The sequence below is a fragment of the Crocuta crocuta genome, unplaced genomic scaffold, assembly GCF_008692635.1.
Source record: "Crocuta crocuta isolate KB4526 unplaced genomic scaffold, BGI_CrCroc_1.0 scaffold310, whole genome shotgun sequence".
NCBI classification, from domain to species: Eukaryota; Metazoa; Chordata; class Mammalia; order Carnivora; family Hyaenidae; genus Crocuta; species Crocuta crocuta.
The window spans coordinates 17,989-162,167 of record NW_027532609.1 but is presented as its reverse complement, the minus strand read 5'-3'; the positions used below and the strand labels follow the sequence as shown (position 1 = coordinate 162,167).

At 38.4% G+C, this 144,179-nt stretch overlaps 2 protein-coding genes and 1 pseudogene across 4 annotated transcripts; all 3 read right to left on the bottom strand.

Moving 5' to 3' along the window:
* Window positions 1-31,067: 31,067 nt before the first annotated feature.
* On the bottom strand, window positions 31,068-59,265 carry FBXO22 (F-box protein 22). Of its 2 annotated transcripts, none has more exons than XM_077780470.1 (7): window positions 58,732-59,265; window positions 56,145-56,283; window positions 50,640-50,727; window positions 49,752-49,847; window positions 43,184-43,348; window positions 35,038-35,203; window positions 31,068-32,213 (listed from the first exon to the last, which is right to left on the bottom strand). In XM_077780470.1, exons 1-7 carry the CDS (start codon window positions 58,755-58,757, stop codon window positions 31,796-31,798), a joined length of 1,098 nt encoding a protein of 365 aa, XP_077636596.1. In that variant the 5' UTR covers window positions 58,758-59,265; the 3' UTR covers window positions 31,068-31,795. The 2 variants fall into 2 exon arrangements, with proteins under 2 accessions (XP_077636596.1, XP_077636595.1); XM_077780469.1 differs by lacking the exon at window positions 58,732-59,265 and adding an exon at window positions 56,648-57,106.
* Window positions 45,522-45,687, bottom strand: LOC144245099 (U2 spliceosomal RNA; annotated as a pseudogene).
* Window positions 59,266-60,760: 1,495 nt separating the features above from the next.
* UBE2Q2 (ubiquitin conjugating enzyme E2 Q2) lies at window positions 60,761-123,439 on the bottom strand. 2 transcript variants are annotated; one of them, XM_077780471.1, is made up of 13 exons: window positions 123,029-123,439; window positions 110,811-110,912; window positions 106,305-106,409; window positions 99,133-99,189; window positions 95,472-95,612; window positions 92,518-92,602; window positions 91,684-91,744; window positions 90,585-90,675; window positions 82,263-82,321; window positions 72,448-72,496; window positions 71,780-71,875; window positions 63,084-63,150; window positions 60,761-61,207 (listed from the first exon to the last, which is right to left on the bottom strand). In XM_077780471.1, the coding sequence occupies exons 1-13, from the start codon at window positions 123,215-123,217 to the stop codon at window positions 61,176-61,178; spliced, it is 1,134 nt and encodes a 377-aa protein (XP_077636597.1). In that variant the 5' UTR covers window positions 123,218-123,439; the 3' UTR covers window positions 60,761-61,175. The 2 variants fall into 2 exon arrangements, with proteins under 2 accessions (XP_077636597.1, XP_077636598.1); XM_077780472.1 differs by lacking the exon at window positions 63,084-63,150.
* Window positions 123,440-144,179: the final 20,740 nt, after the last annotated feature.

The following is a 144,179-nucleotide window of genomic DNA, read 5'->3' as shown; positions in this document are numbered from 1 at the left end:
TAAGAAGTTTAAGTATGATTCCTCTCTCTCATTAATGAGTGTTATAGAACTAATTGTATCTTAAATAGAGCCAAAGGAGACAAAAAAAAAAAAAACTTTACAGACTTAATCTAGAAGTTTTTGTCCTTTGTAAATATGACCCAAAAAATGTGCAGAGAATCTGAATAGACATTTTTTTTTAAAGAAGACATACATATGGCTGACAGGTATGTGAAAGGTGGTCAACATCACTAATCATCAGAATCATAATGAGATATTATCTCATACCTGTTAGGGTGGCTTTAAAGATAAATGTTGGTGAGGATATGGAGAAAAGCGCACCCTTATATACTGTTAGTGGGAATGTAAATTGGCTCAGCCATTATGGAAAACATTATAGAGGTTCCTCAAAAAAATTAAAAATAAGACTGTAGGGGCACCTGGGTGGCTCAGTCAGTTGAGCATCTGACTTCAGCTCAGGTCATGATCTCGTGGTTCGTGAGTTTGAGCTCCACATCAGGCTTGCTGTTGTCAGCATAAAGCCTGCTTCAGATCCTCTGTCCCTCTCTCTCTCTGCCCCTGCCCCACCCATGCTCTCTTTCTCAAAAATAAACATTAAAAAAAATTGGAGTGTAATGTAATCAAGCAATTCTGGGTACATGCCCAAAAGGAAATGAGATCAATGCCTCAAAGGGATGGCTGTGCTCCCGTGTTTATTGCAGCCTTATTCACAATAGCTAATAAATGGGAAAAACCTAAGTTTCCATGGATAGATATCTCACAGACTAGGAGTCTAGAGTTCTCTCTTGTCCAGCAAGAGAGCAGATGCAGAATTGAATAGGAGAGAGGCTAATGTCCAGGAGGAGATAAGGGCCTTGAACAGTGGTTCTGTCTCTGTATTTATTGAGCTCACAAGATCTTACCCATGTGGAGAGTGTGAAGAAAATAATCAGACAGCAAACATTAACTTGTATGTACAAAAAGCAGAGGGTCTGGGGAGCAAGTGGAGTTTGTGATCAGAGTACAATAGTAATATTGGTGTCAGATGGAAAGTAATTTTCTGCAAATTACTCATGATCTCATTAAATAACTCACTAGCTAACTTTGGGCGTTTTCACCCTGTGATGACAGCTTTCCACCGTAAGCTTTTTTCTAACCCAATTTTGTAAGTAGAACCTATTCCCCCACAAGATAATAGATAAAGAATGGTAGTACAATGAAACATTATTCACCCTTTAAAAAGAAGTTCCTGCCATTTATGACAACTTGGATAGACTTTGAAGAACATTGTGCTAGGTAAAATAAGCCAGCCAGAAAGAAAAATAATACACGATCTTATGTATATACAAGAAGTTGCATATAACCAGAGAGTAGAAGAATGGTAGTTATCTGAGGTGAAGAGGTTGGGAGATACTGGCCAAATCATAAAAAGTTGCAGTTATGTAGGTGTAGATTTCAGGTCATCTCACCACAAAGAAATAGAATGATAAATATGTGAGATACTTATGTTAATTAGCTTGACTTTAGTAATAGTTTCCAAACATATTTATACTAAAATGTGCTGTATACTTTAAACATATTAAATTTTTATTAAAAGTAAATTTAATACAGTCAAGGATAAGTTAAAAAGAAAATTTTCAAGCTGCAAAGAAGCAGGAAATGTGTTTAAAGTAAGAAAAATTGGTAAGTTGAAACTGACCCAGAACTATTACAAATCTTAGAGTTAGCAGGCAAACATATTGATAAACTATGTTAGTGGGTTTGTAAAACTCAATATAGTTAAGATGCCAGTTCTCAAATTAATTAAAGATGCAATATTTAATCAAATCCTAGCAAGTATTTGTAGAAATTAACAGGATAATTCGAAAATTCCTATGGAAATAGAAAGGAACCAGAAGAGCAAAAGCAGTTTTAAAAAACAAAAGTGAGGATACTTCATAATGTCTGATTTCACATCTTACCACAAATCTGTAGTAATCAAGACACAGTGCTATTGGCCTCAAGATAAACAAACGGATCTAGAAATAGGCTCAGTTGATTTTCAGCAAAGGAGCCAAGGTAATTCAGAATGCAAAAGATAGTCTTTTCCAAAAATTATGCTGGGACCATTGGATAGACACATGTAAAAAGATGAATTTAGATCTTTATGATACAGAAAAATAAATCAAAATGGTTATAAATTTAAGAGCTAAAACTATGAAATTCTATTTATTTTTTTTAACGTTTCATTTATTTCTGAGAGAGAGAGTATGAACAGGGGAGGTTCAGAGAGAAAGGGAGACAAGAATCCGAAACAGGCTCCAGGGTCTGAGCTAGCTGTCAGCACAGAGCCCGACGCGGGGCTCTAACCCATGAACTGTGAGATCATGACCTGAACTGAAGTCCGGACTGAGCCACCCAGGTGCCCCTAAAACTATAAAATTCTAAAAAGAAATCTTAGAAGAAAATTCTTAGAAGAAAACATAGGAAATATTTGTGACATTGGATTAAGCTAAAATTTTTAGGTATGTATGATTTTTTTAATGAAATTGGACTTCATCATTGGACCATAAATTGGACTTCATTTAGTGCTTCAAAAGACACCATTATAGGAGTGCCTTGAGTGGCTCAGTCGGTTAAGCTTCTAACTTTGACTCAAGTCATGATCTCGTGGTTCATGGGTTTGGGCCCTGCATTGGGCTCTGTGCTAAAAGCTCAGAGCCTGGAGCCTGTTCCAGATTTTATGTCTCCCTCTCTGCCCTCCTCCACTTGCACACTCTTTCTCTCTCTCTCAAAAATAAACGAACATTAAACAAAATTTTAAGACACCATTATAGGGACGTCTGGGTGGCTCAGTAGGTTAAGCGTCCGACTTCTCTCAAGTCATAAACTCCCAGTTTGTGGGTTCGAGCCCCACATCGGGTTCTGTGTTGACAGCTCAGAGCCTGGAGCTTCTTTCGGATTCTGTGAATTCTCTCTCTGCTTCTCCGACACTTGTGCTTTGTCTCTCTCTGTCTCAAAAATAAATAAACTATTAAAAAAATTTTTTAAAGAAGACACCATTATAAATATAAAAAGACAAGCCCCTATCTTGGAGAAATATATTTGCAGATCATATATCTAATAAATGATCTGTATCCAGAGTGTTAAAAGGAATTCTTTCAACTCAATAAGAAAGGGACACCCTCATTAATATTTGGGCAAAATATGGGGCAGCTGGGTGGTTTGGTCAGCTAAGCGTCTGACTCTTGATTTCAGCTCAGATCATGATACCAGCATTGTGCAATTGAGCCCCATGTTGGGCTCCACATAGAGCATGGACCCTTCTTAAGAGTCTCTCCTCCCCCTTTGCCTCTCTCTCTCTCTCTCTCTCACTCTCTGACTCTCTCTCTCTCCCCCCTAACCACCCAAAAAAGGAAATATTTGGGCAATATATATGAATAGGCATCTTACCAAAGAAAATATACAAATATCTAATAACCACACAAAAAGATACTTGACATCATTAGTCATAAAGGAGATAGAAATTATTTTTTTATGTTTATTTTTGAGAGAGACAGACAGACAGACAGAGTGCGAGCTGGGGAGGGGCAGAGAGAGAAGGAGGCACAGAATCCAAAGCAGGATCCTGGCTCTGAGCTGTCAGCACAGAGCCCGACATGGGCTTGAACCCACAAACTGGGAGATCATGACCTGAGCTGAAGTCCAATACTTAACTGACTGAGCCACCCCAGCACCCCAGGAGATAGAAATTATTATTAACACTGCAATCATCAATGTGAACAACTAGTGGTAAGAATGTGGGAAAACTGGAATACAAAGCTGATGAGAATGAAAAATGGTATAGCCACTTTGAAAAACAGTTTGGCAGTGTTCATACATATATTTATCATATCATCCAGCAACCCCTTCCCTAGATAACTACCCAGAATAAATGAAAACATATGTCCATACAAAGAAAAGACTTGAATATGAATTTTCATAGTGGCATTTTTCATAATAACCCAAAAGTGAAAATAATCCAAATATTTATCAATCAGTTAGTAGATAAATAAGATATAGTATATCTATGATATGGAACACTGCTCAGCTATACAAAGGAACAAAATACTGATACATGCTATAGCATGGATAAATCTCCATTATACTTAGTGATACCATATGCAAAAGACCACGCATTAGTATGCTTACATTTATAGTAAAATAGATGCTACAGCATGGATAAATCTTAAATCCGTTACTATGTAAGTGGTTTCCCAGGGTTCCAGGCTAGAATAGAGAGTGACTGTAAATGGGAATGAGAGATCTTTTTAGGGTGACAGTATTATCTGCAAGTGAATTGTAGTGATGGTTGCACAATTCTAAATTATTAAAGTTTGTTGAATTGTGTACTTTAAAAAGGTCAATTCATGGGGCGCCTGGGTGGCTTAGTCGGTTAAGCGTCCGACTTTCGCTTAGGTCATGATCTCGCGGTTCGTGGGTTCGAGCCCCGCGTCGGGCTCTGTGCTGACTGCCAGCTCAGAGCCTGGAGCCTGTTTCAGTCTGTGACTCCCTCTCTCTCTGACCCTCCCCTGCTCACGCTGTGTCTCTCTCTCTCTCCTAGAAATAAATAAAACATTAAAAAAAAAAAGGTCAATTCATGAGATGTAAATTATATCTCAGTAAAATTGTTTTTTAAAAACATTCAACTTTTCAACAAATGGTGCTGGGAAAACTGGATATCCATGTGCAAAGGGATGAATGAAGTTGGACTCTTACTTGGGAAAAGATCTAAAAGCAACCTTAGAACCAGTCATAGGGAAAAGCTTCATGAAATGGATTTGGCAATGACTTCTTAGATATCACATGAAAGTCACAGACAGCAAAAGCAAAATTAGATAAACTGGGGTTTATTAACATTAATAACTTGTATGCATAAAGGACATTACCAACAAAGTAAAATTACAATCTAGAATATTGGAGAAAATGTTTGTAAATCACATATCTGATAAGGGATTAATATCCAGAACACATAAGATAGAACTCCTAAAACTTTACAAATCAACAACATAATTCAAAAATATACAAAGTGCTTGAATAGACATTTCTCCAAAGATGTACACATGGCCAAAAAGCGCATGAAAAGATGCTCAATATCATTATTCATTGGAGGGGCAGCTGGGTGGCTCAGTCAGTTAAACATCTCACTCTGGCTCAAGTCATGATCTCACAGTTTGTGAGTTAGAGCCCTGCATTGGGCTCTGTGCTGACAGCTCAGTCTGGAGCCTGTTTTGGATTCTCTGTCTCCGTGTCTCTCTCTCTTTCTGCCCCTTCCCTGCTTGTGCCCTCTCAAAAATAAATAAACAAACATTTAAAAAATATATCACTAATCATTGGGAAAATGCAAATCAAAATACCACTCCATACCCACTAGGATGGCTATTACAAAAATAAAAACAAAACCAAAACACACAAAACAAAAAACAAGTGTTAGCAAGGATGTGGAGAAACTGGAACTCTGGTGGGTTGTTGGAATGTAAAATGGTGCAGCCACACCAGAAAACAGTATTTCAGTACCTCAAAAAACTAAACATAGAATTACCTTGTGATCCACCAATTCTAAACAATTGAAAGCAAGGACTTTATGGTAAGTGATCAAAAGACCCACAGCTAATATCATCCTTGGTGGGGAAAACAGCCTTTCCCCCATAGGACAAGATAAGGATGCCCACTCTTACCACTATTATTTAATATACTACTGGAAGTCTTAGCCTCAGCAGTCAGACAACAGAAATAAAGAAAGCCATCCAAATCAGCAAGAAGTCAAATTTTACTATTTGTAGACAACATTGTCCTCTATATAGGTAGAAAACTCAAAAGACTCCACCAAAAAATTGCTAGAACTAATACATGAATTCAGCAAAGTCACAGGATATGAAATCAATGTGCAGAAATCTGTGGCATTTCTATATATCAGTAATGAAGCAGCAGAAAAAGAAAGCAAGGGAATCGATCCCAATTGCAGCTGCAACAAAAACCATGAGATACCAAGGAATAACCCTAACTAAAGAGGTAAAAGTTCTGTACTCTGAAAACTATAGAAGTATTAAATGTCTATACTACCCAAAGCAATCTACACATTTAATGCAATCCCCATCAAAAACCACCAGGATTTTTCACAGATCTAGAACAAACAATCCTAAAACTTGTAGAAGACCACAGTGACCCTAAATAGCAAAAGCAATCCTAAAAAACAAAAACACAACTGGAGGCATCATGATACCAGACTTCAAGCTATATTACAAAGCTGTAGTCATCAAGACAGTACGGTACTGACACAAAACAGACACATAGATCAATAGAACAGAATAGAAACCCCAGAAATGGGCCTAGAATTATATAGTCAACTCATCTTAAGCAAAGCAGGAAAAAATGTCCGATGGAAAGAAGACAGTCTTTCCAATAAATGGTGTTGGGAAAACTGGATGGCGACATGCAGAAGAATGAAACGACCACTTTCTTACACCATACTCAAAAATAAATTCAAAATGGAAAAAAAGACCTAAATGTGAGACAGGAAACCATCAAAATCCTAGAAGAGAACATAGGCAGCAACCTCTGTGACCTCAGCGGGAGCAGTTTCTTACTAGATATGTTCCCAGAGGCTAAGGAAACAAAAACAAAAATGAACTATTGGGACTTCCATCAAGAAAAAAATCCTGGGGCTCCTGGGTGGCTCAGTTGGTTAAGCGTTCGACTTCGGCTCAGGTCATGATCTCACTGTCATGAGTTCAAGCCCCGCATCGGACTCTGTGCTGACAGCTTCAGATTCTGTGTCTCCCTCTCTCTCTGCCCCTCCCCCACTCATTCTCTGTCTCTCAAAAAAAAACAATAAAACATCAAAAAGATTTTTTTGAAAAAAATCTGATGCACAGCAAAGGATACCACCACCAAGACTAAAAGGCAGCATACGGAATGGGAGAAAATATTGTAAGCAACATATCTGATGAAGGGTTAATATCCAAAATTTATAAAGAACTTACAAAACTCAACACCCAAAAAACATAACCCAGTTAAGAAATGGGCAGAAGACATAAATAGACACTTTTACAAAGAAGACATCCAGATGGCTAACAGACATGAAAAGATGTTCAACATCATTTATCATCATGGATATACAAATCAAAATCACTATGAGATACCACCTCATTGTCAGAATGGCTACAATTAACACAAGAAACAAAGCGTGTTGATGAGGATGTGGAGAAAGGGGAGCCCTCTTGCACTGTTGGTGGGAATGCAAACTGGTATAGCTACTCTGGGGAACAGTATGGAGGTTCCTCAAAAAGTTAAAAATAGACCTACCATATGATCTACCAATTGCACTACTAGGTATTTACCCAAAGGATACAAAAATACAGATTCAGGAGCACCTGGGTGGCTCAGTTGGCTTAGCGTCTGACTTGATTTTAGCTCAGGTCATTATCCCAGAGTCATGAGATTAAGCCTCATGGTGGGTTCCACACTGAATGTGGAGCCTGCTTAAGATTCTCTCTCCCTCTCTGCCCCTCTCCACCACTCATGCACTCTCTCTCTCTCTCTAAAATAAGAAAAAATACAGATTTGAAGAGGTACACACACCTGATGTTTGGCATTATCAACAGTAGCCAAACTTTAGAGAGAACCCAACTGATGAATGGATAAAGAAGACATGGTATATATACAATGAAATATTACTCAGCCATAAAAAATGAAATCTTGCCATTTGCAATGAGTTGGATGGAATTAGAGTGTATTATGCTAAACGAATTAAGTCAGAGAAAGGCAAATACCATACAATTAAACTCATATTTGGAATTTAAGAAACAAAACAGATGAACGTATGAGGAGAAAAAAGAGAGGGAAGCAAACCGTAAGAGACTCTTAAAGATAGAAAACAAACTGAGGGTTGATGGAGGGAACTGAGTGGGAGATGGGCTAGATGGGTGATGAGTATTAAGGAGGGCACTTGTCACTATGGGTACTAGGTATTGTATGTAAGTGTTGAATCATTGAATTCTACTCCTGAAACCAATATTGCACTATATTTTAACTAAGAAGAATTTAAATAAAAATTTGAAGAGAAAAAGACATTGTGGTAAGTGAAATAAGGCAGACAATAAGAGAATACAATAAGAGAAGTATTGTATGATTCCACTTAGATATCTAGAGTAATCTAATTTATAGAGACAATAGAATGGTAGTACCAAGGGCAAAGAATAGAATGGGAGTTACTAATTCATGAGTACAGTTTGAGTAGGGGTTGATGAAAATGTTTAGAGATAGATGGTGGTAATGGTTGCACAACAGTGTGGATGTACTAAATGCCACTGAGATCCACACTTAAAAATAATTTATGGGTGCCTGCATGGCTCAGTCAATTGAGCATTGGAATCTTGATTTTGTCACAGGTCATGATTTCACAGTTGCGAGACAGGCCTGTGTCAGGCTCTGCACTGAGTGTGGAACCTGCTTAAGATTCTCTCTCCCTATCCCTCTGCCCCTCCCCTGCTCATGCTTTTTTTCTCTCTCAAAAAATTAAGATAAAATAAATATGTTATGTATACATCACATTAAAAAAGCAGACAAAGAAATGCCATTATTAAGTGATGTTATCAGATGTTGCACTGTATTATGCTCAGAATTATCACTTTAGTTATCAAGAGATTGAGATGTATTCCTTTATTTTATAATTGAGTAAAATATGTTTTAATGGTTTTCTAAGTTTGTTTTTGTTATATTTGTAATGATAATGTCTGGAACCACATTCGTCTGTAAAGTTTCACCAAGAAACTCTCCTTGACCTTATTCAAATAGTTTATCAGCTACCCTCTGATACATTTGTTCATTAAGTAAATTCACAGCCTGAAATCCTACAATCCATTTAGATTATAACTGTGTATCCTCTCTATTGGAATAATGCTCTAGTTCTGAAAGTACAACTCTTCAAATGCAAAGAAAGCAGTGTAATGAAATAATCATGAATATCAGATGCCTATCCATGCCAGTCACTGTAGCTGATATTTCATGTTATCTCATATAAGTCTTAACTCCTGTTGTGAGGCAGGTGGTGGTATTCTCATTCATGAAAGAAAATAGGCAGTGAAGAAAGGTAAAGACACTTACATTTGTGAGACCTGAATGGGGATGCTGATGCAACCTTTCTGTGTTGTGATGAGCATTGTAGGCAGGTTGCTGGCTTATTTAGATGTTCTAGGCTAACTTACCTCAATGTTTCACATCACAAACAGAAGGGGTGGGTTTATAAATGTGAATAAAATTAGATGTATTGGTGGGTGTGCATATAAAGAAAAATTGAGATGGAGAAAACATCTTAGTTCTTATTTTCCATAGGTCTTGGAGAACACTGAAGAAATATCACACTAAACAAAATCATTCCTTGTTTGTCATAAAGGCAGAAAATGAAACACCATAAGGTAAAAGAGATCATAGGATTTAATCCTTCTTTCTTCCTTAAAAAAGACTGAAGTTGTCATACCATGAAACAGTCGTTTCTGCAAGATATGTGTGTTTCCATAACGTATTTTATTAGTTCATATGCAGCTGGTAAATTGGGAAATGATACCAGTCTTGTGTGGAAGTTGCACTAGTTCGAACACATTTAGCTAATGTGTTAAAGCAGAGACAAACTTTCTCACAACTGAAAAGATTAACTCTTAGCAATATATGAAGACTGTAAGAAGGAAGAGGTGAAAAGTCCTTAAAGTGCAAAGAATAGTGGTTTAGTGGCTTCAGAAAACACCTAATTTATCACTATGCTAAGCTGTCTGGGGGAGCTACAAGTACAGAAGACTTTACACCTGATGATAACAAAAAGAGCATTTATTAAAGAGGCTGCCTCTGGGGGTGCCTGGGTGGCTCAGTTGGTTAAGCGTCCAACTTCAGCTCAGATCATGATCTCATGGTTCGTGAGTTTGAGCCCCGTGTTGGGCTCTGTGCTGACAGCTAGCTCAGAGCCTGTAGCCTGTCTTCGGATTCTGTGTCTCCTTTTCTCTCTGATCCTCCCTGGCTCATGCTATCTCTATATCTCTCTCAAAATTAAATAAAACATTAAAAATAAAATAAAGGGCTACCTCTGGATCATATTTTTAATATTAATGAACTGGTTTCTATTAGAAGGAAATGATTTCTAGAACCTATACCTGAAAGGAAGAAACACAAGCCCACAACTTTAAGGCTACAAAAGACTGACAGCTAATTCTCAGTGTAGATAATCATAGATACTTAGGATTATTGTTTTTATTACCACTTAAGTTACAAAGTTCCAAATCTCTTCATAAGGCTTATTTTTAGGGCATGATTTTGCAGAATGTGAGGTTTTCATCTTAGTGGGGACAATATAAAGAATTCATTAAGCCAAGACAGTTCCTTCAGACAGCCTTTTCCAATTGTAAAGTTATCATGAAATAAAGAAAGTAACAGTGACTTTCAGGTATTATCCAATTAAAGAGTTGTAGAGTAGTTTGGAGCCATGGATGTCCTGAACACCAAAAATCTTGAGCTAGTAAATAGTTGAGGCAGAGGAGCAAACACTGGCCCAATGTTCCCATCTATGAACTATTTCCTCTTTAAACCAATTTCTCCACATCCTTTCCAATTATCTTTTGTTGTTGTTATTGTTGTTAATAGTTATCCTAATATGTGTGAATTGGTATCTCATGGAGTTTTTTTAATGTTCAAGTCTATTTTATTTTTCTTAAGTTTTTCTTTAAATTCTGCTTAGTTAACATACAGTGTAATATTAGTTTCAGGTGTAGAATTTAGTGATTCCTCACTTATATCCAACACTCAGTGCTCATCACAAGTACACTCCTTAGGGACACCTGGGTGGCTCAGTCAGTTAAGCATCCGACTTCAGCTCAGGACATGATCTCACGGTTCATGGGTTCGAGCCCCGCGTCGGGCTCTGTGCTGACAGCTCAGAGCCTGGAGGCTGTTTCAGATTCTGTGTCTCCCTCTCTCTCTGACCCTCCTCTGATCGTGCTGTCTCTCTCTGACTCTCAAAAATTTAAAAAACAAACAAACAATAAAACAAACAAACAAGTACACTTCTTAATGCCCATCTCATGGTTTAATTTACATTTCCATTATTGTTGAGCATCTTTTCATATGCTTATTGGCTATCCATATAGCTTCTTTGAATACCTTTTTATTCAAGTCTTTTGAACTGGGTTGTCTTGATGTTGCATTTTAGTTTTCTGTTATATTCTGTATATTAATTCCTCATCAAATAAATGATTTGCAGCTATCCTCTCCTATGGATTGCTTTTTCACTGTTAAGAGTGTCCTTTTTACATAAAAGTTTTAAATTTTGATGAAATCCAACTTGTTCATCCTATTGATAACTTTTGACATTGGTATCATATCCAAGGAATCATTGCAAATCCATTGCTTTTCCTCATTTTTCTTCTAAGAGATTTGTAGTTACAGGTCTTGCATTTAGGTCTTTGATCCATTTTTTAAATTCAAGTATAATTAACATACAGTGTTATATTAGTTTCAGGTATATAGTATAATGATTCAAAAATTCCACATATTTCTCAGTACTCATCAAGATATGTATACTCTTTATCCCCTTTATCTGTTTCACCCATTTCCTCACCCTCCTCTCTTCTGGCAACCATCAGTTAGTTCTCCATATTTAAGAGTCTTATGTTTTTTGGTCTCATTTTTTTTTAAGTTTTTAATGTTAATTTATTTTTGAGAGAGAGACAGACAGAGTGTGAGCAGGGAAAGAGCAGAAAGAGAGGGAGATACAGAATCTGAAGCAGGCTACAGGCTTTGAGCTGTCAGCACAGAGCCCGATGCGGGGCTCAAACTCACAGACTGTGAGGTCATGACCTGAGTTGAAGTCAGATGCTTAACCGATTGAGCCACCCAGGCACCCTTATTGGTCTTATTTTTTAAATCACACTCATTTAGGGGCGCCTGGGTGGCTTAGTCGGTTAAGCGTCCGACTTTCGCTTAGGTCATGATCTCGCGGTTCGTGGGTTTCAGAGTCTGTGACTCCCTCTCTCTCTGACCCTCCCCTGCTCACGCTGTCTCTCTCTCTCTTAGAAATAAATAAAACATTAAAAAAAATTTAAATCACACTCATTTAAATCATTTTAATCACACTCATTTTTTAAATCATGTGAGTGAAATCATTTGGTATTTGTCTTTCTCTGATTTATTTCATTTAGCATTATACCCTCTTGGTCCATCCATGTTGTTGCAGATGGTAAGATTCCATTTGTTTTTATAGCTAAGTAATAGTATTCCATTTTATATATACCACTTTTTTGTATTCATTCATCTATCCATGGACACTTGGGTTGCACCTCTATCTTGACTATTGTAATAATGCTGCAGTAAACATAGGGGTACATGTATCTTTTCAAATTAACATTTTTATTTCCTGGCATAAATACCTAGTAGTGGAATTACTAGGTCGCAGGGTACTTCTATTTTTAATTTTTTAAGGAATTTTTAACAGTGGCTGCACCAATTTGCATTCTCTCCAGTAGTGCCTAAGGTTTCCTTTTTCTTCACATCCTTGTCAACATTTGTTATTTCATGTGTTTTTGATTTTAGCTTTTCTGACTGGTGTGAGGTGATCTCTCCTAGTAATTTTGATTTGCATTTCCCAGATGATGAGTGCTATTCACCATATTTTCATTTGTCTTTTGGACATCAATATGTGTTCTTTGGGAAAATGTCTATTCAGTTCTTCTCCCTCTTTTTTAATCAGGTTGGTTTCTTGGTGTTGAGTTGTATAAGCTCTTTATATACTTTGGATATTAATCCCTTATGATATACATCATTTGTAAATATCATCTCCCATTCAGTAGGTTGCCTTTTCATTTTACTGATGGTTTCCTTTGCTGTGCAAAAGCTTTTTAGTTTGATATAGTCCCAGTAGTTTCCTTTCGGTTTTGTTTCCCTTGCCTGAGGATTCATATATATGTGAACGTTTCTATACCTGATGTCCAAAACATTGTTGCCTGATTTATTTTTAGGAGTTTTACAGCTTCAGGTCTTACATTTAGGTCTTCAGATCACTTTGAGTTTATTTTTATGTATGGTGTAATGAAGTGATCCAGTTTCTTTCTTTCTTTCTTTCTTTTTTTTTTTTTTTGCATGTTGCTGTCCAGTTTCCCCAGCACGATATGTTGAAGACATTATCTTTTCTCTGTCCAATATTCTTACCTCCTTTGTTGTAGATTAATTTACTTTAGTAAGTGTGGGTTTATTTCTACACTCTATTTAGTTCCATTTATCTCTGTGTTTATTTTCCACCAGTACTGTATTGTTTTGATTACTACAGCTTTGTAGTTATATCTTGAAATCTGGAATTGTGATACCTCCAGCTTTGTTCTTCTTTTTGAAGACTGCTTTGGCTATTCAGAGTCTTTTGTGGTTACATGTAAATTTTAGAATTTTCCAGTTCTGTGAAAAATACTGTTGGTATTTCAATAGGGATTGCATTAAATCTATAGACTGCTTTGGGTTGTATGGATATTTTATCAATGTTTGTTCTTCCATTCCATGTACACAGATTATCTTTCCATTTGTTTGTGTCCTCTTCAATTTGTTTCATCAGTGTTTTCTACTTTGCAAAGTATAGGTCTTTCACCATGTTGGTGAAGTTTATTCCTAGGTGTTATGATTTGTAATGCAAATATAAATGGGATTCTTTTCTTAATTTCTCTTTCTGCCACTTCATTATTAATGTATAGAAATGAAACAGATTAGTATATATTAACTTTTTCTTTTTTTCTTTAATTTTTAATTTATTTCTGAGAGAAAGAGACAGAGCACAAGCAGGAGAGGGTCAGAGAGAGAGGGAGACAGAGAATCCAAAGCAGCCTCCGGGTTCTGAGCTGGCTGTCAGCACAGTGCCCGATGTGGGGCTCGAACCCACGAACCATAAGATCATGACCTGAGCCAAAGTCAGACGCTCAACCAACTGAACCACCCAGGTGCCCCATATTAACTTTTTCTTAGTCTTTACTGAATTTATTTATCATTTCTAGTAGCTTTTTAGTGGAGCTTTAGGATTTTTCCATATAAAGGATCATGCCATCAGTAAACAGTGATAATTTTACTTCTTTTTTGCTGATTTGGATGCCTTTGATTTCTTTTTCTAGTCTGACTGCTGTGTCTAGGACATCCAGTAATATGTTGAATAAAAGTAGTGAGAATCGATGTCCTTGTATTGTTCATGATCTTAGAGATCTTAGAGAAAAAGCTCTGAGTTTTTCAGCATTGAGTATGATGTTACTTGTGTGTTTTCCATAGATGTCCTTTATTATGTTGAGGTATGGAAACCAACTTCACAATAAACTATTAAAAAAAAAAGGTACATCGTGTGACCTCAATATTTTTTAATTTTGAGACTTCTTTTGTGACCTATTATGTGGAGAATGTTCCACGTACACTGGAAGAAAATATGCCTTCTGCTGCTTTAGGATGGAATGTTCTGAATATTTCTGTTAAATCCATCTGGTCCAGTGTGTCATACAAAGCCACTGTTTCCTTACTGTTTGGCTTTTCTGGCTGATCTGTCCATTAATGTAAGTCAGGTGTTAAAGTCCTCTATTATTATTGTATTACTATTGATTAGTTCCTCTATGTTTGTGATTAGATGCTTTATGTATTTAGATACTTCCCTGTTGGGTGCATAAATATTTACAATTTTTATATCTGCTTGTTGAATTTTTCCATTTTATGATTTAAGAATGTCCTTTTTTGTCTCTTGTTACAGTTTTTTATTTAAGTCATTTGTATTTTGTATTGCTACCTCAGCTTTTTTTACACATCCATTTGCATGATAAATGCTTCTCTATACCTTCACTTTAAACCTGCAGGTGTCAGGGCACCTGGGTGGCTCAGGTCTGACTTCTGCTCAGGTCATGATCTCACAGTTTGTGGGTTTGCTGACAGCTAGCTCAGAGCCTGGAGCCTGTTTTAGATTCTGTATCTCCCTCTCTCTTTGACCCTCCCTTGCTCATGCTGTCTCTCTCTCAGAAATAAATAAAACATTAAAAAAAAATGTTTTTAAGAAAAAAAACCTGCAGGTGTCTTAGTCCAAAATGAGTCCTTTTTTTTTTTAATTTTTAACATTTATTTATCATTGACAGAGAGAGACAGAGCATGAGCACGGGAGGGGTAGAGGGAGGGGGAGACCCAGAATCTGAAGCAGGTTCCAGGCTCTGAGCTGTCAGCACAGAGCCTGACGCGGGGCTGAAACCCATGAACCCCAAGATCATGACCTGAGCCAAAGTTGGAGGCTTAACCTACTGAGCTACCCACCCGCTCCTGAAATGAGTCTTTTGTAGGCAGCATATAGATGGGTCTTGTTTTACCTATCCCATCACCCCATGTCTTTTGATTGGAGCATTTTATTCCTTTTACGTTCCATATAATTATAGATAGATATTTATTTATTGCACACTCTTCTCTCATGATTAGTTGGCTTTATTTAGTGATATACTTGAATTTCTTTCTCCTTATTTTTCACATATCTATTACTGTTTTATGATTCATGGTTACCATTAGGTTAGTACATAACATTTTCTGTATATATTCCTCTACATTAAATTTCTGGTTGCTTAGGTTTGAACCCAATCTTTAGTCCTCCCCCCTGCCCTCCATGTTTTAGGTCTATGGTATGATACTTTATATCCTTTTATTTCATGAGTTCCTTGACTGATTTTTACAGATCTACTTACTTCTACTGTTTTTGTGTTTTCTACTTGTGATACTCTTACACCTTTTTCTTTCCACTCAAGGAGTCTCCTTTAACATTTCTTTTTCTTTTTACTTTTTTAATGTTTTATTTATTTCTGAGAGAGAGAGAGAGACAGCGTGAGCAGGGCAGGGTCAGAGGGAGAGAGAGACACAGAATCTGAAACAGGCTCCAGGCTCTGAGCTGGCTGTCAGTACAAAGCCCAACGCAGGGCTCAAACCCATGAAGAACTGTGAGATCATGACCTGAGCCAAAGTCAGACGTTTAACCGACTGAGCCACCCAGGTGCCCACTCCCCCACCCCCCACCCCCGCCCTTTAACATTTCTTGTAGGGCTGGTTTAGAGTTCATGAACTCTTTTCTCTTTTGTTTGCCTGGGAAACTCTTTATCTCTCCTTTAATTCTGAATGATAGCCTTGCTGTATAGAGTATCCTTGGTTGCAGATTGTTTTCCTTTCAGCACATTGAATATGTCATGCTATACTCCCTTCTGGCCTGGAAAGTTTAAAATTAAAATTAAAATCAGCTTAATTAAAATCAGCTTAATAGCCTTATGGGTTTTCCCTTCATTTATCTGCTTTCTTTTATCTTTGCTACTTTTTTTTTCAATTTTTTTAAATGTTTTATTTATTTCTAGGAGAGAGAGAGAGACAGCGTGAGCAGGGGAGGGTCAGAGAGAGAGGGAGTCACAGACTCTGAAACAGGCTCCAGGCTCTGAGCTGGCAGTCAGCACAGAGCCGACGCGGGGCTTGAACCCATGAACCGCGAGATCATGACCTAAGCGAAAGTCGGACGCTTAACCGACTAAGCCACCCAGGCGCCCCTATCTTTGCTACTTCTAAATTTTTTCTCTATTTCATTAATTTTTTCCATTTTAATTACTTGTGACTTGGTGTGGACCTCCTTGGGTTAAAGTTGTTGAGGGGCTCTCTTGGATCTGGATTTCTGTTTCATTCTCTAGATTTGGAAGTTTTCAATTATTTCTTCAAATACATTTTCTGCCCCTTTCTCTCTTCTCCTTATGGGATCTCTATAATGCAAATGTTATTATGCTTGATGGTGTCGCTGAGTTCCCTAAGTCTGTTCTTACTCTGCATAATTATTTTCCTCTCACATGCACAGCTTGACTACTTTCCATTCCTCTCACCTCTAGGTACCTGATTTGTTCTTTTGCTTCCCATAGCCTACTATTTATTCCATCTGGTGTATTTTTAATTCATTTACTGTGTTTTTCATCTCTGATTGGTTCTTTTTTTTCAAATCTTTGTTAAGGGTCTCACTGATGTCCTCCATTCTTTTCTCAAGGCCAATACTCCTTTTGTTCTTAATTTTTTGTACCTCTCTGTGTTTCTCTGTGTTAGGAAAGTCAGCTAAAGCTCCTGATCTTTAAAGTAGTGGCCTTATGAAGAAGAGGTACTGTGGTGCCCTGTAGTGCAATATTCATTGTTCCCTAGAACCAAGCATTTCAGGGGTGTCTGCTATGTAGTTTGTGTGAACCCTAATGTTGTAGCTGAACCACATTTGCATTCAGTCAAGTCAGCTGCAGTGGCCTACTTTGACTGTTGTGGGCAGGGTTTGGTCCTTGTGCTATTAATGGGCCAGTCTGAGGCCACTGTTCCTTTGTAGTTGGGTGGTGTCCATCATGAGACCATACACCTGACCTTAGCCTGTCTGCTGGAGCTGTAGTTGCACCAAACTTTATGACTCTCTCCTTGTGCTGCCCCCTGAGAGGTTTTTGTTGGTGGGTGGGACTGGAGTTAAGACCAGATCCTGTCACCAATCTGTCTGCTGGAGCTGCAGAGCACCTGCTGTGTGTGGTTATCTTTCCTCCTCCAGGGCAGGTGTCACTATGGAGTGACACTAGTCTCTGCTGGGTCTGCTTGCTGGATTTTGCTGTGGGAGGAATGCCTGCTGAATGGGATGGGTTGTATGGGGTGGACCCACAGGAGAACATAACAGGGCATGTGTTAGTAAGGTAAGTGGACAGTGTTCTAACTGGTTCCTGCAAGTGTCCACCTATCTAGGCTGAGGTTGGTGGGGAGAGATCCTGCCTCCTAGCTCTTTTTTGCTTGTAGAAGTCTCCTGAAGTTCTGTACCCCTCCAGCATATGTTCTGAGATTAGTAAATAAATCTCTTTCATGTATACCCCAGGTTTTGCAAAGTGCTGCTTCTGTGTTGTATCTTGTGGAGGTTGGTTGCTTGCTTTGCTGTCTCTTTAAGGGCATGGACTGCTTCTATTGTTCTCAGGCTCTCTTGGAGCTAAAACTGCTAATTTTGAAAGTATAAGCCTTGCTAATTGTGAAAACATGTGATGTTAAGCCCAACTCGTTTTCAAAGACAAATATTTTGGACCCATCCTCCTAGTGCAAGTACCCTGTGCCTTGGTTGCCTTGTGTGGGGCCTGCTCCTCTGCCTTCTCCACGTTTGTCATTTCCTTTCTGTGTGTGGTCTCACTGGGAGTTTGGTTCTTGACAATATCCACTCTTTTCAATGTGACCTCCTATCTGTGATTAACTGTGAAGTCTGTTGTAGCAGTCTCTGTGCAGTTTTCCTGAGTTGAGTGTACTGGTATGGTGTGAATGGGACAAAGTGACCTTAGGATCCTCCTATTCCACCATCTTTCCATAAGTCTGTTAGATCCATTTTGAGTTAATTTTTGTATATGGTATTAGGTGTCTAACTTCATTCTTTTGTATATGGATATGCAGTTTTCCCAAAACCATTTGCTGGGGGAAAAAAACTGTCTTTTTCCCATTAAGTGGTTTTGGCACATTCTCTCAAAATCACTTAACTGTCTATGTGAGTATTTATTTCTGGATTATTTAGTGTATTCCATTGGTCTATATGTCTGTTTTTATATCATACTACACTGTTTTGATTACTCTAGTTTTGTAGTTAATTTTGAAATCAGGAAGTATAAACCTTCCAACTTAGATCTTTTATCAAGTGTTTGGCTATTTGAGTCCCTAGACATTCCATTGAATTTTAGGGTGTATTTTTTTGTTTCTTTAAAAAATATTTTTAAGATTTTGAAATGGATTACATTGAACCTGTAGATCATTTTGGGTAGTATTGACTTCTTTCCTCCAATCCATGAATGTGGGATAGCTTTCCATTTATTATTGTTACTTTCTGCAGTGTTTTGTGGTTTCTGTATCCTTAATTTTTTTTTCTCTGTATCCTTAATTAACTACCAAATATTTTATTGTTTTTAATGCTATTGTAAAGGAGATGATCTTAAATTTGATTATTCATTGTTAGTGTTTACAAAGGCAACTGACTGTGTTTTGGTTTTATATCCTTCAACTTTGATGAGTTAATTAATTCTAATAGTGTTTCCTGCATATAAGGTCACACACAAAGTTAATTTCATTCCTTTGTGAACAAAGATAATTTCATTCCTTCCCAAGTTCAATGTCTTTAGTTGCTCTGCCTTAAAATTCCAACAGCACATTGAACAGAAGTAGCAAAAGCTGACATACTTGTCTTGTTTCTGATCTTAGAGGAAAAGCTTTCTTTCAGTCTTTGTACATTGAATATGTTATCTGTGAGATCTTCATATGTGGACTTTATTATGTTGAAGTAGTTTTTCTTCTATTCCCAGGGTGTTGAGTGTTTTCACCAAAAAAAAAACTGTTGAGGATTGCCTGGATTGTTCAGTTAAGCATCCAACTCTTGATTTTGACTCAGGTTATGATCCCAGTTTGTGAGATCAAGCTCCACATCAGGCTCTGTATGCAGAGCCTGCTTGGGATTCTCTCTCACCCTCTCTCTACCCTTCCCCTTGTACACGCTGTCCCTCCCTCTCTCTTTCTCAAAATATTTTTTAAAAACCTTTAAAAACATTAAAAATCCTGTCAAATTTTGTCAGATGCTTTTTCTGTATGAGTTGATGTCATTATATGGGTTTTTCCCTCTTCATTCTTTCAATATAGTATATTAATTCATTTTCACATGTTGAACTATCCTTGAATTGCAGGAATAAATCCACTTGTTCAAAGTATAGAGAACTTCTAATGTGATGTTTTGTTTAGGATTTTTGCATTAATGTTCATCAGGGATATTAACCTATAGCTTTTCTCCCCCCTTCTTTTGTAGTTTGGCTTTAGTGCCAAGGTAATACTGGCCTTATAGAATGAGTTAAAGTTTCTCTTGACTTTTTTGGAAAAGTTTGAGGACTGGTATTATTTCTTGTTTAAATGATTGGTAGAATTCTTCAGTGAAGCCATTAGTTGCAGAGCTTTTCTTTGTTGGGAGGTTTTTGAATACTGATTCACTGTCCCAGTTATAGGTCCATGCAGATTTTATTTGTTCATGATTAATTCCTTGTGTTTTTAGGGATATATTCATTTCATCTGGACTATCCAATTTATAAGTGGTATAGCTGCTCATAGTAGTACTCTGATCATTCTTTTTTTCCTGTAGAATAATTACTAATACTCCTACTTTTATATATGCTTTTAGCAGTTGAAACCTTTTTATCATGCTCTAGTTAAGGTTTTTCCACTCAAAGTCTTTTTGAAAAACTATTTTGCTTATTACAGCTTTAATCTTCCACTGGTTTTACGTTCATTTTTTCTAATTCCTCTTAAAATGTATATTTCATATATATTTACATATTCAAGGTAAGCATTTACAGTTATGGATTTCTTTAGCTTTGCTTTTGTTGCATCACATACATTTTTTTATATCGTGTTTCGATTTTGAGAGTTTGTTCTTAGATGCATAAATGTTTATAACTGTTTAATTTTGATGTATTTTAAACCTTTTATCAGTAGATAATGTCCTTCATTGTCTCTTGTAAGCTTTTTGGATTTAAGGTCTTTTTTGTCTGATAATAATATGTCTAACACTACTCCCTTTGGTGACTATTTGCATGGATTATCTTCATCCATTCTTTTATTTTTACCCCATTTGTGTTTTAAATCTGAAGTCAGTCTCTTGTAGACAGCATATAATTAGATCATGTTTTTAAATCCATTTCACTAATCTCTGTTTTTTTATGGAATTTAATCCATTTACATTTAAAGTAATTATTGAGAGACTAATGTCATGCTATTTGTTTATATGCCTTATAGCTTTTTGCTCATTTTCGATGTCTCTTTTGTGTTTAGTTGAATTTTTTTGTAGTAAAACATTTTCTCATTTCCTTGTGTATAATTGTATAGCTACTTCTTTGTGGTTACCTTAGGGATTCCTTTAATATCCTAAATTAATAACACTCTAATTTAAGTTTACAGCAGCTTAAGTGTATAAAAACTCTGTTCCTATCTATAACCCTGTCGTCACCTCCTTTCAGTTATTAATGTCATAAAATTACATCTGTAAGTATTGTGCATCTGAAAACATAAACCAGGAACTATTTTAAGTCTCTAAAATGTAGAGCTATAAATCATAATTATAATACTAGCTTTTATACTTGCCCATGTATACTTTAATTAGAAATCTTATTTCTTCATATGGCTTTGAGTTCCTGTCCACTGTCCCTTCTCATTCAACCTGAAGTTTAGCACTTCTTTCAGGGCAGGTGTTGTTGAATCTGTCTCCTTTTGTTTTTGTTTGGTAACATTTTAGTTTCTTCTTCATTTCTGAAGGAGACTTGTCAGATTGTTTCGGTGGACAGTTTTTTTTTTTTCTTTTAGCAATTTGTATATATCAAACTCCACTACCTTTTGGTCTCCAATGTTTCTGATGAGAACTCTGATAACTTTATTGAGGATCACTTTTCTTTCCTGTTTTCAATATTCTGTCTTTTGCTTTGGATAGGCCAATTCTAATGTGTCTTGGTGGGCCTCTCTATTGGAGTTCAGTGAGCTTTGCCTGTTCAAATCTGTTACTGAAATTCACCCTCCAGTAAAAATTTTTATTGTAACTTTTGCTCCAGAATTTCTTTGATACTCTTTTAATTTCTTTGTTTGTGTTCTCATTTTATCCATTTTCCTAATTTCCAGTATTTCTTTGAGTATATTTAAGTCTGTCTAGTAAGTTCAAAGTGTGTGCTTCCTCAGAGCCAGTTTCTGTTCCTCTAACTAGACCTATTTTCTCTTTTTCTTTGTATGACTTGTTATTTTCTGTTTTTGAAAATTGGGCATTTCACTATTATGGTAATTTTAGATATAGGATTTTCCTGTCACCAAGGCTAACCAGGTTCTTCTTTTCTTTTTTCTTTTCTTTTCTTTTTTCTTTTCTTTTCTTTTCTTTCTTTCTTTCTTTTTTCTTTCTTTCTTTCTTTTCTTTCTTTCTTTCTTTCTTTCTTTCTTTCTTTCTTTCTTTCTTTCTTTCTTTCTTCTTTCTTTCTTTCTTCCTTTCTTTCTTTTATTGCTGCAAGCTGTTGTCTGTTTGAGAATTTTCCAAAGTATTTTTATAAAGACCTTGTCCTGTGTGATCACACCTCTGTTCTGTTTATTTCACGTTCACCTGTTTTGATAGATTTCCTTGAATGCCAGCTCTCTGTCTTTGCAGATTAGCTGGATGCTAGAGCATTCCTGCAGTACTTAGCTAGGCTTGCTCTGAGCCTAGGGATCTGACTGAGGTGAAAACTTAAGGTCTTAGATCTTTTCTGAGCATGTGTTTTGCCTGGGCATACATATGGTATTTTAAAACCCACCTCACCCTCATAGAGCTACTTCTGAATGTGTAGTTTTCAAAAACGCTCATCCTACCTTCTTCTCTAGGCCTTATATGACCTATTTTGTCTCCACGAATAATTGCTCACCCCACGTGTCTGAGTCTGTAGCCACTTTGTGGCTTTTTAATGCCTGGCACTCTTCCTGCCTGATTTCCAAGTTAATGGCAAAATAAAGGTGAGCACTTAAGACATACACAATAATTTGCAAATAAAATCTACTCTACCTCTTCTGGTTTGAGGGTAGGAAATGGAAACCAGGCCTCTGCCACTTTGTAATAACACTGCCACTGCACTGGGACAAAGGCGAGTAAAACATCTCAAAATTTTCCTATCATTTTGAAGATGATTTTTCTTCACTGGGCAGTCTTGGTTGCTGTAATCTTTTATTGTTTTCCAGAGTTCTGAATGTGTTGGTTCATATAATTGCTGCTTTTTTGGTTTTGTTGGGGAACAAGAATCTAGATTGTCCTAGTCCACTATTTTACTGGTGTCACTCAGGTCGCTATTTTTCACTCCTGTCTGTAATTCTAATATCATGACAAGGCCTTCAACAGAGTATGTTTTTTTTGACCCGTCTATGGTGAATTTTTGTTAGACTTGAAACTACTGTGTAAATGTTAAGAAAATTATCCTCACTGTAATCATTGTGCTTATCTTTTATTATTAAAATTTTTAAATGTTTGTTTATTTTTGAGAGAGAGAGACAGAGCATGAGTGGGAGAAGGACAGAAAGAATGGGAAACACAGAATCCAAAGCAGGCTTCAGGCATTGAGTTGACCGCACAGAACCCAATGTGGGGCTCACACCAATGACCCATGAGATCATGACCTGAGCCAAAGCCTGGTGCTTAACTGACTGAGCCACCCAGGCACTCCTGATCATTATGTTTAAAATTAAAGTTAAGGAATTTATCAGTCTTGACTTTTTTGCTTGAGGACAGTTTATATAAACTTTTAATGAGATGAAAATGCTCCATACCCTCTTATTAATACCAAACATTAAATGAAGTTTATTGGATTCTGCTAATATTTTCCACCTTACAGTAGCTTATATTCTTGTAACCTCTTTTGCTGTGTAGGGTAAAATATATAAAACAAAAATAACATGTTTTGCAAATATTTCATTATTCTTTATATAAGGCCAATATTAAAATAATTTTCTGTTAATACACTCTTCATGTATGTATATATTTTGTTCACTTAACAAGGATGTTATTACTAATGCTTACTATGTTTTATTTTACGATTTTCATTAAGCAAACTCATACTCCTACAAATGAAAGTCCAGTTAGTCATCTAAAAATCTCAATTTCCAATCAAGAGGATTTAGTCATCTGTTTCCATTAAAACTGAATTTATGGTGGAGCTAATCTGGTTAAATTGTGTGGGCACAAAATGCCAAAAGTAGTTTTACATTTTTTGCAAAAATTTCTGTAGAACGTATAGAAAATTCTCAGATTTGTAAAAGTTTTACATTCTTTGTAAGTTCAATGTGTCAAATCTGCAACATATTTCTGTGGTATTGGTTGTGATCTCTCCTCCTTTATTTGTGGTATCATCAGTTTGGTTCCTTTCCCTTTGCTTTTTTTGTTTGTTTGTTTGTTTTTGTTTTTTTTGTTTTGTTTTTTTCTTTTCTTTTTTTTCTTCACCTTTTTTATTTATTTATTTATTTTTTACAAATAGTTTATTGTCAAATTAGTTTCCACATAACACTCAGTGCTCATCCCCACAAGTGCCCTCCTCCATGCCCATCCCTCCTCCCCCCCCACATCCATCAGTCCTCAGTTTTTGTCAGCATTCAAGAGTCTCTCATGGTTTGCCTCTCTCCCTTTCCCCCACCATTTCCCCCCTTCTTCTCCCCCTTGTTCCTCCGTCAAGTTCCTCCTAATCCTCCTATACGTGCAAACATATGATATTTGTCCTTCTCTGCCTGACTTATTTCACTCAGCATAACACCCTCAAGGTCCATCCATGTTGCTACACATGGCCAGATTTCATTGTTTCTCATTGCCATGTAGTATTCCATGGTATAGATAAACCACATCTTCTTGATCCATTCATCTGTTGATGGACACTTAGGCTCTTTCCATGTTTTAGCTATTGTGGAGAGTGCTGCTATGAACATTGGGGTACATGTGCTCCTATGCATCAGCATTTCTGTATCCCTTGGGTAAATTCCTAGCAGTGCTATTGCTGGGTCATAGGGGAGTTCTATTGTTAGTTTCCTGAGGAACCTCCACACTGTTTTCCAGAGGGGCTGTACCAGTTTACATTCCCACCAACAGTGTAGGAGGGTGCCCATTTCTCCACATCCTCGCCAGCATTCCCTTTGTTTTTTGATAAGTGGCTAGGGAGCTATCAATTTAGTTGAATCTTTCAAAGAACCAGCTCAGGGGCACCTGGGTGGCTCAGTCGGTTAAGCGTCTGGCTTTGGCTCAAGTCATGGGCCCATAGTTTGTGGGTTCGAGCCCCGCATCGGGCTTTGTGCTGACAGCTCAGAGCCTGGAACCTGTTTTGGATTCTGTGTTTCCCTCTCTCTCTGCCCCTCCCCTGCTCATGCTCTCTCTCTCTCTCTCTCTCTCTCTCTCAGGAATAAATAAAACATTAAAAACAATTAAAAACAAAACAAAGAACCAGCTCAGTTTTGTTCATCTCTTCTACTGGCTTTTTGCTGTTGGTGGTTTCTATATCATTTATTTTTGCACTAGTCTTTATTATTTTCCTGCTTCTGCTGGCTTTAGGCTTTATTTGTTGTTCCTTTTCTAGCTCCTTTAGGCATAAGGTTAGGTTGTGTATTGGGAACCTTTCTTGCTTTTTGAGATAGACCTGAATTGCAATGTACTTTCCCCTTAGGACTGCCTTTGCTGCATCCAGCGTTTGGACAGACTGTTGTATTTCATTTTCATTTGCTTCCATGTATTTTATTTCTTCTTTAATTTCCTGGTTAACCCATTCATTCTATAGTAGGATATTCTTTAACTTCCATGTATTTGTGGTCTTTCCACATTCTTTCTTATGGTTGATTTCAAGTTTCATAGTGTTGTGATCTAAAAATATGCATGGTATGATCTAGATCATTTGGTACCTATTTTAGAGCTGATTTGTGACCAGTATGTGATCTGTTCTTGAGAATGTTCCATGTGCCCTTAAGAAGAATATGTGTTCTGAATATATGTTAAGTCCATCTGGTGCAGTGTGTCATTCAAAGCCATTGTTTCCTTATTGATATTCTGCTTAGATGGTCCATCCATTGCTGTAAGTGAGGTGTTAAAGTCCTCTACTATTATTGTATCATTAGCAATGTTTCTTTATGTTTGTGATTAATTAATTTATATATTTGGGTATTTCCCAGTTGGAGGCATAAGTATTTACAATTGATCTTGATGGATAGACCCCTTAATTATCATATAATGCCCTTCTTCATCTCTTGTTATAGTCTTTGGTTTAAAATCTAGTTGGTCTGATACAAGTATGGCTCCTCTGGCTTTCTTTTGACTTCAACTAGCATGATAGATGGTGCTCCATCCCCTTTTTTTTTTTTTTCATCCCTTTTCAATCCAGAGGTGACTTTGGGTCTAAAATGAGTCTCTTAGAGGCAGCATATAGATGGATCTTGTTTGTTGTTGTTGTTGTTTTTGTGCTTTCCAATACCCTATGTCTTTTGATTGGAGCATTTAGTCCATTTACATTCAGAGTGATTATTCAGACATGAATTTAGTGTCATTGTGTTACCTGTAGAGTTGGTGTTTCTGGTGATGTGCTCTGGTTCTTTCTAGTGTTCATTGCGTTGGCCTTTTTTTCTCCCCTCCAATTAAGTCCCCTTAAAATTTCTAGTAGGGCTTGGTTAATGGTCATAAAGTCCTTTAGTTTTGTGTCTGGGAAACTCTTTCTCTCCCCTTCTATTCTTGCTGGATAAAGAATTCTTGGCTGCACTTTTTTCCCATTCAGCACATTGAATATTTCCTGCCACTCCATTCTGGCCTGCCATGTTTCAGTGGACTTGTCTGCTGTTAACCTTTTGTGTCTATCCCTGTAGGTTAAGGACCTTTTGTCCTTAGCTGCTTTCAGAACTCTCTTTGTATTTTTTTTTTTTGCAAGTTTCACTGTGATACGTTGTTTTGACATGTTTTTGTTGATTTTGAAGAGAGTTTTCTGTGCCTCTTGTACTTAAATGCCTGTTTCATTTCCCAGATTAGAGAAGTTTTTGGCTATCATGGTTTGAATAAACCTTCTGCCCCTTTCTGCTGCTCTTTTTCTGGGACTCCTTTGATACCAATATAATTTCGCTTTATGGAATCCTTGAGTTCCCTAGGTCTTCTATATCACCTATTCTCTCATCTGCTTCTTAAGTCCATGTTGTGACTATATCTAGTCAGTTTTTTTGTTGTTTTTTTTTTGTTTGTTTTTTTACAAATAGTTTATTGTCAAATTAGTTTCCTATATCCAGTCAGTTTTGCATCTCAGTTATAGCATTTTCTATTTCGTCCTGACTAGTTTTTAGGTCTTTGATCTCTGTAGCAAGGATTTCTCTGGTGTCCTCTATGCTTTTTTTCAAGCCTACCTAGTAATCTTTTGAGCAAGTTCCTGGCTGTGACTTCTTCTTGACCTTTCTTTTGGGGAGACTTCCTCCATCTTGTCACTTGGGGTATGTTTCTAAATTTTGTATGTTTTGGAAGCTTGTTATGCTTTCTGCACCTGAGAGTAAGGCTATATTAAAAAGGGATCATACACAGTCCAGGGCCTGGTGCTTCAGGACAGTTTGTGGTGTATGCTGTGTGCACTCTGCTGCTGTGTTTTGGCTGCTCTTTCCCACTTGTCAGTCATCTGCAGAGCTCTTCTTTGCCTGCAGTGGGGAGTGTATGGACCTTTAACTAGGTGTGCTTTGATTTGTTAAAATAAGCCTGGAAAAAAAGAAAGAAAGAAAAAAGCTTCATCCCAAAAAAAGGAGAAAATGAAAGGGAATAAAAAAGCCAAACAAAGGATTATAAATAAACCTGATCCCAAAGAAAGGGGGGGGGGAGTTAAAATGAAAGGAAAAAAAGAAGTCTGATCCAAAAAGAGAGAAAGGAAATGAAAAAACAAACAAACCACCTGTAAGTCTGATTCCAAAAGGAAAAAAGAAGTAAAGAAACAAAACAGTAAGCCTGGCCCTATTTCCACCAGAACAGCAGGTGATGCTTTGAAGCACTCTATTTTCATACTTGGTACATGCAGGGGACTGCCTGTGTTGGTCTTCTGGAGGAGAGGCCTGTTGTGCTGAGTCCATCCTTCCCTAGGAGTATGCAGTTGCCATGCACAAGGCAACGGGGTTTGGTGTAAGTGATTTCTGCCTCCACTGGGGGCCACTGTGTTGCTCTCTGATATCCCACCCTGTTGGCGTTGAGGGCGAAAATGGCGCCACCACATTCTCTGGTCCTAAACCCTCACAGAATAGTGAGGGCAGTCGGGGCATCCTGCACTACAGATCTCCTGTATTTTTTTCTTTGGCTTGCACCTGGGATTCAAACTCAAAATCTTACAGGACCTGGCTCCATGCAGACCCGCCCCTCTCCCCCCAAAGTAGAACCTCCTTATGCTGTAGACACAGTGTTGTCCTTTGTCCTAGAAAAAGTCCCACATCTGTGCAATGCATGCAATCTGTGGTATAGCACCGCAAAAAGCTGCAACCAGGTTTACTGCCTTCAGCCCACACCTCTGTCCCCGTCTATGAAAGGCCTTTTGCTGGTGCCTACAGGGTCTTTTATGCAAGGAGATCCTTTTACCACGCTATGCATCCACCAGTCTCTCTGCTTCCTCAGAAGCACGCACACAGCTCCGCTCCAGACAAAGTTGCCTACTTCCCAAACCAGAGTTTGAGCTCCACACAGTTTGCAAAAAACCTGTGACACTCAATACCTCTTGCTTCCCCGCTCCCCACCCCCGCATCGTCAGAGGTTCTCCTCTTATGCAAACCGGATGCTGCACTGTCATCTCTCTCCCTTTTGTCTCTCCCTCCCCTCTGTGGCACCGCCATTTTTCTCTCCAATTCACTTCCATGCATATGCCACAGTCTCTCTCCAACTGTGGAAATCCTTCTGCTAGCCCTCAGATCAATTTCCTGGGTGTTGCAAGTGATCTGATCTCAACACAGCTATATTTGAGGGACAAGGAAAGCCTAGGGTCCACCAGCTTCTCCACCATCTTAACTCCGTCCCAAGAATACCCGAATTTGCAGTATAGATCAATAGCAAAGCTTTTGCTATCTGGCCTCTTTTACAAGTTTGAAAAGTTGCTGTGTTTGCTAATAACCCAGTTTTAGGCTAAGTTGAGAGAACTAGAAGCAGTGAAGTGGCCCACCGAATGCCCTTCATTAGTATAGTTCATGGTAGATTATGTCATCATGCAGCATGTCTGTTTCTAGATCTTAATCCCAAGGTATACCACCGTCCCTCCTTTTCCTTAGATCACTATGCTTCCTTAGATGGCTTATAAGTTTTACTTGTACAAAAAATAATTGAAATCTATTCCTTGAAGGCGCTCTTTACAGAGCAAAATGTGGCAAGACTGTTTTGAAAGCATAAAAAGGAAGTATTTTAAATGTCTTGATTAAATCATCCTATCAGTCTGCTCATCATTTGAGAGAAAGCAGTTCTGTGTATGAAGACACTAAGAGTATATAACTGTACTTCTCTTGTGTGCATGTGTCTTTTCAAGTGTGATCTTTCTTTCCAGTTTCAGAAATGACTATCACAGTTGCCATTCCTAGGAATTTAGTATGTTTTTAGCTGAAAAAATAACAACTCTTTAGTGCTTGCTTTTAACACCTGTCTTTCAAAACTGTAATTAATTACTTCTTTTTAACTTTGCTTAAATTCCTCTTCCCTTCCATGGAACATCAAGGCCACCAAGGCAGTGTATATGGCTTTTATTTTCATCAGAACTACCTTTGTTTCTACTGGGTCTTCTCCCCTTTCTGTTCTGCACCAAGATTACAAACGTGTAGTCAAAAGAATTTACCATTCATAACTAGCTCCGAAAGCTCAGCTATACAAAGGAACCCTAATAATCTCACATACTGTACTGAAATGATCCTGCAGCAGAATCTCCTTTGGAAAGTAACAAACCATTCTGTAGGAGTATTAATTTGAAAAAATAATCCATTTACTCATCATGCTCATTTTGTTCATATTTTTAAGTTTTCAAATCCTTTTTCCTCTATTAGTCAACCAACTCTTGTTGAAATCAAGGAGAAAGAAAATTTACAAAGCATTTTCTGTATGGGCTTTTAGGCACATCCAAAGATGTGCATTTTGAATACTGTCTATTTGATAATGGATAACCAATGTCAAATAATAGGAAAGTTTAATAACCAAATAAAAACTAAATGTTAATATTCACAGATAAAAAGTTTGAAAATTGTTCTTTGGACTTTCTTCAGGAACTAAGATTTAGGATAACCATAAAATGAACACTTAAGTATTGTTATCATATATATAAACAGCAAGAGAAAAACCTTTTAACATAAAGACTGTTAGGAAAGGGACCAAAAGGGGCGCCTGGGTGGCTTAGTCGGGTAAGCGTCCGACTTTCGCTTTGGTCATGATCTCGCGGTTCGTGGGTTCGGGCCCCGCGTCGGGCTATGTGCTGACTGCCAGCTCAGAGCCTGGAGCCTGTTTCAGTCTGTGATTCCCTCTCTCTCTGACCCTCCCCTGCTCATGCTGTCTCTCTCTCTCCTAGAAATAAATAAAACATTAAAAAAAAAAAAAAGGAAAGGGACCAAAAATAGAAAAGCAGGAAAGTTAATACATTTGATTTCACTTACCTTGCAAGTTTTTTTTTTTTTTTAACATTTTTTAATGTTTATTTTTGAGAGAGAGAGAGAGCACAAGCAGGGGAGGAGCACAGAGAGGGAGACACACAGAATCGAAATGGGCTCAGGCTCTGAGCTGTCAACACAGAGCCCAACATAGGGCTCGAACCCATGTACTGTGAAATCATGACCTGCGCCAAAGTCAGACGCTCAACCGACTGAGCCACCCAGGTGTCCCCCTTGCAATTTTCTACTCTTCTGTCAGAATCAATAATGAATACAAAAGTGCCATACATTAGTTACACTGTATTAGGGAGAATATGCTAATATAAACATCTGTTGTAATGAAGCCCTGGGGAAAAAAACACTGGCTGAGGCAGGATTTATGTTCATTTCAATCTTATAAGACAGTCTGGAGATGGGCAACCCAGGCCACTTATGGTAGCACTTCAACAAAACTGTATAGCACCCCCAGGATCCTTCGTGTGGTTCTCTTCCCAAGTAGTGTTGTCTCTTCTGGAGAATCCAGGATGGCACACTATCAGAACACTTCCAAGCAACAAGCTTGAGAAAGGGCAAAAAACTGTCATACCATTTTGAATGACCCCTGTCACTTCTCACATTTCATTGGCCACAACAGTCAATGGCAAGAGAGAATGGGAAATGTCTCTGTTATGGCAGGCACGTGCATAGGTGAAATCTACGGTTCCATCACTATATGAAGAAAGGTCACTGGGGAAAATCTGTGTTCTCAGAACATATTTCATTAGATATTAGCATAATTAGAAATATAAACTTAAAAAAGCCATTCTGGGAATACAGCAGGATTTACTAGCTGACTATCATTCTGGGCTTTCTTTTCTGAAGTATTAGTTTACTTCCATCATTCACTAACCAAAAGCAATGATGTACAAAACAATGAATGAGTTTCCAAGGTATGTTTTATTGGTTAAAACCAAAATAAGGTAATGCAATTGTCTGGTCTGCCAGTTCTATTATAGAATTAGGTGAAAAGGATTTTTCATTTACAATTCCTTCATTGAGGGAAAAGGAAATTTTTTTTCCTCATAAAGTAATAAAATATTGGTTAGTCTTGCCAATTTATTTGACTAAGCAACTTCGGGGTACTAGAACAAAAATAGTTCTTTAATTTTTATCAAATAAGTAAAAAGTAATAATTTTGTTACAGCTTCTAAAAAAATCGGTAAAACTGTAAAGCAGAGAAGGATTTCCCAAGCTATCCATGTATGTTTCTCCTTCATTAAGAGAGAAAAAAATGTCTTCGTGATTTTGCTAAAAGATCTAACAGTTCAGAGGTAGTCATGGAATGTCTTAAAGCTCCATCCTACTGATGAATCCTCTTTGTATCTTCCTATGCAGAAGACTATTTAAGTCACATTACATAGTAGTTACATAATCCAGTACAATATAGCCGTAATCAGTTTGGCACAAAAGCTCTCAATTCTGTTTGCATTATGTTAGGTACGAAGTTGTCCATCAAATTTATTAAAAACTACCCCTGATGTAGTCTTTAGAGTCAAAGTTACAAAACTGATACATATAAAGTGAAATACACATATCCCAATTTCCATTTTCTAGGAAAGGCAGAGCCCGAAAGTTTTATATTGTGAAAGCCACTTTACAGGTGGCTTCATTTAGATGACCCAAGATGAATCAGTGCCATTATTGTTGTATAGCTGTGAAACAGATCATCATCCTTCATCTCATTACATTTCTTCAATATGAAGTTCCCAGTGACTATGCGATCACATCCAATTTCTCCATTTCCAAAGAAGCCAAATAAAGGAACACTGGGAAAATACTTTCTGAATGCATCAGCCTCAACATTCCCCTTGGCTCTGTAATACTGAAAACCCCTGCCAACACATGCAAACATGAAGCCAATGGTATTCTGTTCCGGGATGCTGGCAGCTTTGAGGCGCTGCATCGCAGCCTCAGCAGTCTTCTCGTCATTGACCTCCTCATTGAGAAGCACGGTGGCACTCTGGATTCGGTGTCCACTAAATGACAGTCCAACCACACCAGTGGCATCAATATCCAGAGGGTTTCTGGAAATTCAATTAGAAAAGTGTGGTGATACACCATGAAACATATAATGAGAATATAAATTTTAAAGTGTAAAGAAAACTCCTGATCCACTAATTAGGAGTTACTGCCTTTAAAAGCCTACGTTAGTCTGAGGCTCACCTTCCCAGACAGGAGGAGTGTAACAGGGGTTAACAATTAAACTATTAATACATTTAAAAGAATGCAGGGAAGCAGATCTGTGAAGAAGTAAGCAACTACTTTTTTAGTTACAAATTCAAGGGGCAAATGCATGTCCACATAGATTTCTGAAACCCATCCTGGGTTTTTATTTATTTTATTTTATTTTTATTATTATTANTCACTATTATTATTTTTTAATGTTTATTTCTGAGAGAGAGAGAGACAGCGTGAGCAGGGGAGGGTCAGAGAGAGTGGGAGACACAGAATCTGAAGCAGGCTCCAGGCTCTGAGCTAGCTGTCAGCACAGAGCCTGATGCAGGGCTCAAACCCACGAACCGTGAGATCATGGCCTGAGCCGAAGTCGGACGCTTAACCGACTGAGCCACCCAGGCGCCCCATCCTGGGTTTTTAGAAAGAGTATCCTTAACATTTCTTACTTTCTTAAAAGGAATCTTAAAATGTTATTCATATACACAATGATATCTATTAAATAAAGCTTTCTGGTATTATTTACATTTTTGGAATCTTTTCCCCCTTACCTTAGTGTCACATTCTAAAAACGATAGATAGTAGTTCAGTCATGGATGGTAATTTTATTAAGAGCCTGTAACTCCACAAGTTTTAGCTTTAAGTTGTTTGGTCCATAAAGAAACATGATTAAATTGCTATGTCCTATTTATTACTTTCAGCCTACAATTCAGCTTAATCTAATGGTAAAAACATGTTTTTGTTTATATTTGCCTTTTTATGTAATATTTTATCCTTACTAAACCAAATATAAAGTGTCAAAGTTATAAAGCATAATATAGTGGACACCTACACTTACAGGGGAAACACAAGTACCTTATATTCTATCACGTTTACCAACATGTGAGTTGATGAAATGGGCAAAATTCACTGAGTTAACAAGAAACTTAACTGAAAAAGCTTAAGGGGACTAAGATAATAAGATTAGCCAGTAGCAAAACCAGGTATACTGAGGGACAGAATCCACCTTCTGAAGTCCTCCACTGCTCCTTTAACTTTATTTCATTTCCTCTTTGGCTTACAATCGCTATGTGTGTTGTCAATATCTTGCCTGAAAGAATTATTTACCAAGCTTTTTTTAGTGAATGGTGTATCTGGAGACTATTAAAATAGAGTCTTGATTTATTGAATGGCTTCTCTTACCCACGGACATGTATCCACAGTATGAAGATCACATTAAAATTAATGTGTCATGTAAAGGGTAATGATTCTTGAGGACTATTTACCACAACAGGTATAAAAAGAAGATGATATACAGACAACCAACCATGCTAAGAGAGTCACATCTCAGATGCTAAATCTCTGGTCTGAGTGAGATTGGCATTTTAAAGGTAAAGGTATTAAATCATCACTGCCCTACTGTATACAATTTAAAGGTAAAGGCAAAGACTCAGAAAATCAGGCAAGAGGAGAAAAAAATCCACAATTACTGAGAATTAGGTGTATTTATGCATGAAATCCAATGTTTGATATCCTGCTTAGAATTCAGTGCCTCAACTTAGCTATAGTTGACCTGTGAACAACACACATTCTCTAATATGTAGATTTTTCTTGATAAGTACAGGACTGCAAATGTTTTTCCTTATGACTTTCTTAACATTTAACATTTTTTCTCTAGGTTTCCATATGGTAAGAATACATATAAGTTAACCAACTGTTCATGTTATCAGTAAGACTTCCAGTCAACAGTAGGCTAAATTTTGGGGGAGTCACAATATTATACATTAACCCCTGCATTGCTTAAGGGTCAACTATATTTGCTCTTCCTGACTCATCTGAGGAGCCTTAAAGAAGGGAGATTATAACTGGGATTATTTATACTGCTTGCTTTTAAAGATACTGATCTCTAACAGTCTGTTGCCACATCACCACTCTAGTATCCAAATACTAAACACAAATATAGTGAGAAATGAATACTAGTGTTTGCAGGAAGCATCTGGGGATAACAGGTTCTCATTTTCCTGCTTTTGGAAACTGATGATATTCATGTTCACTTACTCATGTTCAAACTTAGAAACTACTACATACTCTCATTCAAAATGCAAAGGGAGTAATGGCACCCAAAATAACTAAGCAAATATTTCATCTTCAAAAGCAAAAGCCTTAGTAACAATATCACAGATAACACAAATTTGACACCTTTTGAAAAGGGCTTTCAAAAAAATCTAGTATAGCATTTCCCAAAATATGTGCCCATTCCAATAAGCATCCAAGATGCTCCACAGAATGGATTTGAGAACTGTCACAGGTAATATTCCCTCTCTAAAAGATTTCCATGGCACTGAGTAGGTCTACCATAAAGATTCACTGTTTAACTATGCATTTCCTTCAGAGGAGAAAACAGAACTACAGAGGAAGTGATCACTGCGGTTTTATGGAGTATAGAGCTGCCGGGGGAGATACTAGTAGACAGTGCTGAAAATTAATTTTGAGGAGAGTGTGAATCCATTTAATAAGTTATTAAAAGACAACATATAAATTTAATTCTTCAGTTGTCAGAAGAATTATGTCGAGTACTACATAATGGAATGAACTGTTAGCAATTCTGTAAACATGTGTTTTAAAAACATGAGGTAAGAAAAACCTGAGAAAATTTCTGGGCATACATGGGAGGAATCAGAAGCACATGAGACATACTTGTCAGAGGTCAGAGATGCCAGGTTGTCTACCTGGCCTCCAGCCAAGATGACATTCATATCACTGAAAGTGCTGACTACTCGCTGCAGATAATTACTGGCTCCCACCTTACAGCAATTATAGCCAAATACCAGGACCACACGAAGCTCAGGGTTATCTAAAAGACCTGCAGAGAAAGGAAGAGCAACAATTAAAGACAGCCTTCAAACTGGAATTTTAAACTTTATCACAATCTTATTTTCTTTATTTTTGCAAAACAAAATGTTTCTGCTAATGACCTGCACTTACAGTTTCCTTTTTTTTTTTTTTACAAACTTTAACACTTCAAAATCTTTGCTGTAATTTTCCCCATTAAAAAAATGAAATGGCTATTTGAAAATAATACAATCCATACTCAACACAAAGAACCAGCTATGTAACTAAGCAGCATCCATGGTAGACCTTAGTGTAAGCCATCTTCACACAGGCCACCCCCTGGAATGAAAGGATGTGAGTGTACCCAGAGTTAGCAGTAGTAATAATTTAAAGATCCAGAGAAAATGGAGAGAAAAGGCACCAAACACCTGTCATGTATTTAATGGTGGTGTCCCCCAAAATGTATCCCCATCAAATCTCTGGAACTGATGAATGTAAACCCATTTGGGAAAAGGGTCTTTGCAGATGTAATTAAGGATACAGCAATGACAGCATCTGTTATTATAGGCTCTATATACTACAGTAAGTGTCCTTAAAAGACCTATATAAGAGACACAGACATAAGAAGAAGCACTGTGACCACAGAAGCAGAAACTGGAGTGATGCAACCATGAGGAATACCAGTGGCTACCAGAAGGTGGAAGGGTCAATGAAGAGATTCACCCCTGTAGCCTTAGAGGGAGTGCAGCCCTTTAGACACCTTGACTTCAGATTTTTAGCCTCTTGGACTGTGACAGAAAAATTTCTGTTGCTTTAAGCCACTAAGTTTGTGGTAACTTATTACAGCAGCCTCAGGAAACCAATACACCATGAAAATACATATAGGCCCTATCCACTTTTTACAGGAAAGGGGGGTGGGAGGGAAGATGCTTTGAATATTGGAAACTCTTTCCAAAGCAAGAAAATGTTCCATTCTATAGTGTTAAAACAAAAAGGAGCTTTCATTAGGGGGTAGTATAGCCCAAAGGGTGATAGGCTGTACTCCAGCACTCCCCAACAAACTCCCTGGCTTTCACCTGAGCCTCTGGGCACTTTAAGACTATCAATTTGAAAATTTCTGGCATTATCAAACAGGTAATAGGACAGGAAAAAAAAAATCTATACCTAACCCACATTCTCATCCCTGTTTCCACTGACCCAGCCACGTGACTTCCATCTTGACAGACCTAAGGTGAAGATTATCAGAAATAAGACTCACTTAAGGAAACAGATGTGGGGGGAATGATTATTTACTAACACCAAACACTGACTTATCCAGGGAAATTTCCTCCAGTCCACTTCTATTTTTTAAAAATGTTTTTCTTTATTTTTGAGACAGAGAGAAAGCATGAGCTGGGAAGGAGGAGAGTAAATGGGAACTGAAGCGGGCTTCTGTGCTGACAGCAGAGATGGTATGAATCTTGTATATTACCCTCAGCCTGGGTTTCACTGTGTACTTCCTACACATGTCCCTCAATTCAGAACTCCTCTGCTGATACTGTATGTGTCTTTGTAAGCTGCCTTAAATTCATTTCAAATAAGGCAAAATATAAATTTATTACAACTAAGACCAACTAGAAGGCTAAAAGGAAATTTAAAAAATAAGATAAAATCTAGACACCAAGACCTATGTCAGATTCAGGAACATCAAAACAGGAAGAACTATTCCAAAGTTAGGCCAGGACTCCTTGGAAATACTCTAGGTCTGCATGTTTAGATTTCTATTCTTTCTAGAGAAGCCACTCTCAAGACAACTATTATATGATTTGTTTGAAAGTGATGGAATCTGAATGCTTGTAGAAAACCTACTTCAAAGGAAAAGTCTACTTATTATTCAGGTGCCCACCACAGGCTCAATAGAGCATAGCTAACAAAACACAATCTGGCTAATTTAGTGAGGGCTCTGACCATAAGTTAGATCTGTTTAGCTAAATATTGAAATGATGAAGCTAAGGCAATGTTTCCCCTTGAATTAAATGCATCTAAAGTAAACATCAAATTTATAGGCAGGGGAAAAGAAGCCTTGCATCCTTATCCTCAAAACTGACTGGGGGTCACCTGTGTTGCTCTGGCTTTTGTGTAGTCATGCCTTTGAGATGTACCTTATCTACAAATATCTCTGGTGTTATACAGTAAGAAGCTGTTCCTGTCCATGGACATGGAGCCTGTGGCACACGGGTTCGGGGTGGGAGGCACGGTAGGCTGGGGGCTGTATTATGCACCACTGTGAACTGAGAGTCAGCCCCCACTGGCCTCTTACAGTTTGTGTTTTCTAGCCCTTCTTGCTCCCAGAGCTGAATGACATCTACCGCAAGGGCAGGAAACCCTAACAGAACATGGGCACCACCTTCCTGTCAATTAGACTTTCTCAAGGGCTGTGCAACTTCTAAATCAGAGCAAATTCCATCACATAGGTTTTAGCTTTACCATCTTTCTCTGCTTTGCACCTGATCACTGTTGGCGGACTCCTCAAGATTCTCTGAAATCTCTAGATAATTTAAAAACTTTGTCCCTCAATTTTTTCTTGGCAATCTGACTTAACAAATAATGTTCACTCCCACTCAGTTGCTGGCAGAGTTCAAGAGTAGTCATCAATGGACCAAAAGCGGTAAGCAGAAAGGACCTGAACAACCCACAAAGTAGATCATAACATCATCAATGTAATAGGAAACACAGAACTTCTGCAAGGCACTTTTTTTTTATGTTTTTATTTTATTTTGAGAGACAGAGGCAGAGAGAGAGCAGGGGAGGGGCAGAGAGAGAGAAGACACAGAATCTGAAGCAGGATCCAGGCTCTGAGCTGTCAGCACAGAGCCCAATGTGGGGCTCGAAACCACAGACTGTGAGATCATGACCTGAGCCGAAGTCGGACGCTTAACCAACTGAGCCACCTAGGTGCCTCTGCCAGGCACTGTTCTAAGCGCTTCAACAGAAATTCACTTATTTAAATGCCCACCAGAACCTATTATGTACTGTTTAGTTCCTAGAAACTCTATGAGGATTCAACATCTTCCAAATTCACATGAAAACATGCAAATTGTATCCACTATTATAGGACGTGACTCAGGGTAGACATAATAATAAATACACACTCCCAGAGTGGCTGCCCAGAAGGAACTGGTGCTATGGGGTTACAGAACTGACACTTCCACTCCTCTCCTTCCAAGAACAAATGCAGGAGGACCTTTCAGGACTTCTTGTGACCTCAAATGGAAAAACTAGTGGAAAATCTTTTCTAATGTCACTGTCTACAAATAAAACTGTAGCCCAGAAAATCCTGGGCCCCAGGGGAATGTCAGAATGATGGGTTTGTAAAAGAGAAAGAGAATCACAGGTGTGAGACAAGTCTAGCTACCCACCTCAAGCGTTCTCCAAGGAGGAAAAAGCCCTGGCTCTTAAGCTCAAACTCATCTAAGAGCAACTGGCAGTCCTGAGGCTGCCTTCTCCAGCTCTATCTGTAGAAGGGCAGGGGTCACAGGCTGCCAGGTACTGCTTTCATGCTAGAGCCACTTTACTGAACAACTTGAAGCCTACAGGGAAGAAACACAGACCATCTTAAAGTGGGATGCTCCTCCCTCCATTACAATATGCTCCTCTGGGCAACTGGTTCAGAGGTGCCCAGAGGGAGACAGGGGAGAAGTGAAGAAGCCTCAGTTCTACACCTTCCAATACTCCCTTCAACCCAAACTGCTCTGCTCTCTCTGCTTTATTTTTATGTTGGTACCCCACCCCAGGTAAGATTTTACTTAGCAAGGAACTCTTTCAAAGAAAAGTTAGGAAATTGCTAAAGAACCTCCTCATTGAGGAGTCTCAATAAAGTCTTCAACATAAGCACAAGGGGGGAGTCATGGTATTGCTAGCTAGGCTTCAACAGGGAGTTACTTAGAGAGCGGAGAGCTATCAGCAGGAGTAAAGAGGAGAAAGGACAAAAGCAAGGAAGGAATGTGTCTGTTCAACAGAACAAGCAGTTCCCACCAAGGAGACACCACCAGGTGTTCACCTTATGTGAGCCAGTTCGAGCCAGATCAGAGCTGACTTCTTGCACAAAAGTCACTGAGCTGTCCTGAAGTTAGCTTTAGCTCTTTATAACACTAAGATCTCCTCCCATGGGCAGAGTTTTCTGCTTTTTGAACATAAGATATACGCACTGCATGTTGACACACTAGGCATGTGCAATTGAACCAAACGCCTAAAAGTAACAGAGTATGTGTAAGCTCCTCAATATGTATGTGCAAGCTCCCTGTCCCTGCCCACNGCGAGATCATGACCCAAGCGAAAGTCGGACGCTTAACCGACTAAGCCACCCAGGCGCCCCACCACTAATTCTGAATAAAAGCTTCCTGTACTAACTCCTTGGGGAGCCAGAGCTTTGAGAGCTACTTGTAACAAGTAATAAAAAGTTCCTTGTTTTCAACACTTTTTTGGCTTGTGTTCAGTTTAGTGCACCCCAACCAGTGAACTTCCCGAGTTTGGTTATGGTATTCCAACAGTCTCAATCAACCCTGGACAAGCAGTATAAACTGCTGAGCTTCCTTCCTCTCTCCTCTTCCTCCTCTCATTACTGAGCTGGTTTCTATCTGGTTTAATTCCCATTAATTACCCAGTGATTCCCAAATTTCTATCTTTAGTCCTGACCATTCTCCTGAGTCCAGAACTATACATTCAACTGTCTAATCAGTGACCCCAACTCAGATTCAACATGTTCAATCCAAAACTGCTAATCTGATTCCTCCAACTTGTGCCCCTGGTCTATTCCTTCCCTCAGGAGACGGTAATGTGCAGCAGTGCTGGCCAAAAACCTGGGTGACATCACAGCCACCTCCCTCATTCACAATACCCAACATTTTAATCAGTCACTACATCCTGTTGATTCCACCTCAAAACTTTGTCTTGATCCAGCCATCTCTTCAGCTCCACTTTCCATCCTCTCCTGCCTTAATCACCACAACAACCTCCTGTTTGTCCTGCACCTGCTCTCATATTCCTCCAAACTGATCACCACACACCACAGCTAGAGGGTTATTTTCAAAAGACTTCTCTGATTATGTCACTCTTTTGTTTAAAATCCTGGCTTCCCACTGCCATTAAATATGTAAAATCCTTACTATGTTTTATGGGCACGATGTGGCCTCCACTTGCCTCTATGGCTTCGCCTCACATCACACACCCCTTGTTGCTGTCACCACTCTTCCAGACACACTAGAATTTTTTATATTTCACAAATGAGCATGGGAATCCACAACATTTCCATCCTGAAGGTGTATGATCAGGCCCCTTCCATTTCTTGTCCTTGACTGCGGGCTACCTTGCTCTATTTGTCGGTAACCTAGAAAGAAGGTAAAGACCACCTAAGATACTCCTCCCTACTCCACATGTGAGGGACCCATTCCCACTCTAGTCCACTTTTTAGGGCTCCATACAAACATCACTTTCCCAACACCCCTCATTAGATTAAGTCTCGTGGTTATATGTTTTCTAGCACCTCTGCTTCTACTGGGTAACACGTTTCACATCTTTGGTAGGCCATCATCTTGTCAGCATCAAGCTATACCTTTTTCCTTCCTTCTTTGTGCTAAATTTGTTGCTGAATCTTTTCTAAAACCTGTCCTGGACATTCTTGCAGAAAGCCTGTCACACTACGTGCAAATGGCTCTCAAACCAATTATCTCTGACCTCAACTCCTTCTTGAGCTTCAGACCCACGAGCTAACCACCAGTCTAAGAGAAATCGGGTTTGCTGAGCACTGTTAACTCCTGCCAACCTTCCAACAAACTTCCTCATTATACCATGAGAAAGTTTCTAGCTTAGCTACACAATCACATTTGCTCCTAAAATTCTTTCTCCCTTTGTACTTAACATTAGGTCAGTTTAAAAGGCACAGTCTGGGGCGCCTGGGTGGCTCAGTCAGTTGAGCGTCCGACTTCGGCTCAGGTCATGATCTCATGGTTCGTGGGTTTGAGCCCCGCATTGGGCTCTGTGCTGACAGGTAGCTTAGAACCTGTAGTCTGTTTCAGATTCTGTATCTCCCTCTCTCTCTGACTCTCCCCTGCTCACACTGTCTCTATCTCTCTCAGAAATAAATAAAACATTAAAAAAATTTTTTTTAACAAAATAAAATAAAATAAAATAAAAGGCACAATGTGGAGTTTTCCTTAGAGAATGTTTGGAATCCTTGATTTTGGGTAGCTTTAACAATACAGAGGACTCTGGTCTTCTGTTTATGTACTATGTAGTGTGAGAGCTTTTGCTCTCTACTATTGCAAGTTTAGTTTCCTCACCAACAACATACTGTGACAAATTCTACCCGGTAAAGCCGTTGTGAGAATTAGAAACAGCATGTAGCACAGTACCTGGCTTATAATGCCTCAGTATTAGTTATCATTAATTGTCACCATCAGCCAAGCCATGGGCATGTTCCTCTGGCATAACGCTTCTGAATGGGATGATATGAATACCTAAGACCTTCACTGTCCTTTTCCTGAACATCCCTCCTCCTAGTCAATTCCTCCACATAACACAAACCACACTGCAGATGGATCACTGTGACCCACTGCAAAGCCTGCCTAAGGTACAGGGGCCAACGTTAACCCACCATCTACAGAGCAAGGTATTTGGCTAAGTGCTTTATAGAAGTCATTTTATCTAATGCTTATACTTCTGTAAGTCAGCTATCTCCACTTTACAGATAGGAAACAGAGGCTTATAAAAAGTGAAGAAACTTGTCCTAAATTAGGAAAGCTGGAATGTAACAGAACTAGGGCAGTTATAAGCCTGCATTCTCACTAGCTATAGTTTCCTGCCTTACCCTGCAGGCTGGCTGTTGAAACTTCCCATGCATTACCTGTATCTGACAACTCTTCCACATTATCAAGAGGCCTGCTATTGCTGGCTGCTGGTGTCTGCAGTCAAAACCTCCTCCTTCTGTGCTTCTCATCCCATCCCCACCAACCACTCTGAGTCTTTCTTTGCACTGTAAAGGACAGTTGCCCAAGCCAGTCTCAATGTGTAGACTCCTTTTTTTCTCATTAGTAAACCAATCACAAGTGTCCCCTTTGTTGTTACATATTTTTTTATTCCCACTGGATTCAGTGCCATTTCAAATAATGGAGGCTTGTCTCTATAGGGTGGCTGACTGATGCACAAACAGGTAATTTTTCATGCCAACAGAGATTTTTAAAAATAAGTTAATGTCAATCAGTTCACCTGTAGATGCAGACAAAAAGCCTTAACACTGCTCTGCTTGAGTAACTACTCTGCTGCTTATTATATTAAGCTTTCTCATCAGATCCTGGAAATTAAGCCAACCCTTTAGCTCTTCAAAATCACCTCTCACGACCTTGCCTACTCCAGCCAAACTTCCTCTAGTCTTACGTGTCCTAGGAAATCCTTGTTTGACAGACTCTGCCTTAACTTAACAGCTTTTCTAAAACTTATCAAGTTCACTACACTTATTCCCATCTTTCTAATTAGTTGACATAGAACCTATATTTTATTAAAAAAATTTTGGGGCGCCTGGGTGGCTCAGTCAGTTAAGCGTCTGACTTCGGCTCAGGTCATGATCTCATAGTTTGTGGGTTCGAGCCCCACGTCGGACTCTGTGCTGACAGCTAGCTCAGAGCGAGCCTGCTTCAGATTCTGTATCTCCTTTTCTCTCTGACCCTCCACTGCTCACGCTGTCTCGCTGTCTCTCTCTCTTTCTCTCTCTCTCAGGAATAAAGCATTTAACAAAAAAATTTTTCTTCATAATAAATGCCTTTTATTAGTGTAAAACAATGCTTTAAAAAGGTTTTCAGAAAACTAAAATAGCAAAATGATAAAGTACTCCAAAGAGAAAGAAGTGCTTCAAAATTCAGAATTAAATACAAATATATTTATTAGTAACATGTATACTTAATTCAGACTCTCTCAAAGGAACAAACACAATCAATCAATTGGGCAATTGGACAATTAATGGTAAAGAACAGTGACTTACCTACTTCAGTGAGTCGATGTCTTTCTAGGGTTAAATTCTTTGGGTCCTTAGTAAAATGAAAGGGTTGTATTTTTATTCCTTCAATTTGAGGGAATAACAGAGCAAAACCAGACTCTCCAATTTCTATTTCCTGAGGTCGATTATTACCTGATCCCATCGGAGTCACTAGGAAAAAAAAAGTTTCATGAATAGCTTTTTTTTTTTTTTTAAATGTTTGTTTTTTATTTTGGAGAGACAGAGAGATAGCATGAGCCAGGGAAGGACAGGAAGAGAGGGGGACAGAGGATCCAAAGCAAGCTCTGTCCTGACAGCAGAGTCTGATGTGGGGCTTGAACCCAGGAACTGTGAGATCATGACCTGAGCCAAAGTCAGATGCCTAACCAACTGAACCACCCAGACACCCCTCATGAACAGATTTAATAAAAACTGAAGTTTCACTTGGTATGTATCTTCACTTGGTATGTACACTTCATTTGGTATGTATCTAGCGCCACCTAGATAACTATAGTTTGGGTCACTAAGGTAATCAACCAGTTAATAAGCCACTATCTGAGTAAATATTTCTCAGCTTTGAAATTTTTAGGGGTGGTGTCATGAAAATTTCATGATGTCTGCAATCTACTTTCCAATGGTTTAGAAAGAAATGTTTTTTTATAAACCAAGAAAAAAAACTGCTACCAAACTTATTAATTTTTTAAAGTTTATTTATTTTGAAGAGAGAGAGAAGTCAAGCATACACAGGGGAGAGGCAGAAAGAGAGAATCTCAAGCAGGCTCTATAACTGTCAGCTTAGAGCCCGACGTGGGACTTGATCTCACGAACCATGAGATAATGACCTGAGCTGAAATCAAGTGTCAGATGCTTAACTGACTGATCTACCCAGGTGCCTTGCAAAAATTTTTAAATTAGTGAATCTAGACAAAAGGAATATGAATGTTTACTATTCTATCATTCTACAACTTTGAAGATTTGATGTTTTTCTAAGTAAGAAGTTGGAGGGTAGTAAATAATCTTTGCAGCAATTCCACTTTTACAAAATTTTCCTAAAGATATTTGACAATTATATAAAATATGTATATAATGTATATATACTTATACATACACATACACCAATATATATGCACACACACAAAAAATACTTTTATCACAGAATTTTTAACAGAATGTAAAAGGAAAAATCTAAATGCCCTACACTGGTATTTATATTAAAAGTTATACTTAAACAATCAACCACAGCCATTAAGACTGACAGACATATTCACTAACATGGAAATATGTAATATGCTGTGAATTTTTTTTTTTTTAATAGTTTATTGTCAAATTAGTTTCCACATAACACTCAGTGCTCATCCCCACAAGTGTCCTCCTCCATGCCCATCCCCCCCTCCCCCCACATCCATCAGTCCTCAGTTTTTGTCAGCATTCAAGAGTCTCTCATGGTTTGCTTCTCTCCCTTTCCCCCACCATTTCTGCCCTTCTTCTCCCCCTTGTTCCTCCGTCAAGTTCCTCCTAATCCTCCTATACGTGCAAACATATGATATTTGTCCTTCTCTGCCTGACTTATTTCGCTCTATGCTGTGAATTTTAAACGTAGGTGTTATGGACAGAATTGTGTCCCCCTTAAAATTTGTATGTTGAAGCCCTAACTACCACTACGAATATATTTGGAGATAAGGCCTTTAAAGAGGTAATTAAGGTTAAATGAGGTCATCAGAGTTGGACCCTAATCCAGTAAGTCTGGCATCCTTGTAAGAAGAGAAAAAGACATTAGGGATGCATGCATAAAGAGAAATGGCCATGTGAGGACTTAGCAAGGAGGCAAGGCAATGGTCTGAAAACTAGGGAGAAGCCTCCGGAGAAAGGAAACCTGCCAACACTTTAATTTTGGATTTCCAGCCTCCAACACTGTGAGAACATACATACATTTCTGTTGTTTAAGCCACCAGTGTGTTATTTGGTTATGGCAGCCACAGGAGACTAAAACAAGTACAGTAGGTTACAAGTCTATAGAAAATTATATTCTTGATATATGTACATACACATGTATTTATTTCTACATATGATGCTATTTTTTGAACATCCAAAAGGTTATGCATCATAACATTAATACAGTAGTTAACTTAAAGTTGCTTGATTTTTTTGCTCATCTTTATCTTCTATTTTTCTTTAACAATAAATGTTACCAATATAAAGAATAAAACTTTAAAAAAAATTTTTATTTAAAGAGAGAGACTATGTGAGTGGGGGAGGGGTAGAGAGATGGGGGGAAAAGAGAGAGAGAGAGAGAGAGAGAGAGAGAATCCCAAGCAGGCTCCACACTCAGTGCAGAGCCAGACGCAGGGCTTGAACTCCTAAAACCATGAAATCATAACCTGAGTTGAATTCAAAAGTTGGACGCTTAACCAACTGAGCCACTCACGTGCCACTAGAGTAAAACTCTTTTTAAGAAGTGTTAAGCTTTTTCGATACTACACTTGATCTTAGCCAAAAGGCCGAGAAGTGATATTAAGCTTTTTAGAAATCAAAGCTATAGCAAAATGAAAAAATATCCAAAGATAAAATTTCAGAATCCTAACAAACCCCACACAATACAATCTCTACCCCCCACAATATATTCTTAATTAAAAACAAAAATTTTAGGTCATAAGGACCCTTTCTTCCACAAAAATAGATCAAAACAAAAGCAATCTTTAATTAATTAATTAATTTTTTAATGTTTATTTATTTCTGAGAGAGAGAGAGACAGTGTGAGCAGGGGAGGGTCGGAGATACAGAATCTGAAGGAGGCTCCAGGTTCTGAGCTAGCCTTCAGCAAACAGCCCGACACAGGGCTCGAACTCACGAACCATGTGATCATGACCTGAGCCAAAGTTGGACACTTAACCGACTGAACCACCCAGGCGCCCCAAAACAAAAGCAGTTTTTAAAAGTGCGATCTCAAGACAATATAAACTAAATCTCAATATGCTTTTAATTGAATAAGACAGGTTGATTCTAAAAATATGTAGATATGCAAAAGACCTAAAGAGCCAAAACAGTTTTTAAAAAGAACATCAAAACCTATAGTAATATGGCAATGGCTTAAGGATAGACAAATATATCAATGAAGCAGAATTAAATACAGAAATAGATCCACAAACATGCAGTCAATTATTTTTAACAAAGGTGCCAAGGCAATTAGAGGAAAGAAAAATCTTCAACAAAGGGTGATGAAATAGTTGGATAAACATATGAAAAAAAATTAACCTTGAATCCCTAACTCACACCATACATTTAAGAGCTAAACCATACAGCTTATAGAAAAAAACATAGAGAATATTTTTGTGACTTTGAGATAGGCAAAGACTTCCTGGAAAGGACATAAATATTTACAACACCTATACCTAATTAAGGTCTTGTATTAGAATATATAAACAACTTCAAGTCAAAAATAAAAACAATCCAATAAAAAAATTAGTAAAAGACTTGGATACATCACAAAAACTGGTATACAAATAGACAATAAACAGAAGAGATGCTCAACATAATTAAAATCATTGGAGTAATTCAAATTAGAACTAGCATAGGATCCACTATGATGGCTAAAATGAAAGACTCATTTGAAGACACTAAGTATTAGTGAGGATATGTAGCAATGAGCATCTAACATCCTCATTCACTGCTGGTGAGTATAAATGGAACAAGTCTTGAAAATAGTTTGGCAGTTTCTTGTTGAGTTAAACATACACCAACTCCAAGACCCAGCAATTCCACATCTTGGTAATTGCCCAAGAAGAATAACAAGACTTACACAAAAATGTTCACAACAGCCTCATTCACAATAGTCAGGAATGTGAAACAATCCAAATCTCCATTAAAAAGAGAATGGAAAAATAGTCTATTTATATAACAGAATACTACTAACAATTTTTAAATGAACACTAATACGCACAGTAACTTAAGTTAATCTCAAAAATATTATGGTGTTAAAAATGTTTATGCTGAGTGAAAAAACCAAGACATAAGAAGGGTATATACCATATAGTTCCATTTATATAACACTTCCCCCTCCCCCCTATTTATATAACACTTAACAACAGGCAATCTAATTTATGGTCACAGAAATAAGAACCAAGGTTTCCTTTGCAGGCAGAGATGGACAGGAAAAGGGCATGACAGATGTTCCTGAGGTAACAGAAATATATTCTATATCTTGACTGGCGTATAGGTTACACAAGGGTATACATTAGTCAAAACTCATTAATTTAGTACACTTAAGATTGTGTAGGGAATGTAAGTGAAGTTTACCTTAAAAGAAAGAAAATGACAATCTCTCAAACTTGAAATTTTTCTTTTTATTATTTTTTAATGTTTTATTTATTTCTGAGAAAAAAAGACAGCATGAGCAGGGGAGGCTCAGAGAGAGAAGGAGACACAGAATCCGAAACAGGCTCCAGGCTCTGAGCTAGCTGTCAGCACAGAGCCCGACGCAGGGCTCGAACTCACAAACCTGATCATGACCTGAGCTGAAGTCGGACACTTAACCAACTGAGCCGCCCAGGTACCCCTCAAACTTGAAATTTTTCTAACCTAAGAAGGAAGATGGGCTAGGAGTCAATGACTGCTTTAGAAATAATCACTAAACTCTGGCCTAAGAAAAAGGAATCCAACCGTCTTGGCGTTAGTTTTGTCGGAACATGCATGGAACTGGCTCAAAGAAAGCATCTAACTGCAGGGGTACCAAAAACACAAAGTGTGTCCATGCAAACACAAGACAGAATTGGAATGGCATCTAATCTTGACATCAAGATCATAAGGGAACTTGGGGAAACAAATCAGCAAAGTTAAAACTCCTTCAGAACAGGGCAAGCAGGGGTACCTGGGTGGTTCAGTCGGTTAAGCATCTGACTTCGGCTCAGATCATGATCTCAGTTTGTAAGTTTGAGCCCCACGTCTGGCTCTGTGCTGACAGGGCTGAGCCTCTCTCTCTCCCTCTCTCTGCCCCTCCCCTGCATGGGGTTGCTCTCTCTCTCTCAAAATAAATAAATAAATATATATATTTTTAAAAAGGCAGAAAGGAAGGCTTAAGGTAGACTTCCCACTGTCATAATGGGGTCCCCTCAACAAGTCCACACTCCCTCTCCTGCCTCCACCCCCTAGCCAAAATTTTAAAAAGCAGAAATGTGACTGTACTTTGAAAAAACCACAGTAGATGAGGTGGGGAGGCATAAGAAAATGACAAAGCTACCATTCTATATAAGCATTTGTTAATAACTAGCAATGGTAAACCTAGACCATTTTAGGAAAATTCAAAAGTTAAAAGAAAACCATGGTTACTGCTATCATTTTTAATCCAATGAAGAACAAAATGCATGGTGACAGGCAGAAATAATAGTATAGGTGTGAGGAGCCAATAACGGTAGAGATGAAATAGCCTCTATCAACCGTGTATTTATCCTTATTCATTTGTACACACTTGAAATCCTTTGTACTTCACTGTGCTAAGATCAAAAGTCTCTCAGTGAAAATTAAATATGCCAATTATGGAGTAATACTGAGTGGAACAAAGAAAATAGTAATAGTTAACATTTACTCATTGATTCCTGCACATCTCTATTCTGATTACTTTTCAAGTTAACTCATTTAATCCTCAACCCTCCAAAGAACTATTATCAATCATCCCCATTTCATATATGGGGAAACTGAAGCCCTGTAAGGTTAAGCAATTTACCCAAAGTCATACAGAGCGGTACAGCCAGGATTCCAATCCAGGTACCTGAACCACTGCACCATGACTGCCTCAACAGAATGTCTCTCCCCCATGAGCTAAAGAAAAGAATCAAGGGGCACCTGGGTGACTCAGTTGGTTAAGCACACAACTCTCAATTTCAGCTCAGGTCATGATCTCATGGTCTGTGAGACAAACTTGCACTGGGCTCCACAATGAGTACGGAGCTTGCTTAAGATACTCTGTCTCTCTCTCTCTCTCTCTTTCTGTGTGTGTGTGTGTGTGTGTGTGTGTGTGTCTGCCTCTGCCTCTCTCCCTTTGCATGTGCTCTCTCTCACAAAAAAAAAAAAATTTTTTTTTAAAAGAATCAAGAATAGTAAATAACAAACAGCAAAAATTCACCAGCAGCAAATGTGAAAAAGGGTATAATTTAATGTTCAAACAGTGGTATCTAAGTAGAGAAACAGAAGCTTTCTAGCAAGGTCTACTATAGCTCCTAATCACAGCCCTAACTTACCCATGCCTACCAGAAACAATCCTGGTTAAACTGACAAGAGCATTTAATGCTTTCTGATTTGGAGAGAGGAAGTATGTGAGCTCTTTCCTCTTATGAAAGACTCCTGGAAAGATATGCATCACATCTGGTTTTTATAGACAGCCCTGAGACCAGGAATACTAACCACAGTAATCTAAAGAACATTAATGGAAGTTAAATATACCATGGCAAATATGACTAACTTTACGGCATTTTTGGATGGCCCAAAATATAAATGTGGTTTTAGGCTACAAAGAATTCAACAATTTACAGGACCCCCACATTAATGCAAAACAAGAAATCATCAAAATGGTATTTTCTCTCACCTACAATTCCTGGGGTCACAATCCCAAGGACTTGGCATTGTTTTGGGAATAGCTTCTCAAGGGCAAATGCTGCTTCCATAGTAGTTCTTTTCCTTGCTATAATAATACAGTAGTGAAATTATTACATCATTTTAGGTCAAATATGATGGTGTGGGGGGAAAAAAGCAAACAATGAATAAAGTTTAAATCACTTATACCAGAATGCTTTATAAAGAAGTCTAAAAACTTTGATGAAAACATTTTCCCATTTGCGCCCTGCTCTATGTGTTAAATTCTAAATCTGACTTTTAACATCACCAATTTGCCTTTCTTGTTTTGCTCATATACTGGTTTTTCCCCAATGATGTTAAATTTAGCAGCAGCAGCTAAATTTTAACTTGTTGTTGTACCTCTCTGTTTAGCCGATATTAGAGCATGACTGTTTCACTGCATACACAGTCACCTGGATTCAAATTAGACAGTGATAACCCAGGTCTAGCTCTGAGCCTCAGCGTGCCCAGCCTGGGAAACGTAGTCTACTTCTGCTCTTATTGAGTGAAGAAGCATGCATGGTATCTATAGATAACCTTGGTCTCCCTGAATGGGTCCCCATCACACAATATAAGGCTTCAATTGCCAAAGATAAACATCCTGTTTTAATAATAGAACGTGCCTGGATGGCTAAAGTATTTCAAAATGAGAAAAACATCTTTCTAAAGAATTTGTTTTAGTTTAGAATTTCTGCAAGGTTCAGAAATCAGCCTTTGAAGCAAAAATGGCCTCTCAAGTTTCAAAGACAATATATTCATGAAGGCCCAGAGCCTCAGTAACTCTCAAGACTAGGACAATATTTAACTCTTGAGGTACAAAAGGAAACAAAAAACTCAAACCTCTTCTTTTGATATTTACCTCTCTTGTGGCCACGACACTCTTCCAGACTAATGAAAGTTTCTGAATCAGCCATGTAAAGAACGGTCTGTGGTAAGATGTGAACATTCTGGTAAGAAAAAACAAAAATGGAACTGAATGACACAAATCTAGAACTGCTCTCGTGGTCCCTTAAAGTTTTGCCCTGGTCCAAACTGCCATGAACATACTCTCCCTTCGGGTCAATGTCTCACCTGAGTCCAACCACAGCCCATTCATTTTTTATTTCTGCTCCTTCTTTTTCAGCTCATTCATTTGAGCATCTCTTATTTTAAGTCAACCTCATTCAGCCTGACTCAAAATGTTCATTTTCATAATTCAAATACTTTTTGTTAATTTTTTATTTTAGAGAGAGAGAGAGAGAGTGGGTGAGAAAGGCAGAGGGAATGAGAGAGAGAATCCCAAGTGGGCTCAACGCTCAGCCTGGAGCATGCCATAGGCCTAGATCCCACAACTCTGGGATCATGACCTGAGCCAGAATCAAAAGTTGGATGCCCAACTGACTAAGCCACCCAGGCATCCCCATAATTTAAAATTTTACTTCATTTTATTTATTTAAAAAAATTTTAACATTTTATTTATTTCTGAGAGAGAGAGAGCGTGAGCAGGGGAGGGTCAGAGAGAGAGGGAGTACAGAATCTGAAGCAGGCTCCAGGCTCTGAGCTAGTTGTCAGCACAGAGCCCAATGCGGGGCCCGAACCCACAAGCCGTGAGATCATGACCAAGGCCAAATTCGGATGCTTAACCGACTGAGCCACCTAGGTGCCCCCTTAAAATTTTAAATAAAAACATTAAATGCCAGCAAAAGGTGCCACTTGCTTTGTCTGAATAGGCACCCCAGTAACAGAAACATCTGAGCAACAAGGGAAAGTATACAAACTGTATTTCTTCTCTTTTCACTGCCTACCAAATGCAAGTATCCCAGGTCTTCATTTCCACCTTACCAACTAGTTCGCCGAAGGGAAACTTTTGCTTACTATAATCCAGACTACATACACTGCTGTGCACATTCTCCTGCAGCTCTCTTCAATTCCCACTTGATTTAGGACTATGTCCCCCTAGAGACCACTTAAAGTGCCACCTCCCCTACAATACCTTTTCTTAGACTCCTTCAGTACCCTGGACCTCATATGTGACATACTTTATATCCCAGTCATTCTTACTTGTGCCTTATCTCCACTTATGAGCTAGGCTTATTCAGAATCCTGTTTTCCACTAAATCTCACATTACGGCCAAGTAGCAAAGTGGCTGAATCAAACAAAAGGATGAACATACTTTTTTCCCTAAGCTGGTTATTTTCAAATATTTTTACTATCAGAATGGAATGAAGTACTTAACATATAGATAGCAACCCTCAATAATGTTGATTAAATAATAAAAAAATGTTAATCCATTGTAATTTGGGTGAATGTTAAGATGTTTCAGAGTAGATTCCATATAGACAAAAGGTAACTGAGACAGAATGATGGCCCTGTGGTGGCCCCAGGGCTGATAAGACCTAAGAGTATAGTTCTCTTGGTCCACACAGCATTTTCTAAGAACGTAATTTGGTTACCAACATTGAAAATTACACAAAATATTTACATAAAATGTGGATTTCCAGATTCTTTTGAAAAACTAGACAACACTTAGACTGCATTCTTCTTGTCTAGGGCTAAACCCAGGCAAGCACCTCCTGGTTTGCCATGGCCTTATTGCTCCCTCTGCTGTCACAGTAAACCAACTTAGTCACCTGCCTAACTTTGGGGTCATTTGAGTTTGTGATATCTAGTATAGGAAGTAAGGAGATTAGAAGTCTGGTCCTGAGTTTTCAGGATTCTCTCAGTCCTGGGATCCAATGAAAAGCAATTGCTGAATCTTCCTTTCTAATTCTCACTAGAAGCAGTGACAAGGACAGTCCTCAACATGAAAAGTTCTCAAAGCACAATGTGAGACAACTGCAACCTCACTCCTTTATACAAAGAAGTTCCAAATAGAAAGATATGTTATAAACCTTTTTGTAGACTTAAAAATATTTCTGATAAAAAAGTTAAAACTTACTTTATGGCTATAAAAGTGTCATGTTCACTGGGTAATCTAGTGGCAAACACAAAGAAAACAGCATGATTTGGACAAGGTTTCCATGTTTTAGTTTAACCGCAGTAGCGATTACTACAATAAATAAACATCTGTAAGGGCATTAATACATGGATTTTTAAAATGCCATTGATAATAGAAAATAATAATTTCATTCATTGAAAAATTATTATCCCTGGTACTGAAGGTAATGTGTTATATGCATTACCTTTAGATTATTTAACCCTTAGAGTAAGTCTTTAAGAGTATGAGGAAAATTTTTATTGTCTTTCCATTCTATAGAGAGAGAACCTGAAGCTCAAAGAGATTAGGTAACTTTTCCTTTTCCATTTTTTTAAATGTTTGTTTATTTATTTGTTTTTAAAATTTTAAAAATTTTTTTAAATTTATTTTTGAGACACAGAAAGACAGAGTATGAGAGGGGGAAGGGCAGAGAGACAGGGAGATACAGAATCTGAAGCAGGCTCCAGGCTCTGAGCTGTCAGCACAGAGCCTGATGCGGGACTCGAACCCACAAACGTGAGATCATGACCTGAGCCGAAGTCGGAGGCTTAACTGACTGAGCCACCCAGGTGCCCCATGTTTATTTATTTTTGATAGAGAGAACATACACAAGAGCATGGGAGGGCCAGAAAGAGAGGGAAATAGAGGATCTGAAGTGGGCTCTGCACTGACAGTAGACAACCAAGAGCCCGGTCGATGGGGTACTCGAAACCATGAACCGTGAGATCATGACCTGAACTGAAGTTGGACACTTAACCTATTGAGCCCTTCAGGTGCTCCAGATTAGATAACTTTTTCAGACTGACAGCTGGTATGTACCAAAGCTAGGTTCAGACCTAAATATGTCCAGCTACTAACAGCCATTATATTGTATAAACTTTTAAAGCTATATGAAAATAAAACCTGCTGTGGTAAAACTCTGAAGGAAAAATAATAACATTTTAAAGCATTAAAAAAAAAATTACACAGGGGCGCCTGGGTGGCTTAGTCGGTTAAGCGTCCGACTTTCGCTTAGGTCATGATCTCACGGTTCGTGGGTTCGAGCCCCGCGTCGGGCTCTGTGCTGACTGCCAGCTCAGAGCCTGGAGCCTGTTTCAGTCTGTGACTCCCTCTCTCTCTGACCCTCCCCTGCTCTCTCCCTCTCTCTCTCCTAGAAATAAATAAAAAAAAAACATTAAATAAAAAAATAAAAAAATAAAAAAAATTACACAATTCTACCCTGGCAGGAAACTTTTGCTAACATTTTGGCTTATTTCTTTTCTATTTTTCCTTTTTTGTTTTTAAATAATTCATATTACACTAAACATAATTTCATAATCTGCCTTCTTCACTTATAACATGAACTTGTCATGTTCACTAGGTACTCTTGTCATTAATGCATCTTGCAGTTCATCATTTAGTGACTATTTCTAAACATTAGATTGTTTTCAATTTCCCTTATAATAAATGATGCTGCAAAGAACATCTTTATGGAAGTCTGCCTGCATTTTGAACTTCTCCAAATGACAACTTCTAGAAATAGACCAGGCAGGGTTTGAGCCAATATGCAAAGAAGAAAGTTTCCTATAGGCCTGCCTTTGGATATTGGCCACTTTGGATCTGAGTCCGAAAGCCCAAACAGAGTAAAAAGAAAATCCACATGAGAAAAGGGGAAACAGAAGATTGGTCATTTATGGGGCATTTGTCTAATATCTAAACATATTAAGAATGATGAAAGCCAGGTTTCTCATTGGTCAAAAGGGAGGTACAAATATGACCTGAGAGAAAAGAAAACTGTAAACAATTCTGTGTTGGAATGGAATTGGATGTACTCGTGCGAACTCATGAATTTCCATATATAATGGAATGTATGTATGTAATGGAAAGATGTAATTATATACACATATATACACAAACACATATGCATATACATATATTCCTGGGCTCTCTTCCACTGGGCTCTAGAGCAGCAAACCCTTCAACAGCAATGCATCTCAACTACCATTCTCCACTAAAAGGCACCAGAACTCTTTAAAGAAATGGCTGACTCCAGGACTAAAGCAGACAAAACACAAGATGAGCTTAGAAAATGTGTCAGAAAGCAAGGAAGTACTCAAAGGTGACAGATGCATATCTAAAGATCCTGAAGCCAGATGAAGGGGTTCCTGCTAGACAAAATGGGGACAATTTGGACACCAAAATAAATTCTTTTCGAGGTTATATTCCATTGAGTAAGAGACTTAAGAGTCCATACAGATATAAATAAATGAATAAATTGAGACAGGAATACTTACATAGTTTCAAAGTATCTCCTCACAAAATACTTATTAATTACAGTGGAAAAGAGTAATTTTACAGTAGCCACATCTGGGAAACACCTCTCAAATTATCAAAGGTAATAACACCAGTAACGGAACAAAAATGGAAATCAGATGCTACCTAATAGGATGAAACTAAGAGCACAGGATCACTTCTGTGATATTCCTGCCAAAGATACATAATCTGAATCAAAGAAACATGTTCTACAAGATAAGTGGCCTGCAATTTACATACTTATCAAAGTTGTGAAAGTCAAGGAAAGCTTGAGAAACTGTTTCCACATCAGAAATTAAAGAAATGACAAAAACAGCATAAGATTCTAAACAATTATTTTGCTACGAGGAGCAATACTGGGACAACTGGCAAAATCTGAAAGAAATGTTAGGAACAGACAGTAGAAATGTATCAATAATAATTTCCAGGCTCTGATGGTTGTATAGAGGTGATGCAGAATATTCTTGTTTAGTATGTAATGCATACTAAAGTATAAAGAAGTGAAAGAATATCAGATTGACAATTTACTCTCAAACAGCTCTGTCCTACCCATAAATAAGATAACACAGCCTCACTGACACCTGTGCTCAAGAAGGCTGCCCCTCTGATTCCATAGTTCAGGTCTTTACCTCCTTAGGTACTGCTCAATTTTTGAAACGGGGACCAGAGATTACAATACAAAAGAGTAGGCAGGACCAGAGAATGAAATATTTGGGTTTAATCATTGATTCTTGGCTTTTTAATGTGACACTACTCAAAACGAGATCCAGCTGCCATCCCTGACAGTGAAAATACCTCCTTCAAAAGAAGCAGGTAAGGGGAAGATTTGGTATAGCGTTATTAGAATAGTATAAATCTGTATACACGTCCAACGTGTATACATGTACAAACGTCCAACATCTGAAAAACGTTCAAATAAATCATGGCACATCCTTACAATATAGTCATTAAAATGGGTGCTTATAAAATATTTTCATGTCACGAGAAAATATTCCCTAAATTACCAAGAACAAGGCCACGTACAAAATAAGGATTAAATAGAAAAAGATTACGTATGCAAAGACTGACCCACCAACCCTGAAACGGCCTGTGCATGACGCCCCCGTCTTACTTGCCTCAAGCTCCTCGGCTACCACGCGGACCAAGCAATGCTCCTCCAAGTGACCAGCATCCGCGGAGCCCGCGGAGATCCACGCCACACTCCGGTGCGTCCGCAACACCCGACGAACACATTCCCTCCATAAGCGGCATACGCTGGGGACGCAAATGCACAAAAGGTTGTGATAGGTCGTTCATTTCCCTTTCACAGACAACCCCAAATAGCACAGCAGGGGATTCTTGCGGGATCAAATGTCCGGGAGGGGGAGGTGTCAGGGCACAGATTCAGAGGGGGAACAGGAGGCAGAGAAAACCTTAAGGTGAACCTAGCCCTCCTGGGTAGAGTGCCCGAGACAAGGACGAGGGTACGGCGGAGGTACCTCGCGGCTGGGGGCAGCACCTGAGAGAAGGAGAAGGGAGCCGGGGCAGCCGTGGGTCCCGAAGAGGTCTGCCCACCCCGCCAGCCAGGGCAAGCCCAAGGCAAGTCCCGAAGTAAGCTTCCCGCCTCCTCTCTCCTCACCCGGCCACCCGCAGCAACGCCTTGGCGGGCAGGAAGGTGAGGACACGCTCCACCACCTCCGCTAGGTTACCCAACACAAAGGTGCTTTGTGGGTCCGCGGAGGAGCCTTGGCGATCGCCACCACCGCGGTCACTACAGCCACCCACCATCTCCATTCCTCACCAACCCGCCGAGCAAGCAAACACTAGCGCGACTAGGAAGGCACTGGTTAGGCCGGGATAGGACCTCCTAGCCAGCACGCATTGAGCAGGCGCGCGAGCGCCACTTCCGGCCGATAAGGGGAGTCGGGCTGCTGAGACCCACCCACGTGACTGAAGGCCAGCCCGCTTCCTGCTTGGATCTCGGAGGGCCCACTGGCGCAAGGAGGCAGTGAGTGGGCTTGCGTCCCATAATCCTGTGGGACCTGTGTAGGAGGCCCCCCGCAGGCAAAAATAGGCCCTCCTCTCGCTGCACTTGCAGCGCTATATTCTTTGTCGGTTATGAGATCTCCTAGGACAAAACTAGGTAATACTTGTCCCTCTTTACAGTACAAATGTCTGTTAACATGAGTCCAGTTTTTGAATGGGCAGTATCTACTTAAAAAAAAAAAATGGGTGTGTGAAGATGACTTTTTGAATAGTCAAGTGAATGTGGTTAACTCATTGTAGCCCTCACTCTCTGTATGGAAGGACATAAATAAATTGCACCTACCGCTGCTGTGAAAATTGACCAAACTGCAGTAGTTCCTCACTAATAGCATCAGATTCACCAAGAATTATTAAGTTTTGGCTCTAACAGGTTTTCCCCTGAGGTATCATTAACAGTGGTATAGTAGTTTCAAGTCTATGATATGATTCAACAATTCTATACATTACTCCATGCTGGCTGAATCCCCTTCACCTATTTCACCCATCCCCCTCAACCACCAGTTTTAGTATATTTTTTAAAGTGTTTGTTTCTGAGAGAGAGAAAGAGAAAGGGCGAGCTGGGAAGGGCAGTGAGAGAGGGAGACACAGAATCCAAAGCAGGCTGCAGGCTCTGAGCCTGTGAGGCAGAACCCAAGAACCTGATCATGACCTGAGCCGAAGTTTGAGCTTAACTGACTGAGCCACCCAAGCGCTCCTAAAAGGTTTTTAAAATTTGTTTGGCTTAAAATTACAGGAGTGGAATCATACGGTATTTGTCTATGACTTATTTCACTTAGCATTATACCCTCTACACCCATCCATGTTGTTGCAAACGGCAAGATCTCATTTTTTCTGGCTGAATACTATTGTGTTTACACACCATTTATCTACTCATCTATTGATGGACACTTGGGTTGCTTCCCTATCTTGGCTATTGTGAAGAATGCTGCAATAAATCTTTTCAAATCCGTGTTTTCAATTTCTTTGTGTAGACCCAGTAGTGGAATTATTGGATATGGTTATTGTTTTTGAGGAACCTCCATATATTTTTCCAGTGCTTGGACCAGTTTGTATTCCCACCAACAGTGCACCAGGTTTCCTTTTTCTCCACTCTCACCAACACATTCGTCATTTCTTGTGTTTTTATTTTGAGCCATTCTGTCAGAAGGTGATACTTCATTGTGGTTTTACTTTGCATTTCCCTGATGATTAATGACGCTGAGCATCTCTTCATGTGTCTGTTAGGTTTTGGCACACTCTTGGTCCTCACTCCAGGCCTACTGAATCAGACACTGGGGGTAGGGCCCAACATTCTGAGTTTAACTTTTCTGTGATGTTTTCCTGTGATTCTGATGCTAGCCTAGGTTTAGAATCACAGATAGAAGGAATGTAAGCATAGCAGACACTGCTGTATCCCTACCTAACATCCACTACTCCTGCTGCTTCCTTACTAACAAAGCCCAGATTTGATCACCAGCTCTTGAGGGTAAACTTGGTTGAACTAAACTAACGGGTCTCAAACATTTTGGCCTCAGGACTCATTCACATTATGACAACACCAAAGAGCTTGTTTATGTGGGTTATTAATATTTGCCATATTAAAAATTAAAACATCTTAATATTAATTCACATATAAATAATAAATCCATTACAGATAAAACGGAATTTTTATGAAAAAATAACTATGCCTCCCCTCACCCAGTAGTGAATAGTTGTGGCATCATGTCACATTTTGCAAACCTCTAATTTCTGCATCTAAGAAAGCTGCATCTGCTTCTGAATTCCATTTATTACAGCATCACATCATATGGCCTCTGGAAAACGCCACTGTACACTTGTGAGAAAACAGGTGAAAATGGCAAATAATGTTTTAGTGTTAGGAAATAGTTTTGACCTTAAACATTTAAAAGGAGGGATCTCCAGGATTCCCCAAATCATACACTGAGAACCGTTGGACCAAACTAATAATGATTTCATTCTTTTCATCAGCCATTAGTTTAGAGGTGGACACAGGCCCCAGTTCTAGGCAAGGAAAAGTGAAGAGCATTTCGCTTGGGGGATAGGGCTTCTAAAAAAGTAAGACCATTATCTACCTCTGGAGCGAGTAACACGGCTACAATATCCAGGTATGACGTTAAATCCAAAGATGAAACCAACATGGAAAAATCTCAAAGCAGCATAGCAGAGCCAAAATGTACCAGGCCTAGAATATTTCTATCTCTGTACTTCTTGTATGTAAGATAGCTTGATAACTGTATGTAAGGAGGCCACGAGAATACTAAAGAAGGTGCAGACTATTATAACTGGGGGAACTAGGGACAGCCATGATGAAAGCAGCACTCAGACTTAGATTGAGGAAGGAGAGTGGGAGAGGAAAAAAGTTGAGGAAAAGCTGCCATTTCTGGGTTTTCTAGCTTTCTCATGTTAAATCAACCTGTCTCTGTTCCTCTCAACCCTCTCCTCACCCCATCCCACCATACATGAATCCTAGCTTACAAACACCTGAAGCAAAGAGTATCTCTGATGAGGGAAAAGTAACAAAGTTATATTTTAAATGGTTCTTTATTCATAAACTTGATGCAAGTTTACAAAATTTACTGTACATTGCCAAATAAATCTGCAATGAAAATTAAAACCAAAAAAAAAAAAAAAAAAGCCCAAAAACAAAGCATGCCAAATGTGCGGCTGTCAATCTGCTAGCCATCAGGATATTAAAGAATTCAATAATGTATTCAAGATTTAGCCTTAGGTTTAAGGAACTTTAATGCTTTAAAGAATTCTGCCTGATCACTTATTATCTCAGCAACTGGCAATCAGATCTTTATACAAATGTAACCAAGTAAACAAGAATGCCAGAAAATCTTTCTCTACTGTCCTCTTAACCAAAATAGAAAAAGAAATTAAACACACAGAATAATGCTGAAGTGCCAAGTCTCTCTGGTGTGATTTATAAAGTTAAAAATTGAAACTCAGAGCAAATGCATAAGAAACACTTTCTAATTTTGTAATTTGTGCAGAAAAATGTGCTTCTGGATTTCATTTTAAAAGTGCTTAATAACTAGAATTTACTTTTAAATCAAACTTGGGTAGATAAAATCTATCACCAACCAAACAGGACTGATTCAGGTAAGGCAAGAAAATGGAGAATACACTGATTTAAGTCAGGTTTTATAAGACAATGAACATATGTAGAGTTCCTATCAGTTTTTCAATGTAAGAACCATCGTTATGACTATACCAAAAATTTTGCCTCCAAATTAGGTATCTTTTCGTACTTAACTGTGCAGCTTTTGCTCAAGGATTCTGTCTTTGTGCCAATCACTTTACAAGTTTATTAGTTTAAAAATGATTGCAACATCCCGTTAAAATGGAAACATAAAATAAAATGATTTAGTATTTTAAATAACTTCAAGCTCTATATTGTAGTTCTTCATAAGAAATACTGAACCAACAAGAAGCAGATTCAGCCCAGCAAGACTCTGACGCCCCAGTGGAAATTATTACTTACAAAGCCTTAATTTGCACAGCCTTGCTTTGCTTTTGCCTAAAAGTACAACTCAGTTAAGAGCGTATCTTCAGAAAACAATTCATATCTTCACCTAGCCATAAAAAAGTTTTAACAATTTAATGAGTAGGCTTCCTGTCATTATTTTGGCAATATCAAAAATTGGTTTTAACTTGAAAAAGCTACTGTGTTTTAGAAGACCTTAAATTTTCTAAACCAACATTAAACATCAATTAAACTTTTATTGGCTCTAAATGGAACAGTATATTGCAAGTCCTCATAACACGTGAGCTCAATATGGAAAGTTACCCTACAGTCGCAACTTCTGTAATCTGATACTGACTTCCTGCTTAAAAGATTTCACTTTGCAAGAAAAGGAGATCATGAGTGGCCAGTATGTGTATTTATCACGAAAAATACAGTAAAGGCCCCAGTGCTCAGTCCACAATACCTAAAATGAGCAAAATGAAAAGGCTGTAACTCATACTGGATGTCAGTTGACAGATTATCCACTAAAATATCTATTAGCTAATGTCTTCAGTACTGCTGTTATAGGGGCAACTCAAAGCTTGTGTCTGCATGTTGGAAAGATTTTCTTTAAAGCAACATTGGTCCAAACATACGACAGTCAACATATTTAGCCATCTTCCTTTGGAGGGGTGTACCAGCCTGAAACACAATGGAAAAAAAGTTAAAATACCTTATTAAATCAACTAGGAGAAATGGCAATTCATTTAAGGTTAGCTACTTTGTCTACTCATATTTTTGTTTAAACCTACTATAAAAATTAAACTTACACTTGGGTTGGTAACACAGCATTTTGTTATGTGCACAAATTTATTTCTATGAATAAACCATACTTGGGTTTTCAACATAAGATCTCTATACTAGTGGAATTTCTAGCTAAAGATGATAGTATGGAATACTAGACTACAAGCTAGATTTTATCTTCTATTTCAACCCTGTAGTAGTAAACCCCACTGAAAATAACTATTCCCTAAACAAAATGGTGGCATCTTAGAATAAGAGGAACCTGGATTGTCGTTAGTGCAATGATACCATTTCACCAGTGAGGAAGTCATTTTAGCAAGTGCAGTGACTGTGCCTAAGATGAGAGTCGGCACCAGAAACCAACCTAGAACCCATCTCCTGATTCTGAATCGACTGTTCTTTCACCAAAGCTGAGCTTATAAACACCCACACTTTCTAAAATACAGCACTTTCTATAAACACTTGTGAATGCTGATTATGTTTGCTTCAACAAAAAATAAAAGAAGAAAAAATGTGATTTTTCCTGGACTCAACAAAAATCTAAGCTTTCTACAGAAAGGCTAATGAAAATAAGTACTGTTTGGCATGAAATGGCATTGGAACAGTATGAATATACCAAGATTTGTGGAGAATCCACATGGTTATGAAGTAGTATACGAGTACCCATGGATATACTAATTTAGTGTGTTGCGAATTAATATGAAAACCCAGATTTGCCCTCAACTTTCATCATTTCCTTCTTCAAAAGCTTGAACTGTTTTAAATATTATTCTTTTATATGTAGTCACCAGAAAAGTGAAGTTTTCTTTGTGATTAAAAGCGAGCACAAAGTACAAATGTTAAGTCACAAGCTACCACATTTCTAGTAAAAAACACTTTACTGTACATACTCTCCTTAAAGAAAACTACTTCTTATTAATTTATTTACTCTGCATGAAAAAGCATCCGTTTCACTACCATGGCTATTATGAATATCTTATTATCAGCACTTAATTCAAAGTGCCATATGTATACACTATTCTTTTTTTCCTCTCAAGTTTGGCAAGACATATATGCCATTTTAGAGATGAGGAAACTAAGACTGAGAGGTAATGGGACTTGCTCAAAGAGACACAGAGTTAGAGAGTAACACAAATGGCACTTGAAAAATCGGGTCTTCTAATTCCAAATCTACTTCACTGTTAGAGACAAAGACTCAAAACATGCATTATGAATACAACTTAAAGTAGAACAATAAAGTTTATGAAAGATATTTTAAGAGTTTAAATTTACAACTCTTATACAAGTGTATTTACAGTATACAATAGTATACAACATATATACAGTATACAGTATACAACAGTATATAAGTGTATACTGAAATGAGAATGTTCCTTGAACAGATAAAGGTGTATGACTGTCAAAAAGCATTAAGAAGACATTTTAGAAACAGCTTATTCAGGATCCTGATTGCATTTACTCAGTATCAACAAGAACTCCACCTGTACAACTGCCTTTAACTCAATTCCTACCCTAATACCATACATTTCAAGTGAGAAGTGATTCATTTATTAATCTATTAAGAAATTTAGACTCTGACTTAGGTTCTCAGGTCAAGTACTTAGGATACAAAGATTTTTCAATGAAGCAGAGTGTGTGCATCCTCCAGTTAAATTTTTTCACTGGGGAAACAGTATTTTAAGAGATTACTGCAAAAACAAACAGGGTAAGTTATCAATAGTATCTTATATACAACTTCATAAATGGTAATAAATACTTATTGAATTAAACGTACCATTTTTCTCATGTATCTGTACAATGGAATTATAGGATTGTTGGGCTCTTGCTAGATTATACTGATTCTGAAAGAGAATTATACATTTTAAACAAAAACCTGAAGATGAAAATCATTACAAATAATTTATGGATGCATAGTCACTATGCTTAAAAGAACAGAGGAAACTAAATTATATTTCTGTTTCAAAAATAATTTTAACTTAATGCCCTCATTTCTCAATTTTATTATTCTCTACCACTTTAGAATAACAAAACCAAAGTTGTACTACCATAAAAATCTATTTAAACTTCACAGTTCATTTGTATAAATTCTCTTACCACTGGACAAGTATAAAGCTTTATAGTTCTAGTGCCCTTCACCACTGACGCATCAAGTTAAAGAATGCTATTCAGACATGAATAAAACTTAAAACTCTCCTCTTCATAATAAAATAAAAAACAAAAAATTATAAAATATTACCTTTAGATAAGGTTAGTAGTAAGCTTTGAGGACTATACATATAAATGACATCTTGAGTTAAAGATGTCCATAAGTGGCACCAAGCCATTACAAAAGGAGTCCTCTTTTAGGTCTCTTTTTAAGGGGCCAAATTTAGGATTAATTTTGTCTCACGGAGTGACATCATAACTACAATTAATGTCATAAGCATTCTTCATAGTGGTACATACCTATGTTAGAGAATTTAATAATAAATTCACACAGTACAAAAATTAAAAATGTATAAAACATTCTAAGTGAAAATTCTCCTTCCTACCTGTCCTCCAACCATCCAGCTCCTCCTCTCATCCATCCTCCTTTCCCTACCCAAGTTAACTACTGTTAGTTTCTTGTATCTCATTAACATTAAATAAGAAAAGTCAGGTAAAGCCTATTATTATTAGCCACCATCCCTTGCTTCTTCCCAACAAATGATAGGTAGCATCCTACAAACCCTGTTCTGCCTCTTCTCACTCAAGGAATCTTGCACCTTGTCCCAGATCACTGCACAAAAAGCTTAACCTTTCTGTTTTTTTAAACCACAAAGTATTTCATTGTATGGAGACTCAAATATTTAATTATTCCCCCCCAACTGGAGGACATTTAAGTTCTTTTCAATATTTTGTTACAATGTTACAGTGATCAACCTTGTACAAATATTTCCAAAGCACTGGTAAAAAGTCTTTGAGTGGAAATGCTGGGTCACAAGACATATATGCCTTTATAATTTTGAGGTGTTGCTAAATAGCTCTCTGCAAGACTGTGGAAATGGGCTTGCTGCTTGACACGTATGAGAATTTGTGACAGTATCATAGGTGGACGATGAACTCAGTGTAAGTGTGATTTGCATTTCTAATACTGAGCAAGGTTGAGTGTGTCTCCAATATGTTTATAAGCAATTTACTTCTATTTCTACAAATGGACTTTTTGTGTCTTTTTCTACAGTATGGCCCCTTTGAATTTCTAAGAGCTCTTTAAAAATAGTAAAAACCCTCCCATAATGCATCTGAAAAACAAACATAAAATGTGTTATTTCCAAGTTAATAAAAAGTAATATTTTTCAGTCTATATTTTCACTAAAGAACAAAAATACAAGAGAAACAGATTATATACAGCAAAATATGCATGCACAGAAACTTGCAAATGATTAAAAAGCAGTCACTTCCTAACCCTAATGCCCACCTACAAGAAGAAAAAAATAAGAACATTAGCCTTCTCAGTTGTCAATAGCATGATCTTCAAATTCTACTTTAAAGAGCAGGTTACTGCAGAGGCTTTACTGTAATGGGGAGTTAGCCCTATTTTCTAATTCACTGATTTCTGCTTATATTATTATTAACCCCTCCCTTCTGCTTTCCTTCAGTTTGTCTTTTTTTTTTTTAATGTTTATTATTTTTGAGAGAGAGAGAACACAAATGGGAAAGGAGCAGAGAGAGAGAGAGAGAGACAGAATCTGAAGCAGGCTCCAGGCTCTAAGCTGTTAGCGCAGAGCCTGATGAGGGGCTTGAACCCACAAAACTGTGAGATCATGACCTGAGCCAAAGTTGGACTCTCAACCATCAACCAAATGAGCTATCCAGATGCCCTATTTGCCTTTTTTTTTTTTTAATATATTTATTTTTGAGAGAGAGAGAGAGAGAGACTATGTGATAGAGGGGGGACCGAGAGAGAGGGAGACAGAGAATCCTGATGTGGGGCTCAAACCCATGACCTGCAAGATCATGACCTGAACCAAAATCAAGAGTCGGATGCTTAACCAACTGAACCATCCAGGTGCCCCATGATTGTCCTTTCTAACACTGACTTAGAGGCCTGATTCATTTTTATTCTTTTTTTAAAAAAATATTTTATTTTTTACTTCTGAGAGAGAGAGAGAGGGCAGTGTGAGCAGGGGAGGGCCAGAGAGAGAGGGAGACACAGAATCCGTAGCAGTCTCCAGGCTCTGAGCTGGCTGTCAGCACAGAGCCCGACGCGGGGCTCGACCCTTAGAACCATGAGATCATGACCTGACCCAAAGTCGAACACTCAACCGACTGGGCCACCCAGGCACCCCTCTTTTTTTTTTAAATGACACAAAGATTTTAGAGCAAGTATTCCCTCTGCCCTCTCGTTTAATTTCTAGGACATAGGCACTTCATTATTGTTATTCTCTAGCTGTTCTACAGTTTTCACCTCAAAGTCCCATTAAGGGCTGTTTGTGTTCATAATTCCACAAAAGGAACATTTGCTTTCTGAATTTGTTATTACAGTTTTTTAATTAGGATCAGAGAATGATATCTGTCCTTTTCCTACTTCCAAAATTAAAGTTGTCTTCATTGAAGAGGATTTGTTTCATGAATGTTCCAGAGAAGAGATAGTGAGTGAGTGAGTGAGAGAGAGAGAGAGAGAAGGAAGAGAGGACAAAGGGAGAATTTTAGTATTTTCATTACGGTTCAGTTCTAATTCTTTTTAAATTTTCACATGATTTCTTAACCATGATTTACAATTGTGTTTCATTTCCAATTTTTTATTAATCTTTTCTTGTATTCTAACCTTAACCGCATCATATTCAAATTATATGGCTTGTCTGTAAATATTCTTAATTTATGAATTTATTATTTTTCCCATATTCCATGAATGCTTGGGAAAGATTATGTAGTATCTAATTACTGGGTACAGAGTTCTATATCTGTCCATTTGACCAAACTTAATTGGTTATTCAAATCTACATTTTCACACATTTAATTTACTATAGACAAGGTACATTAAAATCTCTCATTATGATGGTGACTTGGTCAGTTTCTCCTGTATTTCACTAGTTTTTTTAAGTATAGTCAACACACAATGTTCTATTAGTTTCATTTATAAAGTTTTTATCAAGTTTTTTAATGTGTATTTTGATGCTATTTTAATACGTAAAGTAAAAAATTATTATACTTCCTGGTTAACTGAGACTTTTATCATTAAGTAGTGCTTTCTGTCCCAAAATCCTATTTTGATACAATATAGCTACATCACCTATTTTGTTGTTGTTATTACCCTTTACTGGCATATCTTTATCATCCTCTCTCTTTAAAAAAAAAAAAAAAAAAAGAGAGGGTGCCTAGGTGGCTCAGTCAATAGGGCATCCGACTTCGGCTGAGGTCATGATCTCACAGATCACAAGTTTGAGCCCTTCGTCAGGCTCTGTGCTGACAGCTCAGGGCCTGGAGCCTTCTTGGGATTCTGTGTCTCCCTATCTCTCTCTCTCTCTGCCCCTCCCCTGCTCATGCTCTGTCTCTCTCTTACTCAGAAATAAACATTAAAAAAATTAAAACAAAACTTTTCAGTCTTCTTGTATCCTTATAATTGAAACATACTTCTTAAAAACCACCAGATTTTTTTATTAATTCATCATAACTGGTAACTTTAGTCCATGTATACTTGTGACTTGCTTTACCACCTTACTTTGTGGTTGCTAGTTCTCTTGGTTTTTAACATAATTTTATTATCTCCTCCTGGGGTTCCAATAAGACATTTTAAAAATAGACCTCATTCTGATTGTCACCTCTCAACTTCTAGCACAATGTCTATCCGCATGTTCTTCTCTGTGTAACATTATTTCTTCTAATCAATTAATTCTCTTCTGATACCTAATCCACCCATTGTTTCTCATTAATTATATTTTTCATCTCTATAAATTCTGTTACACTCTTTTTTCAGATTGGTCTCATTATTCCTGATGGTTTCATTGTTTGCTCAATTTTAGGATGTTTTATTTAATTAGGTTTCACACAGAACTATTCATTTTCTCATAATTCTAATATCTAAAGTCTCTATTCTATGTCTGATAATCCCAAAACCTAAAGTCTTTGGGAATATATATCTCTTATGTATTGTTTCTGCCAATTCTCTTTATGCTGGCTTGCTTACTTATGTGCTTGGGATCTTTCACAGTGAATTCTTATTTGCTTGTTCTTACTCTTTGAGAATCTTGTAGGCTTAAATCAGAAAAGCTTTTCCTGTGAGGAGTATCTGTGCCTGCTTCTGATGAGAACTGTGAACTAACATGAGATCATCTTAGCTTCCTTGGGAGAATCTCAGGATTATGCAAAGTTCTCACACTGGGCTTGCCAACCTTGCTCATTTATAAATAAAACACTGGAATACTTAGTACGGGAAGCACCTCCCCACTCCTTGAAAGGAAACAACAAAAACCAGATGTCTCATCTGAAGATGATCACTCACCAGAGAATTCTCTAGGTAAATGATTGGAAGTCCATTAGGAATAGGGTATGATAGGTGCCTTTCCTGTAGAAATAGTTTAGGGGCTGCTCCAAGAGTTGTGTGCTCTAGGATTTCACTAATTAACTCAACTATCATGCCCTCCATATGGTGAATGAACATTTGTAAGGGCACTACCTTGCCTATCCAAACCCCGAATTATTGCTAAGTCATAACAGCAGAACTCTACAGGGCTTTCTTACCACTACAGCCTAGAGTTAATGTTATAGCCAGTATCCCATGTTAACTGATCAGAAAACCCGCCTGGCCAATATCCTTCTGCCTCATGGCTTGCTCTCAGCTCCTGCTGGCTGAGCCTAGGGGAGCAAGCTAATGGCAAGACTGTACAGAGACTCTTGCTTGCTAGAGTTGCAGATGCTCAGCTCCATCAATCTGACCCTATAACCAAATTTCATGTGTGCTGACAGGCAATTTTTAAATTTTCCAGTACTTCTGTATATCATTTTAGTAATATTTTCAAGAGATAAACTTATTCATTTATTTTGAACCAATAGCTGGTATTATCTTTAAAAATATTTAAAGTAGGGGTGCCTGGGTGGCTCAGTCAGTTAAGTGTCTGACTTTGGCTCACGTCATGATCTCGTGGTTCAGAAGTTTGCAACCTGGGTCAGGCTCTGTGCTGACAGCTCAAAGTTTGGAGCCTGATTTGGATTCTGTGTCTCCCCTCTTTCACTCATGCTCTATCTGTCAAAAATAAATAAAACATTTAGGGGCACCTGGGTGGCTCAGTTGGTTAAGCGTCTGACTTCGGCTCAGGGTCATGATCTCATGGTTCGTGGGTTCAAGGCCCATGTCAGGCTCAGAGCCTGAGCCGGTTTCAGATTCTGTGTCTCCCTCTTTCTCTGAACCTCCCCTGCTCACGCTGTCTCTCTTTCTCTCTCTCAGAAATAAAACATTTAAAAAAAAAATGACATTTAAAAGTTTAAATATTTAAAATATTTTTGAACAGTTATATGTCAAAAGAAAGAGCATAAATGATTTAAAGTCTCCCTCCCATCTTTAACTCACCCCGTCAATATTCAATATCTCCTTATCAGAAATAGTTGTTAGTACTTTGATTATCCTGTAGAATTTAAAAGCCTACAAGGTAAAACTCCTATTACATCATGTAAAGTTTCCAGTCTTTTTTTTTTTTAATGTTTTATTTATTTCTGAGAGAGAGAGAGAGAGAAAGAGAGAGACAGAGAGAGACAACGTGAGCAAGGGAGGGTCAGAGAGAGAGAGGGAGACACAGAATCCGACGCAGGTTCCCGGCTCTGAGCTAGCTGTCAGCACAGAGCCCGACATGGGGCTCGAACCCACGAACCACGAGATCACGACCTGAACTGAAGTCGGACGCTTAACCAACTGGGCCATCCAGGCACCCATAAAGTTTCCATTCTTAACCAACAGTATTAATAAGAAGGAAAACATGGAAGGGTGAGGTTTTATAACATTTCATTCAAAAAATTCACCTTCTAAGACCTGTAAATGTGCTTAGCTGCCTGACTTAGCATTATATATAAAATATATAGCTGGGTCATAGGGGAGTTCTATTGTTAGTTTCCTGAGGAACCTCCACACTGTTTTCCAGTTGGGCTGTACCAGTTTACATTCCCACCAACAGTGTAGGAGGGTGCCCGTTTCTCCACATCCTCGCCAGCATCTAGAGTTCTCTGATTTGCTCATTTTAGCCACTCTGACTGGTGTGAGGTGGTATCTCAGTGTGGTTTTGATTTGTATTTCCCTGATGAGGAGGGATGCTGAGCATCGTTTCATGTGTCACATGAATGGAACAGAATAAAAATATATATATACTTACTTGTTAAGAAAACTATATAGAATGGAAATATAAAGGTTGAAAGCAATTATATTGACACTGAGTGATTCCAAGAGAACTGTGGCACTGAACGAGCACTGATATTATAGAATTTTAAAACTACAAAAGACTTAAAATATTTTAGCTAAAGATACAGAAGCCCAGAAGAGGTAAGTTTACACAGTGAGTTATTAGTAAAATGTTTTCTTTTTTTAATGTTTTATTTATTTTTGAGAGAGAGACAGAGTATGAGTGGGAGAAGGGCAGAGAGAAACGGAGACACAGAACCTGAAGCAGGCTCCAGGCTCTGAGCTGTCAGCACAGGGCCTGATGCGGGCCTCAAACTTGTGAACTGCAAGATCATGACCTGAGCTGAAGTCAGATACTTAACTGACTGAACCACCCAGGCACCCCTAAAATGTTCTTTCAATTATGCAAAATGATCATTGTTCTAAGCCTTTTATATTTTCTTTAACATGAAAAACATGTTAATTTTTTTTTTTTTTTTAATTTCTAGGAGAGAGAGAGAGAGAGACAGCGTGAGCAGGGGAGGGTCAGAGAGAGAGGGAGTCACAGACTGAAACAGGCTCCAGGCTCTGAGCTGGCAGTCAGCAGAGCGCCCGACGCGGGGCTCGAACCCACAAACCGCAAGATCATGACCTAAGTGAAAGTCGGACGCTCAACCGACTAAGCCACCCAGGTGCCCCAAAAAAACATGCTAATTTTTAATAAAAACATGATGAAATTTAACATCAAGTTCTACATACAAATAAATGCCAGGAAGAAACTTAAAAAACCAGAAGAAGTATATCAAATGTTAATAGTATTTCTAGGTTACAAATGACTTCAGTTTTTTTGTATACTTTTTTCACATTAAAAACCATGCAGTGCACATAAATTTTGTCAACACAAAAAAATAAAATTCTAATGGCCTACTACATATTCATTCTAGGGACACATTTAATATACATATAATACCTAAGATATATACACTGTTAAGAAATGCTAGTTAGTTTGGGGCACCTGGGTGGCTCAGTTGGTTAAGTGTCCGGCTTCGGCTCAGGTCATGATCTCACAGTTCGTGGGTTCAAGCCCCGCGTCAGGCTCTGTGCTGACAGCTAGCTCAGAGCCTGAAGCCTGCTTCAGATTCTGTATCTCACCCTCTCTCTGAACGTCCCCTGCTCACGTTGTATCTCTCTCTCTCTACCTCCCTCTCTCTCTCTGAAACATTAAAAAGATTTTTTAAAAAATGCTAGTTAAATGTAGTTAAGCAGCTCACTAGTGTTCAATAATTAACTTTTAGACTTTATATAAAATGGTATTTTATTCCAGTGCAAATAGCTGTTAAAAGAACTCAAGTAAAAATGAGTTGCTGTACAGTACTATCCCAAATAGATGATTTTTCAAACAGTCTTTTCAATTTTTTGCTTCCTCTGTGAGTTAAGATTCTAGTGGACTCATGCTTTGATGTGATGTGATATGATTTATAAATACATTATTTAGATTTCATACTATTTGGATAAGCATTTAACACAAGATTCACAGGCCTTTAGGAACATCCAGATTTTTTTAAATGTTAGGTTAGGATCATTTCCATCACACAGATACTTTTGCAAAATATACTAACTTCAGAGTATTGTCCTTGGTCCATTTAACTGTTTAGAGATAACTACAATTAGACATGGAAAGATGTTTCAGATATAGTTAGTGAATAAAGAACATAACACAGTGGGTAAGAGTGGAGACTAACACCAGCCTGTCTGTTCCCAATCCTCGTTCTGCCTGTCACTTTAGACCAGTTATCTAACCTCTGTGTGCTTCAGTTTCCTCATGTACAAAATGAGAATAATAATATTAACTCTTAGGTTAGTAAAAGGAATGAAAGAGTACATACAAGTAAAAAGTTTAGATCAAAGCCTAGCATATAAATGCTCACTGGAAATTAATTATGCTAACATGATCTCAATTTTGGAAACTTCAAAGTACATATAATTTTTTAACTTACTAGTATTTACATTACCAATAATAGATTTACAATTATAGACATGTTTCTCTATAGTAAGAATAACAAAGACTAAAAGAACAAGAAGACGCCTCGTAAGGTGACAGAAAATATAGATTATAAATGATTATGTCATCATCTTAATAAAAGTACCTTATTTGCTCCAAACTGCACTCTGGCTTTGCCTTTGACTAAGGTAGCATTGATTTGCATGATGACGGATTCTATTGAGTAGGCACTGCTCCAGCCCTACAGGAAGAAGAAAACACTTCTCTAAAACATAATGGTACTCTTGATTCCCACTCGGGAAAACTTAACAAAATGGCTCAACAACAGCAAGACAATATTAAGAAGTCTGCATATAAGACAAAAAAGTAGTCAGACCATTTCTAAAATCTCATAAAACAAAAAAACTTATGTTCTAAGTATCAAATATGAGCAAATTATAGCCTTATATACACACTGCTTTTAGAATGCCTATCCTTGCATAGGTTAAACACCAAGTACAATGTCATTTTACTGGTTTGCCTTAAATAACTTTTTCGTTATTAAAAGTAGTTGCTATTGAAAACAACTTTTTTTAAGTAGATGGTATTACCTCAGAGCCGTTCCCCTCAGAATCTAATTTACATTATCAAAACACTCCACTGAGATTGAAAAATCTTAGTACCATAAGAAATTAGTTACCTGGGGGGAGGGGGGAGATGTGCATGGAGGAGGGCACTTGTTGGGATGAGCACTGGGTGTTATATGGAAACCAAGTTGGCAATAAACTCTTTGTAAAAAATTAAAAAAAAAAAAAAAAAAAAGAAATTAGTTACCTGTTTTGTGAGAAGTTCCATACATAGTGCTCCACCACCCAACACATACCTTAAAAAGAGAAAAGGATCATACTTAATCTGCTAGACCTCAGTGTTCCTTCTTAATTTTTAGTTATTTTATTTTATTCTTTTACTTTGAGAGAGAACAAGAGAGAACTAGCAGGGGAGTAGCAGAGAAAGAGGGAGACAGATAGAATCTTAAGACAGAATCCCACACTGAAACACTGTCAGTATAGAGCCTGATGTGGGGCTTGAACCCAGGAACCGTGAGATCATGACCTGAGCCAAAAAAAACAAGAGTCAGACACTTAACCAATTGAGCCACTCAGATATGCCCCTTTGTAACTCTTAAAGTTCTGCCACTAAGGAAGTATGCATACAATCAAAGGTTAGAAGATAATATGCAAAAATGAGAACAGTGGTTAGGGTTCTAGGACCTTCGTTAAAAAATTAGTTTAAAAAATTCTAATGTTATCACTTTATTACAGTCTTTTTTTTTTTGTTTTTATTTCTGAATGAGAGAGACAGCATGAGCAAGGGAGGGTCAGAGATAGAGGGAGATACAGAATCCGAAAACAGGCTCCAGGCTCTGAGGTGGCTGTCAGCACAAAGCCTGATGTGGGGCTCAAACCCATGAACCGTGAGATCATGACCTAAGCCGAAGTTGGACACTTAACCAACTGAGCCACCCAGGCGCCCCCAGTCTTTTTTTTTTTTTTAATAATGGTTCTTGGAATGCTTAAACACACTAAGGATGTTCAGAAAGTAGGAACTTACCCTAAATATTTCAGAGAATGGAAATGCTATATTCATGTGAAAACTTCTCTGCCATCATGTTAGCCAATGGCACCAACTTTCCCCTATCTATAATAATGAATACCCACATTTTATGGTTTAAATTGTTTTTATCCATTCTTTTGTGAGGATCAAATGGTTCTGACCACAGATTTCTGGGACTCCTTAATTTCTCTTGCTAATCCTGAGAACTGTTCTCTGAACCAGACAACTTCTGAGAATTTCCCAGATCTCTTTTAGGAAATCATTATTTAAGATCAAGATCTTTCTCAAACAAAATAACTTCATTTCTACTTTATTGTTATTTTAAACTTCAAGATACATGAAATATTGTGTCTAAAAATAAAACCTAGGGAATGATGATTAAAGAATGACTGATAAATCTTGAAAACGCGTAACCCAAGACCACAGGTGGGATTAGACACAAGTGAACACAGAGTCCATTACAAACTTTTTGTCCTCTGGGACTTTGCACATGTCTTTCCTTGCGTGAGATTCCTTTTGCTCCCTATTCTCCCAAATGCCATATTTTCCCCAGATAAAACTCATCAGGACCATTCTAGCCTGCAGATTTTGTATTCAGGCTAATGAAGTACATCTTTGTATTGACTTAACCAAATTATAGAAAAGTAAAGAATTGAAAGACTTCTACTATAGACCATTATAATTGTTACAGTGAAATTATTCAATAATGGAAACTATTCAATAATTCACACGTCCTGGGGCGCCTGGGTGGCTTAGTTGGTTAAGCGTCTGACTTTCGCTTAGGTCATGATCTCGCGGTTCGTGGGTTCAGGCCCCGCGTCGGGCTCTGTGCTGACTGCCAGCTCAGAGCCTGGAGCCTGTTTCAGTCTGTGACTCCCTCTCTCTCTGACCCTCCCCTGCTCACGCTGTGTGTCTCTCTCTCTCTCTCCTAGAAATAAAAAAACAAAAAAACATTAAAAAAAAAATAATAATAATTCACATGTCCTGGAGAATTTAAGCAAGTGTCTGTTAACCTGACTGCACCAGACCCTGGAAACTTCCAAAGTTTATAGGAGGAAAAGAAAAACATTTCAAAACACTAGATTTGGGTGGAGAGTCATAGGATTTTAAACTTCTTTGAATATTCTCCAATATTCCTAAAAGAAAGAAATCTATTTCCAATCATTTGACTGTCCCACTGGGCTTAAAGAGTGTCTTATGTATAGAGTGGCTTTATTTTATTTTATTTTTTAATGTTGCAGGGGAGGGTCAGAGAGAGGGAGGTACCCCTCGGTTAAGCATCCAACTCTTGATTTCAGCTCAAGTCATGATCTCATGGTTCGTGTATGATCTGACAGCATGGAGCCTGCTTGGGATTCTCGCCCCACTCCTCTGCCCCTCCTCTGCTCATGCTGTCTCTCGCTCTCAAAATAGGTAAGATAGATAGATAGATAGATAGATAGATAGATAGATAGATAGATAGATAGATAAATTTTAAAAAGAGAGAAAGACATTTCAGTAAGGATGTCGAGAAGACAGGTGAATACTGGGAGCAGAAAAGATATATAAAAATTCAAGATACAAAACCTGGGAGTCACTGACACAGGAGATATTTTGAAAGCCATAGGAGACTTTTCAGCAAATACTAGCATAATTGGACCATTAGGCAAGATTCTAGGACCCAAATCTCATACCTTATACAAAAATTAACTCAAAATGATTCATAAACTTATCTGTAAAATGTAAAACTATAAAACTCTGATAAAACACAAAACAGGAGAAAATCTTCAAGATCCAGGACAAGGCAACAGTTCTTAAAATTGATGCTAAAAGTATAATCCACAGAAGGAAAAACACATATAAATTGAAACTCATCAAAACTAAAAACTTTCTGCAAGACATAAAATCACTATAAAAAATCTGTTGCGTTTCTATATGTTAGTAATGAAATAGAAGAAAGAGAATTAAGAAAACAATCCCATTTACAGTTGCATCAAAAGGAATACCTAGGAATAAATTTAACATAGGAGGTGAAAGACCAGTACTCTAAAAACTCTAAGACACCGATGAAAGAAATAGAAGGTGACACAAATAAATGGTAAAATATACTGTGCTCATGAACTGGAAGAATACTGTTTTGGATAATATAGGCATTTAAACAATCTACAGACTCAGTGCAATCCCTATCAAAATACCAACAATGCTTTTCAGAAAACTAGAACAAAAAATCTTAAGATTTGTATGGAACCACAAAAGACTGAATAGCCAAAGCAATCTTGAGAAAACAACAAACCTGGAGGTATCACAAGTTCAGATTTCAAACTATATTACAAAGCTACAGTAATCAAAAACAGTATGGTACTGGCGTGCAAAGAGACATATATCACTGGAACAGACAGAGCCCATAAATAAACTCACATTTACATGGTCAATTAATCTAGGACAAAAAAAAGACAAAAATATACAATGGGAAAGAAAGATCTTTTCTTCAAGAGTGTTGGGAGAACTAGACAGCTACATGCAAAAGAATGAAACTGGACCATTCTTTTGCATCATACACAAAAATAAACTCAAAATGGATTAAAGACTTAATTGTAAGATCTGAAACCATAAAACTCCTACAAGAAAACATAGGCAGTAAACCCCTAGAAATCGGTCTTAGCAATATTTTTCTGGATATGTCTCTCCAGGCAAAGGAAACAAAAGCAAAAATGAACAACTGGGACTACATCAAACTAAAAAGCTTTTGCACATTAAAAGAAACCATCAATAAAACCAAACCAAAACAAAAAACAAGGCAACCTCTTCTATGGGAAAAAGCTATTCACAGATGATATATCCAATAACGGGTTAACATTCAAAATATGTAAGGAACTCCTACAACTCAACACCAGTAGAGAACCTGAGTAGACATTTTTCCAAAGAAAACCTACAGATGGCCAACCAACACATGAAAAGGGGCCCATCACTAATCATCAGGAAAATGCAAATCTAAACCAGAATGATAATACCCACCCCACTCACACCAGTTAGAATAACCAGTATCAAAAAGACAAGACACAATAAGTGCTACACAGGATGTAGAGAAAGAGAACCTTCATGCACTGTTACTGGGAATGGAAATTGGTGTAGCCACTATGGAAGATAGTATGGAATGTCCTCAAAAAAACTAAAAGGAGGGATGCCTGGGTTGTTCAGTCAATTGGGCATCCAACTTCAGCTCAGGTCATGATCTCACGGTTTGTGAGTTCGAGCCTCGTGTTGGGCTCTGTGCTGACAGTTTAGTACCTGGAGCCTCCTTCAGATCCTGTGTCTCCTCCTCTCTCTGTCCCTCCCATGTTCATGCTCTCTGTGTCTCTCAATAATAAATAAAAATGTTAAAAAAAAGGAAAAAAATACATACAATCTAGTAATTCCACTTCTAGGTATTTACCCAAAGAAAATGAAAACATTAATTTGAAAAGGTATGTTTACTGCAATATTATTTACAATAGCCAAAATATGGACACAATCCAAGTGTCTATTGATAGATGCATGGATAAAGAAGTGGTGTGTGCATGCATACACACACACACACACACACACACACACACACGGAGGAATATTACACAGCCTTAAAAAGGAATGAGATCTTGCCATTTGTGACAGCATGGATAGATCTAGGGTATAATGCTAAGTGAAATGAAAGAAGTCAGACAGAGAANGGGGTGGGGGAAGGTGAGAAAGGGGAGTGGGGAAGAATAGATAAAGAGGATTAAGAGGTACAAACTTCCAGTTATAAAATAAATCATGGCAATAAAAAGGTCAGCATATAGTTAATAATATTGTAATAAGTTTGTAAGGTGACAAATGGTAACTATACTTATCACAGTACACATTTTATAATACTTAAATTGGCAAATCAGGAGGTTGTACACCCCAAACTAATGATAATATATATCAACTATACTTCAATTTAAATAAACTAAAAACTTTTGCTCCACAAAAATTCTGTTAAGAGGATAAAATGAAGGTACATACTGAAAGAAATTGAAAACTATATATCCAACAAAGGACTACTATATGTAGTTCATATTAAAAATTTTTTCAAAATTCAACAAGTAAAAAAATATCCAATTAGAGAATTGGCAAGCAAACATGGATAGATATTTCAGGGAAGAGTATATGAAGTTGCCAAATAAGCACATGAAAGATATTCAATACTAGAAAATATGCATTAAAGAAACACAAATTTTGGGGCGCCTGGGCGGCTCAGTTGGTTAAGCGTCCGACTTCAGCTCAGGTCATGATCTCGCGGTTCGTGGGTTCGAGCCCCGCATCGGGCTCTGTGTTGACGGCTAGCTCAGAGCCTGGAGCCTGTTTCAGATTCTGTACCTCCTTCTCTCTCTAAAAACCTCCCCTGTTCATGCGGTCTCTCTCTCAGAAAAAAATAAAAAATTAAAAAAAAAAAAAAAAGATCACAAATTTTTTTAAATCTTTATTTTTGAGAGAGACAGAGAGTATGAGGAGAGAGGCAGAGAGAGGGAGACACAGAATCTGAAGCAGGCTCCAGGCTCTGAGCTGCCACCACAGAGCCCGACATGGGGCTCGAACCCACAAACCGTGAGATCATGACCTAAGCCGAAGTCGGACGTTCAACCGACTGAGCCACCCAGGCTTCCCAAGGAAACACACATTAAAACCACACTGAGGTATCACTACAAGATAGCTAAAATAAAAGCAAGCGGACACCAAATGCTGGCAAGGATGTGGAGAAACTAGATCACTCACATATTCCTGGTAAGGATATATAAAATGGTAAAGTCACTACAGTAAAGTTTGGCAATTTTTTTAAAAATTCAATATGCTGCAATAACTGTATGACCCAGCCATTCTACTCCTGGACATGTATCCCAGAGAAAGCAAAACATATTCATATAAAAACATGTACCCAAGAACTCACAGAAGCTTTATTTGCATTGGCCCAACACTAGAATCAACTTAGATATCCTTCAAGAAGTAGTTGGTTAAACAAAATGTGGTACATGTTACACCATGGAGTACTTCCTAGCAATAAAAACAAACACACCAGTCATACATGTAGCTGAACCTCCAGGGAATCAGGACAAATAAAAAAACTAATTGCTAGAAATTACAAACCCAAAATGTATGATTCCATTTATGTAACTTTGTTTTCTGAAATGACAAAATATGAAAAATGCAGGACAGATTAGTGGTTGCCAAAATTCGGAAAAGTGGGTAATAAGAGGGAGAGGGATGTGGTTTAAACAAAAAAACAAGAAAAAGGATTCTTGTGTATTTGGAACTTCAGTATCCATTTGTGGTGGATACACAAATGTACACAGGTGATCAAACTGTGTAGAACCTAATACATACATACATACACACAAATGAGTTCTAAGAAAAACGGGGGAAATCTGAGTAAGTTCCATGGATTGTATCATGGTCTTTTTGTGATATTTCCCTATAGTTTTGTGAAACATTACCCTGGCAAAGCGTACAGGAATCTTTATCATTCTTAGAGCTGCATGTGACTATACAATTATCTCATAAATTCCACCCCCCACCCCCCAAAAAAGCCACAGGAATAGAAGCAAAAGAGAAAAAACCCAGTACCAAATTCTGAAGAACTCTAACATGTAGAAGGCAGGTGAACAAGGAATTGCTAGCTAAAAAGACTGAGAGGAGGCAGTCAGAAGCCAAGAGAAAAAGGTTTTCAATGTTGCTGAGAAATCAGATAACCAAATAAGATAAAGCCTGAAAAGGGACCCCTGGATTTATCAACATGGAAGATCCTGTTGGCAACAGTAGTTTGGGAGGAATATTAAAAGCCAATGCCAGACTACAGTGTCTGAAGAGTGAGAAGGAAGTGAAGAGTGTGAGTATATACATATTGTTCTGGGAGTGTAAGTGGTACAGCCACTTTGGACAACAGTCTGGCATGTCATCAAGAAGTTTAACAGTTACTAGAGGACCTAGTAATTCTACACAGGTATGTATGAAAGAAATGAAAATATATATGCAGACATTTATGTGAATGTTCATAGCAGCGTTCTTCATGATAGTCAAGGTAGAAACAACAAATGTCTGGGGCTCCTGGGTAGTTCAGTCAGTTGAGTGCCCGACTTTTGATTATGGCTTGGTCATGGTCTCACAGTTCATGGGTTTGAACTCCACGTCGGGTTCTACACTGGTGGTGCAGGGCCTGCTTGGAATTCTCTCTTCCTCCCCCCACCCCTTTCTCTCTATCTCTGTCCTTCCCCTGCTCTTGCTCTCTCTCAAAATAAATAAACTTTAAAAAGAAAAAAAAAAGAAACAACAAATGTCCACGGATAAATAAAATGTGGAAATAGCCATATAATGGAATATTATTTCTCCGTAAAATGGAATTAACTATCAAAATACACTACAGTATAGATGAACTTTAAAAACATTTTGCTAAAGTGAAAGAAGCCAGCCACAGAAGACTGCATTCTGTATGATTCCATTTACATGAAATGTGCAAAACAGGGAAATCTTTAGAGATGGAAAGGAAATGTGTGGTTGCCAGTAGGTGGGGAGTTGGTGGGTGGGTGGGGGATAAGGAATGGTTGCTAACAGGTACAGAATTTCTTTGGGGGAATGATGAAAATGTTCTGAAATTAGAGAGTGGTAATAGTTACGCAACTTCTATGACTTTACTAAAAACCACTGAATTGTGCATTTTAAAAGGTGAGTTTCATCATACGTGAACTGTATCAGTAAAGCTGTTATTTAACAAAATGTTTGGCTATTGTAAGAAACAGAGGAATAGGGTAATAGCTAGAAGATGATGGAGGATATAAAATATATGGAACTGATCAATAATCTGATCAGACTCCTATAGTACTTCAACTTTAGCCTGATTGTGAGATTGCAAAGCTCTGCGTTTTATTAGTCTCTCACATTTTGTAGTTCTTCCCAAGTCAGCCAGTAAATCCTCTCCATCACTCAACTGTTGACTATGAAGACCAAGTCACTGTGATTTTGCTTCAAATCAGCATTCACCTTCCATTCATCTTTCCATTCCTACGGTACCATTTTATGTTGTCCTCACTTCACTCTAAGGGCCATCAGCTCTTAACTAGCCTTGCATTCTTCTAGGCTTTGGGAACACAATCTGTCTTCTTCCACTGTTCCTATATTTCTAAAACATTATCTTTCATATATTTCCCTGTTCCTGAACCAGCTACTGAGAGATAAATTCGGTATCCATGGGTAAGAGTTTCCTTACCGGGGGGGAAGAAAATGAAAACAAGCAACAAACAAAAACAAACAAAAAACCCTGTAACCACTCCATAATCCTAAATAACAACAAGTTATTTTGTCAGCACAATTTCATACAACTCTTCTGTATGAATTCTACTTATCTTGTTTTGTAGCTCAAACCTGTCTGGTATGCTATAAATATATCATGCTCTTTCTTAGATATGTGATTGTGTTTATTTTTTACCTATGTAGATAATTTTCCTTCAACCTCTACTGGTAGACCAAACTCAATATGAATATCAACTCACTCATATGTCAATGCCCACCTGAGATACCACCTACTTGACAAGTCTTCCCAGATCACTACTGTTGGAGGCAACTCCCTTTTCCTTTAACCTCAGAGAACTCAAGTCCACACTTCGCATTTGCCAATCATTGAAGTACTTTAATATTTTTAAATATTAATAATATTTATAATATCCTTTTATATTGCTTGCTTTTGTATAACGGAAAAAACATTTTACTAGATTTGTATGTATAAATAACAAGCTGACTTATTATTCATTTATTCTTTTGTATAATGGGAGAATAATATCATTATAGCAAAAAGCAATGAAGAGAAACTATAACAGATTTTTAAATAGAAAATGGTATTTTTCAACTTCATGTGTTTGCCTCCACAAGTAGGTGGTAAACTACTTAAAATCATAAATTCTTAAAACTCTTTAGGATTTCTCACAACAAACTAAAAAATCTGCTGGTCAAGGTTAGAGCAGATTTCAAAATGATCTGATAAGAATATTTTATACATTTATCCTGAATTTACAAAATTTTTTCAAATCTTTTCCTTAATCATTTATAGTCATCCATATTTCTTAATCTAAATCAAACTATTACTGTATCAACAATAGCAATGATCAGAGTAAGGACTGGATATTTTTAATTCTTATCAGCATAATTGCATTACCTCACAAGTCTGAATTAGTCAACTGAACATTTCATAATTCCCAAATTAGTATATATATTTTTAAGTTTATTTATTTATTTTGAGAAAGAGAAAGAGTATGGAAGAGAGGCAGAGAGAGAATCCCAAGTAGGCCCCACACTGTCAGTGTGGAGCCCAATGTGGAGCTCACACTCAACTGTGAGATCATGACCTGAGCTGAAGTCAAGAGTCGGACGCTTAACCGACCAAGCCACCCAGGTGCCCTCAAATTAGTATTAATTGCTCCTAACTTAACAACCTATAGAACATTTCATAACCAACCCTGGTACCACTTCTCATCTTTTCCCATCCTTTATATGACTTCTAATCACAAAAAAAAGTAATATAAGCTTCAATAAAAATGAATGACAATTATATTCTACCAAACTGAAACCACCACCTTTAGAAGGAATTAGATGGCTAGCTCCATAGGTCCATGAGATTTTCTGTGATTATTTCTGGGAATATAGGCTTGTGGGAATCATTCTCTAATCTTAACTTTCTCTAAATCCTCAATCACAATTTATATTTGAAAAACACTTGCCTTCTTATTGTGTAACTTTTGTATACAAAAAGGGAATATTAAAAACTCTTACTTATAAATAGCACATTGGTTTATAACCAATGGTTTTCAAATGATGGTTTCCAGCCTAGCAACAACAGCTTCACCTGAAACCATCTTAGAAATACAGAAATGCAAATTCTCAGCTTTTCCCCACCCCTAGACCTAGTGAATCAGAAACCTTGGAATATAGCCTAGCATTCTGGACCTCCTATCACTTAACTATCCCCTCCAAATAATTCTGATGCACACTTTCCAAAGAAAATAATTACTTAAACTTACCCTCCTGAGAGAACGGGTAACACCACTCGAACAAATGGAGGATCAAATGGAAAATTATCCTAAAAAGCAAATAATCAAGTTTAATTACTTTTAAGAAAATCCTTAATATTCTATTTATTTTGAAGATTTTTATATAAAGAATGTGTACATTTATTATCTGACGAGGGTCATAAAAGTAAAAGTAGTACCAAAAGTAAAATGAAGTAAAAACCAAAGAAAATAAAAATGAAGAGCAGGCCCAAACAGAACAGTGTTCTGGTAAAGTTATGAAAATTATGAAGGGGTTCCACTTCCAAAAGAACTATATAAAGGAACCATTCCAATAGTGATAGATTAGGTAACTTAGATCAATCCTCTAGCTGAGAACTAGAGGAGGTAGACAAAATGTAACTATTACAGAGCTAAGATCAAGAAGGGAGCCTCTGAGTGGGACCCTTCCTCCCCCTGCCTTGAGTTTTCTTTCAATTACACAAAAGGAAGATGAGAGGTCAAAAAGCTCAGCAGAACTTAAGACTCACAGGGCTAGGGATAAAAATTGGAGCTGGGGTCCAAGGAGAGGCCTGGACAAGTCCCCCACACTTTAGGTCCCAGCTGGGACCCTGAAGGACAAATGACACATTGCCCCAACTGACAAGGAATGAAGTCCAGCTTTGTGTCACCTCAATCCCTGAATAGATTCTGTGATCTTGGGTTGCTAGTGTCCAAGCCCAACAGGAGCAAATGTGAACCCTATTCGGAGAAGAATATCATTCAAGGCTTCAAATTAGCAAATTTTTCATAATAATGTTTGTCACACAAGACTTAAAAACAAACATGTCCAGAAAATGAGAAGCAAATGACACAAAACCCACAAGAGATCAAGATAATAGAATAAAAGACATAGATTTTAAAATAAACCTGTTGAATACATGCAAGGAAAGAAAACACAAGATTGAAAACCCTGACAAAGAACTAAAATTATAAAATGAACCTTACAGAAATTCTGAAACATAGAAATACAATAACTGAAATCAATAATGTAACAGATGAATTTGACCACAATAGAGACTTTAGTGAAAAAGAAATTCAGTATACAGGAAAATAGGCCAGAAAACATCCAGAATGAAGCCAAGAGAGAAAATATGTTCAAAATAACAAGACACGGGAACGTATTAAAAGGCTTATTATATATGTGGAGTCCTAGAAGGAGACAAAAGAATGGGACAGAAGCAGTTATTTGGAGAGAATGTCTGAGAATTTTCCAAAATAGATTAAACACTTCGTAAGATTGAAGCACTGCATCTATTTCAAGAAAAACAATGGAAACCCCAATGAGGGCATGGTAAATCTTTGAGTTGCTGAAAGGAATTTCCAACTGAAAAATCTATACCCAGTACAAATACTTCCAAAAATGAAATCACACTAAAGTTATTTTCCCGTTAGCAGACACAAGCTGAAGGAAATATTAAAGGATATTCTTTAGGCAGGAGAAACATGATCCTAGATGGAAATGTGGACACTGAAGACCATGAAAAGAATAAATATGCACATAGATGTAAATGAATATTGACTATATAACAATAAAGTGTAGTTTTTAGCTAAGTACAGAAAATGCATGAGTGCACATGTTTGGCAGGGAATCCATGTTCTAAGTCTTTGCATTGATAAGGAAAAAGTAAAATATAAATTAACAAACTTATATTAGACTTAGACAAAAAGATACACTGTAATTGTAAGGGAGTAAAGAAGAGTAAGGGAACACATACCCAGGAAGCTGAAAGAGAAGAGAAACTGGAGTAATTAAAAAAAAAAACTAAAAAGAATGAGAAAAAGAAACATAGAATAACAATGACAAACAGAAAGCACTTATGACACAGGAGATATGAACCCTAATAGCAGTAATAAATTATATGCAAATAGACTTAGTGCTCTAATTAAATGACAAAAATCATCAGGCTTGATAAAAATATATGAAGAGAAGATAAGAGAAAAGAAACCTCAGCTAATCCTCAGGCTACCAAGCACAATTCTTTTTTTCAAATTCTCAGTCCTGGTAACACCCTTCCAGAAGAACAAGAGCTTTCTCTCTCTCTCTTTTTTTTTTTTTTTTTACAAATAGTTTATTGTCAAATTGGGTTCCATATAACACCCAGTGCTCATCCCCACAAGTGCCCTCCTCCCTGACCATCTCCCCCTCCCCCCCCCAACTCCCATCCATTCTCAGTTTGTTCTCAGCATTCAAGTCTCTCATNTGTGGGTTGTTGCCTTTGCTGTGCAGAAGCTTTTAATCTTGATGAGGTCCCAATCGTTTATTTTTAAGAGCTTTTTCTCTTAATGAACTTATGCAACAACGGTAGCTGAAGTGGCCAAGAGCATTAGAAGTCAATCTCTGTGTGACCAGAGAGCCAAGAAGGCTGCCCCTCATTTTCCTACAGCAGTGGGGTAGGGAAAAAGCATACTGCCTCTAATAAAGATATGATGGGATGTCTAAGAGAAATTATCTCCAATTTTATGGTCAAATAAAACAACTAATTGACTCTTAAACCAATTTGAGGGTAAAGGAGCTAAACTAAACAAACATTTGTCTTGTTCAGTTATTTCCAAGGAACACAAAAATACAGTTTTACTATTAGAATAAGCAGCATAAGTCCAGTAATTTACTTTAACTCCCTACTTCCACCCATCCTCAAGTAAGTCTCTAAGGAACATTTTAACTATGAAAACTGAATACTAATTAATAGGAGAGGAAGACAAATAGCACATTTCTGGTGGCTTTCTTAGCTTTCTACTGCAAGGGAGAATCTACCCACACAAGAAACCAACCTAATGATAATTGTTATTATATTCTACTTCCAAATAAGTAGCTCACCATTTGGAGGTTCTATAAGGTTCATTTAATAGATATAATGAAAGGCATGGATGCAAAGCTTGATAAGGAACAACTTCGTTTAGATCTTTATATATGTGATCCTAAATGATAAAGGGATGCCTGGGTGGCTCAGTCAGTTAAACATCTGACTTCGGCTCAGGTCATGATCTCATGGCTTGTGGGTTCAAGCCCCGGGTAGGGCTCTGTGCTGACAGCTTGGAGCCTGGAGCCTGCTTTGGAATCTGTGTCTCCCTCTCTCTCTGCCCCTCCCCCACTTGTGCGCGGTCTCAAAAATAACTAAACATTAAAAAAACCAATAATTAAAAAAATATGTGATCCTAAATGATAAAGCTTTTTAAATTGATTGTGTGGCAGTGAGAAATACTTTCATTTTATTTATTTTTTAATGTTTATTTATTTCTGAAAGATAGACAGACAGAGCACAAGCAGGGGAGGGGAAGAGAGAGGGAGACACAGAATCCGAAGCAGGCTCCAGGCTCCGAGCTAGCTGTCAGCCCAGAGCCCCGATATGGGGCCTGAACCCACGAGTCATGATCATGACCTAAGCTGAAGTCAGACGCTTAACTGACTGAGCCACCCAGGCGCCCCGAAATACTTTAAGTAATTCTTCAGAGTAACTCCTCTGCATCAAAACCTAGGGACTATTCCATAACCTCTATACCATGGAACTCAGTAATCAATATTTTACAGAATAAGAGTTCCTTAAAGGATTATAGCAGAGAGGTTGAGGATGACATAAAAAAGAAATTTGAGTTGTTTTGGTACACTAACTCAGAAACTGAGAATCTCAAGGTTTACAAGGATCTCATGAAGTTTCCAATTCAGTATCTTGGCTTTCCAACATATTATTTTTTTATTTTTTAAGATTTATTTTTGAGAGACAGAGAGAGACAGACAGACAGAGTGCTAGTGGGGGAGGGGCATAGAGAGAGGAAGACACAGAATGTGAGGCAGGCTCCAGGCTCTGAGCTGTAAGCACAGAGCCTGATGCAGGGCCTGAACCCACAAACCATAAGATCATTATCTGAGCTAAAGCAGGATGCTTAACCAACAAAGCCACCCAGGTGCCCCCTTCCAACATATTCTTAATGAGAAGGAACATCCTATACTTTTTATTTATTTATTTATTTATTTATTTATTTAGAGAGTGCAAGTAGGGGGTAGGGATGGGACAGGAGGGGCAGGGCGGGCAGAGAGAAAGAGAGAGAATCCCAAGCAGGCACCATGCTGCCAGCACAGAGCCCAACACAGGGCTCTCCCATGAACTATGAGATCATGACCTGAGATGACAGCAAGAGTCAGACACTCAACTGACAGAGCCACCCAGGTGCCCCAGAAACATTCTATTCTCAAATTCTTGAAAGCCTGTTTCCAGATGGCTCTACATAGTTATCACTTGAAAATCATCTCCTTAGAGTTTGAGTTACTAGTTCTAATGTCTATTAAACAAAACAAAATCAAACTATCAAATTAACAAAGTGTCAATTGAAAAACAAAATCAAACTAAAGCTTCCATACATAGTCCTTTAAATAGTTGAGGACAAGCTCTCATGAGCCCCTATGTCCTCTCCAAATCCACAATTGGCCAGCTAACTTACAACATAAAAATCTCTTTCAAATCCTTGCAGCTATTCTCTATATGAATCCAAATCTATCTAAATAAACCCTTCTTAAAATAGTACCTCAGAATTCAGCTCAGTGATTTAGGTATGGCTTTAAAAACCAGACCACCACTCCCTTAAAAGCACAGCATAAGATTTGCCACGTTGGTGACAAATCTAATTGGTCCCCATTTTCTCTCCTGCCCCTATCCCCAACCTTATGTTATAGCTCAAGTTCCATTTTATTATGCATGGCCTTCAAGTTGTCACCATGGACATCTAAGGCATGGACATAAATACTGTACATGCTCCTTCTCATAAATCTTTCTTTCTGAGTAATACCTGCTATCCTTCAAAGTCTGTGAATCCTGATACTAATAACTTGGCAATTCAGTTGCCAACATCACTTAGTTCAGAGCAATCACATTCTTCCCAGGCCTCTTAAGAAATACTTCAGGCCTTGGGGCGCTTGGGTGGCTCAGCTTAAAGCGTCCAACTTCGGCTCAGGTCATGATCTTGTGTTTGGAGCTCCATATCAGGTTGTGCTGAAGTTCCAAGCCTGGAGCCTGCTTCAGATTCTGTCTCTCTCTCTCTCTCTGCCCCTCCCCACTCATGTTCTTTCTCTCTCTGTCTCTTGAAAATAATTAAACATTTAAAAAAAAAAAAAAGAAAAAGGAACTACTTCAGACCTAACAAAGGCCCTTCTTTCTGGTATCAAGAGCCATAGTCCAGAAAGACAAATCCAACAGAATTTCAGCCATTTACCTTCCAGATTGTCCCATCCCTGAAGGTCTACCTAGAGTAGGAAAGTATCATGAAAACATTAACTGCAGCCACAAATCTTTCAGTTTACTGGTCAAGATTTCATATTCCCTTAAAGATACCTCTCCAGGAGGAAGTGAGAGGGAAAGAACACACAGAGGGCTTTCAAAGGTACTGCTTAAGAAGAGGAAGAAAGAAGAAATAGACAATTTTTTAAAACATAATTGATGCAACTTACATTATTTCAGGTATAAAGTTCTATTTCTTTTTTTTTTTAAATGTCTTTATTTTTGAGAGAATGCGCATTAAGCCAGTGGGGGAGGGGCAGAGAGAAAGGGAGACAGGATCTGAAGTGGGCTCTGTACTGACTGACAGCAGGGAGCAGGATGAGGGTGGGGCAGGGCTCAAACTCATGAACCATGACATCATGACCTGAACCAAAGTCAACACAACCTACTGAGCCACCCAGGTGCCCCTATAAGATTCTATTTCTTAAGCTTGGTGTTGGACATCTGGGCTCATGATTTAATACGATTATTTATGGATTGTTCACGTTAAAACACTCTGTATATATTTTAAAAAAGGGGGGCGCCTGGATGGCTCAGTCAGTTAAACATGCAACTTTGGCTCAGGTCATGATCTCAGAGTTGGGGGGTTGGAGCCCCACTTGGGCTCTGTGCTGAAGACTGGGGCCTGGACCTTGTTTGCTTTGGGTTCTATGTGTGTGTCTCTCTCTGCTCTTCCCACATTCATGATCTCTCTCTCTATCTCTCTCTCTCAAAAATAAACATTTTTAGGGGCGCCTGGGTGGCTTAGTCGGCTAAGTGTCCGACTTTCGCTTAGGTCATGATCTCATGGTTCGTGGGTTCCGGCTCCGCATCAGGCTCTGTGCTGACTGCCAGCTCAGAGCCTGGAGCATGTTTCAGAGTCTGTGACTCCCTCTCTCTCTGACCCTCCCCTGCTCACGCTGTCTCTCTCTCTCCTAGAAATAAATAAAACATTTAAAAAAATAAATAAACATTTTTAAAAATTAGGAAAAAAAAAAAGAAAAGCACTACTTTCCTGGTTTATTTTTTCACCTTATGAATAATTGAAAATGCAGTCATTAGCAACTTCAGTAAATATACCAGATTCACTTTCTAGGAAGACAACGCAATTGACAACTACAAAAGTTTCTATTAACAAAATTGAGGGAATATATCTGAGTTATTTGAAGAAAGTTCAATCATAAATGAAGATACGGGGCGCCTTGGTGGCTCAGTCAGTTGAGCGTCTGACTTCAGCTCAGGTCATGATCCCGCACTTTGTGGGTTCGAGCCCTGCACTGGGCTCTGTGCTGACAGCTCAGAGCCTGGAGCCTGCTTCTGTCTCTCCCTCTCTCTCTGCCCCTTCCCCACTATGTCTCCCAAAAATAAATAAAAGTTTAAAAAATAAATTAAATAAATGAAGATATATCCCCAAAAATGTATATACACAAAAGCTAAGTAAAAAGTTCAAAAAATTACTTTTTGCAAGTATGTTCTGTCATGTCTTTGCTTTCTTTCTTCAAAACCCCTCATATCCATCTACTTTCACCTAGGTCTACTACCATCATTCTTCATTACTCCTTGCCCAGATTAAAATTAAAGCCCCAGTAGTCTCCCAAAAATCTACCCTCTCCTATCTGATGCTGAAGACATTATGTCTTCATAAACTGTTTAAAAATAATAATAATAAAAAGCCTAACAGACCAATCACGCCCCTACCTAAAAACCTCTACTGGTTCTTTAGTGTCTAAAGGTTAAGATCCCAGACTCTTCATCATGGTCTCCAAAGCAGTACAGCCTTCATCACCGATTTCTCCCTCGGAAGACTGCAGGCTCTTGCAGGCATTATATTTTAGATGCCTCCATGTCCTCAAGCCTTCTATAGCCCCTCTACAGTCCCTAATGCACTGAAGTCTACCTAAGTGAAATGGAAAAAATATACATATCTGTAAATTTTTTCCCAATTTAAAAGAACACAGCAAAAAGAGGCTCTATATAATTCAAATTTATCTCCTTAGAAACACATGTCATAGTTTTTTTTTTTTTGAAACAAAAGATTTAAAGCTACATTTATCCATATTCCATATTGAATCATATTTTAGCTAAATTCTATTGCTATTCTTCATTAACCTTTACTCTTATCATTTAAAGAAAGGTATTAAATATAACACATAAATTTAGAAAAGTATGTAATGTATAAAAGTATGCCATTATATATTATAAAATATGCATGCATGTAATCACAACCCTGGTCAAGAAACAGACTACAGCCACTATCCAAGAAGTCACAAGAAGTCCCTTTCCGCTTATAACTCCATCCCTCTCACCTAGATTTACTCCCTGTCTTCAACTGTATGGTAATCACATCTTTGCTTTTCTTGGTAGTAATTACTCAAGTTTGAATCCAAAAATCTGTGTTTTTCAACCTTCTTTTTAATTTCTGCTCCACTAACAAGGCTTTTTAGAAAATTATTTTTCTGAATCTACCCTCCACCACAGACATACTGGGTTAACAGTTTATATAATATCACCCCTTAAAGGACAACAGACCACTGTAATATCTAAGACTTTTTTTTCACTCCAAGGACCAGTTTTCAATCCACTGGTGGGGATATTGCCTCCACTGAGAAGGCATGCCCTAAACAATTTAGTTTTACCTATTTTTGAGCTCACTATAAATGAGATTGTACAAAACTTGTTTGGGGGCCTGGCTTCTTTGGCTCAGCATTGTGTTTAAGATTTACTCATCTTTTTGCACATAGCTCTATTACTTTGTATATGAATACTACCATATTCCCTTCTACTGAAACATACTTGGGTTATTTTCTGTTTCTGTTCTGTTCAGTTTGAGTACCTAAGTACTCATTTCTTGCAGGATATGTATACATAGATGTGTGTATGTGTGTGTGTGTGTGTGCGTGTGCGTGTGCATGAGGGGAATTCCTGAATCACAAGGAGTGAATACCTTCTACTTTACCAAATAATCCCTAATTGTTTTCCCAAAGCAATTATAAAATATACATTTCCATTAGAAGTATATGGAGTCTCCTTAAAATTTTCTTACCTTAAAAGAGAAGTTAAGCAAAATATATTCTATGCCTTCTTTTTCTTTTAGGATCTGAAGATCACTGTGCAAAGGACTATCAGGATCGACCCTAAGAATTATATAACAAACAATTAAAATAAGAAGTCCAAAGATTTTTTCTTACTAACCACAAAAATGAACCAGTTCAAGAGCTAAACAGAGCCCCTAGATAAGTTTCAAACATAAACTTGCTCTATGGTCCCTGGAAAAATAAATCGCAATAGGTTCCAACTCGCTGGGATTAAATGTCCAAAAAGATTACGGTATTCTAAGTCCATTCCCATAAGGGGATTCGAAGTTAGCGGTCATTCTAAAGGAAAGTCATATGTACATAAATTTCCTCAAGAACTAAAAAAAAATTAATCTGCTTCTCTAAAATTGTACTATTATTAGCCAAGGGGTTCAAGGAGAGAAAAATTATCACAGACAAGCGCCAAAAAAGTGAAATTGCTAACAAAATCTAAATTTGTCTACAACTGATTCTACATACTCAGGGCCTACTCAAATTCCTCATTTCAAATATAAACTGGTTATCATAATCAGGTTATTAAATTCACTTTTGTTTCTATAGTTCCCAATTTATCTCACTAACTCCATGAAACACTTTATCCCATAGCAAGTCCTTCTTTTTCTCCTTCCACTTCCTCACTTTACTTATTTAAGCCTAAGAAACAGCTCATCTTAACAACCTGAGAACTATTTCTATAGAAACACAGTCTAAAGTTCTAAGTGAAAACCATATTTTATTTTAAATGATTTTTTTTTTTAGTGTTTTATTTATTTCTAGGAGAGAGAGAGAGAGACAGCGTGAGCAGGGGAGGGTCAGAGAGAGAGGGAGTGACAGACTCTGAAACAGGCTCCAGGCTCTGAGCTGGCAGTCAGCACAGAGCCCGACGTGGGGCTCGAACCCACCAACCGCGAGATCATGACCTGAGCGAAAGTCGGACGCTTAGCCGACTAAGCCACCCAGGCGCCCCGTAAAAACCATATTTTAGAGTATCAAATTAAGGGAGAAAAAAGTCTCCATTGTGTAAGCCTATTTTTACAAAGACTGGATTAGCATATAAGAGTCACTTACTTCTGCAGTTTAACATGCCAGTCATATAAACTGTCATTTATGAGTTCCACTGAATAAATCCCTGTAAAGATATAGACCATATAAGTTACTTGGTCTTTGATCTTATAAGTCCGCTTATTTGATCTTATAAGTACCACTTTGGTATAAATGAACACACTAAGTAACCATCAAAATCTAGAAATTTTGCTATTAAAACATGGAACAACTAAGCTGTACTGTAAATATTTTGCCACTGAGTTGAGTATCTTATACTCTCAATATATAATTAAAGCCCCCAATGAAGAGGATTCTTTAATGAGTTGACAAACTGTTTACCGTTAACTATGAATGGGAGGGGGGAAAACTATGCATAAATCATGCGTACTTTAAAATTCTTCTATACACATGCAATTAGTTCTATAAAAATGAAACCCCTCTATAGTTTTAAAAACTTTCTTCAACTTTCCAGGGCATCTTTCCAACTTAGTCTATAAGAAGTCTACGGTCAATCTTTAAATAACTCTATAGAAATTTAATGGATATGCCATAATTTAACCAATTCCACCCTATATCTGATTATTAAGTTTTAATTTGCGACTACAAACAATGCTATAGCAAACAAGTAATTATTTAACATTTAAAAATAAACCCAGATTCAGATATTTAACTGTACTTGAACAAGTAAACTCATCTATTCCACCTTCCACATCTTGTGATAACTTGATTAAATCTGCATTTAAAATCCCTAAAACAAAGTTCATAACCACTTCCGTGCCTGTCCAGTTATATTATGAGAACTGAAAGTTACTGTTTGAAACTTAACAACATAGGGGCAATAGACCCAAGGATCCTTACCTGCTTTATAACTCTGTGATCTGTATATGTCCCTGAGCTCTTTCATAAGCCTATCTGAAGCTTGCACAGACCCAGATACTGCACCCTGAAACAGAAAAATTGCTGTTTACCAAGATCTATAGAGTCCAATAACTGAAGATTTCAGGTACATAAGCCTGAAAATTTAAAATGAGATTTATAAAAATACATCAGCACCCAACATTTTAAAAACTCAAAGAAGCTAAATAATTATAAAGGATTATAAAGTTTCAACAGGAAAATAAAATTAGGGGACAAGTCTGGCTCAGTTACTGTTTAAAACAAAAAAAAAAAAGTCTAACCAACCGTCTAGATCACTATGGCTCCTGAAGTAGCCTAGAACTTAGTATAAACCTATTTCAAATTCTACTGATTTTTTAAAATATTAATGTTTTTTTTTGAATTTTATTTTTTTAGAGCACTTTTAGAATCACAGCAAAACTGAAAGAAAGGTCCAGAGATTTACCATATAATTGCCCCCACAATGTATAGTCTCCGTTATTATCAATATCCTTTACCAGAAGATACACTGCTTTTTTTTTTTTTTTTAAGCTTATTTATTTGGAGAAAAAGCAGGATCAAGCAACCTCTGCACTGCCAGTGCAGATGCTGACACAGGGCTCTGTCTCACGACCATGAGATTATAACCTGAGCCAAAATCAAGAGCTGGATGCTCAACTGTGAGCCACCCAGGTACCCCCAGAAGGTACATTTCTTAAATTGATGAATCCATTGACACATCATTATCACTGAAATCCATAATTTACCTGAAGTTTCACTTTCAGTTTTGTACACTATACGGGTTTGGAAAATGTGTAATGACACATATCCATCATTTCAGTATCACACAACGTATTTTCATTTCCCTAAAAATCCTCTGTGCTCTGCCTATTTATCCCTCCACCACATCTCTGGCAAGCACGGATCTTTTTATGGTCTCCACATTGTTGCCTTTTCCAGAATATCATACAATTAGAAACATACAATTATGTAGCCTTTTCATCAGATTGGCTTCTATCACTTAGTAATATGGATTTAAAGCTCCTCCGTGTCTTTTCATGGTTTGACAGCTCATTTCTTTTTTTTTTAGCAGGGAATAATATTCCATATTGTCTGGATGTACCACAGTTTATTGATTAACCTACTGAAGGATATCCTAGTTGCTTCCAAGTTTTGGCAATCGTGAATAAAGCTGCTATAAACATCCAGTATGCAGGTTTTTGTCTGGACAGAAGTCTTCAATTCATTTGGGTAATACCAAAGACTTCAACTGCTGGAATATATGGTAAAAGTTATGTTCAGTGTTGTAAGAATCTGCCAGACTGTCTTCAAAAGTGGCTGTACCATTTAACATTCCCATCAGCAATGAGTGAGAGTTCCTGTTGCTTCACACCCTCATCAGCATTTGGTATTGTCAGTGCTCCTGATTTTGGCCATTCTTTTTTTCATTTTGACTATTCTATAGGCATGTCAGCTCACCAGCAAATTCTGAAAATACTAGAAGGCCCTTCCCATTTTAGACTATCAACTAAAACAGTTTCATTAGTCTGACTATAAGCAAAAATGTTATACTGAAGGTCTACTTTACATTAAGAAACTGAGAAATAACATGTTCACCTGCAGCTAGTTTCAGTTCTCTTCCATGTTGAGATTTCTCTAAAAATGAAACTGCACCAATATGTTATCCTCAGACTAAATCGGAATGCAACAACTTCTCATAAGACAAAAGCATTTAGAATTCCTTAGTTAAAAAAATATACTGATCATGTAAAATTTAAATGTTAATAGCACCACACCTTGGGGAACGGGTGGCAATCAGGTTCACAAAGTTATTACTTCTTACATTCTTTAACTTGTTTAAGCCCTAGTTTCACACCTATAGAATAGGAAGAATATTTTACGAGTGGCTATAAAGGTTAAATGGGAAGGTTTATAAAGTTTAAAGTACTTAGCTTAGTGTCTCTCGTATGAAAACATTCAAAAAATTATAATTGCTTTGATTATAATATACAAACTGAAAGCAATCACAAGATACAGAAAGTATAGTAATCTTAATTTAAATGGCACAAACTTTTTTTTAAAAAAAATAATCAAGATAAGGGTTGGGCTAAATTTCTTTGCTCTCTTAAAAAAAAGACTTGCCAATTAAATTAATAGTGTAAGACTGAAGGAGAGCGAATAATTCATCTGCTTACAATACTTGGCATTTCCCTACATAATTAATTCCCTGTTTTTGAGAACCTATGCCCAAGAAAAAGGTCTTTCTGAGACAGATATCATAGGTTGGGTAAATAGCTCTAATACAAAGAAGTAAGTGTTAAATGGCTAGACTCCTATGTTTCCCTACTTTGGGCGTTTTAATGTATCATTCTCACTTATTCTCCTCAGTAATCATCCAAAAGGTATGTATTATCTACACTTTAGAGTGGAGGAAACTGAAGCCACACAGCTGTGTTTGTTACCAACTCAGTGTTCATTCACTCCATACCCCATGCCACTGCACATAAAAGAGATGTTAGGTCAAAAGAAAAAAATACTTTTGGTTTGGTTAGAGCAGGATAGACCAGATGGCAGTTCTGTGGAGAAGACTTTAAACTGTACTCTATTTGTAGAAAACACTAAATTTAAATACATACATCTCATAGAAGGGTAAGCGGTATAAACAGGCTGGAAAGGGAGTACATATAGTGAACAGCAAGTTAATTCCAGCATGTAAAAAGCAGATGAACATGGTAGAGAGCTATCAACAGATGAGAAACTTCAACCACCACCACCACCACCCACAAAGGCAACAAAACATGGCTGAACCCACAACACAGGCAAGAGGGGATGAGGGTAGCTTAGACTGGTAGCTTAATGAATTGTCCTGGTTTATATTATTACCTATAATTAGTTAATCCCAAAAGTACAGGTTCTGTATATTTGCAAATACGTACATTGAGATGGTCTTGCCTTTGAGTCTTCCTAATTTTCTCTAATATTGCCAAGTTTTCTTTTTCAATTCCTTCATCCTCTGACTTTTTTCCACTAATAGGCTCTTCTTCCTTCATCTCATAGTGATCCAAATCTTCTATGTCCTACAAAGAGAAGAAAAATATTAGCTTATTGAAGCTTATACCAAAAGTTAAATTACTCTTCACTCAACAGAATAAGCGAATGGAAAGGGGAAAAAAAACCCATCACATTCAATTCAGAAGGTTCCATCTTTTCATATCCTACATTTTAAGAGCTAGAATCTGAGTAAAGCATATTTAATACTTTTATAAAGCCATAACTCTTACTAAATAAATCTCCTATTAAAAGAAACTTTTGCAACAGTTTAGCATTAGGTATCAAGAACCTTATTTATACTTTGTTCCAGTAATCGACTTCTAGAAATCTACTGTAAGGAGCTAATTTAAAATGTGAACATTGACTTAGGCATAAAGATGCCCATTTAAACTTTATAGCTGCAAACCCCTCCATAAAACTCAATGTGCAAAAATGCCAGAGCAGGTACCTCAATTCCACAAAATATAAGAAGACCATTGAAACGTCAACATAGCATAATTGTTTCTTCTTTATCAATAATGAAACAAAAGGGCAGTGAGGATGGCAGTGAACCAATCCCTGATTCCTTGGTGGGGGGGAGGGGGATGGCTGGACACTGTGGACACCAGGTTCTGTGCTCAGGCTCCACCTGTTGCTTCTGGCTACTGCTCTGGCCTTGCCCCAGACCTGGGGTGAGCGGGGGGACTAGATACCCTTGGTGACCATAGGGACCGTGCTAGTTAGAGCTGTGCTGTCCAACAGAGCACTCTCTTGTTTCTTGTGGCTGCTGAGCACTTGGAATGTGGCCAGTCTGAACAGAGGTATGCCTTAAGTTTACAGTCCATACCAAATTTGGAGACTTAGTGAGAAAAATAAAGAACTCATTATGTTGTTTTATATCAATTATGTTGAAATGATAATAATTTGAACAGATTAGGTTAAAAAACATACTAAATGGAAAAAGTAATGCAATGAAAAAGCATACAAAACTGAATATATATGGGGCACCTGGGTGGCTCAGTCAGTTAGGTGACCCAACTGTTAATTTTGTCTCAGGTAATGATCTCACACTATGTGGGATCAAGCCCTGTGTCGGGCTTGTAGCATGGAGCCTTCTTGGGGTTCTCTCTCTGTCCCTCTCTTGCTCACGTTCTCTCTCAAAATAAATAAACTTAAAAAATGAAAAACTGAATATAAATCTCAATTATGCTAAGATAAACAGAAAAAACAGATTAGGACATAACTGAAATAATAATGGTTATTTCTAGAGATATTTAGCACTTTTCCTTTTTTTCCAAGTTATCTACAGTAAGCAACTACTGACTTTTATAATTAGGAAAAATTTAGATTAAGAATTTGAATAATATCCCTTGGTTAATCCCTACATCACTACTCTCCTCCCTCCCTTCCCATATCATCTATTCTTAAATCTATGCAGAACTTTTAAAATCCTAACCTTTTTCTATTATTTTCTCTTTAAATCATCAAAATCTTCTAAAGGAGTAGCTGACACTTATTACCTCCACTTTTTTTTTTTAAGTTTATTTATTTGAGAGAGAGGGGGGAAGAGAGAGAGTGCTTAAGTGCCAGGAAGGAGCAGAGAGAGAGAGAGAGAGAGAGAGAGAGAGAGAGAGAGAGAGAGAGAAAATCCCAAGCAGATTCCATCCACAGTCAGCGTGGAGCTCGACTCAGGACTTGGGACTTGGAACCTATGAACAGTGAGATCATGACCTGAGTGGAAATCAAGAGTGTGACACTTAACGGCTACAACACCTAGGCGTCCCACTATCTCCATTATTTTAGGCAAACTAACTCATTTTGATTTGTAGACCGGTTAAAGATCACCTCCATCCAGATTCGATGGTGTTTTTCGTAGACTCATCTTTTCAACCCCTATTATTACATTCCTTTCTTATTCAGACTCTGTCCATCACTCCATGTTTTGTGGAATGCCCTCCCCATGAAAGGTTTGCACTTTTCAGCCCCAATGTTCCATCCATCCCACACTTATTTTCTTCAGAGTTCTCACAAATGTCCTTAAATCTGTATCTCCTCCTCTACCTTCAAAGTCAGCCACATTCCTATCCATAAATCTTCTCCACTTGAGTATTAACGATGAATTCTGTTCTGTATGGATTATCCTTATAGAACAATGTTCTCAGCACACCTTTTTCTGCTTAAGGCCTTTTTCTCAACAGTCACACTAAATATAAATATATTTGTCTCTAACTCAAGACTTCTAGCCATCTGCTTTTCTAGCCAACCTTGCCTTCCTTTCATGACTCCAACACATCAATATTAAATCTCCCCAAACAGATAGCTTCAATGCACCTAAACACACCACACCCAAGACTATTCGGGACTTTTTACCATATTATTTTAGTTCCCTAGATTATCTTCTTTTCACCTATCTTAACCTGACATCTTTGAAGTCCAGGCTCCTATCTTTCTAGATTTCCCTAAATGCTGCTGTCTTTTCTTTATATATCTTGAAGGAAAAAATGAAAAGTACATAAACTCTGAGTAGAATGTCTACTTCATTGTACACTGAACCCATGGAAAAGGCTTAAAGACATGAATTGTTTTTTAACATTTAACTCTATCCCAAAAGTCATACAAATTGGACGTTAAGAATTATTTTGATCCCAGACTCACAAAACAAACCCACAACTACTTCTTTAGTTTTAAGGCATTCTAAGAAGTGTATTTTACGTTTAAGATTTTCCAAATCAAGAAAATAAGGTAATAACCTGAATTAACTCTAAGATCCAAAACAGAAAAGATGTTTTAAAATCAAGACTGTGGAACTCAAATACCTTTTATGTGGTCAACGTAGAACTAGATCTCCACTCTGAAGTCTGCATTTAAACACAAAGCCTCAGAGCCTGAAAACCTCTAAAATTGTATCAGTGACTGGCAATTAAACTGGCCTAAAATCATAGAATTTGCCCTATGAAATTCTTAGATTATTTCTAGTGAGTAGTCCCTGAAATGTTCTCAAATGCTCCTTTTATTTAAATTCAGAATATTTTTTTCTAAAATATTTATTTTGGAGGAGAGTGTAATCAGGAGAGGGGCAGATAGAGGGGGACAGCAGATCTGAAGTGGACTCTGTGCTGACAGGCTGAAAGCAGTAAGCCCAATGTGGGGCCTGAACTCACAAACGGAGATCATGACCTGAGCCAGTCAGACACTTGACTGAGTCACCTAGGCACCCCTAAATACAGAATTTTTAAAACTTAGTAGTTCCTCTTCCTAAAAATAACTAAATATAGGTTAAGTATTGATTACTATTAAATGCAAATATAATTTTAATGCTAAATGTTAATAAGAGATTTTCTAGGAAATCAAATCCAAAGACATCAGATAAGCAATTTGCTTAAAACTGTATCATTAATTAAAGCAAAAGGCAGACTTTAGAAATTGCATTCAATTTCAAATACAATGTGCTTTTTATTATTCCACATTAACCACAGTTTATAAAGGAGACTGCATAATTATTTAAAATGTTCAAAAATGAAGATACAGTATTTATAAAATGTGATTTTTTTAACATAAAACACCTACTTCAGCCATCTCTTCCTCTTCCTCCTCTTCTGAAGTTACTTCTTCTGTTGTCCCATTCTGAAAAGGAAAAAGAATATGCTAGGGCTATACAGAGTAAGCACACACTGAGTACATTAGAAGACTTTAGGGACAAGCTATCATTCATCTGTCACTAAAATTCCACTAAAAGAACTCATTTGTTGAACATTTACTTTTGAATCCAGGTTTGACGTGACAAATAATATTTATCAGTTTTTTAAAAAGAAACAAGTTTGAATAATTCAACTATAGATGTCTTGGGAATAAACAAAAGCAATCAATCAATTATAAAGCAAAACTTCAGAAAATTTTAAAATGTTCTCAAGAAAAGATTTTACTCATAAGGCTATGTACATAAGGTCAAAGCCACTGACTTCTTCCACTTAAAATAAATATTCCAAACCTTGATTTCCTTAAAATAGCTACCTTTTTAACTTTGAAAAGCCTGAATCTTTCCATAAATTCCATTGTCTTACATTTTTTTATCATACATTTTTAAATGTTTATTTTTGAGAGGAAGAGAGGCAGAGCACAAGCAGGAGAGGGTCAGAGAGAGAAAGAGACCCAGAATCTGAATCAGGCTCGCACAGAGCCCAACGCGGGGCTCAAACCCACGATGGATCCATGAGATCGTGACCTGAGCCAAAGTCAGACGCTTAACCGACGGAGACACCCAGGTGCCCCACCACTGCCTTACATTTTAAAAGGTCTAATGTGTTATAAAGGAGTAGACATTTCACAAAACTAAAAATTATAAAATGATCACCATTTCACTATAGAGCCACTTTTCTTTTTTGCAGTATGTCATTTTACCACAGAATACTTCTCTGCAAGACACAATTGTCAACTCATTCACAAGGAACCTGACGGGGTTTAAGAAGGACCTTCATAACTAGTTTTAGCAGAGCTCAAAAAGACAACTTTTCTAAACCAGAGCAAAGTTCTCTACAACACAGTGGATAAAGTTAGGAGGATTTTTCTGTCTTTCCAGAAATACTTGCTGTATTTGTTCCAAGTACAGCTGGTAAGGATCACTTTATTATATAGGAGGCCTAACTTGATGGCCTCTTACTGTGGGTGTCAGAGCCAGAGAGAAAGGCACATTTAAAAAAAATATAACTCAACACAGTAGCAAAATCTAATAAACCCCTCTCTTCCTTTTACTCAGAGGAGTTGGAAAGTCGGCCTGCCAGAACCTCCCCATTCACATGTCATAGGTGTACAAATCAGGAGAGTGGAGGCCACAGCAGAGAAGACTGACAATTGTGGAGGACAGTCATATTAACCACTGACAATGATTAATGGTATGCCTCATCTATGCAGATAGCCAAGTACCACCAGATATTTAAAGAAAACCAGCAATNAAAAGGTGACCAGAAGCATTATTAAAGAAGAAGATAAAACAATTAAAAAATCTAATTGGAATCTTTAGCAATACTTACGATATTGCATCCACAAAATATAAAAAATTTTCTGTGCAAAGGAAAAGGCAATTCTAGGAAATCAAAAAGAATCAATCAGAAAAAAAAGATACAAAAACACCTGGTAGAAGGGCCAGAGAACACAATAGATTTGAGGACCAAAACATTTATAATTAAGACGATGACCAAATTGTAACATTGCCTTAGACTGTAGAGAAAAAGGAGATAGGGGATGGGAGAGGAAGGGGTTCAGAAAAAGAAGAGTTAAGGGATATAGGAGATAAGAATATAGAGAACTAATATTCATCCACTGTTCATCCATAAAACTGAGGGAAAGAAATAAGAGACAAAGGCTGACAAGCTAAAGAAAGATTTCAGATATTAAATGGCTGTGAACGCCCCAAAGGAATATTGAAAAGTAAAACTCTGTACTTTACAGTTAAAGAAAAAAAAACCATGCCAACGTTCAAAAAGAAAAATTATAGAAAAAGAATCGGGCATCAGGCTTTTCACCTGCAGCAATAAATCTTGGAAGATAAAAGTGTAAAGAACCTAGAAGAGACTCAATTATGAACTCAGAATTCTGTATGTAGTTCCAACAGGACAGGCGCAATTTCTGTGTTTCTTCTCCCCTGGATTATCAGCACCTATACAGAGTACTTTACACAGAGTCAGGTGTTGAATAAATAATAAAACAGACACTGAGTACTCAAGGAACACTCTCCATATACATCCCCAGAAATCCTTTCTAGAAATAATAGAGGACATGATTCAGGGATATATTTTTGGAGGTGGAAAGCAACCATGGAATACAAGAAATGGCAATAAGCAAAGACATAATAACACCAATGGTTAAGTTGAAGCAATTGTACAGGCCATATTCTCTGACCAGAGAAAAACTAAAAATAGCCCCAAAGCCACCTAAGAATGTTAAATTTTTTTTCTAAAGAACTCTTAAGTTTAAGAAGAAATTGATCCTCACATCCCAGTAATCCAACTTCTAAGTATGTGACCAGAAAAATGCTTGCACAGGTGTTCCACAAAATATGGACAAGAATGATCACAGTAGTACTATTCCTAAGAGCAAGCTGGAATCAACTCAAATGGATAAAAATGTTATGGTATATTCAAACAATGGAATACAGAAATGAAAAATGGAATACAGAACTACAGCTACACATATTATGAATAACTTCAATACATAATGTTAAGCCAAAAACAGACATGAAAGAACACATATGACTCTTAATATGAAGCTTAAAAACAGGCAGCAGTAAATCACATTGCTCAGAAAGGTGGATATAGATGATAAAACTAGAGAAAACAAAGATTAGCATAGAAGGGAATGATTATCTGGAAGGAGCCTGCAAAAGGTTTCAAGCACTAGCAACAGCAGGTTTCTTCACATGGGTTGGGGACTGGGTGGTCATTCCCAAGTATTCACTGTAATTATTACACTAAACTTATGGACAAAAGATGGAATCAAACCACTCTGGAATTACAAACTACTTAGAAAAGAAATATACTACATTTTAAAGCCTATGCAAGGAAATCAAATAGCACTAAGAAAATGTATACCTTTGTTAAGAAAGCAATTTAAATCAAAATGATCCAAAAAACTAGAAAAGCAAAAGGAGAGTTAAGACTCACACAAAAATGAAAAAGAAAATTGGATTAAAAAAAATAAAAGGACTGATTCTTTCAAGAGACCAATAAATAGACAAGCTTCTGATGAGTAATCAATGATAAAACTAGGAAAAGAGCTTCATAACCATAGATTTAAAAGTATAAATGAAGTAATCATTTTATTAGAAACTTAAAATTACTAAAACTGGACTAAAGGAATGGAAAATATGAAGACTAATACATGGAAAAAATGGATCAGGCTCAGATGTTCAATTAAACCAGGGTTTTGCAATCTTGGAAGTATTGATAATTGGTGCTAGATAATTCTTTATCATGCAGGACTGACCTGACATTGTAGCACACTTAGGAACATCCCTCTTCCCACAAAATGCTACCCAACCATTTATGACAACCAAAATTATCTCCAAATGTTTCCAGAGGCCTCATGAGAGGCAAAATTGGACCCTTTTGAGAATTTATGTCCTAGACCACAGAAAAAAATATATAAAGCTTACCAAGTCATCTTACAAGACTACATAACCCTAATACTGAAATGAAACACAAGAAGAACCTAAAAAGAAGCAAATAAACCAAAGTACATTACAATCTCACTTAAAGTACAACAAGCCAAAAATAAAGTGTTATTATATCCATCATGTCCCTCTTGTCACTACCTATGCAGGTGCTGAGTATTTATTATGAAAAACAGGATGATTCACAATTAGTAAACTTCTTTACACAATTCACAAAGTATATATCTATATAGAATTATACGCACAATCATGAAAAACAAGGTAGATCTACACATACTGTGTCCATAATGTATTGTTAAGTAAGAAACCAAGGTTGCAGACATTCCAGAGAGAAAAAATTGAACACAAAATATATATATTTCTCCCATTTTCTCTTTCTTAAGTCTCCATAGAATTATAATGAATAAACCCTATATAAACACACAATGATAACAAAAAGGAAGTGGGGCTACCAGCAGAAAAGAATTCATGCATACTAGCAGATGACAATACATGGAAGAACAATAATTAATAGAGCAAAACAAGCAAAGTAGTTTAGGGGGTTGGTTATAGGAGGCTAATTTGTCCCACTGCACCCTGGAGAGGCTCAAGACTCTTAAGACACCCAGTAGCCTGGACAGCAGGAGTAATGGACAGGACTGAAAACAGGTATCTACCTTAAGCAGGAGATAAGAAGGTTTCATATCCAAAGAAACCAAGGAGTTCCAGCTGCCATTTATTATTTATTATACCAGGAAATAGACAGGTGGGGAAGAGGGGTTGGAAATGCCCTTAAATTACTCCTAAAAAGCTATCAGTTGACAAGTCTTGGCCACAAAGAACTCTCAGTCATCTTTTTAGTACCTCTCTAAAGAAATATATGAATAAGAAAAAAAGGAAGAAAAAGAAAACTATAAATGAGCAATATAGAATAAATATAGGTATTTGAGGGAAGTCTTAAGAAAAAATGACCAAGACAGACTAGAAAAAAAACTTATTAAAGAGGAAATAGAGACGCTAGAGAGGGAGAGAATAAAGGTAGCTTACCTTAAGGGTAGCTCCTTAAAGACACTTATGAATATATCTATAAATCAGAAATAAAATGCTATGAATAAATAATCAGAGAATAAGGAAACGCTCTTAGAATTTATATCACTGGAGAGGACCTCCAATGACCACATCCTCCAGCATTCATCCCCCTACATAGTCCCCTCCCAAAGTCAATCTGGACTTGTCCCATGACTTGCTTTAACCAATAAATATGGTAGAAATGCCACTGGGCCAGTTCCAGAGCTAAGCCTTAAGAAGGCCCAAGAGCTTCTACTTTTGTGCTCTTGGAAGCCAAAAATTAAGAATTCTGACTACCTTCCTGAATGAAGGGAAGCCAAAAGAAGGGGTCCATCCAAGAAGAGGATGAGAAGCCATGTGAAAAGAAAGGCTGGGTGGAGAAACACGAAGGCACCACATATAGGAGTTAAAAAGCCATTTTAGACATTCCATTACAGTCAGGTGTCCAAATGACTACCAGTCCCAGCCACTATCTGACTATGCAGGAAGGCCAGCAGAAAAAAACTGTCCAGCTAAGCCTAATCAACCCACACAATTGTGAGTAATAGAATAAATTCAGTTCAGGGTAACTGGGTAAGCAGCAATAAATCAAAACCAAAACGTTATGCTGTCCAAATAATATATTCAAAAATTGGAGGAAAAAACTTCCAGAATTTGAAATTAAAAGACAGAGACAGAATATGGAGATAATATAGAAGATACAAGAACTCAAGCAAAGAAGTCTAAAACCCCATTAGTAGGCATTCCAAAAATGAACAAATAAAGAAAATGGAAAGGAGAAAGTTATCACAGAAAAAAATACAAGAACACCGAACCAAGGAGAAAGATCAAGGAGTCCACATATGAAAAAGGCCCATCCATACCGAGTCTCAAGGAACAGTGTGAGGAAGAAAAAATAGAGGGGCGGGGAGAGGTGGAGAGAGAGACTGCAACTAAAATATGCCAGTGTAATATTTAAGAACGCCAAGAAAAAGACAAACTTTTAAGTTTCCCAAATCACGCATAGAGGAGTGAGACTCAGAATGGCATCAGGCTTAAACAGCATCATTGGCTAGAAGATGACAGGTCAGTCTTTGAAATTTTGAGGGAAAATTATTTTCAACCTAGAATCACATATTCAACTATCAATCAAATGTGACCGTAAAATATAATAGCATATAACATTTGTTGGGCATTTTCTGTGTGCCAGGCACTGCTCTAAATGATTTACATGCACCAACTAATTTTATCTTCCTAGCTTCTCCCAATTATAGGTACTACTACTATTTCTCCCATTTCACAAAAAAGAAATTGATGCACACAGTGGTTGGGTAATTATCCCAAGGTCAGAAAGCTAATAAGCAGCAGCACCAAGATTCAAACCTATAGTGGTCTGGCTATATATTTATTTATCTATCTATGTGAGAGAGAGAGACAGACAGACAGACAGACAGAGTGAACAGGGGAGGGTCAGAGAGAGAGGGAGACACAGAATTGGAAACAGGCTCCAGGCTCTGAGCTAGCTGTCAGCACAGAGACAGAGAGCGGGGCTCAAACCCACCAACCGTGAGATCACGACCGGAGCCGAAGTAGAACGTTCAACCAACTGAGCCACCCAGGTGCCCCTGGCCATATAATTTTAGATATTAGAACTCAGAAAGTGTACTACTCCTTCATACTAGGATTCTACTGGAGGATGTACTCAGGCAAAATGAGAAAGGGTAAGCAGAAAAGTAATGAGATCAGGTAACAAATGGATCCACACTGGCTGAGGAGACAAAATTTCAAGATGACAGCTGCACAGCCAGACCACAGAACAACCTGCCAAGAGTGGTGCAGAAGAACCAAAGGCTCCAGAAGAGAGACCAAGCTCACAGAAAAGGGACAGAACACCACTTTCTAAACTAAGAATTATTATTACCATAAAGAGGACATTACAAAACAAAACGCTCTACAAGAATGTCATAACAGACTCTATACCAAAAAGTCCTAATGATAAACACTAATTCTTCATATGGCTAAATATAATGGTGTTTTAGGAAGGGGAGATGGCAGCGAAGGTGGGTGGTCTAAGAGCTAAATCCTTATCTACTTATAGTACAAAGTCAATAAATTAAGCCTTAAACAGGTAATTTTGGACATCCAGAAAAGTTAGAGATGGTGGTGAACAGGTGGGCACTTCTGCTTGGAGGAAATAACATTCGGGTTAGGCCTTAAGAAGCACAGATAGGTTTAAGGAGATGACATTCCAGGTGAAGGTCAATGAACAGGCAAAGGCAAACAACTGAAGAAGGAACAGTTATGGAAATCAGGAATGTTAACAACGACAAATGGTAGTTGGTAGCGGGGCAGTTGTTGCCCCGGTCAGATCATAGTAAATACAAGCAGCTCCAAAGAATAAAAAGATTATTTTTAGTACTTAAAACAAACAATTCAACAAAACTAACTTCTAAATAACTTGTATAATAAGAAGAAAAACCATCCTAGTTTTACTTTTGCTTGAGACAATTTATTTTAGCTCTTAAACACTAGAGAATTTTTACTTTACCTGACCCGTGGGTATTGGTTGATCTAGCATCTCAACATCCAGGTGCTTAGGAAGGTTATATAATCTGCAGAGTTCACATATCAACCACTTCAATTGCTGACGAAGCTACAAAACACATTTCAGTAAATAAGCATTATGTTAAAGAGCCCTTAGAAGACATGAATAATGCTATGACTACTGTAACCAATCCAGTAGGAAACAAAGAAAGTTTGTTTCTGCTCAATTACAGCCTACAGACAAAAATAATAGTCTTTAAGAAATATTTTTAGGGGCTGCTAGTATAAGAAAGTTACTATGGCTTGGGGCACCTGGGTGGCTCAGTTGGTTGAGCCTCTAACTTAGGCTCAGGTCATGATCTCACTGTTAGTGAGTTTGAGCCCTGTGTTGGGCTCTGGGTTGACAGCTTAGTCTGAAGCCTGCTTTGGATTCTGTATCTCCCTGTCTTTCTGTCTCTCTTTCAAAAACAAACATTAAAAAAAGAAAAAGAAAGTTACTATGGCTTGAATATGATCCCTACAACTAATACCTAGAATGACAATAGCAAAAGTGCCTGAAGGAGAACTCTAGACATTGTCCAATTTTCAGTTACTAACTCCTTTTCTTAGAAATTTACAACTTCAGACAAGAATACATTTACATTAATGAGGCTACAAAAAATAGAGGCAGTGTTGTTACACATAGGTTATAAAATTATACATTCCAGTCATATTCATTTACAAGTAGAGGCAAATGTAGTCTAGCAGACAGACCCCTGGAATCTAGAGGAACTTAGATACAGCATCTGCTTCCCTTAGGTTTTGAGAGTCCCCATCTATAAAATAAGGAAATTAAAGACTTCTTTTAATGGTAAAGATTAAACGAAACCTTCTGTGAAAACATTTGGCACTTAGTAGTTCTTAAGCATTTATCTAAAGAAAAAAAAAAACTCACTAGGAAAACTCTAAGGAATAACTCAGGAAGTTCCCATTTTTACACCCAGGTTGTTTTGCAAGTCTATTTTAGCAAAGGGGCAAGGTAAATTATGTTTATGAATAGGTCTTTCACTGTTGGAAAAAAAAACAGTTTTTAATGTATACATGTAGGAATTGCGGTCTAAGAACCATGTTCAATACTTAGTGGACTTTACCTGGAGCTAGTACGATAACTTATTTCAACTGGTCAGAATAGTTTCCTGGATGTCTCTGACCAAGAAAAGAGATGAAGAAGCAGCTTTATGAAGCACTAACAAAACAGAAAGAGGATTAAAATGGGTTAAACAAAGCAAAGAATAAGATTTTCCAAAGTAGTCAAATGAATAAGCAGAAATTAGAAAGTTGAGTAGTAAATTAGGATAAAAAAAAAAAATCCTCATGCTTAAAAGGCAGCAAAGCCCCTGTGGATTTACCCCTCCAAAAGCTCTGCTTTAAGAACATAATAAAGATGAGAAAGGGAGACCTGGACACAGACCCAGTCACTCCAAGCCCTGGCAAAGGAAGAGCTGTAGGAGTGCTGTGGAAGAGCAGCCGTATAGTAGAGTCATACCAAGCAACAGGAAAAACAGGGTTGTACATCTTTCAGGAAATTTCAGTTTCTTCCTCTGCCAACCCCCCCAAAAGCATTTGAAGGACGGATGAAACTAAGATGATGGGAAAAGATTTAAGAAATATTTGGAAGGTAGATGGACAGGTCTACTTGCTAGTTAGTTTGGGCAGAGGTGTCAGGAAATATTAGGTATAAAAGAGAACTTTTTTCCCAGTTTTGGGCATAAATGACAAGCTTCATTATTTCATTTTGTCCCACTCAATCACAAAGAGAATTACTGAGGGGAAACTTGGTGGGGGTGGTAGAGTACTTTGAGGCAGGTAAGTTTAAATTTAGATGTAATCATTTTTAACAGCTATGGTACATCCCAGTGAGATTCCCTGATCTATGTGACATATATGGGTTTGAAACTTAGGAGGCAAATTTTAGCTAAAGATACAGACTTAGGAATCCCTGGAATATAGTGATTTAAATAACAGCAGTAAAAGAGATTTCTCAGAGAAAGCACAGAATGAGAAGAGGCAGACCAAGGGAGAAGAGCTCAGGGAAGACCAGAGAAAACAGGAGACCATAAGTAATCTGATGCAATTCCTTGTTAGATTATCAGTTCCCAGAGGACAGGGATAAGACTTGACTTCTGTATCCACCACTTATCACAAAGTCTGGCATAGAAGCCAGTCAATTAAAAAATAAACAAAAAAAATTTACATTTTTTTCTACTACATTTTTGTTCTACTATTCTACCCACATAGATTCCGTTCTATCTATGTTCTACGCATATAGATAGCACAGATACCATTTTTTGTTTTGTTTTGACAACACTGAATGCAAAAGGGGCCAGGTTATAAACAATGTTCAGTGCTTTGCTTTTTCACTGGTAGATCCTGGAAAGTTGCATGTGTTCCTATGGAAAGACTGGCTGCGTTATTTTTAATTACAATATAATGTTCTATCATAAATCCATTAACAGTAATTTTTAATCAGCTTTTTATTGGCAGACTTTAAGTGATAAAGTTTTGTTAAATGGAGGAATGTTTCAACAAGGGAACAATCAACAGTATCTCAATGCTGCAGAGAGATCAATGTTATGGTGAAAGAAGGAGTCCCTGGATTTGACAACTAGAGATAAAAATTCTTGGTGCAACAATGAAGACAGAATCTAGATTGTAATAAAAAAGAGTAAAGCAAAGGTGAGGAAATACAGCTTATTCTATCAAGAAACTAGGTTATAAAATAACTGGCAGAGACTGTAAGAGTAGAGAGTGATTTGGTTTTTGTCTTTCTTGTAAATATATTTTTAAAAAAGAGACCCAATTTAATGTGCTTTGTCATTTCACTTTGAGCATTTTTGGATGAAAAATTTTAGACACTGAAAAATAACCCAGTCATTTGTACTATTATAAAACTTACACCTTTAGATCTTTTCAGAGGTAACCTTCTAAGAAGAGACAGCAGTAAGGAGGCTGTCTTACCCTATCCTGTCACTCCCCTCCTGGAGATGTCAATATGTGTCTGTCTAGCTTTTTACTTTTATCTCTAACCTTCATAGCTCTCTAGACCGTCTGCTCCATTTTTGTTTTTTTGGTTTTTTTAATGTTTTTAAGTTTGTTTATTTTGAGAGACAGAATGAGCAGGGGAGGGGCAGAGAGAGAGAATTCCAAGCAGGCTCCACACTGTCAGCACAGAGCCAGATGTGGGGCTCAAAGTTGCAAGCCAGAAGTTCATGACCTGAGCCAAAACCAAGAGTCTGAGGCTAAACTCACTGAGCCACCCAGGCGCCCCCAGCCTACTTTTAAAATACTCTTCAAACTGACATTCTTCTACTGTTAATTTTAAGAATAAAGTGTTTAAACTACCTATAACTCATTTTGACAAAAATCTAAGGTTAAGATTTCCCAATGGTCAGTTCTCTCAGTATTTATAGAATAATCTACCCTTTCCTTATTATTTTAACTCATTTTAACTTATTCTGAATTATCAATTGCATGACTGTTTCTAAACTTCTATTGTCTTTGTCCAATCCAGTGACAGTATACAATACTTTTATTTAATATATTTTGGACAAATCTCATTACTTTTTTCAACTTTTTTTTTTATTATTTACTCTTTAAAACAAACTTTCGAGTCATTTTGTCAAGGTCCAAAAATAAGACTATTGGGACTAATTGCATTCAATTTATAAATTAACATGAAGCTATGGAGATAACTGACATATTAATAATATGGAGTCTACCCATCTAAAAACACAGTAGTCAAGTCTTTCATTCCATGTTAATTTTAAAAAAGGATATAAAACTGCATAGAATATGACTTAAACATACTAGAGTCTACGTATTTTACTAGCAAGAGAAAAAATAGAAACAGCTATCATGTCAACAGTGGTTATATCAGGAAAAAATATTGTAAGGAATTTTTATTTCCCTTTATTTACTAAGTTCTCGTACAATAGTTGCTTAGTTTTATAGTAAAAAAACAATTTTTTTTGTAAAATAGAAAGTTACATTTCTTGGTACATTAAAGAAACGAAAAACAAACACACTTTTTCTTTGTATACCTATGGCTTTTACTGCAGTTACAGACTCCTGACAGAGAAAGCAATTCCCTAACACTAACACTGATGTCATTCTAGCATGATTTCCCCTCACATCCACCTCAGTTCTTTTTCCCTTTTTCTACTTTTTACCTTGGCAAGTGGTCCCTACCAAAAATGCTTGGTTGGTTTAATAATCAGAATTCATTGAAAAGAGACCACCTAATTCCTCATCTAAATTTAAGCTTAACTTATGGGGAATAAAAAAGATAAATCAGTTAGTAAATAGAATTTGAAGGCCAAAAAACAGACAGACAAAACTGGTCTTCAGCTCCTTTACGATTACCAAATAATCATTAATCAGACTTTTCTATGTCATAATATCTCTTAACACTTAAGTTCTATATATAATGTTCTTGAGGGAAAAAAAAAAGTAGCTTGGCTTATTTTCTCACCGAATTGTTGTTCTTAGTGTCTTCTAGACGTTCCAGCACTGATGTCAGATTTGGGTCATCAGAGTCCACAAACCATATTGGTGAAGAAGATGGGTAAGATTCCTGTTACAGAGACGCCCATGTTAAACACATTTTCATACCGACTAACCTGAATATGCAAATACACCTCACCACCCACCAAATAGCATGATGACCATGGATTTAAGTAAAATATAACAGGAAGAAGAAAAGAAACACATTAACACCTATGTTTGGAGAAGTTTCTTTTTATGGATTTTTTTTTAACACAAAGTGGTGTTGTTGCCTGCTCCATGTTACATAATCTATAAATTCAAAATCAAATAAAAAGAGTATTTTACCCAGTAAGCGGTAGCATTTAAACTAGAGAAGATTATGCAAAAGTTATGTTTTATCAAAAGCTGAAAAGAAAAGGTACTCAAGCACCAGGAAGATGGACTTGCTTCCCTTACGAAGAAAGGTCAATCATAGCCTGGATTCTCCAGGTTTGACATTTTTTAAGGGCTTTAAAATCTTGAATCATAAAAAAATCCCTCAAAAAGCAAAAAAAAAAAAAAAAAAAAAAAAAAAAAATTGTTTTAAACGGAAAAAACTCACAACCTTGAAGTATAATCTATAAATTTAAATCATACTTTTGCCTTTTAATAAGAAAGCTACATTTAAAAATGTTTAAAAATTTTTTAACATTTATTTAGTTTTGAAAGACAGAGCATGAACAGGGGAAGGGAAGAGAGAAAGGGAGACACAAAATCTGAAGCAGGCTCCAGGCCCTAACCTGTCAGCACAGAGCCCAACACAGGGCCTGAACCCAGAACCAGGAGATCATGACCTGAGCCAGACACTTAGCTGAATGAGCCACCAAGGTGCTACATTTCTAAACTTAATCTAGATGAGATCTAGCTCCATTTTTAAAGGTAAAGCAAAGGAGTAAATCTAAGCACATGTTTTTAAATCCATATAGATGTTAAAATGCTTTTTAAAACTTCTACTCACTATACTCACTGAAGAGTTATAGAAGTTACCTTGAGATTTTTTTCCATTAGAAAATTGGCCCAAAAAAAAAAAATCCCACTTAATTTTGCCTTTTTCCTAATAATTTTCATCCCTTCTCAGAATATAGGGAGGGATGTGGTTTCCAAAGGAACAATAAATTTCTTAAATTAGGTTAAGATTATTTCTTAAATATAGCCAGTATAAGAAGTCAGAACAAATACAGTTTTCACTTGCCATTAGAAGATGGGCTTTTGAGACAGACATTCTCCTTGTCCAGCCACTGTGTGTGTGCCACAGCTCAGAGGTCAATAATGTTCTTGAACACCTGTAGTGAGCAACCTCTGAAATGGTCCCAATAATCCTAACCTGGTAATTCCCTCTCCTAGACCTAATGACTCACTTTTAGCAAACAGTACATCAAATAATGGGATGTCACCTCTAGGATTAGGTTTCCAAAAGATGAGAACTTCTGTGTTGCTTATCCTCTCCTGCTCTCTTTATTTATTCTCTCTGACTGAAGCCATCTCCCTATTGAGAGTCCCACAACCACATGGCAAGAGTTTGAGAGAGACTTCTGACCAACTGCCAGCTAGAAACTGTGGCCCTCAGACCTGGGGGCTGTAAGATTAACCTTACCAAAAATTATATGAATGAGATTGGAGACAGATTCTCTCTCAGTCTCACTTTGAGAGCACTGCAGCACTAGTTGACCCCTTTACTTTCTTGTGAGAGACTCGGAGCCAGGGAACCCTGATAAGCCATAATCAGATTCCTGACCCACAGAAACTGAGATAATTTTTGGTGTTTCAGGCTGCTACATTTATTACAGAGCAATATATAACTGATTCAAGTTCCATAAAATTCCAATATTTTATTCCATCACAAACTGAATACTATCAAGAATGATCAAGAAATGCTAGTTACATATTTTTAAAAGCAGTTACATATGTTGACTTTTAAAAGTTAATGAACATACCATTACATACTTTCACCTACTAATAGATATTTACTCTGTTCATTTATACTGTTTTCTACTGCAAATTAGGGAAAGTCATTAATATTAGATACTAGCGACAGAACAATTAGATTCTAGTCATGGAAAAACAATTTTGCAGAACAAGATTAAAGCAGCATTGCTTTAAGAACTATAATCTCAATTACAGTATAGTTCAAGCTAAACGGAACGGAGTATTATTAAAGCATTTTACTAAATACCCTTTGAAGAACAAAAAATTGTACTATAGAAGGGCATCATTGTTATCTCTTTACTAATGGTTTATCTTGTATTCCCATTCCTCTAATTCTCATTGTGTCCCAAATCTCTTCACATACAAAAAGAAAATTGGTCTTCAAAATTAATCCTATTCTTAAAGAAAACTAATTATTATGTTTTTAAAATTTATTTCTGAGAGAGACAGCATGAGTCAGTGGAGGGTCAGAGAGAGAGGGAGACACAGAATCTGAAACAGGCTCCAGGCTCTGTCAGCATAGAGCCCGACGTGGGGCTCAAACCCATGAACCGTGAGATCATAACCTGAGCCGAAGTTGGTTGCTTAACTGACTGAGCCACCTAAGCGCCCCTGAAAACTACTTATTATTGAGTATTGCATTTTCTTCAAATTCTTCAGCCAAGTTAGTTTTATATTTGCAGCCTTAAAAACAGTATCAACATCAACACCAATACAAAAACCTAGATTTAGAACTTCACTGTGTAGATTACTTCTGCACGAGCAAAATAAAGTATATGAACTGTTGCTCAGAACTGAAACACCTTAAAACCATATTATGAGAACTGCAACAACAAAAAATTACCGAGATCAGTTGCTATCTAAGACATGTTTTTCCATTCCTGTACATGAGAAGGTAGGATATATAGTAGATCTAAGCAACTATATCAACAATTTTCAAAGAAGGGCCCTTGAACCCCAAGGTTCAAACTAGTTCTACAAGAATTTGAACTGCCTTTTTCAATGTATTGACACTTGCACTAAAGTGTATGTATGTATGCATACATACAGTGGTGCATAAAACTGCTGGAACCTTAGCACAAATAAAGGCAGTGATTACCATACTATACTTATAGTCATGGTATTCTTCACAACTACGTATTCAAGATGTTTAAAGGACAAAGAAAAAGGTGTTTTACTTAAGAATATCTGTGAAGAAGTAAAGTTATTTTACTAAACCTCAAATCCTTACATAGGTCTTTTTAATATGGCTACTGATGAAATGGAATGCACATACAAGAACTCCTACAGAATACTTGAGAAACAGCATTTATGTGACTGAGTTGTGAAGTAAACTAACCACTTTAATGAAACACCAATTTTACTTGAAAGGATGACTGACTGACAGACAATGGTTATTTCAACTTGGGTTTTTGACATATATTTTCTCAAAAATAAAAAAAGGAGTGTGTGTCATTCAAGGAAAATAAAGGACAGTATTTGTTACTGCCAATAATAAAATTCAAGCTTTCAAGCAAAAATTAGAATTTTTGAAAACCTGTATCTACCACCATGAGCTGGAAAGCTTTCCAAGGGTATTCTGAGGAGACTGATGGTGATCTTAATATAATGCTTTCACATTATATAATAAACATAACAATTAGAAGATTCCAGCGAACATATTTTCCAAACAACCAATGTAGGTTATAAATCATGCAAGGAGGTGGGGGATGGGCTAAATGGGTGATGGGCATTAAGGAGGGCACTTGTGGTGATGAGCACTGGGTATTATACGTAGGTGATGAAAATTCTACTCCTGAAGTCATTATTACACTATATGTTAACTAACTAGAATTTAAATAAAAATTTGAAAAGAAATACCATGCAAGGGTAGAAGATCCATCCATGCACAGTTCAAGAAGAACCTAATTTTGGTGAAGCATCCAAAAAGAATTATCTACAGTTATTTAAATGGCTACTAAAATATTTCTATTTTTTTCCAACCAAGTATCTGTGTGAGGCTGAATTTTCTTCATGATACTTCAGTCAAAACACTGACTGAATGTAGAAACAAATGACAGGCCAGTCATCAAAGACATTTATTAGAAATGTAAACTTATGCCACTATTTTCACTAAAACATTTTGGCATAGAAAATATAGCCATTTTTCCTAATATTTTTATTAACATGTAATGGGTTTATTTCAATGATATTTTAAACATTTCTGTTTTAATTTCTAATGATAAATACTGACATACAACCAACATAAACAAAGGTTCCTTGGTTCCTCAGTATACTTTTAAATAGTATAAAGAAATCTTGACTCCAAAAAGAATAGCTGCCTTCTCCACACCTCCTATCTAGCCCAGAATGTCTTCTTTGGAAGAAACATCCCTTCACCATTCTATATTAACCTATGTGGTTCCACTAGAGCTAGTTTTCCTAACTGCTTCCCATCGTCCTACCTCTCTCCCTTGACCCCAAACTTGGTCACAGGTCTCTAATGAGCCTATTCCACTCCCAGTGATTAGCAGTCAGATGGGCTTAACCAGGCAAATCTAGGTCTTTTGGGGGGCTAAAATTCTCTTTCTGGGAGATTTGGAGTCATAAGGACAATGTTGGCCAGCCTGGGATAGCCAGCATTTACCTTACCAAAACAAAAAGGGTTTATATAAACCAAATGGTCTTCTAGAAGGTCATAGATACTTGTATTTTTTGCCATGACTTGAGACTACACACTTGCTAACATTTTTACCAGTCTGTTAAGTAAAAGCTTCTACCTGGAAGGGGAAAAAATTCCTATACAATATAATTTGTTACAGCTCCAGAAATCAGTAAGAATGGAAAGCCATCACTTCTAGGAAAGTTTTCATAGGGTAATGTCCTACATGCACAAAGATTTAGCTCTAGCTATTTATCTCCAAAACATTACTTAAAATAGAAAAAATAGAAATCACCTATATGTCCAATACCAGGAATCATGACAAATTCAATGTTTTAGTCCTACAACAGAACACCACATGATAATGGAGAACATTATAGAGCAATAACTTATGATACAGATCTACAATTCTGTCAAGTAAAAAAACAGATTACAAAACAATCTGACATTTAGGGTGAGGAAGTCTATATAAGCATAGGAAAAAAAAGACAAGATAAATATTAAAAATTTGACAGTACTGTCTTCTGAGTGATAAAATTACAAGTGATTTTTTTTCCATTTTTGCTGATCTGGTTTCTAGATTTCTTACAATAAGAATGTCCTGTTTTCTACATTATAAAATACCCACTACCACTACCTCTGGAAACAGTACACAAACTTTGCATCATGTTCAAGGTTTGCTCAGTGTAATATTTAAAAGACAATCTACTTCTGGATGCCTGGGTGGCTTAGTCAGTTAAATGTCTGAATCCTGGTTTTGGCTCAGGTCATGATCTCATGGTTCCAATGAGTTCAAGCCTTGAGTCAGACTCCATGCTGACAGTACAGAATCCTTGGGATTCTCTCTCTCTCCCTCTCTCTGCCTCTCTGACCCACATGCCCACTCCTGCTCACATTTCTCTCTCTCTCTCAAAATAAAAAAACGTATTTTAATTTTTACAACAACAAAGCATTGTATCTATCTTAAAAAGATAGTTTCCTTACTATTTCTCTTTAAAATAACCCACAATGTACCAATTTTAAGCACTGGATGGTGCTCAAAAATCTCAATGTAAGTTCAAGCAGTTATACTTACATTGTATGTTTAAGTGCTTCTAACAGCACTTTTTCACCATAGTTATGAAATTTTGGACTTAAATAAACAGAACAATTATCTAGGCATCTATTCATTCAGGACCGTTTTTCCTCTTGTTCTGCTATTAGTTGTACCAAGCTTGAAGGATGAAGTTGTCTGTGACCACCACCATAAAGGTAACAAGAAGGGAACAAATTTTCAAACAAGTTCATCACCACTACCATTACCAACATAAAATGTTACATTATCTTATCTGAAGCAACACAACTCAGGGTTAATCAAACCAACCTCTTGGCCGGTCACTGCTTATGAAAATTATGTCTAATTCAGAAATAACTTTCTGTGTCTACTTTATATGTAAATCCACTAAGAGACCAAAACGTGGCTCTACGTAAGCACCGGCCAGCAAAACTGCCTTCTAGACTGCTCAGTTACTGCTATCTTTCCAAATAATAGAACACGGCCATCTCTAAGGACTTCATAACTTTTGAACGCTAATCCACAAAACTTTCTATTGAAAGTTCAGAGGTATAACAGTTGTAATTCTTCCAGAAACCAGTTATGGGACACACTACTTTCACACTCTGTTGTTCATAAGTGTGGGGTGGAGAACAAAGCTGACAGAATTACCATATGGTACCCTAATAAAAATCTAACTGCTCTGACATTAAAAAAATAATAAAAAGCTACCAAAAGAAAGAAATTGCTCCATGCTAATAATTTTACAAGTATACAACTAAGCAACATGATTGGAGCCCACAAAAGCACAGTGAAAAATCTACTGCTTGGTGAAAGAAAAATACACACATATCCTGTGATCTGAAAAATACTTAAGTGTTTTGAGTAGCAAACTACAGCTAATCAAAACATCACTGTAAATAAACTGAGGCAGAGAAAATAAGCCACCCAATCTGCAGAACCACTGAACTGTTTCCTTGCTCCTGAATCTGCTTTGTCTTTCAGAATAGTCTTTTAGAAGAGAACACAGAACACTGTTAAAATAGCCTTGGAAAAGGGGACTCTGGTTTATCACTCTGGCTCTCCAGTAATGCTTTACATTTAGCAGTGACTGTTTCAATTCAATTCCCAACCCCTCAACAAGCTGACATTTATCTAATACTATCCTTTTTCAGGTCTAAGGAAGTTTAACAAACAAAAAAAATCAAGCTACTAAGGGATACACCATTCATAAAATGGAAACCTAAGTCTCCTCTTTATGTATCTGGTTTTTCAAGGAAGGGCATAAAAATGGGGATAAGGGAGGATAGATAGATAATGACCAGGAATTTGACTCTATATTATAAATTGGTCAGATGAATGAAAACAATGATTTCTCTAACCTGAAATACCACTTAGGTGTTCAACATGATGGTTACGCTATTTCCAAATGATTCTCCAGGAGTTCAATTTGGAAAAGTGATCTGTCACAGGAGTGCAGACCAAAGAAAAAGACTTTGGCACTTTAACCACACTGTTCATGATTTCCTTTGTATAACCTTGGTGGGGCTACTTTTTAATCAGTGTAAAGACTAGAAACATAAAAAATTAAGAAATTAACAGCACTGATTTATTTCCCATGTAAAGCTGTTAGAAAGCATTTTCCAAAATAAAATGTTATTCAGCCAATTTCATATTTGTAGAGGACATTATTTTTTTTTTTAATGTTTTATTTATTTCTAGTAGAGAGAGAGACAGCGCGAGCAGGGGAGGGTCAGAGAGAGAGGGAGTCACAGACTCTGAAACACGCTCCAGGCTCTGAGCTGGCAGTCAGCACAGAGCCCGACACGGGGCTCGAACCCACGAACCGCGAGATCATGACCTAAGCGAAAGTCGGACGCTTAACCGACTAAGCCACCCAGGCGCCCCATAGAGGACATTATTCTTGATAAAGAGCTTTCATATATAAGCTTTCATGCAAGGCAAAAAGTATTATCTACTTTACAGAAAAACACAAGAAGTGATATGCTTAAGGTCCCAGCTACTAAGTATAAACTAAACCTTTTTCTCTCACCTAAACTCCCAAACTTAACATTTGTTATTTTAGTGTCTTGCTTGCTGTGGGGGAAGGGAAAGGGAATTTTTCACAATGATGAATAGAAATGTAATTAGCAAAAAAAAAAAAAAAATGTGCTACCACACATTTTATCACTGGCAAATAGTCACTCACACAGAAAGAGTAATGGTTTATGCTATCCAAACAATAAAAGTATGATATTTTATTTGTTTACCAGCTAATTTACATTCTGGGGGGGATTTTTCACTCTGAAATAGTGATTTCCTACCAAGAGTTACCAGATGCCAAGAAGTCCATAAAAGGAGTGATGGAGTTGTCAAATATTTCAAAAGGACTAAAAGAAAGCCATGTACTAGCTCCCAATTAGGCCACACAGGTTATTAAAATTAGCTGCTTTGCTTTTAAGTGTGAGCCTAACTGGATGTTAGTGTAACTGGCTATTAGATGTTTGAACGGCACTCCTTCCTATCAGGAGTTCACAGAAAACATTGAGGAAGACTCCTTGAAGTTGAAAATAGCATTCTTTCCCTTCATATTTAAGATTAGGACAGACTTATCTAACAGAAAAAGATTTAGTTTAATTCCCTTGGCTTAGGAGTAAAACATCTATGTTTTGTTTTTTACTTCTTAAACCTGTCATTCATATTAAGTTAAATTACAGATTTCTTATCAAGTGACCTTTTAAATGTTTAAAATTTTAATTAAAAATAATTTTAAGGAGACAGAGAGCTACAGCAAGCAGAGGAGAGGGCAGAGGAGAAGAGAATCCCAAGCAGGCTCCACACTCAGTGCAGAGCCCAATGTGGGGGCTCGATCAAGGACCATGGGACCACAAGCTGAGCTGAAATTAAGAGCTGGACACTCAACTGACTGAGCCACTCAGGTGCCCCTAAATATTTAAATATTTCTTGATGTGGGGCGCCTGGGTGGCTCAGTCGGTTGAGCATCCGACTTCAGCCCAGGTCACGATCTCACAGTTCGTGGGTTCAAGCCCCACGTTGGACTCTGTGCTGACAGCTAGCTCAGAGCCTGGAGCCTGTCTTCGGGTTCTGTGTCTCCCTCTCTCTCTGACCCTCCCCTGCTCATGCTGTCTCTATTTCTCTCTCAAAAATAAATAAAACATTAAAAAATGTTGTTAAACAAATATTTCTTGATGTTATACCTGCACTTTTGACAAACTCTTGGCAGCTAACTTACACAATAGTTAAGACTTTTATTCAAACAGAATATAACTAAAATGGTGGCCTTGTAGCCAACAGGACAAATATGTACTGAGCATTTACAGAGTGGAAGGTGAAAAGCATAATTATAGACTATACTTCTCTGCCATCATAAAAAAAGACCAAAAAAAAGACAATTATCTAAAACTATCATAAACAGAATATAAGAAAACATGGGGTCCTTGGGTGGCTCAGTTGGTTGGGAATCCGACTTTGGCTCAGGTCACAATTCATGGGTTAGAGCCCCACATCAGGCTCTGTCCTGACAGCTCGGAGCCTGAAACCTGCTTCAGATATTGTGTCTCCCTCCCTCTCAAAAATAAACATTTTTAAAAATGTAAAAAAAATTAAAAAAAGAAGAAAGAAAAGAAAACATAACCAAAGCAGTAATAGCAAGGTCTATAGAAGGAACTAAGGGGAATAAACACTAACATAAACTGAATATGAATTCCTTGAAGAACTTTGAGGGATGGTCAGACATGGAAAAAGAGACTGGAGTGGGGTAAGGGGCACATTCTGTCTGGGAAAAACTGATGCAGAAGCCTGAAAGAAAAAGGTGCCACAGTATGTTTAAAGTATTATTCAGAAATTGACATGCATGAGGGAAAGGAAAACAACTGGTGAGGTACTGCTTACTCAAATGTTAAAGAAACTATATAAGCATGCTTCTTGGTGGGCAATGTAAAAGATGGCCTGGTATATAGAAGAGCTCAATAAATATTTGGGAATAAGAGAAAATAAGAGGAAAAATTAAAGAATAGGTCAAACTCATTACCTTTTTTTTTTTTTTTTAAGAGATATAACCTTGTAGATAATATTAATTTACAAACACAGCAGACAGGTCCTGGCATTTGAAGTCCAACTCCATTTTTCTTTGCTCTTTCCCTCCAAGAATGGTATGGACACAAGCAAGCCATGTAGATTTTATCAAAAACACTTACCTATGCTTAAAGGGTCTTTATCTTTTTAGAGGTACTCATTGAATTATTTACAGATTAAGTGACAGGTCAAGAACCTGCTTCAGAATAATCTAAGGTGGGGTACAGATGAAAGAAGATTGGCCAAAAGTCTATCATTGTTGAGGCTGAGTACATGGACTTCTCCACACTATTCAACTTGTTTATGTCTGATGTTTCTCCACAAAAAGTTAATACACATTCATATACACTGAGCTACCATCATAATTTTCTTGGGATAATAGGTCATAATTTTGAGTAGTTTTTACTATGGTACTATTATACCAGTCCCAACCAAATCCTCCTTTCACTAGGTGTCTGTCCTTCAACCCTTGCTCCATTTCCTAATCCAGGTCTTCACTCAGTACTTTGTGTGCAGCTTACTCCTATCAGCCTCCTATATGATTCTCAATAGAGGCACTGCTGACATTTGAAGAGGAATAATTCTTTGTTGCAGCAGACTGCCTGAACATTATAAGACATCTGGCATCTCTGAACCCCTGGCACTAAATGCCAGCACAGCAGTACCACCACCCTACAAGCCATTAAGATAACCTAAACCATACATACACATTTCCTAATACCACACACTAATTAAACCTGTAGTGAACCACCCCTAATGTTGGATGGGAAACACATTTTTCCAATTTATTACCTCAGTAATTTAGTAGCTCCCCACAGCCTACAAGTTCAGTATTCTATCATGCAAACCAGCCCTACCTTTTCCCGGTCATATCCCAACTTCAACTAGAATAATCACCACGCAGGCCAGTCTCCTTCATGGTCCTTCCTATTCCCCATCCTTGGAAAATCTTCTCCTTTACTAGCGTATATCCCCATAGTTTGTATACTCCCAAGCAAAACACATTTTCTCAAGCTTTGGTGTTTTGGAATAGCATTATCCTCTGCTTAAAATGCACTTCCACTCCAAGATTCAACTCACCTGTGATAGTCCATCTCCACTGCGGCCTCTCACCAAAGCCTTCTCTGAAGTACCACCCCACCACTAAATTCAAATTAATTGCTCTCTTTGGCTTTCATAAGGACACCACAGAACCTGTTAACACTTTGTTTTAGAAAACTCTTCCCCCAAGATTTAGTTCTGAAAGCAGGGAATGCTCCATCCAGTTTTGCAAACTCAGTCAGTGCCTAGAACACCTGTATGTTCAATAGATGGCTTCTCTCCTCAGTACAGCACTTGTATTTTTCTTTCAAAATTACACACTACTCCCCCAGATATTCTGAAAATTATTTTAAGGTCAATTATAACTTTACGGTCTTTCCAAACTCTCGAGTACCATGCACACTTTAGGCAGTGAGCTTCACCAAAAGGGGTCAAAGACACCAGACTTGTTTTGAAAAAACATGAAACCAACACCTTGACTCCTGTTATAAGGACTATATTCTGCAGTTTGGAACAATACCCTAAAACAATTTCACCACGAAGAGTTCCATCACACACTATCACGAAAAAAACTTATTAAACACTTCAATTATCTTACCAAGAGAGTCCCGAGTTTCTAACAAGCTTCCAACTTAAACGAAAGAGTGAGCTTTAAATCGTCTTTTTGGCTTTGTGACATAAAATAATCTTTCTGGGCAGACGCCTTGGGCAAACACCTTTTGGCCACAAATAACTTTCAATACTTACACACGGGGGTGGGGGTGGGGGTGGCAATGTAAGCAAATACGGATACCACCACCTGCCGAATCCAGATACAAAGCACCTTTCGAAAACACGTACGCGCGGACCCAGGCCAGCAGGAAGGGGATAGTTCAAACAGTACCAGAAGCTGCATTCTAAACTTTTTCTCCTCAAATCCATCAGTTTTCAGTATCAGTTTTTCCTTAACACAAACTTAAAAATAACTGGGTGAATAAGCAGGACCAGGGAAATTTGACTGAAGAGTAAGGCGTTAAAACTGGAGGGCCTTCCCCCTTCCTTGCTGGGGTTCAAACAACCAGAGCCGACCGACCTCGCGTGGTCCGGGAGCAGGCCAGCTGTGGGGAGCCATGGCGACCCGGCGAGGGCAAGGGCCGCCGCGATCTCCCACCCCGAGGCGCGGAGACGGGGACCGAGGGGGACTAGCAGCCCCAAACCCAGACCCACAGAAAGAGCTGAGAAATGTGCTGCCCGCCTCCTCCCACCCAAGCCTGGGGCCAGGAAGGCTGGGCCTGGGCTGGGCCCCTTGCGGGGAAAGGGGCGGATCCGCCCCGCCCGGAGCCCCGGGAACCAAGGGGCCTCTACAGGACCGACTCCCCTTTGTCCGGGGACTCAAGGAGCCCCTTTCCGCCCTCGCCTGGTTCCGAGGGGCTGAGGCCGGGCGCCTCACCGTGATGTTGCAATGGAGTGTGAGCGGCGGCGGCGGCGAGTGCGGGCTGCCGGGCGGTGCCGGAGGCGGCAGCAGGAACTGGCAATGGAGCTCGTCCAGCTTCCAGCTGACGATGCGGAATCGCTCGTGGTTCTTATCGAAGATGGACGCCAGGAACTTCAGCTCCGCCTTGAGCCCTGACACGGACATCTTCCCCTCATCTCCGGCAGGAGGGGTGCGAAAGGGGAGCCGGGTCCGGGGCCGCCGTCACGGCCGCGCCCGCCCCGCAGGGCCGGCCTGGGACCGCGCTCTTGCGGCTCCGCCTCTCTCCGCAGCCGAGGCCAGCGACGGACGGCGGCTGAAAATGGCTAGGGACACCGAGGCCTCGGCCGGCAACTGTGTAGCGAGCGGCCTGAGTGACTGCTCTCTTTGTAACTGNGGCCTGCGCGCGGGCCCGCCTGGCCGCCCCCTCCTCGCCATGACCCAACCCTCCTCCGCCCAGCCTATTTGCTTCACTCCTCGTGCTCTCAGAAGCGAGGCTTGGGGCCAGCTGGCGCCCAGGGCCTTGATTACCTGGAGGAGCAGGAGACCCCTGCGCGCCCCCGCCCCCAAGCCTGGGGCCAGCCACGTGCGCGGCCTCTTGCGCCAGCCACGTTGGCGCGGCTGGGGACGCGCGCCGGCCCCTCGGGGGCGGCTCCTCCTCTAGGCTCTGCGCGAGCCACCTACTCACCTGACCCAGGCGGGGCTCTAACGGGAGGTGGCGGACGGCCGGCGGCGGGCAGAACGTTGGAGGCAAATTGGCCCACGTACATTCATTTTTGCTACTCTAACCCCAATCCTAGCCCCACGTCGGTAACCTGGGTTCCTGCCAGGGCCTTTTCTCACTCTTCCTTTCCTGCCTTGAGTTTTTGTCCTGTTTGCGAAGCTTAAGGAAACCCTCCACCTCCCATAGAGGCAGGTTTCGCCTATTTTCAGTAAAATCTTAGCTCAAATGTCATCTCAGAGAGGGCCTCCCTGACCGCCCAATCTAAAATAGCCACCCAGTCACACTATAATCACATCATCCTATGTTGTTGTTTTTCTCTCTCTCTCAGCACCTATTCACCATCTGATATTTTTCTTACTTGTTCATTGCCTCTGCCCAATGCGAATGTCTTACTCAGGGCGGTATCCCCAGGATCTAGAACAAAACCTTTTGTAGACACCCAGTGTTATTGAATGAATGCTCCTCTCTGGAATGCCCAGCACTTGATACAATCTGTGGCGCATTCTAGGTGGATGAAGTACTGCATGGCAGGAATACAGCATAATTGGACAGGCAATAGTATACTTAGTAATATGTATTAGAAGCAGTATCCATCCAATGGGTGTGCAACCTGTGTAGTTCTACAGGGTTGCTAGCTTAGAAGGACCTTGTGTTTGGTTTAATGCTCTGCTGTAGCCCTTTTGAAGTCCTTAATAACTTTTCAACAAGGGGCTCTACATTTTCCTTTTACACTAGTCTTAACTAGAGTTATCTAACCTTCTCTATTGTCTAAATGTTTCTTGCTTCATGATCTACAAGTGGTTCCTGGTCTACTGGTACCTTCAATGACATAATGCAGAACACAGGGAGATATTAGTCCATTTAATGAGGAATATTTTTAGTTTTTTTATTTACTTCTGAAATATTGTATCATATTATAGTGCTTCTTAACCTTTCAGGGAGTCACAGACCCTCCTGAGAATTTAATAAAAGTTATGATCCATTTTCCTGGGGAAATATCTCTGCATATAAAGTGTTGTATCTATGGGGATTCATGGTCCTGGCACTAGAGATACCATTATGAATTGGGACAGAGAGGAGAAGAGGTTCCAGTGTTGAGGTCTGAGGCAGAAATAACTAGGATACTGTATTGGCACTGTTGCTGGGTTAAACACGGGGGTAGCTTGCTGCTTGCTTTTTCCTTCAGTGCCCAGTACTCTTGGGACCTTAATGGGCATAGTCATCGTGGACAAGGATTTCAGACAAAGGGGAGCAACCTGTTCAGAACCTAATGACTCTGAAAAATAAAATGCTCTAAACCAGTTATTTAATCTATCTAAGCTTTATTTTATCTCTGAATTATTAGTAAATAGCTTTATACATGTGAATGTTTTAACTAGTTATATTTCAGAAATAAACCTATAAATATATATTTCACAAGCAATTTTTGAGCATCTTCTCTGTGCCAAGTTATAGAGGGCTGAACAAAATAGAATCTGAACTTCAGACATGAAGAAGAAGTTCTTTTTCTTGAAGAGGGCTCCGGAGATTGAATAAGCATTAGGCCCTACAAAACCTGAATCTGCCTCTAAAACGAGAGTCATACGGGCAATGAAAATTGAAGACGCCGGATCTAGGTCCTAGAAGAGGAGGAAAAGGACAGAATAAGGAGTTACTCGTGGAAAGGAATCCCTTCCAACCCTAAGGAGGATGAGGGTGGGGTAAAGAATGGGGGGAAAGACAAAGAACTATTGAGTTGGAATGGAGTATTGTTAAGAGACCTCAAACTAAATGACCTTGATTTCAGCAAGGCAATGTGGGAGATGGGCAAGACAACAACAGAGGCCTGAGGACAAGGGAGTACTGACAAAAATTGATTGAGAACTCTGGCCCTGGAATTGTACCTAGACATGCATGCTGAACCATGAGAATAAGATGGGGTGAGAGTGGAACTCTCCAGAAAGTTCAGTAGAAAAGAACGAATGGGAAAAATCACAACTTGTATCAAAGAATTTTAAATTCAAGGATGTCGTTCAAGGATGTGAATGTGGAATAATTCTCAGCAATGGCATATTTCATGCTGTTCTGTAGGGCTGCTCTCAAATGTCATTTCTTTGTTTCAAGCCCTCTCTAGTCCCCTAAATTAAATTTAATCTTTCTTTTTCTCCAATTTCCTAGTACCTTGTCTGTGCCAGCACTTAATATTTGTGTTTTGCCTTATCTAGGACTAGCTGGGTTTCATCTTTGTCTCCTCTGCTGGATTATAAACTTTTCTAACATTTTTCATAACTGCAACACATAGTACAATCCCTGGGACATAGAAAGCTCTCAATAAGTGATCACTGAGTGGACACAGCCTAATAGAAGTGAAAGCCATGTAATGTCTTCCATTAAAGAGATTGCAAGTAAATGAGAGAAGTGAATCTAGTTTCACTGAAACTTCAGCTGTGAAGATCTCTCCCTGTCTGAAGTGTGCACACATCACCATGTGGCCACATATGCCCAGACAACCACAGAACTCCCCATGAGGCACAGGAAAACGGAGCCCACCCCTGTTGAAATGAACAAGTGACTCATTATTCTGCTGCAGGCAACATAGCCAGAAACTGTTCTAAGCTAAAATTTTCACAAGTTTGGACCCTGGCTTATACTGAAACTACCTTTGATTTTAACTTAATTACCAACACCCATCATTTCCCTCTTGCCTGTATTGTAAGGGCCTTTCATACCAAGGTGCAAACACATTGAAATTGTATGAATTTTAAATATATATATATGCATACGAATATTATTCTGGGGAGGAAGTCTAAAGCAGCACTGTACAGTAGACCTTTCCATAATGATGGATATGTTCCATACTAGCACTGTCCAATACAATACCCATACGCCATGTGGGGCCACTGAGAACTTGAAAAGTGGTTAATGACTGATTTAAATTTTTTCTTTCATAGTTTATTGTCAAGTTGGTTTCCATATAACAACCTGTGCTCATCCCAACAAGTGCCCTCCTCCATGCCCATCAACCCCCTTCCCATCCCCCCACCCCCATCAGCCCTCAGTTTGTTCTCAGCATTCAAGAGTCTCTCATGGTTTGCCTCCCTCCCTCTCTCCCACTATTTTTTTCCCTTTCTTCTCCCCCACGGTCCTTCATTAAGTTCCTCCTGATCCTTTTATACGTACAAACATATGGTATCTGTCCTTCTCTGCCTGATTTATTTCGCTCAGCATAACACCTTCAAGTTCCATCCATGTTGGTGAGCAACTTTTTATGGAGTGGAGCTGTGGCACATGCTCCTGGGGAGGAGGGTCCTGGCCCTAGAGTGCATAGTGAGGTGTAGGGATCTCCTGGGTTGCTCTGGGAGAGAACATTTTCCTTCCTGGAGTACATTTGGAAGAGGGTCTATTGTCTCTCCAAGGACAAAAGACCCTGTAGGCATCAGCAATAGGACTGTCACTGGGGACAGAGGCACACACAGACAGCAGATATCATTGTTGCTTCTTTTTGAGGTGCTGCACCATAGCTTTCTTACACCACACGGAGATGTGGGACTGTTTTACTGGGACAAAGGACATCAGGCACAGCACTGAGGGGCTCCAGAGGAGGGGGTTGTAGGTCTTCATGGTGCCTGGTCCTTTAAGATTTTGAGTTTTGAGAGGGGCAAGATGGTGGAGAAGTAGGGAGCTCCATGCATTGCATTCGCCCCCATATCTCACACGGAAAAGATGTGAAGCCATAGGAATCCTTACAGAACTCAAGAGACTGGGAGAAAAAGGACACTGAGAAAGCCTTCTAACGTGAGTGCAAACTGGGGAAGATAAAATTGGGCCAGGATTGGAGACTCACAGGGACGGGGTCGATCCCCCTCTGCGGGGAGTGAGAGGGGAAAGAGAGAGTCCAAAACTACTCAAGACACGGTCCCTGTCACTGGGGAACAGAAAAACCTCCGCTCCGGGCACAGGACAGTGCGCCCCAAATCTCTGCGCGCCAGGTCCCCGCGCATCAACTCATCCGGGAGCAGCCGCGTGCCAACCGCTCCTTTGAGCTCCTGGCTGGTTGGACCCCTAGAGAGGCCACGCGCCACCACTCCTTTGTGCTCCTGGCTGGCTGGACCCCTCTAGGAGCCACGCACCACAGCTCCTTTGTGCTCCTGGCTGGCCTGGAGGAGCCATGCGCGTACCAGGCATCTGCCTTCCTGGCTTGGCTGGACCCCTAGAGGGAAGGCGAAGGGCTTAAATCTGGGAGATTTGCCCATGAGTTCGTGTTTCGGGACACAAGACACAGACAAGAGAGCTCCTGCTCTCTCGCACACCCCTCAGGCAAACCCCCGTCTTTGCTTGCCAACCCGACCTGGAGGAGAAAGGAGCAGCGATCTAGCTCCATCCCCAGGGCTAGGCAAGAGGCTTGGAATTGCCCTGAGGGGATCGCTTGCGAGGTTGTGTCTATGGCAATTTCATTGGGGCACGCGGACTGGGATTTGGAAACTAGGCCTGGCCTGGGTTAAAGAGCGCGACCCACTTTAGCTGCACCCCTGGCAGGGGGAGTTTACACACCCAAAAAAAGTGAGGTGCAGCGCTTGGTAGAAGAAGGGAATGGAGCGCCGCCACTCTCCTCCCCACAACCGCCAAGGCAGAACTCCCGCTTGACTCATTGGATCACACCACACGCATCCCTGCTAGAGAGCTGCCCTCCTCCTTTTTTTTGTTTGTTTGTTTGATTTTTGTTTTTTGTTTTTGTTTTTGTTTTTCTGTTTATTCCAGGAACACTGACCTGATTAACTCTGGTCACCAGCTTGCTTAAACAGTCCATTCCGTAGATGTAAATTCTACACCTACCTACCTTATCATTTCTTTCTCTCAGGAGTAATTAGACTATATAGTTTCTCTGGATAACACCAGCGTCCTTTTATCACCTATCCAACCATATTCCACCCTTTAGTTCTTTGAAAAAAGCTTCTTATCCTTTCTGCCTGTTCATTCTATTTCCAATTTTGCCTCATTCCCCCCACCCCACCCCGTCTTCTCTCTCTTTCTCGATGCTCTTCAACCAGCACTGCATACAACCCGGTTATTTAATTGTAGCTGGGAAATCCGGTTATGCTTTAAACTGATCTTTGTCCGTCGGTTTTCTTCTTTTTTCCTTTTCTTCGTTTTGACCTTTTTATGTATTTTTTATTTTCCATTATTCGCCTTCCCTCTTCCGTCTTTTCTATTAACTTCTTCATTTTCCTCTCGGTTTGCATGTTTATCAGCTTTGTCTGTGCGTTTGTGTGCCTCTGCTCCCTGTGTGTTTGTCTGTCTGTTTTCTTCCCCAGAGCTACCTCAAGAAACAAGCTAGAGTACACATGGTGGAGAGTCCCAAATATGACTACAAGTAAGAAAATAAATTAACCACGGTCTCAAGAGATGCCATTCAAAAAACACTCTGAAAGGATACGCCCTGGACAGTCAAAGAGTTTTCTTGGGTACAGCAGCGCTCACAGGTGCAGAGAGCATAACAAGTCTTTAAAACTAACAAGAGACAGAAAGCCAACTAAAACGATGAAACGAAAGAGCTCTCCTCCAAAAAAATTCGAAGAAAAATTGACAGCTAATGAACTGCTCAAAACAGATATAAGCAGCATAACTGAACATGATTTAAGAACAATAATCATAAAATTAATAGCTGGGCTTGAAAAAAAGCATAGGGGACATCAAAGAAACTATGGCTACAAGCAACATGGAGCATAAAAATAGGCATGATGAATTAAAAAATGCGATAAATGAGATAAATAATAAATTGGAAGCGTCCAATGCACGAATTGAAGTGGCAGAAAGGGGAATAAGTGATTTAGAAGACACCGTTATAGAAAAACAAGAAGCTGACAAAAAAAGAGACAAACTGATCCAGGAACATGAAATAAGAGTTCGAGAGCTCAGCGATATGGTCAAACGCACAATATCCATATCATAGGAATCCCAGAAAATGAAGAGAGAGGGAAAGGTGCTGAAGGAGTCCTGGAACAAATTATAGCAGAGAACTTCCCCAACCTGGGGAAGGAAATAAATGGTGAGATACAAGAGGCACAGAGCACTCCCCTCAGACATAATTTGAATCGATCTGCACTGCATATCATAGTAAAAATGGCAAAATACAAGGACAAAGAGAGAATTTTGAAAGCAGCTAAGGAGAAAAGGGCCCTAACATACAAAGGGAAACCTATCAGAGTGGTGACAGACCTATCTACTGAAACTTGGCAGGCCAGAAAGAATGGCAGGAGATTTTCAATGTGATGAACAGTAAAAATATGCAGCCAAGGATCATCTATCCACAAAGCCTGTCATTCAGAATAGAAGGAGAGATCATAGTCTTTCAAAATAAACAAAAATTGAAAGAATTTGTCACCACTAAGCCAGCCCTACAAGAAATCCTGAAGGAGGCGCTCTGAAAGAAATATTGCAAGGAACAAAGATACCAGAGACACCACCACAAACATGAATCCCACAAAGGACACAAAGACGCTAAAACCACATATTTCAATAATAACACTGAATGTAAATGGGCTGAATGCTCCAATCAAAAGACATAGGGAAGCAGAATGGATAAAAAAACAAACTCCATCTATTTGCTGTCTACAAGAAACCCATTTTAGACTGGAAGATACCTTCAGATTAAAAGTAAAAGGATGGTGGGGCGCCTGGGTGGCTTAGTCGGTTAAGCGTCCGACTTTCGCTTAGGTCATGATCTCGCAGTTAGTGGGTTCAAGCCCCGCGTCGGGCTCTTTGCTGACAGCCAGCTCAGAGCCTGGAGCCTGTTTCAGTCTGTGACTCCCTCTCTCTCTGACCCTCCCCTGCTCACACTGTCTCTCTCTCTCTCTCCTAGAAATAAATAAAAAACATTTCAAAAAAAAAAAAAAGTAAAAGGATGGAAAATATATATCATGCTACTGGAAATCAAAAGAGAGCTGGAGCAGCTATACTTATATCAGACAAACTGCTCTTTAAATTAAAGACGATAACAAGAGATGAAGAAGGGCATTACATAATAATTACAAGGTCTATCCACCAGGAAGAACTAACAATCATAAATGTCTAAACACCGAATATGGAAGCACCTNCTCTCTCTCTCCTAGAAATAAATAAAAAACATTTCAAAAAAAAAAAAGTAAAAGGATGGAAAATATATATCATGCTACTGGAAATCAAAAGAGAGCTGGAGCAGCTATACTTATATCAGACAAACTGCTNCCAGACTCATTTTTCATGAAGCCAGCATCATTCTGATTCCCAAGCCAGACAGAGATCCAGCAAAAAAGAGATCTACAGGCTAATATCTTTGATGAATACAGATGCAAAAATCCTTAACAAGATCCTTGCAAATTGAATCCAACAGCACATAAAAAGAATTATCCTCCAAGATCAAGTGGGATTCATTCCTGGGTTACAGAGGTGGTTCAACATTCGCAAATCAATCAATGTGATACATCACATCAACAAAAGAAAATATAAAAACCATATGATCCTGTCAATACATACAGAAAAAACTTTGGACAAAAGGTTTTTGACAAAATACAGCATCCCTTCTTAATAAAGACTGTACAGAAAGTCTGGATAGAAGGAACCTACTTAAACATCATAAAAGCCATCTATGAGAAGCCTTTAGCTAACATCATCCTCAATGGGGAAAAACTGAGAGCTTTCCACCTGAGATCAGGAACACGACAGGGATGTCCACTCACCACTGTTGTTTAACAAAAGGAAATAAAAGGCATCAGAATTGGCAAAGAAGAACTCAAACTGTCACTTTTCACAGACGACATGATATTCTACCTAGAAAACCCAACAGACTCCACCAGAAGCCTACTAGAACTGATCCAAGAATTCAGCAAGTTTGCAGGGTACAAATCAATGTACAGAAATCGGTTGCATTTTTATACACCAAATGAAGCAACAGAAAGGGAAATCAAGAAAATGATTCCATTCACAATTGCATAAAAAACTATGAAATACCTAGGAATAAACCTAACCAAGGATACAAGAGTCCTGTATGATGAAAACTATAGAAAACTTATGAAGGAAATTGAAGAAGAAACAAAGAAATGGAAAAATATTCCATGCTCATGGATTGGAAGGACAATATAGTTAAAATGTCATTACTACCCAAAGCAATCTACACATTCAATGCAATTCCAATCAAAATTGCACCAGCATACTTCTCAAAACTAGAACAAACTATCCTAAAATTTGTATGGAACCACAAAAGATCCCGAATAGCCAAAATAATACTGAAGAAGAAAAACCAAAACGGGATGCATCACCATCCCAGACTTTAGCTTCTACTAACTACAAAGCTGTCATCATCAAGACAGTATGGTATTGGCACAAAAACAGACACGTAGACCAATGGAATAGAATTGAGAACTCAGAGCTGGACCCGAAGGTATGCAGCCAACTAATCTTTGACAAAGCAGGAAAGATTATCCAACAGAAAAAAGACAGCCTGTTTAACTGGGAGATGTTGGGAGAACTGGACAGCAACATGCAGAAGAATGAAACTAGATCATTTTCCCACACCATACAAAAATAAACTTAAAATGGATAAAGGGCCTGAAAGGGAGACAGGAAACCATCAAAACCCTAGAGAAGAATGCAGGAAACAACCTCCTTGGCCTCCACTGCAGCAACTTCTTACTTGACACATCCCCAAAAGCAAGGGAATCAAGAGCAAAAATAAATGATTGGGGCCTCATCAAGATTAAAAGCTTCTGGGGCGCCTGGGTGGCTTAGTCGGTTGAGCATCCGACTTTCGCTTAGGTCATGATCTCGCGGTTTGTGGGTTCGGGCCCCGATTCTGGCTCTGTGCTGACTGCCAGCTCAGAGCCTGGAGCCTATTTCGGAGTCTGTGACTCCCTCTCTCTCTGACCCTCCCCTGCTCACGCTGTCTCTCTCTCTCTCTCTCCTAGAAATAAATAAATAAATAAAAAGATTTAAGATTAAAAGCTTCTGCACGGCAAAGGAAACAGTCCATAAAACTAATAGACAACCGACAGAATGGGAAAAGATAGTTGCAAATGACATATCAGATAAAGAGTTAATTTCTAAAATCTAGAAGGAGCTCACCAAACTCCACACCCGAAAAACAAACAACCCAGTGAAGAAATGGGCAGAAGATATGAACAGACACTTCTCCAGAGAGGACATGCAGATGGCCAACAGGCACATGAAATGATGCTCAGCATCCCTCCTCATCAGGGAAATACACATCAAAACCACACTGAGATACAACCTCACGCCAGTCAGAGTGGCTAAAATGAGCAAATCCTAGAACTCTAGATGCTGGTGAGGATGTGGAGAAACGGGCACCCTCCTACACTGTTGGTGGGAATGTAGACTGGTGCAGCCCCTCTGCAAAACAGTGTGGAGGTTCCACAAAAAATGAACACTAGAACTCCCCTATGACCCAGCAATAGCACTGCTAGGAATTTACTCAAGGGATATAGGAATGCTGAAGCATAGGAGCACATGTACCCCAATGTTCATAACGACACTCTCAACCATAGCCAAAACAAGGAAAGAGCCTAAGTGTCCATCAAAGGACGAATGGATCAAGAAGATGTGGTTTATCTGTACAATGGAATACTACATGGCAAAGAGAAAGAATGAAAGTTGCCATGTGTAGCAACATGGTTGAACCTTGAGGGTGTTATGCTGACCAAAATAAGTCAGGCAGAGGACAAATACCAAATGTTTGCAAGTATAGGAGGATTACGAGGAACTTAACGGAGGACTGTGGGGGAGATGAAGGGGGGAAATAGTGGGGGAGAGGGAGGGAAGCAAACCATGAGAGACTCTTGAATGCTGAGAACAAACGGAGAACTGATGGGTGTGGGGGGTGGGACGGTGATGGGCATGGAGGAGGGCACTTTTGGGGATGAGCATGGGGTGTTTTTGGAAACCAACTTGACAGTAAATTATTCATTAAAATAAATAGGGGCATCTGGGTGGCTCAGTCACTTAAGCGTCCAACAACTCAGATCCTGATCTGGCAGTGAGTTCTAGTCTTGCATCAGGCTCTGTGCTGACAGCTCAGAGCCTGGAACCTGCTTCAGGTTTGTCTCCCTCTCTCTTTTCCCCTCCCCTGGCTCTCTCTCCTCCCTCTCTCTCTCTCTCAAAAATAAACATTAAAAATTTTTTAAAAAGCAACTTAAAAGATGGCAATAATTAAGTCCCTACCTATAAATACTAACTTTAAAATATTTTCAGAATAAGAACCAGGTCATGCAGTGAGGTCCAGGCTGCTGCAGGTGCAGCTGAGTTGCAGCTCTGAACTTCATGGATCCCCTGTTGGAGCCCCACAGCACAGCTAGTGGGCTGCAAGAAACTATGGAGATTCAGCAGATGCCTGTGTTAGTGAGGGCAAAGCCACAGCTATGGGATTCTGCAGACTCTGCAGGCTGTCATTGAAGAGCATCGACACAGAAGCCTGGTGGGCAGGGGTGGCATGACACTGCATGGGACACTGTGACAGCTCAGCATCCACAACTGCACACACCTGCCCCTGCCTCAAGGAGTACTTGATGTTTTAAGCTGGCACTGTGGAGCAGATGGAGATCAGCACAGTGATGCCACCAGCAGAGAACAGCAGCATCCAGGGCATGTGCCTTCTGACCCAGGTTGATCACTGGATCAAGGAGAAAGAGTAGCTGATGCTCATAACCGAACAGGTGCTGTTCATCTGCAAATATGACTTCATCAGGCTTCAGTGCCAGCAGGTGGTCAGGATTGCCTTAAATGTAGTAGACACCATCTCTTGGGGAAAATTCCACTTCCCCCTTATATCATTCAACAGGCGTGAAGGTTTTTGGGATTTGCACTCAGTGGAAAAATAAACCTGTCCTCCCTTCATAAACAGATGGAAACTCTGGTGCACCAATCTTCCCTAGGCCACATTCATAGAGTACCTGATGACCAGTTCGTATGAGCTTCAATGCTCTGTCAATCCAAATTGTGAAAAAGCTTCAGGAAAAGCCAATGGTATGCCATCTACTCAGTGAGACCTACCTGGGATTCATGCCTTTCATTAACAACCAGACTAGGGGCAACTTGAGTGTCCAACTTTGGCTCAAGTCATGATCTCATGATTTGTGGGTTTGAACGCCATGTTGAGCTTGTGCTGATAGCTCAGAGCCTGAAGCCTGCTTCAGATTCTGTCTCCCTCTCTCTCTGTCCCTCCCTCCTCACACACTCTCTGTCATTCTCAAAATAAATAAATCTAATAATAATAAAAATAATTTAAAAAACAACCAGGCTAAATTTGGCTATTTCATGACCAAAACAAGCTTCTAGACACTGGAGTTGGAGACTTCTTCCCTGAGAAATTAGGCACACTTGAGAACTCTTGGGGTTGCTGGCAGGGTGAGTGCTGTTTACCTTTAAGGGATTTGAATGCAACTAGAATAGCCAAATGAATCATATACTTTAGCTGGATCCTAGACATTTGGTAATATAAACCTCAGACAAAGCCAAAGTAATCTAGGGGCACCTGGGTAGCTCAGTCAGTTAAGCATCTAACTTCAACTAGGGTCATGATCTCGTGGTTCATGGGTTTGAACCCCACATCAGGCTCTGTGCTGACAGCTCAGAGCCTGGAGGCTGCTTTGGATTTTGTGTCTCCCCCACTTGCCTTCTGTCTCTCTCTCTCTCTCTCAAAACTAAACATTAGAAAAAGAAAAGCAAAATGATCTAGGTGTCACTGTACTAGTTGATATTCCATCTTCTGAAACTTCAGTTTTTGTATTTTTCCTGAAGAGTCTTCATTTGGCTTCTTGCGGTCCTTCCCACCCAGCCCTCTAGCATACTAATAAATGTGTGATCCAACTAGATCTTCCCTGTTACTGCTTCAGTTGTGTAGATTGTTACATCCAGAGAGGTCCTTAATGCCCCAGTGCCTGTAGTTGCAAATATATTTATATGTCGTGTCAGATTTTGTAAATTTACAAAATTTAAAATTTACTCCATTTTTAAAGCTCAATTCAAAAGGCGGCTGCTGAAAAATAAGAGACAGTCTGCCTTGTCACCTCCTGAATGAGGTTAGTTGCTTTTGTCTACTTAGGTGTTTGACCTAAAGTCACTCTACCTAAAGTCACTCTTTTTCTAAAATTAATCCATGTGTTAATACTTATGGCAGTTTTCCAGGCCCAAAATAGTTTACAGAAAAAATAGTTTACAGAAAATCATTTTTAGACAATTAACTTCTTTAAGAAAGACATATTGATAGTTCTTTGCACACAAATCTGACAAATATATATATTCTAAGTTTATATTGTCATATTCATATTTAAAAAGGGGATTTCTTAGTTTTCTTTTAAAGAATGCTCTTTTAACAAAAGAACCATATTAGAGTCTTATGAAGCTGCTACCTATTGCTCTGGTTACTGCAATGCCCACACAGATACAAAGCTTTATTAGTCTTGGGAACCATCTACGCTTCAGTGCACTCACCAGAGCTGTCCAAGCACAAGCACTCAGGGACAAGAGGGCTATTTCTTGGACATAAAGTTACCATTTGCACTCACAAAGCACAGGACCAGAGTGGTAGTTTAGCACCAATCTTTGGGCTCTGCCTGTGTGAGTGAAAGCCCAATCGCCCCTGAATGTGACCTAAGACTTAAATAGCAAATCCTGGGAAAGGTTACAAGGGAGGCCAAAGCTCTACATTACAGATGGGAATGGATAATGATGAGTATGTCTATCTACTTTCATTTCTCCTTGTTGTGTGTGTAAGGTCAGTCCTTTCCCAAACCCCTGGGATCTCCTACATACATCCATACATACACAGCTTGACACCTTCCTGTGCCCTAGGCCTCTCATTGTGAACAGTGTTCTAATGGGAAGTTACAAGAGGTACTCTCTGCAAGATTCACAAGTACTCAGCCAGAGTCTCCAGTTTAAAGAGGAAGATATTGCTCTGAGACACTGACTCTGAATGGACTCAAGCAAGATCCTAGTTTGATTTAAAAAAAAAAAAAAGAAAGAAATACACAGAGGGCCAAAGTGCTTCATTACAAATGAGAGAAGGATGAAGCTGAGCAAGAAGTGCCTAGCACAATCTCCTGAGAAGTTAACCATTATCTGTGGTCAAAAACACCTGTGGAGTGGGGCAAAGGGAACCATCCGTTGCCTATACCTGGGTGCCCAATTGGCAGGAGACCTGCACTTTTCTTTCAGAAAGGGAAGGAAGGCTTCTGATCTTGTCTTCCTTGTGTGACCTACCCCTCAGGACATAGAAAGAGCAATGTGCATGCCTGATCCATCTGCCTTAGAGAATGAAGACATTTCCATTAACACGTGAGGGAGGCAAGGTAGTTAGCCCTCACAGAAATTACCAGGGCCAGTCAAGCAACAAACACTCATGGACAGGAGTCTTTCACATAGCACAGGGCCAGAGTGGTAGTTGATCACAAATCCTGGATGTTGGTTGTGTGGCTGACAGACCAATTCCTCATGGCATGACAGACCATGACCTAGTCATGAAAACAGAAAACTGATGGGAAGGGCTATAAGGAAGGCCAAGGTTCTCCATGATAGAGGAGATTAGGATAAAGGTGAAAATGAATGAAATATCTCACATAATTTCTCCTTCAACCTGAAGTGCGGCCAGCTTCTTACCAATCCCTGACATTGCCTACACATGGACCCTTTGCCGGGCACCTTCAAGTGCGCTATGGTTCTCATTGTCAACATATTTTGGAAAGGTAAATGAGCGGTCCTGTGTCCCAACCTATGCCAGAGACTTAAGGTCTTGGCCAAATTCCCTAACTTAAAGGAAAGATATGTCTCTGAGGTTCTGGCTCTGAATGGCCCCCAGAGAGAAACTACTTTGCAAACAGAAAAAAAGTATTGAAATGAAAACATGGAAGGACAAAATGCTTCATGATAGGCAAGAATGGGAGAAGGATTAGAATGGAGTGTCTGGCACCATTTCCTGGCAAGGTCTAAGAAACACCTGGTCAGTGAAAAACTAAACCTCTAAAGGGAAACCTCCCGAAAGCCCAGTCTGCAAGACTTTTCCTTCAGAAAGTGAAGGAAAGCTTCTGGCTTTGGCTGTTTTTTCTGCTCTTCCCATCAACAGATAGAGGCAGCAGGGATTCAAGGGTAGTGGGTCCATTCTCCTGGCTGTTGCTCAAGTGTTTGGAACCTTCTTGTGTCGCATTAGTTTGCGAATGGCCACTTTCTGCACTGACTAGGTCCTGGAACAAACCTTGTATACATGTATTGTGTACTCTTCAGAATCTTAGGCCAAACACTAAGTGCTCTCTGACAGCAGGAGAGTCTTTCCTTTGGATGGTCAGAAACTACTCTTGGTTAGCACAGAAGGAGAGTGAGAACTCATAATCAATTCCTGGGAGTTCACCATGTGATTGAAAGCCTCCATACCACACTCAGCCTGCAAACCAATTCCTACTTAGCAAATAGCAGTGGGATTGGAATGGCTCTATGGACAGCCAAAGTTTTCATTTTAGATGAGAATAAAGCTGAGAGTGAAATATCTCCCTCCGTTTGCTCATGCCCCAGAAGTGAGGACATCTCCCTCCCCAAACCTTTAGCTCTACCAACACAGAGATGTGCTGGGTATTTCACGCTGACCTACATCTAATGTTGTCAATAAATATCTGGAAGGCAAATTCCCAGGGCTCCTATGGTCCCACCAATTCTGTTGTCACAAGAACTCAACTGGAATCCCCAATAAAAATCAGAAGGAATTGCTCTAAATCATTGGCTGGCCCTTGGGAGATTCTATTTTTAAAAAGAGGAAAAGGGGAAGGAGGCAAGATAGTGGAGAAGTAGAGAGCAACATACATTTTGCTCGCCACCATCTCTCAGAGAAGGCCTGAAGCCATAAGGCACTGAACTGCAGGAGTCTGGGAGGAAAAGAGACAGAGTCCATTAAGACAACAACCTCATAGGTGCGTGAGTGTGAACTGGGGGAAAAAAACGGGGCAAGACCCGGAGACACGGAGGGAAGGGAGGGAATCCCCTTCATGGGAAGCCAACAAGAGTCGAGGGAAAGAGAAAGAGCAGCTGAAAGGTCATAGAACTGTCCCTGGAGAAGAGAAAAACCTCAGCTGGGGATGGAGAATGATCTTATTTCTAGCTGTGGTGCTGACTTTAAGCTGGTGCCTTGGTCCCAGGCTGTGCTAAGAGAAACTGCTCCAGTGCTCTCCTGGCTCGATCCCTAGCTGAGAAGCAGCCTGGTCTGCAGGATTATATTTTGGGCGGTATCAAAAAATGCACATGCAGACTAAGACATGGAAACGAGGCAGGCTTGGGAGCATGGGCCACCTTGGCTATGCCCATGGCACGGGGAGATCAGACCCAAAAGAGTGATTTGAAATGCTTGGTTCCAGAAGGGACTGGGGCTTCATTATTTTTCACCCCACAATTCCCCACTGGCTGACAGTGGAGGCTAAGACCTGCCTACACCAAACCATGCTCATCCCTGCTACCAAACTGCTTTTTTTTTTTTTTTTTACCAGACCCCAGGGCAAGACCAACATGGATGCACGGCCATGATTAATTCTAGATCAATTCTTTCTATTCAGGTGTGTTTTCCCTTGTCTAATTCATATGCTTCACCTCTGCTGGACAAGGTACTCTGGCCACTGGTTTGCTTAAACAGTCACATTTAACCCATTCTCTAGATGTATATTCTACACCTCATTACTATCTTTTTATCTCTCTCTCTCTCTCTGGAGTAATCAGACTAAATAATTTTTCTGATTAACATTATCTTCTTTCCTTTCTCCTCACCTCCTACCATATTCCTCTCTTTTTCCCTTTGAATTAAGCCTCACAGTCTGTCTGCCTGGTCATTGTCCAATTTCACCTTCTCCCCACCCCTGTCAATTCTTTGTAAATGCTCTTCCATCAGCATTGCATACACCCTGCTATTTATTCGTAGCTAGGAATTCTGATTTGATGTTTTTAGACTGTCCTTTGTCTTTTAGGTTTTATCTTTTTTTTTTTGCTTTTTTTTTCTTTTTCTTTTTCCTTTCCTGTTTGCATGTTTGTTGGACTAGCCTGTGTGTTTGTGTGCTCTTGCTCCTTATGTGTTTGTCTGTCTGTTTTCCTTTCCAGGGATACCTCAAGAAACAAGCGAAAGTACACAGGGTGGAGAGTCCCAAATACAAGTAGGGAAATAAAATAACCAAAGTCTCAACAAGAAAGACATCATTAAAAGAACACTTCCTGAACAGACAGGCCTCAGAGAGTCAATGAATCCCCTTTAATAGAGCAGTACTTCCAGGTGCAGAGAATATAACAATCTTTGAAAGCTAACAAGAGACAGAAAGCTTACTAAAATGATGAAACGAAAGAGCTCTCCTCCAAAGAAATTCCAGGAAGAATTGACAGCTAAAGAACCGCTCAAAACAAATATAAGCAACACAACTAATCAAAAATTTAGAACAATGGTCATAAAATTAATTGCTGGGTTTGAAAAAAACATTGAAGACATCAGAGACACTATTGCTACAAAGACTATGGCACTTAAAACTGTGTTGAATTAAAAACTGCTATAAATGAAGTGTATAATAAAATGGAGGGAGACAATGCACGTATTGAAGAGCAGAAAGGAGAATAGGTGAATTAGAAGACACAATTATAGAAAAACAGGAGGGCAAGAAAAAGAGAGAAAACTGATCCAGGAACACAAAAAGAGAGTTCTATAGCTGAGTGATACAATCAAACAGAAAAATATCTGTATAACAAGAATTCCAGAAGAGGAAGAGAGAGGGAAAGACGCTAAAGGAGTATTTGAATAAATTATAGCTGAGAACTTCCCCAACCTGGGGAAGGAAACAGACATGGAAATCCAAGAAGCACTGAGAACTCCCCTCAGGTGTAAATTGAATCGCTCTTCTGCAAGCCATATCATAGTGAAACTGGCAAAATATAAGGACAAAGAGAGAATTTTGAAAGCAGCTAGGGACAAAAGGGCCCCTACATACAAAGGGAAACCTACCAGGGTGGTTGGAAACTTTCTACTGAAACTTGGCAAGCCAGAGAGGCCATTCACAAGAAATCTTCAATGTGATAAACAGAAAAAAATCTGGAGACAAGAATCCTCTATCCAGCAAACCTGTCATTCAGAATAGACAGAGAGATAAAAGCCTTTCCACAAAAACAAAAATGAAGGAATTCAGCCCTACAAGAAATCCTAAGGGGGACTCTATGAGGGAAATGTTGCAAGGAACTCAAGGTACAAGAGACACCACCACAAGCTTGAATCCTACAAAGAACACAATGACTCTAAACCCATAGTTTTCAATAATAACACTGAATGTAAATCGGCTGAATGCCTCAATCAAAAGACATAGGGTAGCAGAATAAATAGAAAAACAAAATTCATCTATTTGCTATCTACAAGAAACTCATTTTAGACCTGAAGCACCTTCAGATTGAAAGTAAAGACATGGAGAAATATCTATCATGCTACTGGAAGTCAAAAGAAAGCTGGAGTAGCCATACTTATATCAGAAAATGGAGCTTTAAAATAAAGGCAGTATCAAAGGATGAAGAAGGACATTATATAATAATTACAGGGTCTATCCATCAGGAGAGTTAACAGTTATAAATATCTATACATCAAATACAAGAGCACCCAAATACATAAAACAATTAATCACAAACAAAAACAATCGTATGGATAAGAATGTGCTAATTGCAGGGGACTTTAATACTCGGCTTATAGCATGGAAAACTAGACAGAAAATCACTAAAGAAACAATGGACTTGAATGACACATTGGTTTAGAAGGATATGACAAATATATTTAGAACTCTACATCCCGAGTCTATGGAATTCACTTTCTTCTCAAGTGCGTATGGCACATTCTCCAAAATACATACGGCTGGGACATAAAGCAGCCCTCAATAAATATAAAAGACTTGAGATCATACATTGCACACTTTCAGAACACAATGCTCTGAAACTTGAAATCAACCCCAGGAAAGTCTGGAAAACCTCCAAAATCATGGAGGTTAAAGAATACCCTATGAAGGAATGAATGGGCCAATCAGGCAATTAGAGAAGAAATTAAAATATAAGGAAACAAATGAAACTGAAAATGAAAATACAACAATCCAAACACTATGGGATGAGAGAAAGGCAGTCCTAAGAAGAAAGTACATTGCACTCCAGGCCTATTTCAAGAAACTAGAAAAAGTACAAATACAAAATAAAACAGCGCACTGAAAGGAACTAGAAGGAGAGCAAAAAGAGCACCCGAAACCCAATAGGAGATGAGAAATAATAAAGATCAAGGCAGAAATAAACAATATAAAATTCAAAAAAATTGAACAGATCAACGAAACAAAGAGTTAAGGTTTTTTTTTTTGAAAAAATAAACAAAATTGACAAAGCTCTAGCCAGACTTCTCTAAAAGAAATGAGAGAGCACCCAAAGAGACAAAATCATGAATGAAAATGACTTATTACAACCAACCCTTCAGAAATACAAAGTTATCAGGGAACACTATGAAAAATTATATTCCAACCAACTACAATTTAAAAGACATAGACAAATTCTTAAATCCACATGGACTACCAAAATTCACAGGGAAGAGATAGAAAATCTGAACAGACCCATAACTAGTGAAGAGATTGAATCAGTTCTAAAAAATCTCCCAACGAATAAGAGCCTTGGGCCAGATTTTTTCCCTGGGGGAATTTTACAAAACATTTAAATCAGAGATAACACCCAATCTTCTCAAGTTACTCCAAAAAATATTGAAGGAAACCTTCCAGACAAGTTCTATGAAGCCAGCATTACTCTGATTCCCAAACCAGAGACCCAGGAAAAAAAGAGAACTACCGGCCAATATCCTTGATGATTACAGATGCAAAAATCTTCAACAAGATAATTGCAAATCGAATTCAACAGCATATAAAAAGTATTATCTACCATCATGAAGTAGGATTCATTCCAGAATTATAGAGCTGGTTCATTATTCGCAATCAATGTGATATATCACATTAACAAAAGAAAAGATTGGAGCGCCTGGGTGGCTCAGTCAGTTGAGTCTATCCTCAGCTCAGGTCATGATCTCACGGCTTGGGTTTGAGCCCCACATCAGGCTCTGTGCTGAGAGCTAGCTGAGAGCCTGGAGTCTGTTTCAGAATCTGTATCTCCCTCTCTCTCTGACCCTCCTCTGCTTGTGCTGTCTCTCTCTCTCTCAGGAAAAAATTTTAAATATTTAAAACTATTTGAAAAACGAAAAGGGAAGATGAAAACCATATGATTCTGTCAATAGATGCAGGAAAAAATATTTGAGATAATACAGTATCCCTTCTTTTAAAGATCTTCTAGAAAGTTGAGGTAAATGAAACTTACTTAAATGCCATAAAACCATCTATGAGAAGCCATCAGTTAAAACCGTCCTCAACGGGGAAAACTGAGAGCTTTCCCCTGAGATCAGGAACACGATAGGGATGTCCACTCTCACCTGTGACAAAAAAGGAAATAAAAGGCATCAGAATTGGCAAAGAAGTCAAACTGTCTCTTTTCACAGACGACATGATACTCTACATTGAAAACTCAACAGACTCCACAAGAAGCTTACCAGAACTGATCCAAGAATTCAGCAAAGTTGCAGGGTACCAAATCAATGTAAAGAAATCCGTTGTATTTTTATACACCAACAATGAAGGAAGGAACAGAAAGAAATCAAGAAACTGATTACCATTCACAATTGCACAAAAAAACCATAAAATACCCAAGAAGAAACCTAACCAAGGATACAATAGCTCACTATGATGAAAACTGTAGAAAACTTATGAAGGAAAGTGAAGAAGACACAAAGAAATGACAAATCATTCCATGTTCATGGAATGGAAGAATAAATATACTTAAAATGTCATTACTACCCAAAGCCATCTACACATTCAATGCAATCCCAATCAAAATTGCACCTGCATAGTTCTCAAAACTAGAACAAACTATCCTAAAATTTGTATGGAACCACAAAAGACCCGGAATAGCCAAAGTAATATTGAAGAAGAAAACCAAAGTCGGAGGTATCACGGTCCTCCCAGACTTTAGCTTCTTCTACAAAGGTCTCATCATCAAGACAGTATGGTATTGGCACAAAAACAGACACATAGACAAATGGAACAGAATTGAGAACTCAGAAGTGGACCCAAAATTATAGAGCCAACTAATCTTTGACAAAGCAGAAAAGAGTATTCAATGGAAAAAAGACAGCCTCGATAACTGATGGTGCTGGGAGAACTGGACAGCAACATGCAGAAGAATGAAACTAGATCATTTTCTCATAGCATACACAAAAATAAACTCAAAATGAATAAAAGACCTGTACGTGAGACAAAAAAAACCCATCAAAACCCTAGCGGAGAAAGCAGGAAGCATCTTCTTTGACCTCCACCACAGCAA

Bases quoted from the DNA above. Each gene is read 5' to 3' on its own strand.
- UBE2Q2 (XM_077780471.1), bottom strand. From the start codon at position 123,217: ATGTCCGTGTCAGGGCTCAAGGCGGAGCTGAAGTTCCTGGCGTCCATC. The intron at 71,876-72,447 runs GTAACTAATTTC...TTCTTCCTGTAG, and splicing joins TGGAACTTCTCACAAAACAG to GGCTGGAGCAGTGCCTACTC. The intron at 63,151-71,779 runs GTACTTTTATTA...ATTCTCTTTCAG, and splicing joins TGCAGTTTGGAGCAAATAAG to AATCAGTATAATCTAGCAAG.
- FBXO22 (XM_077780469.1), bottom strand. From the start codon at position 56,802: ATGGAGATGGTGGGTGGCTGTAGTGACCGCGGTGGTGGCGATCGCCAA. The intron at 56,284-56,647 runs GTGAGGAGAGAG...TTGCGTCCCCAG, and splicing joins GCGTTGCTGCGGGTGGCCGG to CGTATGCCGCTTATGGAGGG. The intron at 49,848-50,639 runs GTAAATATCAAA...GTATTATTATAG, and splicing joins GTGTCGTGGCCACAAGAGAG to CAAGGAAAAGAACTACTATG.